General features: G+C 37.7%; 2 protein-coding genes across 2 annotated transcripts; both read right to left on the reverse strand.

Moving 5' to 3' along the window:
• Positions 1–21,041: 21,041 nt before the first annotated feature.
• LOC118827706 (deoxynucleoside triphosphate triphosphohydrolase SAMHD1-like) lies at positions 21,042–47,247 on the reverse strand. Its single transcript, XM_036599146.1, has 21 exons — positions 47,204–47,247; positions 46,582–46,742; positions 46,347–46,459; positions 46,022–46,134; positions 44,319–44,510; positions 42,112–42,212; positions 38,660–38,771; positions 38,492–38,583; positions 38,206–38,309; positions 37,807–37,967; positions 36,837–36,935; positions 35,215–35,319; positions 34,984–35,093; positions 33,854–33,915; positions 33,042–33,184; positions 31,602–31,685; positions 29,704–29,810; positions 26,467–26,519; positions 26,066–26,208; positions 21,698–21,763; positions 21,042–21,197 (listed from the first exon to the last, which is right to left on the reverse strand). Exons 1-21 carry the CDS (start codon positions 47,216–47,218, stop codon positions 21,042–21,044), a joined length of 2,292 nt encoding a protein of 763 aa, XP_036455039.1. The 5' UTR covers positions 47,219–47,247.
• A 31,830-nt stretch (positions 47,248–79,077) lies between these two features.
• LOC118827707 (deoxynucleoside triphosphate triphosphohydrolase SAMHD1-like) lies at positions 79,078–109,390 on the reverse strand. The gene is made up of 22 exons (XM_036599147.1): positions 109,284–109,390; positions 107,170–107,330; positions 106,938–107,050; positions 105,580–105,651; positions 105,500–105,543; positions 101,819–101,980; positions 98,217–98,317; positions 96,177–96,288; positions 96,012–96,103; positions 95,535–95,641; positions 95,159–95,322; positions 90,152–90,247; positions 85,090–85,194; positions 84,869–84,975; positions 84,601–84,662; positions 84,091–84,239; positions 83,481–83,561; positions 82,441–82,550; positions 81,927–81,976; positions 81,453–81,601; positions 80,642–80,725; positions 79,078–79,674 (listed from the first exon to the last, which is right to left on the reverse strand). Exons 1-22 carry the CDS (start codon positions 109,305–109,307, stop codon positions 79,573–79,575), a joined length of 2,247 nt encoding a protein of 748 aa, XP_036455040.1. The 5' UTR covers positions 109,308–109,390; the 3' UTR covers positions 79,078–79,572.
• Positions 109,391–126,447: the final 17,057 nt, after the last annotated feature.

Consider the following 126,447-nt stretch of genomic DNA (forward strand, 5'->3'; position numbering starts at 1 on the left):
TCGTTTCCTCCGGGTGCTCTGGTTTCCTCCCACAGTCCAAAGACATGCAGTCAGGCCAATTGGAGATGCTAAAACTCTAGATGTGAATGTGTGTGTGCATGTATATGCCTGTGATGGACTGGCGACCCGTCCAGGATGATGCCTTCTGCCCAGTGAGCGCTGGGATAGGCAACAGTAGCCCCTGCGACCCAGGAGGATAAGAGGTTTAGAAAGCGTGTCTGTGTGTGTGTGTTAATAGGAAAATTATGCTGTAGTAACTGCAGTAATAGAAATGATGCAACAGAGCTGTCCCTGTCCCCATTTTAGCACAAGGTTTTCCTTCATAAATCAACAGTGCAGCATACCCTCTATTTTTGTTTTTTTATGTTCTCTCAACCACTGAAATATGATCGTTTTACCTTGAAAGTCAGCATGAAGTAGAAGTGGCCTAGTGCCTGCTATGTATACTAAGATCACTCTCTAGCTTCTCCTTCTATCTTTTAGCCTGGGTAATATTTCCAAAACATTTCCACAACTGAATTGCACAATCTACAGCTAGAGTGTCGTCAGTTTTAAATAATGTATCTGTTCTATATTAACTATTAACTTTTATGTTTTTTTGCGACACCTCTTAATCATTTAATTCAGGTGTTTAATTAGTCCCATTGCCACAGGTGTATAAAACCAAGCACCTAGCCATGCAGTCTGCCTTTACAAACATTTGTGAAAGAATGGGTCGTTCTAAAGAGCTCACTGAATTCGAGAGTGGTACTGTAGTAGGATATGCCATGAAATTTCTTCCCTCCTAAATATTCCAAGATCAACTGTGAGTAGCATTATGGAAAAGTGAAAACATTTAGGAACCACAGCAACTCAGCCACAAAGTGGCAGACTACATAAAGTTACAGAGCAGGGTCACGGGTCCTGAGGCACATAGTGCATAAAATTTGCAAACGCTCTGCAGACTCAATAACTGCAGAGTTCCAAACCTCCTCTGGCATTAACAAGAGCACAAAAACAGCACTGGGAGCTTCATGGCATGGGTCTCAATGGCTAAGCAGTTGCTTGCAAGCCTTCCATCACCGAGCACGATGGCAAGTGTTGAATAGAGTGGTGTAAAGTGCCGCGACTGGACTCTGGAGCAGTGGAAATGTATTCTGTGGAGTGACGAATCACGCTTCTCTGTCTGTCAGTCTGATGGACGAGTCTGGGTTTGGCGAATGCCAGGAGAACGCTACCCACCTGACTGCATTGTGCCAGCTGTAATGTTTGGTGGAGGAGGGTAGTGCTATGGGGTTGTTTTCAGGGGTTGGCCTAGGACCCTTAGTTCCAGTGAAGGGAAATCTTAATGCTTCAGCAGACAAAGACATTTTGGACAGTTGTACACTTCCAACTTTTTGGGATGGGACAGTTTGGGAAGGCCCTTTTCTGTTCCAGCATGACTGAGCCCCAGAGCGCAAAGCAAGCTCCATAAAGGCCTGGCTGGGTGAGCCCTGACCTCAACCCCATTAAACACCTTTGGGATGAACTAGAACAGAGATTGTGAGCCAGACCCTCTTGTCCAACATCAGTGTCTGACCTTATAAATGTTCTTCTGGATGAATGGGCTAAAAGTCCTACAGACACGCTCCAAAATCTTGTAGAAAGCTTCCCAGAAGAGTGGAAGCCGTTATAGCTGCAAAGGGGGACCAACTCCATATTATGCCCATGGATTTAGAATGGGATGTGTAGGTGTCCCAATACTTTTGTCCATATAGTGTATTTTGTCAATGTTTAAATCGAAAAACAGTGAACACAACCTCTGCAACAAACTGTTCTATAAAAACATTTTTCTGCAAATGTTAATGCACGTTTACTTTTTATTGAAGAACTTTTTAAAAAATTGAAAAAAAAATAGTAATTGTGGCATGTGCAAAAGTTTGGACACTCTTTGGTCCTAGGCCAGCCCCTGACACTCTAAGTCAGTACTGAGTAAAAGCTCAATATTTCATAGCTTGCTAAAAAAATTGTAACCAGTTAGGAGTCAACCACTCTTCCTTGCTGCACGCTTTTCTTGCTGTGATATTCTTTGGCTAATTCAGGTCTTCGCACAGAATTTCAGTGACGTTCATGTCAGGAGACTGTGAGGGCCATTCCAAAAGCTTAAGCTTGCGTTTCTTAAAGTAATTTGTGGTGGATTTTTTGCGTTTCTTAAAGTAATTTATGGTGGATTTTTTAGTATGGTCTGTATCACTGTTGTAAAAGGCAGCCTTTTTTAAGCTACAGTTTCTACAGTTGACTGACTGGGTCATATTTCCATTCAGAAGCTGCAGATATATAGTGGAATTAATTTTTGACATTTGGCAGACGCTCTTATCCAGAGCAACTTACAATTTGATCATTTTACACAGGTAGGCGAAGGCAGTGTTAGGAGTCTAGCCCAAGGACTCTTATTGGTATAATATAGGGTGCTTGTCCAGGTGGGGGATTGAACCCTAATCTACAGTGTAGAAGGCAGAGGTGCTACCCACTACACTATACCCATACACACAGATAATTAGATAATTTACTCAGTACTGACTTAGAGTGTCCAAACTTTTGCACATGCCACAATCACTATTTAATTTTCACACAAATAATTCATTCTTCCGTCTACCCATGCAATGTTTCCTGTTCTACTGGCTGTCACAAAACCCCAAAGCATAATAGATCCACCCCCAGGCTTAAGAAATGGCATAGGCATCATTTACATCAAATGCTGCTCCTTTTTTCCTTCAAATATACCTTTGGTGATTGAGGCCAAACAATTCCACTTTTACTTCATCAGTCCACAGCACTTATTTCCAAAATTCCTCTGGCTTATCTAGAAAGAAGTTTGCAAGTAGTTTTGTAAGGAGTTCACAGGTAAGTGTTCCTTCAAATGGCTCTTTTATGCTACAGCAGATGTGTTTACCTCAGAGAATGCCTAATAATTCCTGTGAAATAAAAAAAAACATAAAAAGTATGTCTGTAATTGTTTTTTTTAAAGTAATTGTTACAGCTGTATTATAGGAAGTGTTATAATAACATTCTTTCATTTTAATATTTTGTTTGTAAAGAAAAGGATAAAATTGTTGAAACACACAGCAGAAAATGATTCAATCAGGATTTTTTTCTCAATGGCATCTAGGTACTTACAGCCAAGTAAGCTATGCCATTGGTAATTACTGATTATGACTACAATAGACGTGTTATGTTAACAACCGACATAGTTCAAAAATGACAGTGGAATCAATCAGTCATGCTTTGATTTAGACTGAGTCCAGTTTTGTGAGAACAGAAGGTCTCAGTTCTAGCCACATTGCTGATTACAAGTGGATGTGAATATGAGTGGTAGTCTGACCAATATCATTCAGGCAGATATTAGAAATGAAAAACAGTGACAGCTGGTTGCTCATATATTTACACTGTCAGAACAAAACCTTGTAGCTCTGAAATTGTAACTTTACAGAAGAAGGAAAAACTTCATATAAAACACGGAATATCTTTTCCGAGTTTTAAATGTTCATGTTTAATGTAGAATTTATAAAATTTCCTTTACATGCTGCCAGACTCCCATAGAGGTGCTAGATTTTTTAAGTGGTGGAAGGTGAAGGCTGAGATGAAGATATTTACCAGTTAAAACAAAAAATAAAATTTGAATCAACTGATCTCTCATTATTTCATTGAGTTCCTGTAAATCTGAGTTTAATAAAAAAATAATGTATTACTAAACATACGCAAGGAGAGGGAGAGAAAAAAGCTGAAGGAGACTGACAGGGCTGAAGGAGCAGATCTGGGGCTGTATTACAGAAACATCTTAACTCTGAAATCTTATCTCTTTAGCCACCATGACAGCTTCAATTAAGACTGAATTTAAGACAGTAGCTATTACAGAATAACAGTTCTTAAGTACATAATCTTATCCTATCTCCAGATAAGAAGACGGTATTTCAGAAACATCCTAACTAGACAAAATTTCCTAAATACTTTCCTAACTTTAAGACAACTCCAGTGGTGTCTTAACTTCTCCTTGAACTTGTTGTTCTTAGGCAGCTGTTACAGGCAACATAGTTCAGTACTTGCATAGTGATATTACATTTATTCATGTTGCAAAATGGTGGTTTGACTTTAAAGATTTTTTTTTTAACTCTGCATCTTAAAAATCCCAGACACTGCAGACACGATCTCCATCGCCCCCTCTTATTACCTTTGTGTGTTAATGTTGATGAAAACTCTTCAGACAAAATATTACAATGATGGTGGTGAATGATGAGGAGGCAGAGTTGAACATGTGTCTGTTTATTAGGAGGAATAACATTAATGCAGGCTAAAGCGTTTGGGAAACTGAAACTGAAACAGGGGAGCGGCGACACTGATAAACAGCAAGTGCTGTCACAATATTCTTCCAATTTATTGCACTTCAGTTTTGTTTTGACCTTTTTTACATTAGTAATGGTAGCTGTAACTTATATTTTAACAGTTTCAGCTGTGCCTAGGTCGTCGGTTGCTTGGTAACAGACATGACAGGTAATTGATGACCTAGATTCAGTAGGCTAAGATTTTTCATCTCATCTCATCTTCCAAGATGCTGCGAGATAAGAAAAAAAATCCAAATTAAAATAGAATTGGGTTCTGTAGTATGAATTTGTAAAAAATCTTATCTTGACCTGTCAGATCTTGACTTAAGACAAAAAGATAGGAAGTTTCTGTTATACGATCCCTGGTACTGGTTAGTGATCAAGAAGAAATGAATGAGAGTTGTTTAAGCTTTCAATTAGAAGTAATGCTAAATTTAATTAAGCATAAATGAGATAATATAATATTTATCACCATGACCGTGAATTTCTGTCACCAAGCTTATTAAACGTGCCAACAGAGCAAAATGACACTCTTTCCGATTACACCAACTGAGATTGGAGTGATATATAATCTATGTATTTGAGTAATATATTCAGAACCTTGCAGCTTATCTGAGAGAGAGAAGACAGCATTGCTTGACGTCAGTACTTTTGCTTGATCTGTGCCTGTTGTAAGTGGTTGGATATAAATACTTGATCTGTGCTTAACATAAACTATAAACGGATAGATCCATTTTGTGCCAATTTGACCAAATAGGCATTTTTGATCAATTTTCTGGTTGTGACTATTCTCAAAGTTCACAATGAACAATTTAGGGCCATGAAAGAAAATTCTGCTCAGGGACCATGTCCTTCTTCAGAACAGGTTTAGCCCCCCCATCCATAGACCTTTAGTGATGCCCCTAGATGCAACACGTTTAGTAAGCAACAAATATTACAATTTTGGCTAGCAAGATACAGTACATTGATATGCAGTCATTTTACTAATATTCATATTCACAGCTTGTTGCATTCTAAAAAATGATAACATGGTGGACGTAAGATTTAGATGTGGAGCTATAACAAAATAGAGTTATTATGAAAATTTGGTATCTTTTAAAGATGTGGTAGGTTCTGCAAAGGCAAATGACATGGCGCAAAGAGCACATGCATGAAATTTTCATGCAATTTTTCGGCAATCCTGGGTGGAACTGCAATGGAAACTGGGGCAAGCAGTCAACTGGTGAAAACATGTCAAACCAATAATTAAATCAGTTCTATGTTGTTCAATCCATAAAGGTATATGAATAATAACAACAACTATGATTAGCGAAAATAGGCTATGTTTTGAACGTAGGTATGTATAGAATTCTCTCATTTACTTTGGCAAGCTTAGTGTAAAAGCATGTTAAAATCAACTCCACCATCTGGAGGCTGTACTTTAGCCTTTGGTCCTGTTTCTACAATATAAACATATTGCAACAAAGAGCATGAAAGATAAATCAAATATAAAAAGAAAATATTCAACACAATCTTCACTGTGTGACAGAAAATTGTAAAGCTTTCTAGTAGCTTGTGCAGCCGGCTCAAGAGGGTAGCTATGCCTTAGTGACCCTAGAGAGGTTTTTTTTTATTTGGTTGTGAAATTGGTATGTTTTGTAAACTATTTGTGACTCCTGAAACATGTAAGGTGAAATTGGCTGCCTGGAGTGGGTTTTTAATCAGACAACACATCTGTAGTTTGGCGGGATAGCATGTGTGCAAGTTGCTGTTTTACTTTCGAAAGGGGCACCGTGGTAGCATCTGCTGGTCGTGATTTTTATCCAATCGGAGTATGGCGTGTTTGGCATCCAGTTACGCAAGCTTGTCTGCACTGTTTATGAAAATAGGCTTATGTCACTGTTTTACTGCTCTAATGAATCCTTTAATATTACATCTGAAGTGAAGTTGTTGATAGTGAGTGTGAGTGTTGTTGCCCAATAATTCTGTGATTCTGTAAGCTTAAATTTGTGACTTATGTTTCATTTTTTAAAACATTACATGGCTAAATTTATCAGGGCACCTATTTAAGCTGCTTTAGGCTGCTCGTTCTTGGTTTCTCTGTAAGCCTCTTTGCAACCTACTGCTGCCTAGAGTTTTGCCAGGTATGGTATTTTTGGGATTTTTTTTTCCTGCTCTCCCTGCCTTAGGCTTTCCTTGTATGCACATGGAAGGGCAGGGAGGTCCCAAAACCAAGCCATACCACCAAATTTAATTTACCGCTAACAGAAACAAATATTTTCTTAGGGGAAGCGGTCCTGACTGAAATTTAGCATAGTATTAGTTCAGATAGGCCACAAAGTCAAGCTCAGGCCCCAATCTCAAGCCTTCCCATTCTCACCACTCCTCTCCAAGCCACTTGGCAACCTGTCTCCACCCCAACTCTGCCTCTGCCAGGCTGTATTTGACTTCCACAACACCATGTTTGTTGTCACTGATGCCTGCTCTGTTCTGTACCCTAGGGAGGGTCTTTCTGCTGATCTCCTCGCCTTAGGCTCTCCATATATGCACATGGATTGGCACGGAGGTCCAGAACAGAGCCACACCACCAAATATAACTTAGAAACAAACAAAATATTTTATTTGACATTGTAATCCTGACTGAAAAGCAGTTTCTGCAAATGTTAATGCAGTTATTTTATATTTGAAGAACATTTAAAAAAAAATGGAGAAAAAAAAAAGAAATAGTAATTGTGACCTGTGCAAAGGTTTAGGCACTCTAGGTCAGTATTTGGTACCACTCCCTTTGACAGATATAACAGCTTGCCAAAAATGTTTGTAACCAGCTAGGAGTCTTTCTATTTCTGTTTTTGGAGTTTTCACTCACTTTTCTTAGCAGGCTTCCAATTCTGTAATGTTCTTGGGCTCTTCAAGGCCTTCACACAGATTTTCAATGATGTTCAAGTCAGGGGACTGGGAGGGCCATTCCAAAAGATTCAACTTGCGTTTCTTGAAGTAATTTGTGTTGGATTTTAGGGTATGTTCTTTATTACTGTCCTGTTGTAGAAACCAGTCTGTTTTCAGCTTCACTTTCTTGAGAAACTGGGTCACATTTACTTTCAGAAGTTTCTGATGCATAGTGGAATTCATTGTTCCATCAACTTGTGCAATGTTTCCTGTTCCACTGGCTGCTAAAAACCCCAAAGCATAATAGATCCACCCCCAGGCTTAACAGATTCCATAGGTGTCATTCAAATCAAATGCTGCTCATTCTTTTCCTCTATACATACTTTTGGTGATTGTAGATAAAGAATTCCACTTTTACTTCCTCAGTCCACAGCACTTGTTTCCAAAATTCCTAGATGTTTTGCAAGTACTTCAGAGGTTGAGTTTTGTGATGAGCTCACAGATAAGTGTTTCTGATGAGTCTTCTGTGCTGCAGCAGAGGTGTTTACTTCAGAGAATGCCTAATTATTTCTGTGAAATAAAAAAGGAATACATGTAAAAAAAAAGTACATATCTATACTTTTTTAGTTCATTTATCATTTAATGTAATGATCATATTTATTACCTGCAATTATCACAGTAATATTCTTATTTCATTTTATTGTTTTGTTTGGAAAGAAAAAGGTTACATTTTGGAAACGCACAACAATAAAAGAACTAGTCAGATTTTTTTTCTCTGTGGCATTTAAGCACGTACAGCCAAATAAGCTATGCTATTGGGTACGGCTTCGGGAGCTAGACATCTTATGTTAACTAGCCACATAATTCAAAAATGACAGTGGAATCATTCATGTTTTAATTTAGACTGGGACCAATATTGTGAGTTCTACACACATTGCTGACTATGAATATGAGTGGTACTCTGACTAATATGTTTCAGGCAGATGTTAGAAATGGAAACTGTTAGAAGTGGCAGCTATATGCTGCTATATTGTCACTGTCAGTACAAAACCTTGTAACTCTGAAATTGTAACAAAATCCATGGTTCACCACTATGATGGGGTGAAAATATTGCCCTACATCATTATGAGGAGAAAAAGTAGCATAAAGAAACAGACTCTGGCTTTACCATGTTAATTTCTCAGTATGTATTTATTGCAGTACATCAACATTAGAAACTTTCTGTCTGCAGCTGTAGGTCTATGTGTTTTGCTCTCTCTGTGCTGTATATACCTCTGCTTCACTTAGTGCATTTCATTCTGAAGGCAGCTGCCTAACTAGTCTGCCTACAAAGGCACTTCTCTTGTTGGGCAGCATTTTAACCGAAAAGGAACCTTAGTAGGCATCGCAATCGGGACGGTGCTTTAGAGCCATCATACGTCATAAGTTTTATCTGTTTACTCGCAGTCATTCATTAGCTCACACTCACCTCCGACTAAAGGTGGATCATCTCAGTGTAAAAGGACAGCTTTGAATCTGCAGCAGCTGTTCTCCTGCATTGACACTGCTGTGGAAATTTGTATATGAAGAACAGGCTGATTTAAGGAGTCGTATCTGTTGTTATATGCTCGACTCGGCAGCCAACATAAATACAGATAATCGTGACTACTAGTTTATGAGTCAATTCAGTTCATTCACTGTCCTCATCCACCTTAATGAACTTGCTTTATTTCTAACACACAAAGGATAAAAACTATGTCTAATTTTGTACAAAATGCAGTCAGAAAAAAGGGTCGCACACAGTCTGTTAAGCTGCTAATATGCACTTTATTTTATGCATTCTCATCTGATGTATCTGAGCTCCTAGTCTGAAATTTAGCCGTCAACATTCACCTCACACTTTTGCACAGCAATAGACAAGCGGAGCAGGCAAAAATAAGCATCTGTAGTATTTATTTTTAAAAACATTTTATTTCTGAACTTCTACATCGTCCGGTAAGTTAAAGTATTTTTCATTGTTCAGGGAGAATGTCAGTCTGTAGCGCTGTGTTTTCCCCCAAATACACTTGGCAAGTCAGCTGCTTTTGGTCATTCGGCACAGTTTTCTCCCAGTAACAGCTTCTCTTCCTCAGCCGCTCAGACAGCGCCTCTCTGCTGCTGTAACGTTAGTTCCTGAGGACAGAAAAAATCCCTGAGTACAAAGGCTGAACTAAATAAACGCTACCAAACAGTGAACTTACATTTATAAACTCCTCGGTTCAGCTGCTTCGTCCGCCATGTTTATCAAACTGAAGCGATGGAACTCTCGGCTGATGAACAGTATTGTGGGATTGGCTTCGCCGACAGGCATACATGCGATGCAGCCTTCAGATTTGGTCAAAATAAGGCACCTTAGAAGGCAGCTGCCTTATGCTGCCTTCGGAAAGGGACAGCCTTCGTTGTAGGAGCACGCAAATGCTGCCTTAAAATGCTGCCTACTTTGACAGCTGCCTCCCGATTGGAACGCACCAACTGTGTCACCACAACCTGTTTGTTTTATATTAGTCAAAAATTTAACTTGAATAAAGTTTTGCTTCAACAGCCAAGATACAACGAGGGGCATCACTAGGTGTGAACAGTTGTGTGGTTTAAGAATCTGATGTAGACTTTTTCTTAGAACCTTTCTCAAGAACAAATTTAAGGAAAAGCTTCTTGCTTTAACATTTCTCTTAAGTATTCAGAAAAAATGACATCAGTATTCTCCATATATTGTTTTTTACATTAAGTTAGCCATGATAACACTTTTGTTTTGACACATCTAGGCTTAGAATTAAAAGGTTCTATTTGTGTTTGGTGCAATTTTGAGATTTTGAGAATCACAGATTTCTCTTTATAGCAGAACTGTAATGTAAGACACTTCATTTTCATGTCCTGACAGACTCCCTGTCACGTGATACTTTTGACCACTGAAAGTTAAAATCATTGGATGTTTGGAAATAGTCTTTTCCAGGGTGAACCTAATGCAAAAAGAACCTTTTAATTCTTAGAGCTTTCTTTGTTTTTTAGGTTCTATCTGTGAATAATCACAAACTTTACCAACCCAGCTTTACCAGACTGTTTCAGATACAAACTGCCTAATTGCATAGATTTATTTTCAATTATTCGTACAGGTTTCATGAGTCATGTCAACGTCAACATATTAATATAAAAGATAGGTGTACACAACCCCTGGTCAAGTTACATATTTTGTTGATGTTTGAAGTGCAAGGAAGTAAATACAACCTATACATACTATATATATATATATATATATATATATATATATATATATATATATATATTTTCTGCAAATGTTAATGTACAGTGTATATTTGTGGACCTTTTTAAAAAATTTAATAAATAAATAATAGTAATTGTGATGTGCAAAAGTTTTGACACTTTAAGTCAGTTATGAGTGAAAGCCCCTTTGGCAGATATCACAGCAAACCAAAAATGTTTATGGCCAGCTAGGGGTCTTTCTGTTTTTGTTTTAGGAATTTCACCTTCTTTGCAGCAGGCTTCTATTTCTGTGATATTTTTGAGCCATTTTAGATGTTCCCACAGTTTTTTTTTTTAATGATGTTCATGTCAGTAGGCTGTGAGGGGCTTTCTGAAGTTTCAACTTGTGTTGTGTTGACGTAGTTCATGGTGGATTTTTAGGTATGTTGTCTACCATTGTCCTGTTGTAGAAGCCAGCGTCTTTTGAGCTACAGTTTCATGACTGACTGTGTCACATTTGCTTTCAGAAGATGATGAAATATAGTGGAATTCATTGTTCCATCAATTTGTGCAATGTTTCCTGTTCCACTGGGTGCTACAAAACCCCAAAGCATGATTGATCCACCCCCAGGCTTAACAGACAGCAAAGTGTCATTTCCTTCAAATGCTGCTCATTTTTCTTTTAATCATACGTTTGGTGATTGTGGCCAAAGAATTCCATTTTTACTGCCTCAGTCCACAGCGTAAACCACTTTGTTTTTTCTGGGGGCTCTTGTTTCGCTGACATGTTTTGCACATTTTTACATGTGCCCATTCATCTTTTCTGATAGAGGGCCACCAAGCAATACACAGAATTCTTCTGAGCAAAATGTCCTAAATGGCTTCTTAGTGGGCTGTCATGATAATAGGATAATAAGAAAAATGCGGTTTGTTTGGGACAACCAACTGGTACCTGTGGCCTTGCATTGATGGAACAACCCTGTTTAAAACATCGTGCTGGACTTCATAATGCCCCTTAGAGAGTTTTGGGAGAGAAAGTTGCATCATCTTTAAAAGACTGACATAAAGGACTGCTGTGCTCCACTGAAAATACAGCTTGTAAGCCTGTAGGCAGATCTGACCATGTGCTGTTTGGAGTTGCAACACAATGCAGAGGAATTGTCTGGGTAAACCCTAGATAGAGCATCTAGTACAACATGGCTATAGCCTTTGCGATAATGGACCGTGAAAGTGAAAGGTCGGAGATGTAACACCCATCTTGTCAGTCTTGAGCACCAGGGGTTGTTGAATGCTCAAGAAAGTGCATTGTGATCAGTGAAAATGTCAAATCTTACAGTTTCTATGTTGTGTCTCCATTTTTCCACTGGCCAAAATACTGCTAGACACTCCTTCTCAGATGTTGAGAGAGAGGTAAAGAAATAGAACTAGAAAACTAAAGAGAACTAAAAAAAAATCCCTTCACGACAGCTGGCCAGATCAAGAACACCCTCCATCAAAAAAAAACAAAAAACAGCACAGTTCTGTAATAACATCTTATGGACAGATGAGCCAAATATTAACTTGTACCAGAATGATGGAAAGAGAAAAGTATGGGGAAGTGAAGGAACTGCTCATGTTCCAAAGCACACCACCTCCTCTGTCAAACATGGTGGAGGTAGTGTTATAGTGTGGGCATGTATGGCTGCCAGTGGAACTGGCTCACTTGTGTTCACTGATGTGACTGTTGACAAAAGAAACAAAGTATGTAGGGCTATATTATCTTCTCAGATTCAGCCAGATGCTTTAAAACTCATTGGATGGTGCTACACAGTGGAGATGCATAATGTCTAAAAACATACTGCAAAAGCAACTCAAGACCTTTTTAAGACAAAGGTGTGGATTGTTCTTCAATGGTCAAGTCAATCGCCTGCCCTCAGTCCAATCAAGCGTGCATGTCTATGGGTTCTGGTGATGTCTATGGGTTCCAAACTTCAGGCAGTCATTGAGGTATTAAAAATGACAAATTCATTTATGATGGTTATTTGTCCAATTTCTTTTAGGCCCCTAAAAATAGGAGGCTGTGTATCTGAAGCCTGTTCTGAGGTCACTTTGGAAACACTGATATGTCAAAGAAAGTGTTATAGTGTCTTTTATATCAGTGCTTCATCTCCTAGAGTGAACACTTTACCTTAGATCCTCCTTTTGCTCTGCATTTTACACCCGTTACCTCAAAATCTCTCTCTGCTAGCTGTAATTGACTGCAAACTTCTGCCGTGTCGTAAATGTCAAAAACATATTGATTTATAATCTCATCTGAAAGGAAAAAATGATAGAATTGTGTCTTACTTCAAAAGTCTGGCTGAAAGAGGGATGCCAGCTCGGTGTTCGAGTGAGGAACGTTGTAGTTCACCGGCAGTATGACTTACCGTTTTGATCTTTGCTGAAGACAAAAAAGAAAGATGTTGTTTTTGAGGCTCTTCTTTATTCACTCGATATGAAATTGAGGCCTTGAATGCCATAAATTCCATCGTGCTTTCAGAGAGTTTAAAGAAAAATCCTTCTTCCGACCTCACCGCCCTTTAGGAGATACAAAACTGTTCTTCGTCTTACTTTGGAGAGATCTAAGGTTGTGTTTTGCCAGGGTTCAGTCTGAATGAGCTGGTGAAGTGTTTGCCTTCTCTTATGATGACCCCTCACTGTTTTGCTGGACCTTCTGTGCAAACAGCATCATTAGGACCAGACCGTTTTTCAGATATGGCAGTTTTTTATTTCTCTTGGCTTTCTGGGTGGATTAACACTCGAAAGTGTAATTACTAGGACTGCCAAATGAATGTAAACGAATGTGAATCACCATATTTGTCTTATTTACTCAAATTTGACCCTCAAGAAAGATTTTCTCCACTTAAAAAGCAGTGCAGTTTGTCAAAGCTGTATGAATGGACAAAATAAGCTTCATCAGAATTTATTACTTTCAATGATACAGTAACATTATTTTCATCAACATGAAAATCACTTGATTTTTTCAGTTTTAACACAGTTAACACAGTTTTTAATTTTCATCCCAGACATTGAGTGAGAGCACCAGTGGCTATATCTTCCAAACAGTGAGTGTATATATCAAATATACAGTCAATAAGTGTATATATCATATATGTAATATATACATTATATGGACAGAAGTATTGGGACACACCTCTAATGTGTACACAGCAAAAAATCAAGCCTTGTAATTCACCCTTCTTGCCACTCCAGTTATGAGGTGCTAACTGGGTGGCCAGGGGTGGCCAGTGCCGTCCTAGAATTAAGCATGGCCACCTTTCTGGTCACTCCAGTTATGGGATGCTCATTGTTTTCTTATTACAGTTGAATATGTGCATGTGTTGTAGATTACCTTACACAGTGCTATCTGCATGTACCCCTCCAACATGGAGGTGTTTTAAAAAATAAGGTTTAGGCCGAAACCTTCTCAAAACTATCATAAAACAACATCTCAGGCAATGTATTCATAACCATTTCATGTAATAACTTTCTGTGACGGAGCTTTTAGAGGCATTGAACTCTTCCGATGTCTGGTTCCTATCACTTCCAAGTTTCTGTAGAAACTTTTCACATCAAAGCACTCTGAATGACTTCACTGTCATTCTTTCCACTGGACCCTTTTTGAAATCTCCTGCACTGCCTCTGCCAAAGCTTTCAGCCTGGCCTTCAGGGGAAAGTAAACACACAATATGAAGTCATTTGATTTGACTGAGCAGCAGAGGAACTATTGGAATTATGATCATGCAGCCGAATTTGACGGAGAAAATCTGCAAAGAGTGATACATTTCTAGGCTAGTCATCGTTCAAGGATGTGTGGTTTGTTTTTTTCATTGTTGGAACCAGGCGCATAGCTAGAGCTTTTAGAATGGGGTGGCCAGGGAAGGCTCTGAGATTTTATTGGGGCACCACACTGTTTGTAAAAAAAATAAATAAAATAGTATGACTTTATTAAAATTATATAAGTGATTGCATCGATAATTTCCACATAACCAAAAGTAGCATACAACTATTTGTTGAAAGTAAACTAAGAGACAAAACTGTGTTGATTGACATATTTTATTCTCTCATGAGGAAATGGTGCATTTGAATCAAGTAAATTAAATCACTTTTTCAGCTGAGAACATTAAGAAACACATTTCATATAGACAGAACCTGGAAGTTAATAATTTAGGCTTTTCTCACTACAGGTTATAATGATAAGAAATCTAGTCAGATACCACTGTGTAAGGTAATCTACAACACATGCATGTATTGAAATGTAATAAGAAAACAATGAGCATCCCATAACTGGCGTGACCAGAAAGGTGGCCATGCTTAATTCTAGGGTGGCACTATCACCCCATAACTGGCATGGCAAGAAGGGTGAATTACAAGATTTTTAGGCTTGATTTTTTGCTGTGTACACATTAGAGGCCTTAATAAATACTACTGGGCCAGTTTCCTAGACATGGATTAAACCTAGTCTTGGACTGGCTAATTACAAAGTACCATTGAGAGTCTTTTAAGCTAAGTTTAGGCTTGGATCTGGAACCAGACTGGGTCTAGTAAACTGGCCCAAACTATGTTAAATGCAAAATTACCAGAATTGGGCCTGTGCTGGCTCAGTGTCATTTAAAGATATGGTAGGCAGGAAATGGCCTGGAGAATAAAATAGTTTGATGAAGTACGTAAATATATAAATAAATAAGTTCCAAAACATACCATTCACTCCTCAGTCCATTCAGTCCATGTAAGGAAATTGCAAAAACAGCCCATTTTGAATGAATCACAAAACCTGACACAAATTTGAACAATGTTTATATCAAACTCTTAAGGCCTAGTGATATTAGAAAACATGACATCACATTTTGCATTTAATAATATGGGGTTACTGTGGTGATGCAGGGGCCTGTGTTAACCTAACGTTAGAGATTTACAGAGATACAGGTACTCTGAAGAGTGTTTTTATGAACTTCGCAAAAATTGTTACTGCAAATTTGCTCTTAAATTACATTTGAAGTGGCATAAAAAGTTTTACATTACATTAAAGGTGCCTGCAGACAACCTTCACCAGGTGGGAGGCAGGATTCATTTTCTCGATGTCTTGCTTTGCCCGAATCTGAAGATTTACAGACGTAGTTAAGCTTTTTAAATCCTCCAAACACATTCATTTCCAAAACATCAGTGTCCCAGTTATACAGGACGCATTTCTGAGCTGTTCTCAAAACATTTATGCCAGAAAATCGTTTAGAAATCATTACTTTTACTGTTTTATTGTAGGCACTATTTTACGCCAGGGGAGGATTTCCTCGGAGTTTCCATGCCAACGACAGCGCGCCCGAGAAAACGTTATTTTCTATTTCACCCACCCGTATTCAGATAAATCCCGCGTCCTGCATTAGGATTGGCTAGTTTTCCCCACCCTGCGCTATGATTGGCTTGAATTTCTATCGCGGGATCGGTCGGAATACGGGTGGGAAAAAATAGTTCATCTAATATCCAAACAAGACGCAGGGAAGTGTTTTAGGCTGCTTCGTTACCTCTATAAAAGGCAGTTTTGTTAAAAACTGTTCTATTTTAAGCAGTTCAGTGTGGAGAAGTGCGTTTTTTATTGCAGTTTCTCTTCATAAATGACGGTGAGTGAAGAAGTGAGCTAAAGTTCAGTTGAGGTCAGGGAGTCTCATTGTGTGTAGCCTAAATGTTAGCTAAGAGCTAAACTATATATTCCACAGAAAAACTGAGTTTTTGTTGGTAAATGTTTCCGAGATTTGCTTTGTTTTATGCTCACTGTCCACTTTATAACACGCTGAACTACTGGTTTGTGTTATTTTCTGTCCAAATCAGGTGTGACTGGGTCATTTTACTGAGATGTACATCTGTATTAGCATTCCAGCCGTTGGGTCTGATTTTCCCGCTATTACGGCAGCCGCGCGTGGGGAAACCCATCACAGCAGAGACAGTTGAACGGTGGCAGCAGCTGCGGTGACTGACAGAAAACTGTGAGTAAAAAGGGTTTAAAATGATGTTTTTGTTGTAAAATCGTAATAATGTGCAGCAAGCTGAGTATAAACAACAGAAATATGTTTATTAGTTTATTAACAAGTATTTATTTAAAATATATTAATAAATAAAAATATTTTAATTTAATTGAGAGGCTTGTTATTATCCTGCAGTAGTTCCTGTTTTAAGAATTCCATTTGCATAAAATGTAGTTGGTTTTATTAACGAAAGAAAAAAAATACAGGCAGTTACTTTAGAAGCGGGATAATAGCCATTATCCATTAGAGTCAAAATACCCATATCTTTTTATGTATTTACAGTTTACGAGCAATGACCTGCTTTTGTGTGGATATATTTGGGTGGTGGACCACTTTTAACCTAGCAATGTCACAGATGTGTATAACCAGCTCACAGACTACCATATCAGTGTGACTGGCTTGCTGAGAATTGATTACCACCCAAATAATATCTGGACAACAGCAATTTCATAGTCAGAAAATGACCAGTGAACAGTGGGGTGGAAGGGGGATGATAAATTGTCCAGCAACAAGTGAACTGCTGTCTGTAATTGTACACTGATGTAATGGACCTGTAAGGTAGGTGGAGCTCGTAAAGTGGACAGAGTGGAGGTACAAGGTAGGTGTTTCTAATGGAGTGGCCAGTGAGTGAAAGTACAAGGTAAGTGTTCCTATTAAAGTGGCCGGTGAGTGAAAGTATAAGGTAGGTGTTTCTAATAAAGTGGCCAGTAAGTGGAAGTACAAGGTAGGTGTTTCTAATAAAGTGGTCAGTGAGTGAAAGTACAAGGGGAAGCAGAAGTGATGCACACATTACTTAAACGAACTATTAGAACTTTTTTCATTTACCCTACTTAAGTAAAAGTACTGTTACTGCAGTGATATTTTACTCAAGTTCAAATAAATAACATTACTCAAGTAAATAAGAAGTTTATTGAGTACTCAATATACGTTTTCATATTTCTGCTGTCACAACCTGAAAATATTTCTAAATAATCGGTACAGAAAAAAAAAAACTGAAGCAAAACATGATATTATGTGGGGAAAATAAGTTCTGAGAGCTGAAACTGATCACAGTTCGCTCTGCTAGTGCACAATTACACACCTTTCTGTCGACTGTGTAAGGAACAAGGTTTACATTAAACTGCATGCATTTCATGGTTAGATGATTATATAAGATGTCCTAGTTTATCTGCTTCCAGTAAAGTATTATAGAAACCCTGAAAGGCACAGTGTGATACTGTTTAAGTAAGTTCATTTAAAAACATTGAGTCAAAATTATGAGTAAATTGCTAGACAGAGAGGGTTGGGGAGGTGGGACAGGAGAGAAAGAAAGAGAGAGAGGAAGGAGAGTAAGGCACAGTTCTGTGGTGAACTGACTGAGTCTCTGAAGATACAGTATTTTCTGTAAGGCGAGATCGAAGAGTATTTTTGTAGCCTCTACATATTTAAGTCAGTGAAAGTCCAGACGCGATAACTGTACAGTTTTTTCTACAGTCAGACCGAATGATGATCTGAATATTATGGTTCAACACTGTTTAAACTCTGTCTGAGTGATGCCAAGGTGTCTCTGAGGGCTCTTTATTAATGTGAGGTAAGCTCTGATTGGTCTGTGTACAGTATGTGCGCAACAAAAGAACTTTATCCTCCACCTTCAGTTGGATCTGATCTGAAGCCAGTCAGCTTAAACAACGACAGCACAACAGAATCACTGCGCAGACTTTATGAAGAGCCTGTATTAGACTAGATTTCTTGTCTCACAGCCATAACGACCGTTTATCTTCAAAAAACAGCAGCTAAGCTAGGCTGTATTTTAAACGGGTAAACTGTAGGCTGTGTGCGACACCTGTTAACTAAAGGAGCTGACAGGCGCTGTAATAAAATATATGCAACAGATTTCAAGTTTAATAAACAGAATCATTATAAAAGAAAGAAGAAACCCGGAAATACGATACCTGTTTAGCTCGGATCAGCAAAGTCAGCTAATGCTGCCTCAGGCTGGAGTCGAGTTTTTGTGTTTGGCCGCTGAAAATAACGCCATTCTTTAGTTCATGTGAAAATGAATACAGATTACGCGGTCTGTTCCTTGGGTGTGCTGGTTTAGTTCTCCTCTGTCCTTCTCCACTAAACTGGACATCTCTGTAGTACTGGTAACGATCCTGATGTTTTTCTTCTTTGATCCAGAGACCATGAGGTGTATTGTTTCCATAAGTAATCTAAAAGGCTCACTTGTCAGACGACAGTACATATTTCCACTGTGCATCAGTCCATTTGAGATGAGCTTGAGCTCAGAGAAGTCAGCAGCATTTCTGGATGTTGTTGACATATGACTTTCATTGCGCATAGCACAGTATTAACTTGCATTTATGGATGCATCAATACATCACATAAACATGCTTTTTTAATGCAAGACCATCTGAAGCGTTGAAGGTCATGAAGGTCAGTCCTTTACACACAGAGATATCTTCAGATTGTCTGAATCTTTTGATGATATTATTCACTGTAGAGGGTCAAATACCTAAAATCCTAAATCCCTGGCTGAAGAACGTTATTTTTAAATTGTTGTTGTTTTTGATGATACATCTTTGGAAAAGTAGCATGCCTTGACTATCTTTGCTCATAAAGGACTAGGCCTTTCCTGGATGCTTATGTTATATCCAAGCATCATGTGTTTTAGGTGTTTTTTTTTTAAGTTTTTACAACATTTCTAGTCTTAAATTGTCCTGTCCCAACTTTTCTTAAACATGTTTCAGGCATTAATTTGAGAATGATTGTGAATTTACAAAAAAACAGTTGATAGGATAAAACATAGTAGTATCAATTGCACATTACTTAAACATACTTTTAAAACTATTATTTATTTATAGATACAATGTTGTTGTGCAAAGATTATTTATTGTTGGCATTTATTAAAATTACTAAACTTTCTAAATTCTCTGTTCTCTGGCTCAACCAGCATTTTATAGCAATGTGGCCCAGCACAGTACAGTGAATCAGAAACCAAAACTATCCGTATACTGGTTGAGTACCTGTGTCCAGTTTCCATCACATAACAGGACTGGACTGTGACAATTGTTCTTATAGTATTAGCTTAGCTTGTGTGCTTACATGATTGATGATTTCTTGTGAATCTAGTGCCATTATTAAAGAAAAACAACTGTAGTAACCATGCTGGGTCTTCAAGTTCTGATTTAACATCATTTTTTACTGCATTTGGTTTTATGTTAGTTGCAGACAGCAATTCTACATAGGTAGTGTTTTTTTATAATGGCTCCATATGACTCCAGTGACACTCTGTGATGATTCTGTGATGATGTGTTTGACCAATCAGTGGTTTGAACCGTTACTAGCTCCACCCATGTGATTCTTCTTGGCATGCTCGATACCCATGCAAGAAGGGTAACCAAATTCAGCACTGACACTCAGGTATGGTACAGTCCTCTTGGCAGTGGAAATAACATCAAAATGCATGATCACGGATATGTAACTGTCCCACACTGCTCTGCCCGGTGGAAAAACGTCAGTAAGTAATTACCCTTTTGGGTCCACACTTAAATATTTGGTAGTGTGGGTGTAAGTAAATCATGCAATGCAAGGATGGAAGAAATGGGCAATGTATGTTCATATAAGTTTTAGAGAGACAGGAAAGTATGATCTTTGTTTTAATCTTTGTTTTACAATGCAGACGTACTTGACATTTAACCTTTTTCTAAAGCATCAGCAACACAAGAATGAACTAAAAGATACAGAATGCAATCTATAGTTCAGATTTTATAAGATGTTACCAGCTGAACCATCTCTCCAGGTGACAGGGCTACACATTGTGATGTTCTTACCTCCCTTATCCAGTACAGAGTGGTCTGACTATAAATTCAGTGCAACGTTCTATAGGAGATAACTGACTAAGTACAGAGAGCCACTAAAACTACAAAAGTAATGATTCTCATATGAAGAAATAATCATATAAAATACCCATTTTCCAGCTACTTTTACCAGTCACCATACGATCATAATATAAGGAAAGAATAAAGAAAATAAGTCATAACATAAAATAACATTAGTTAGCTTAGCTTAAAACATCCTGAGTTCTAATAACTCTGGAAGGTACTTTGCAACAAGCAGTTTGTGTTATAATTGAGAAATAGTAAATCAGTAACTAGATTCTATGATACATCAATGATGAGTACAATAAAATGTAGCAAATAACAACATAGTGGTTACTTTGGTGTTCATACTAAATTAGAATTTTCAGTGGTGTTTTGGTTTCATATAACAGATATTTAACAATGTGCTGCTTTGCTACAATCATCAGAATCAGGAAAATTAGATCACAAATAATGCACTCCACAGTTAATGTCTTTGCCTGTCCTAGCCGAGAAGTTAACCAATCAAACCACTCTACTTTGAGTAGATGGAATGTTATGTGGTGAATGTTGAATGGCTTCTGTGTAATTCAAGCATTTTACAAATGTTGTGTAATTTGAAAGGGTAGACTTTAACAAGGATGGCTAACTAAGTACATTGATAGAAATTTAACTGCATTCACACAATAGCCACAATTTGGGGGTAAGACCCCTCATTTTAGTGCTTTCAGTATTCTTCAGTTTTCTCATCAGTGTTTTGGCCTTTTGGAGCGTGGAGCCTCTAGCCCATCTTCTGTAATTGTGCGCATTTCGTCCCAGAATTTTTCAATAACCTGTTTGGGAATTCTCTTGCAGAAGAGCATGGCCTGAATTGTATAGAATTTGCCAGGCAGGCAGTACAAAACCTACGGAGACACAAAATGTAATTCTGTCAATTACAAAAATGTTTGTTTTGAAAAAGTCAGAAATACATTGTATTGATTGTGTGGTTATAAAGAAATCCACAGTGGTTTTTCAGTAATTAGGGATTGTATCAGTAACAATCAAGGCTTCCAGTTTCTGATATTGCTTTTTGTCCTTTTTGCCATACGGTTTCCATAGGAAATGCATATATATTATGCATATAGGGAATACACCTATAAATCCTGATAGTTACCTGTTAGTTATTTGTTTAAAGACTATATTATTCTTTTATTCTCTACTATACTATATTATTATTAACCTACTCACAGTATTAAAATATGGTTACTGTAGTCTGCTGTTAATGTACAGTTCTGTGCTTGACATAATAGCTTTGGCATTGTACTATAACAGTGAAAACTGACTTCTGTCATGTACAGCAAACTCAGTCAGCCACAGCATAATCGAGGTCTCCTGGAGTAAGTGTATATTTTACTGCACTTACCACTTTAAAGGCAGGTCCAGTGGCATCCTCTTCCTGGAAATGTTCTAGCCAGGCCTGCCGCTGTTTCTGGTAGTGAGAAGATGGTGAGAAAAGGTTACTGTTTTCACTATATATATATATATATATATATATATATATATATGTGTGTGTGTGTATATATATATATATATATATATATATATATATGTGTGTGTGTGTATACAGTATATAATGTGTGTGTGTGTGTGTGTGTGTGTATCGCTGCTGTCTGAACAAAACCTTGTATCTTCATTTTTGTCGTTTTTTAGTTTTTGACATAATTTGAAAATGCCTGTTGCCCTTTTCACTGTGTGTAAATTTCATGATGAATGGACCAAAAGAAATGGACCACAATTACTTGGAAAATACTCTGGTTCCATTGACTTACATTAAAGGTAAAGTTCCTTCTCCTATAAAGTTACCATTTTGGAGATTCCGACAGCAGTGAGATATATATATATATATATATATATATATATATATATATATATATATATATATATATATATATATATATATATATATGTATATATCCTTGTTTCTACGCTCATTGTCCATTTTATCAGCTCCACTTACTATATAGGTGCACTTTGTAGTTGAATTCCATCTGTTTGTTTGCATACTTTGTTAATGTGTGTTGCGCTGGTCTGAGTGGATCAGACGCTACAGTGCTGCTGGAGTTTTTAAACACCTCAGTGTCACTGCTGGACTGAGAATAGTCCATTAACCAAAAATATCCAGCCAACAGCGTCCTGTGGGCAGCGTCCTGTGACCACTGATGGAGGAAGACCAACACAAACTGTGTAGCAGCAGATGAGCTGTCGTCTCCGACTTTACATCTACAAGGTGGACTGACAAGGTAGGAGTGTCTAATAGAGTGGACAGTGAGTGGACACAGTGGTTATAAACTCCAGCAGCACTGCTGTGTTTGATCCACTTGTACCAGCACAACACACAATAACACACCACCACCACGTCAGTGTTACTGCAGTGCTGCACATCAGTGTCACCACCCAAATAGTACCTGCTCTGTGAGGGTCCATGGGGGTCCTGACCACTGAAGAACAGGGTAAAAGGGGGCTAACAAAGTATCAGAGAAACAGATGGACTACAGTCTGTAACTGTAGAACTACAAAGTGCACCTATATAGTAAGTGGAGCTGATAAAATGGACAATGAGTGTAGAAACAAGGAGGTGGTCATAATGTTATGCCTAAAAGGTGTGTGTGTGTCTGTGTGTTTCTATCTATCTATCTATCTATCTATCTCTCTCCATGTATGTATATACAGTGGGGTGCGAAAGTTTGGGCAGCCTTGTTAATTTTCCTGATTTACCTTTATAAATCATTGATTGTTTGGATAAAAAAATTCCGTGAAATATATCATATAGGGGACAAACACAGTGATATTTGAGAAGTGAAATGAAGTTTATATGATTTACAGAAAGGGTGCAATAATTGGTTAAACAAAAGTAGGCAGGTGCATAAATTTGGGCACTGTTGTCATTTTATTGATTTCAAAACCTTTAGAACTAATTATTGGAACTCAAATTTGGTTTGGTAAGTTCAGTGACCCTTGACCTCCATACACAGGTGACTCCAATTATGAGAAAGGGTATTTAAGGGGGGCAATTGTAAGTTTTTCTCCTCTTTGCATCTTCTCTGAAGAGTCGCAGCATGGGAGTCTCAAAACAACTTTCAAATGACCTGAAAACAAAGATTGTTCACCGTCATGGTTTAGGGGAAGGATACAGAAAGCTATCTCAGAGATTTCAGCTTTCAGTCTCCACTGTGAGAAACATTGTGAGAAAATGGAAGACCACAGGCACAGTTCAAGTCAAGGCTCGAAGTGGCAGACCAAGAAAAATCTCGAATAAACAGAAGCGAAGGATGTTGAGAACAGTCAGAGTCAACCCACAGACCAGCACCAAAGACCTACAACATGATCTTGCTGCTGATGGAGTCACTGTGCATCATTCAACTATTCGGCGCACTTTACACAAGGAGATGCTGTATGGGAGAGTGATGCAGAGGAAGCCTTTTCTCCGCCCACATCACAAACAAAGCCGCTTGAGGTATGTTAAAGCACATTTGGACAAGCCAGCTTCATTTTGGAATAAGGTGCTGTGGACTGATGGAACTAAAATAGAGTTATTTGGACATAATAAGGGTCGTTATGCATGGAGGAAAAAGAACACAGCACTCCAAGAAAAACACCTGCTACCTACAGTAAAATTTGGTGGTGGTTCCATCATGCTGTGGGGCTGTGTGGCCAGTACAGGGACTGGGAATCTTGTTAAAGTTGAGGGACGCATGGATTCCAATCAATATCAGCAGATTCTGGAGATCAATGTCCAGGAATCAGTGACAAAGCTGAAGCTGCGCCGGGGCTGGATCTTCCAACAAGACAACGACCCTAAACACTGCTCAAAATCTACTAAGGTATTCATGCAGAGGAACAAGTACAACGTTCTGGAATGGCCATCTCAGTCCCCAGACCTGAATATTATTGAAAATCTGTGGTGTCACTTAAAGAGAGCTGTCCATGCTCGGAAACCATCAAACCTGAATGAACTAGAGATGTTTTGTAAAGAAGAATGGTCTAAAATACCTTCAGCCACAATCCAGACTCTCATTAGAAGCTATAGGAAGCGTTTAGAGGCTGTTATTTCTGCGAAAGGAGGATCTACTAAATATTGAGTTAAGGTTTTTTTTTTGGTGCCCAAATTTATGCACCTGCCTAATTTTGTTTAGACAATTATTGCACACTTTCTGTAATTCATATAAACTTCATTTCACTTCTCAAGTATCACTGTGTTTGTCTCCTATATGATATATTTAACGGATTTTTTTTATCCAAACAATCAATGATTTATAAAGGTAAATCAGGAAAATTAACAAGGCTGCCCAAACTTTCGCACCCCACTGTATATATGTGTGTGTGTGTGTGTGTGTATATATATATATATATATAACACACTAACTATGTGGAAAAATAGGATGTCATATTTCAGACATGTCAACCAAAAATGGTGCCTATTCATTATTTGGTTTTAAGGTTAGGGAGTAAATGTAGAGTTAGGGTTAAGTGATAATTGGAGTAAATCTCCTAATAATCAATATTTAAATATTTTCAAATTTACTTAAAAAATACTAGACATTTCATATAATAAGTACACATCTTCTATGTTTGTTTTGTTTGTGAACGTGGAGGGGCTGTCATGGAAGAGTGAAGCCATGATGTTGCCTAAAAGGGTGGTCCTTGAAATAAACACTTTTCAGAATTCTTTGGAACCAACAATGTAAATGCTAATATCCACAAGATATAGATACACTACTTCCCATTTCTCTTAGGTAGGGAGAAGTCAAACCACATGACCAAAAACATTCTGAACAGTTTGGGCAGATTCATAAACAAGGATTTACCTTGTCTTACATGCTAAAATATAATTCCTAAAATTGAAAGCTGAACAAGAATGCTTCACGTTTTTTAAATGTCATTTATTTTAATAGTCGTTTAATTTATTCGATTTTGATTTACAGAGACAATGCACATTCATAAACAATAAACAATTCTGTAAATGCGCCAGTTTAGCCAGTTTGGCTGATTTTCAACCGGGTAAAACATTTTTTGTTGGAGAAACTTTGTTACTTGATTACAAAAGAAATGCATCACTACCAGACAATTTACTATTATTTGCAGCACTTCTTTCCTTCTGAGAAATTTGGTTTTCTTTGTTTTCTTTTCTTTTGGCAGCCAACCAGAGCTTCACTTGATGTGAGTCTTTAATATGTATGACCTCTTTTACATGTTGATTTTAACTGGCTGTTGTCTAGGACACCTGTGAAAATACCACAGGGTTGAAAAACACCAGTGTGATTTTTTTAATAGCTCTTATTTATGGTGCCACACATTTTGTATTATATTTTGGTGGGCTCATTTTGAGCTTTTCCCTTAATGCATATTTTGGGACAAATCTGAAACACTTTTCAATATTAGAGAAAACAGCCTTTAGGGGACTTCAAACTTCCATTCTTCACCTGAACACATTACAATGTAAAAAGAAAAAGTCAAAACGTGCCATGATAATGACATAGATGACCTCCAGAAAGTTTGCTTCTGATGGAAATACAGTAGTGGTCCATTACAAATATACTACTTAGAATGTCTGGCATTTCTTAATCTTTGGGTCGTGTTGTGGGTCCAAATGTGTTTGAGTGAGCTAAGTGAGGCCAACTATTTTTAGCTATTCATAACCAGATTAATTCTTTGCGTGATAAAGGTTTCTGATATTACTGATCTAAAAATGTGAGTTTTTAATAATAATCGCTAGTTGAGAAAAAAAACTGACCTTCCTCTCCTCAGAACTGTTCAAGTGCTCCAGTTCCTCACATACAAATGTTTTCTCATCAACGAACAAGTAAAGGCCTTGTCTTGAGACTGCCTCTATGATTTCCTGAGATGTTGAGAGTTCTTGATTTAGAAGGTCTTCATCTGTAAAACAGAAGAAGAGAAAAATGAGCATAGAGCATCTAATATTGTCTGTCATCTTTAAGTAAGAAAAAAAACAATTTTTATTGTGATGACATTGCTCATTTTTGCTTGTTTTCCAGGCATCATGTCACAAAAATTCTAGTATGTGTGGTATGTGTCTGTATTTCTTTACACTTAATTGATACGATTTCAAATTGTAAATGTGAGATCATTACACTTGCTATTTATGTGTCTGGTAGTGTACAGTAGAAGGATAACCTGTGGGACGCATGTATACTGTAGAAGGGAAAGGGTGCTCAACCATCTCTCTCCTGGAAACACCAAAGCATGAGAAGTAAAAAACAGTGTACTTTGATGAAGTTAGAATACACATAAAACACAGTGTTTGCGTACACAGTAACCATCAAATAAAAACAAAAACATAAGCATAAACAAAAGTCGTCTTCCACCCCTGGGGAGATAATAAACTCGCATAAACTCTCCCATCTGTGATTGGCTCAAACCTCTCCAGCTTAACGCTGGTTCTGCCCAGACACACACCAGAGGCTGATTTCAAACTCATTAACACATACACGTATACTGACTGGTAATAGATAATAATAAGAATTTTATTTATATAGCACTTTTCATGCCAGTGGCAGCTCAAAGTGCTTTACAGACAGGTGATAAAACATAGTTATAGAAAACATCATTAGTACTTAATTAGAATCAGAAGAAAATGAAGATTAAATTACAAGATAAACACCACGAGACATTCAGTTTTAGTTAAATGTTAATTTAAAGAGATTTTTAGGTGCTTCTTAAAAGTGAGCACTGAGCTTGACTGTCTAATAAAAGGTGGAATTGAGTTCCACAGTTTAGAAGCATAATGACTGAAAGAGGCCTCTCCGCATTTTCTATTTTACAGAGTGTATCTGTAGAAGGCCACTATCTGCAGATCTTAGATTGCATGCCGGAGCATAAACAGACAGACACTCTGTGATGTAAGCAGGTGCTAGGTCGTTTTGAGCTTTAAAGACTAGTAGCAGAACCTTGAAATCTATCTTGAATGATACAGGCAGCCAGTGCAGTTCTTTCAAAATGGGAGTGATGTGATCTCTCTTTTTTGTTTTTGTTAGGATGCGCGCTGCTTTATTTTGTACAAGTTGTAAGGGATGTGTAGTTTTCTTAGGAAGTCCAACAAGAAGAGAATTACAGTAGTCAAGTCTGCTTGTAACAAATGCATGAACAAGTTTCTCTGCGTCACTCTGAGATAGAAAAGGCCGAACTTTAGCGATATTTCTTAAATGATAAAAAGCTACTTTAGTGACCGTGTTTACATGCGGGATAAAACGGAGCTCAGAGTCTAAGATCACACCCAGATTTCGTACTTCAGGTTTGGTAGATGAAGCTAAAGAACCAAGTTTCTCAAAAATTATTATGAGTTTCTGTACCAACAATCAGTAATTCAGTTTTTTTTTTTTATGATTTAATTGTAGAAAATTTTGTGACATCCACTGAGAAATGTCTGACACACAGCTGGTTAGTCTGTCTACAGAGTCTTGATCTTTAGAAGGAATAGAAATGTATAACTGGGTGTCGTCAGCATAGCTATGAAAATTTACCTCACTTAGAGGTAGCATGTACAAAGAGAAAAGCAAAGGCCCTAAGACTGAACCTTGGGGGACTCCACAAGAAACGGCAAATCATTTTGATGACTGATTTCCAAGTGAAACCATGAACTGCATATTACTTAAATATGATTTAAACCGTTCTAAAACTGTGCCTGAGAGGCCGACCCAGCATTCAAGACGCTGGAGTAAAATCTTGTGGTCAACGGTATCAAAGGCTGCACTAAGATCTAATAAAACCAAAATAGAAGGATTTTTGTGCATCAGCGCTGAGCCTCAGGTCATTCATAACGTGAATCAATGCTGTCTCTGTACTATGGTTAGAACGAAAACCTGACTGAAACTTCTCATATAAATTGTTTGATATTAGATACGTATTTAGATGTTTGAAAGCAACTTTTTCTAAGACTTTACTTAGAAAAGGTTGCTTTGAAATCAGTCTAAAATTATTTAGTATGGAAGGATCCATGCTACTCTTTTTTAGCAGAGGCTTTACCAGGGCAGTTTTGAAAGCATCTGGAAAAACACCTGTTGACAGAGAACAATTTGCAATAGTTTAAACATCATTGTGAACACAATCAAAAACCATCTTAAGGAATGAAGTAGGAACAGGGTCAAGATCACATGTGGATGAACTTCAAAATAGTTGTGAGCTCCTCATAGTTGATAACAGAGAAAGATGTCATTACTAATATAGGTGACCTATCAGGAACATTATAGGAGCTTGTTTGCGTCTGCTGAGCTACACCCTGTCGTATCAGGTCTATTTTATTTTGGAAATGAATTGCGAACTCTTCACAGATATTAGAAGATAAATCATCATTAAACGCACTAGCACTGAAGTTAGGGTTAATTAGTCGGTCTGTAGTGGAAAAAAGGATTTTGGTATTATTTTTGTGTTTATTGATTACACTAGAGAGATATGACTGTAATGTGTAACGTGTTTTAAAGTAACTTTTCAAAATTGATTTGAAAGAAAATACAGAAGTGATCTGATAAGAAAACATCAGAGATTTTGGACACCCTTGTTTTTAAACCTTTAGTTATGACCAGATCCAAAATGTGACCTAGCTTGTGGGTAGAGCTGCCCACGCGCTGCTTCAAATCAAATGTCTCTAGAAGGCTAATGAATTCTAATGCATTACTATGTGAAGGACTATCGATATGTAAGTTAAAGTCCCCAGACAGAAGAATCTTTGTGGACGCTACTGATAATAATTCCGCAATTTCTGACAAAAATTTACTATTTTGCTTCAGAGGTCTGTATACTACAATTATTACCACAGGTGTATCATTAAAAAGTTTGATTGCAACATACTCAAAAGACATGCATTCACTAATAGAGATACTTTTGCAGATAAAGTCACTATTATAAATAAAGAGTAGAAGGAGTACTGAAAGTTGATACTTATGTGAAGGCAGATGTGCACTTAAATTTTCACCATGATGCTACTAAAAAATTGTGTTTGACCCTAAACAATAAAGTCTGATGTTAGAGATGGCGTTGAGTTGTAATTGGTATATTATTGTAATATTTGCTGTAGTAGGGCTGTATAGTATGACAGCTATGAATGCTATGTAGCATTTATGCTTAAAAAAACATCCTATGCAAAGATAAATATTAATACATATCTGTAATGTTCCTTTAGTATATCTCTGATCAAATGAAATAGTAATTTTTTTTATCTGTGTTTCAGCAAAAGGGCATGCTACAAATATTTAGAGATTTTAAGTGTGCTGTTACTGCTGTAATCCCTAGTTAGTGTAGCTCCCTAGTATGACAACTTCCATTGCATCTAATCCAAAAGTGTGAAAAGAGTCTATATAGTGTTTTCAATATGCTTTTGCTTTTTTGTTTTATTTTTTGGAGAGTGGAGCCTCTTACTTATCTTTTGGAGCCTTTCGCATTTCTTCCCAGAATTCTTCAGTAACCTGCTTGTATAAAAGGATGACCTTAATGAAATTGGATTCGCCAGGCAGCGTGTATGAGACCTATCAAGACACAAAATTTAACTCTGTTAAATTAAAAAGTTTTGAAAAAAGTTTGAAATACTCTTGATGCATTTCCTTTTTGACAAGTGATTTACATGGGGAATGCATATTGTTTTTTTATCCACCCATAAATGATGATTGTTACTTGTTAATCATCCATTTAGAAACACCATTATTCCTAGGCCCAGACATTTTTGTGCTTGACATGGTACTACACTAGAAAGCTGCATTCACACCAAACGCGAGTAATATTTGCCTGGTGAAAATGCCAGTTCACTTGAATGGAAAAGGACACAGGGATGTAAAAAAGGAAATATTTTTGCTTTGTGCCAAGTTCATTTAGGTAAACTTTAAGCCTATAAATTTGTGAACCAATAGAAAAAAATAGGAAATAGGAAAATACTGAATGAAGAATCGGCTTCTCAGTTATCATAATGTTGCTTGTCACTCACAGTTACCAAAAAACTTGCGCGTTCTAACCTAATGTTAAATGAACTATACAGTTTCCCTGTGAAACTACAGCACATCAGGACCACCCATTATTTTTGCTTTTATTAACTGTCAGGCTTCTCAAAGGTTTGGTCATGACATCTCTGATTGTATCTGTCAATCTCATTGCTAGGCACCCTCTTCTTCTGGTAGCTTTAGATCTTCCAAGCATTACTGTCTTTTCCAGTGAATTGGTTCTTCTTGTAAAATATGAGAGCTTCAGTTGGGTAATATGGGCTTCGAGTGAGATTGTGAGGCTTGATTTAGTCAGTGATCCAAAATGATCCATAAGTCTTCACCAACTCCAGGGCTCAAGGGCATCAGCATTATCCCTACCTTTTATTGCTCAGCTTTTACATCCATAAAGAATTACAGAACAGGCCAGAGCCTGGACAATTCTGATCTTAGTTTGTAGAGACGCATCATAATATTTGAAGATCTTTTCTAGCTCCTTCAATCTTGTTCTTCTGAGTGCTAATCTGTGTTATATTTCTGGAGTGCTGGATCCTTGGTTGTTAATAATGTATCCAAGAAGTCCACCACACCATCAGTGGTGCAATTTAGCAGTCTTTTTTGTTTCACTTTTTTCTTTAACTGTCCTCATAAAGGCCTTCGGTCTTGTTGTCTTTCTGCTATCAGAGTGTCATGTCATCTGCGTTCTGAAAGTCATTTATGTTTGTTGCACCAATTTTGAATTCTCAATCCTCGTCCTCCAGTCCTGCTTTTCTTAATACAGGTTAGGCATACAGGTTGAACACATATAATGATAGCATGTAGCCTTGTCTAACTCTTTTGCTGATGTGGAACCACTGTGTCCATTTTCCGTCATGGCTGTGGCTTATTGAAAAATATTTCACATTAGAAGAATGAGATGCTCTTGTATACTCTTTTTCCTGAAGACATTCTATAATTTTATGTAGTCAGCACAGTCAAAATTTGTTGTCAATTAAACACATTTTGACTTCTTTTTCTGTAATCCTGCATACATCAGTAATAATATCTGTTGTACCTCTGCCTTTCTTGAATCCTGCTTGCACATCTGGAGGTTTTTGTTCAATCTAATGTTCTAGTCTGCGTTGAACAACCTAAAATATATTTTACTGGTGGGCATTCATTCTCTCCTGGGTTTTGCTGCATGCTGCTGAAGAAAATAGTGAAGTGATAGTCCAGTGCAACTGCAGTATAAGAAACTCTGGCATTGTAGTACAATGGTCAGAACTCAGTGTCTTGTGCAACACACCCACATTCAGCCACAGTGTGTGAGGGCTCCTGCAGTGTAAGCATATATTTTACTGCACTTACCACTTTAAAGTCATCTGCAGTGAGAGTTAGCTGGAGATCAACAGCCTCTTCCTGGACATTTTGCAACCAGGCCTCCACCTTTTCCTGGTAGTTAGAAGATGGTGAGAATATAATTCTCCATTTTGTAAAAAACATAAATCAGTCGATCATCAATCAACCTTTATTTAAACTTGGGATACATTCAGGTTGACCCTCATTTGTAGTGTAGCCTAAAGACTGAATTTAATCAAAACTAGGAAGAATTTTCAAATGTAAAATAGGTCAAATAAAAGAAAATAACAAAAACTAAAAATACTAAAAAGTACAACAAATAGTAAATAATAATAATAAATAAACAAAAAGATAAAACACAACAAAATCAAATAAGAACTAAGATCAAATAAAATAGTTGCAGGCTAAGTAGCGATAATTAGAGATTAACAGTTTAAAGTCATGGACTGACACCAGCGAGCTGAGATTTAGGAATTCCTATAGTAAATTCCAGCTGGCTGGTGCACTGTAGCTAGAAGCAGATTTTCCCAGTTCAGTAAAAAAACATTGGAACCTGACAGGTGATCAAGTCACTGGAGCAAGATTTCCGTAACTGGATTTCCGTTACTTGTAGTAAACATACATGTGATATGTGATGGCATAAGTCCAGCAAGCATTTATTTAAGCAATAGAACACAAGAGGGAGTGTGTTATCGCGAAATAACATCACGGTTGTGATTTGGTCGCAGATCAGGCCCTAGATCAACACAGCAGTGATGTTATAGCGATAATGCACAACCTTGAGTGTTCTATTGCTTTTATACAAGAGTTATATAAGTAAATAAAGTAAAAAAAAAAATAAACCGGGCCGTGAACGTGACATTTAATGAGTTAGCAGTTTCTTCCGCCAAATTATAGTTCCTTAACAAGCAGCTTGTTGCTACGTCAGAGTAACGAACTCCGTCCACTCGCTGCACAGCCAGCAGTTCGTTCTCCAGCTCCACACAGACCAGCTGACAGTTTGGGAATTTAGTGTAGTCTCATCTTCAGAGTCTGACCAAATCGGCTGTCGGTCAAATGTGATCTTAAAAGTATCCATTTTCTGTTTGTGGCAAAGTACGAAGTAAAAATGGCTTGAGCGTCTCCTACAACTGTCTAAGTCGTTGATTAGCAGCGGCGTCTTTATTACAAGTATACCAGTAGTAGATTGTCTGGCATTTCTTTGGGTCCTGTGGGTTCTGAGCCTAAATGTGGGTCAAGTGAGACCGAGTTGTCAAGTTATTTCAGCTAACTAACCAGTAACAAGGCAGCTTATATATCTAGCTTCATTTGCTTATAATTGTCCATGCTTAGTTTAGTTGTTCATGCTTATATGACTCTTATATTACTGAACTGGGACAAAAAATTCACTGGGTGGTGTAATGCAAGTAGATGATCATGTAATAGTTGCAGCCAAGTAAAGCAACTAACCTTCCATTGGTCATCATTGTTCAAGTGTTCCAGTTCCTCTGTTCTGAATGTTTTCTCATCAATGGACTTGTAAATGCCCCGTTTTAGAATTCTTGCATTGATTTCTTGTGCCGTTGCATGGTTTGGTGAGCATAGGATTTCAGCTGTAAAGCAGAAGAAGATCAATCTAAACATAGAATCTAAAAAAATACTACATTAAACACAAATCAAAGTTTGCTCTAAAATACTTAAGTCTTTCAATCTCAAGCAATTTATGCAACATTATAACAAGACAATTTCAGATTTTTCATTGTTCTTTTGCAGTTTCATATGGCTAATTTGCTATCTAATGCACAATATAAATGTGTGTATTATTATTTTTATTATTATTATTATGAGTAGCAGTAGTATTCATTGTGATTATTATAATAATATTACTTGTTAAACATTGGATATATGTTTCATCAAGTTAACATACCATTTGAGGACATGTTACTTTAAAATTAAAGCACTGACCAAATTTATTGGCATCATTAAGAAGAGGAATTAGCAAATATAAATGCTCTGTCCTCGAGAGCTCACACATAAACACTCACAAACAAGTACCCACATGCCAATGAAAAAACAGAAAATGCATTTGCCTCATTTACTACTAAGGTACTACTAAAAATTACTGGTAAAATATATGCTGTATTTGTCTATTTGAAGTTAATTCATATATAGTTTGCTATCATATCAAATTTTAAGTGTTTGATAACTAAATTGATATTTATGTATTTCTGGTAATGAATGACTAGTTCCCAGTGCCCAGTTTACAGAGATAAAGAGAGAACCTGTGATATTTGTGTGAAATGGGGACTTGTTTACTTCAGCAGAGATGGGGTCCAAGTCATTCCTGGAAACATCAAAACATGGCAGAAAAATAACATTGAATAATAAAGCAGCATATACAGTTATTGGTGAGGTTTATTATATTTTCTGTCTTTAATTTTTGGAAACACATGGCTAGAAGATGTCTACTTCAACTAGGTGTTTCCTTAGTAATGGTACAAACTGTTGCTACTACATAATGTCCTGACAGATTCCTTAGTAGATGTACCAGTAGCTGCAGGGCAGATACTAAATATAAAGACTGTATGTTGGAACTGTTGTTAGACTGTGTTACTTCAGATGGACAGGACGACTAAAGAAATAATTTCTTAAATATGTGTTGGCCTCAGGTCAGATTCAGATTTCACAATTTTACCCTATATTTCTCACTGCTTTAGTTTTTTGCTCCTTACATTATTACTACTTTCACTACCTTAAAACCTCAAAAGTTGGTGTACATATTACAGTCACTCACTCTAGTAAGGTCCATGTGGTCCACACTTGTGAGAAAATAGATGTCCAGGAAATAAAACAGCAAATCACAATTAATGCTTAGTGCAGCCAAAAGGGCAGCTATATTTAATATTTAGCCAAAGAACAAAATTAAATTTGTTATACTTTAAATATGTTTTATATAATATGTTTTATGGCAGAAATCAATAGGATTAACCAGGTGAAAGCTAAGATCCCACTATATCATCACTGCACAGCATGAGAACAGTATAAAAAGTTTATCAAGACTAAAAATATTTGGCATATTGTTTTGAAAGTTTTTAATCAGTTTCAGACAGAATTTTGCAGTGCTCGGGTCAATTTCTGACTCAATATTTGCTGTTTTTTTAGTCAAGTTCAAACAAAATTTTGGATTTGGATTCAAACCTTGAGGTGCTATTAGTCAGTTCAGACAGAATTTTCTTTCGGCCTATATTTGAGTTTGGACCAAAATTTAATGCCTGATTAAAGCTCTAATGCAGAATAGCCACCATGTGAATCACCACTAATTTACTGCTTTCCGTATGCTCTCTGGGTTTGGTCATCAGCATAATGGCCTTTTGGAGAGAGGAGCCTTTTACCGATCGCCTCAAGTTCTTACCAGAATAGTTCAACATGCTTCTTGGTCAGTTCCGCAGCACGTTCTTCATTTCCCGTGTAGAACAGCATGATCTTGATTTCAGAAAATTTCGCAGGCAGGAGGTGTGAGACCTGCAGGGAGGAAAAAAAACTCAATTAAAAAAGAAATTTAAAAGAGGTGTAATGTATTGCAGTCATTCTGTGGTAAGCAACAGAGAAGTAACACGCAAAACATAGTTATTACATCTAGTACCTCTTCTTTAGACAGTTGTATTGGAATGTCTGGATTGTCTTTCCTGTAGAATCGGAGAGAATCAATTGGATTCTTCTCTTTCATGCCATAATTCAATTTGATATCCTGTAATGATGGAAGTATACAATTAATAATCATTTCAATAATAATTAGGAAAGGAAAAGTATATCCAAAATATATCGGTGCTTCAAACGATGTGGCGTAGCCATGTACTTTTTTTTTAAAGTTTTTAATGTCCTTTTACTCACACAATTGACATGTTAACTTGTGCATATTCCGTTTTAAAGCTGATGCATAGTTCTGCGAAGATGTGCATAAATGTATCTGCATTGTGATGCAGAAAAGGGAGTCATCGGTAAGCCAAGAACACTGAGGCTTGCAGAGCTTAAGGCATACATCTCCAAAATCTCAATTACGAGACAGAGACAGAGAGAAACAATGTAAGACTTTCCCTTTTTGCTTTCTGTAAATTCTGGTTTGAACAACACCGGTGCAGTGCATGTGCACTTTCACATTATGTGGAAGTATTTTGGCAGACACCTATTTTTGTAGCCAGGCAGGAGTCTTTTTGTCACAGATTATGTTTCCTTGTGATAAATCTTCCACGTAGATATTTGTGCAAGTAATGCTGCACAGAAGAACAGTGCACCGCCACTCGCATGCCAGCTGAACCTCCCTGCATGTTATTTACTGTCATATGGGTGCTTTATCTGCTCTTATCCATTAATCATGTGATTTCTGTGCTGCTGTTTATTTTCATATGTAAAGAATGCAATCTAAGAAAATTTACATATTTTTAAAATACGTATATTTTTAAAAATGTTTATATTTTTTATTTTGTTTGTGTCACAAGCTACCTTTTTGAACAAGAAAACATATATATATGTATAAATATGTCACAGATCAGTTGCTCATTATTGTTACTCTAAATAAACAAATCAATAATAACCATTTACCAATCTGAACTCCACTCTGAATGACCTTACAAGCTCACTCAGGTAAAAGAAAGTGCCATTTGATATCATTTTGGGCAGAAAAATTTTCAGTGGCTGGAATTTAGGTGCCTCCCTAACTTATATTGTGTTTTCTTCATAGCGTCATCACAAAGAAAGCTGGACTTCCTTTTCTTTGTTTTATGATAAAATGGGCAGCTGTTTAAAGAACGATCAATAGCACACACAGAAAAGACAAAGAAACATTTATCAGGCTTTAACAGTAATAACAAGCATTTGGCTGCTCTGCACACCAACACACAAATGAGCTTTTGGAGCAACATATTGTCACTGGTCTTTTGGAAAGTTGCGGCATTATGTACTTAAAAGTTATTCCAGAGTTTTGTTTGAAGCAGTTAGTAGCAAGTAAACAAAATATCCCATTTGCTTTACTATTCACGTGGATGTGTCTGTTGTCCATGACTGGTTGTTTTGCAAGAGGGTGAAATGGCCTTTTAGCTGTTGGTGATTCTTGGTCAAGCTGAAGCTTATTCAAAGACTACTAAGTGTGGATACTGTAGTTTACTATTCATGTGTAATTATGTGCTTAACGTGGTACTATACTAGCACTAAAACTTATTCCAAATTTAATCACAGAATGAGATTCAAATGAAGTTTTACAGCACGTACCACAACTTTAAAGTCTTCTGCTCTGAGAGTTAGCTGCTGATCACCAGCCAAGTGTTTGACTTTATCCAACCAGGCCGCCAGCTTTTCCTGTTCATTTTCCTAAGAGAAAATGAGAAAAGGGCATCCGGGCATGTAGTTCACCATTTTGTGAGGGACATAAAAACACACTGGATGTAAACAAAGTGTGGACAAGATTGAAGACACACATGAATCTTATTATTATCCCTAGAAAGTTTTCTATACGGAATTTTCAACTGCTGTTGAAACACAAATATAAAGGAATGTCAAAACATGCCGTGCTAGTTAAGTGCAGTCCTCTGGTATAAATACTGCCAATCTTTGTGTATACTGTTTTTTGTCTCAGACTTGGATTTAGTAATATTTATATTTAGACTTGTCTCTTTTTTGCTAAACTTATTTTTTGGTCTTGACCTTGAGTCCAACTACCATTAAAAAACTTTTCTTTCTTTTACTGCCCACTAGTATGTGCTGACTTGCACTCAAGTTATTCACATGAACTATTCAGTGAGATAAAACATGCTGAAAAAAGCTTAAGCAGTTTCCTAACTTCAGCAACCTTGCATATCTATGATGATAAGTCTACTGTTTTACTAAAAGACTGTTGTGCAAAAAACTGAAATATTTGGAGCTAGCTAGCTAACAGTGTTTTTAGTTAGGGTCAGAGTTAAATTGGCTAGCGATGGTTGGCAGCATTTTGCACTCTAAATAGTTGCATGTGTTTGTTTTTCATTTAGCCAGTTAGCATTTGCACTAGTTGGATTCATTTAGAGCAGACAACAGTTGGTTTCACTCAAAGTGGGCACTGGCAGCATTTACTTAGAGTGGGCACTCATTGTCAAGAAACTCTTCATACATACAACTTTTGTGTTTGTACTCTAGTCTTGGACTCAGTAAAAGTGGACATGACTATAGCTCTATTTGGATGTGCATAATAACCTCTGTGACTAACCTTCCACGCTTCAGCCCTGTACAAGTGTTCCAGTTCCTTTGGGTCAAATATTTTCCCACCAATGAACTTGTAAAGATCACGTTTTAAAATTCTCTTGAAGGTTTCCTTTGCTGTGTCGAGTTCTGGGTCTGATGAACGAAGAATTTCTTGAAGAATGTCATCTGTACAACAGAAGAAGAAAAACCTAGACATCAACACAAAACAGACTTTATACATAAGTCTGTCTTTCTCATGCAACTTTATTGTGATACCGTTCTCCATTTTTGCTATGTTGCTTTTCATAGTTGCTTCAGTTTATCTTAGTTATGATTAAGATAAAAGAAAATGTTACACTTAGTGCAGAAGGCAAAGTGCTCACAGCACAGTATATTTTATTTGTAGGTGAGATTTAGACAAAACCTGTGAGATTCGAGTAAGTTTCTGGGTCCTTTACTGCTTCAGGGATGGTGAGTTCTTTTTCACCCAATTTAAAGTCCTCAGCTTGTATGAGCCCATCCACCAACCTGGAAATATGAATGGATGGGAGAAAACATATTTGTGATACATACATATGTGATATATCATTGCTGCCCAAAACAACCCCAAGTATCTCTAAAATTTACAGGAGAGGGCAAAACCTTTGGAGAATTTATCATAAATTTTTCATCCAAAATGATGGTGCAGTTCTATAGGTTCATGAACTTACATGAGTTCAACTGCCTTTGTAACCCTGTGATAGCAAGCAGTTTTGCGAATGAGGTAGCGAATCTGAAACAGCTCGTACATGTTCATTGCTTCCTGGTGGACATAAAAGAAAAACTTAGAACTGTTTTTAAATGTCATTCTAACACAGTTTCCATGTGATAAAGATCACCTTGTCTCTCACGCAGATCTGCTTTTCACCATTCTCATCAGTGCAAACTCGTGCGAACATCATATAACGTTCATAGGAAAAGTTACATTTCATACCCAGATGGTAGCAATCCCTGAATAAAGAGCACAAGATGAAATATACAAATTACTAAACAATATATATACTAGAAGTCAGTCTTAAATCTTGCAACAATTAAAGCCAAATCTCAAATCACACACAGGGCTCTTTTTTTGTGATCATGGTGCAAGCGCAAAAATAAAGTGCAAAATCATGCTGCTGGCACTTGTGGGTGTGGCTGATACATTTTTTGTATTTATAAGTTGAGCAGTGCAGGCGGTAACCTGGTGCAGATTGTGCACTGGTAAAAAGAGATTGAATTAATATATTATCTAAAGGTGTGGTTTAGCATGGTGCAGTGATATCCACTCTTCTCATTTCCTCTAAGAACTTGTGATTTCCAATTACATATATTCCTCTTGTTCACTTTAAAAACCTACGAATATCCAATCATATCAGATCAAACTGGATTTATAAATCACTGCTTTCCGTTTTTATTTGCATTTTAGCTACTATCCCAACTTTTTTGGAGCTGGATAGATCATCACAGCCCTGATGTTATTAACTATAACACACAAACTGCAGTGTTCAAGTGCATTTATGCAACAGTTTTGGAAGGAAAACAAAGAAAAAAAAGGAAAGCAAATAATCCCCAAATATTGTATTGAATGTGCTTTGCCAAACATAAACATCAAATAAAATAACAAAATTTGCAACTCCTTCTGCAAAAAAGTAGCATCTTTATGCATTACAGAAAGTTGGTTTTATATTGGACCTTCCCATACCCCCAAAATGATCAAGTCATTATCTCACTCCTAAAAGACCAAGTACAACCACATTAATTTAAAAAATATCCATAATTAATTTTCACTGAACATAATATTTAATTACAGATGCTGTACTTATTAAGGAACTGTCTAAACAGAGCGTGACATATTTCCCATGTATTTAGTTCAACTAAGGCAAAACCACTTGTAGTATAGAGAGTTGCTTCCCTTAAGCTACAAATCCCCAGTTAAGGTAAGCCACTCTCTGTACAAATGATTTGTTGTGATTATACCTTCTTTTAGCTAAATATATGAGAAATAAAACTTAAGCTGGATGTACAATACAGGACCTTTACTTAGAAATTGTAGGAGTGACTCTTTGCCTGAGCTAAACAAGCAGCATCTGCTGACGCAATGTGCATTCATTCTTCACTGTTTTTTCTCTCTTCTCTCATTGGCTCTTGCCTGAATCACTTAAATTCAGTTATATTATGTTCAGTTACATTGCTGACTCATGAAGGTTTTGAGTCAAAAACGTTTAAAAAATTGGATGGAAGGGGCAAATCTAGGTTAAAATCGTAAAGTGTAGGGTCAGCTTCAGAAGGTGTTATGCCCATTTTAGATGATCTATTAATGACTGAAGTGTAGGTGATCTGTGTTTCCGAAACATGTTCAGCGGCATTTAACAACAGATTATTTGAAATACATTTGATAGTAGTTTGTTCTCTGTCTTCTCAGGAGTGAGAAGATGTAAGTTTGCTTATTTTTTGGTGCTTATGTAGCCTGTGTAGTGGAACACCTTCTGTTTGTTTTTCTTTCTGTGCTACGTCAGTAATTAGGATGAGAGCAGGCGTGAACAGAGCCATCTGGGGTCTTTGGGGCAGGCATATATTCAAACACCTTAGGGTCCTGGTAGCAGTTTTTGGTTATGTCCTGTGCCAGCTGCTGTTCTCTTACCATTTTTTATTCTTTGTTTTATTATTGAGTTTCAATTTTGATGCTGCTCTAAATTTTAACGAAGGTATTTTATTGCCTAAGCTGCCCTCTAGCCTGTGGGCATATTGTGTGTGCAAACGGGTATTTGGTGTATTGTGAGCCACTGGCTAGAGGGATTGCAAATTCTTTTAGTTATTTTTTTTTATTACTATTATTTTCCCTTGTGATATTGCAGTCTACGTGGGGTTAAGTTTAATCCAGGGTGTTTGGGACGGAGGAATGTTTGGGGATGGATTGCTGTGTTCACTAGAATGGTAGACATTTGCAGTGCAGTGCATTTGGAGTGATTAGCATGTATGGCTGGAATGGTGTTTTTTCTTTTTTTTATTCACATGTGTCACTGAGAGAATAATCTTCCGTTAGTGTCCCAACAAGCCAAGGCTTGAGTAATCCCCGGAGTACTGTGAATATTTTTTAGTACTGGTTGTTTTATTTATTTTTATGTTCTTTTTATAAACTGAACTAACAGTCAGTGTATGACCTCAGCTTCCTTTAATAAAGATTGTATTTTTGTATTTTCTTGAACCTGCATTTGTGAAGTTACTACAGTCAGAGCTCCCCTTTGCTCTAGGTATAAACTAAGGGGTGGTGTAGTCTGGTATACAATAACGGGGCCGCCACACTTATTTCATATGAAATTGAAGAGAGAAAGTAGAATATATAGAACAAATGTCCAATAAAAAAATGTACCGCACTGGTATAGATAGAACCATAAAAACGTTGAAATCTCAGGCTCAGCTCAGCTTTTTCAATACTTCACTCAGTTTTTTTCAATACTTTATTCTAGTCAGTCTGTAAAGTGTTTCATAGCCCATTTTGTTTGCCTAAACGTTTTCTGTTCATTTATGACTGATGCTGGTTGGCTTAATTGTTGTGTGACAGTGGTGGACATAAAGGCTCGCTCAGGTCAATGACAGGTTCAGAATTTGATGTAGTCCTGTAGTCATTCGCTTCTTCAGAATCTGACCAAATGGGCTGCAGATCAGATATTGTCATACAGAAATGAACTAATGGAATTGTCTGTTTTTGTATGTAAAGTAGAAACTAAATGCAAAACTGTGGTTCCTGAACTGTGGTTCCAGAACACTGTTATCATAAATAACACTTTAGTCACAGTGTTAAGACCATCTTAACTGGTAGAGAGAGTTCAGTGTTGTGCTTGCACTACCATTTGCTTTTGGGAAATCCAAGCCAGATTGTGCTATTGGAACTTACTGTTACATAAGATGTCAGCTGTCTGATTTACAGTCAGTAGCCACAGCTGAATTGTTTGTCTTTATTTGTCAGGAATAAAATAATTCAGTCAGTTGTTTTTAGTACTTGCAGGTAATTGCTTATTTCTATTTAGGTGATATAACAGTGTACAGCCACAAAACTATACTGTAGGAAATTGGACACATCTTTGCATATGTGCTTGAAGTCAGGACAATTAGTTAATCAGTTATTACACAGTGGTAAACAGTGGTACCATAAATTTGCGGAGTGATTTATTGCAGTGTAGCATCTGCGCAAATGAGAAAAAAAATTACTTACAGCCAACCAAATTTGCAATACATTATCATTATATCACTAAACTGTGCTTGTGGCTACATGAAAAATAGAGCCCATAAAAACACTAGAAAAAAAACTCACCGACTGAAATAATCCATTTTGTCAACATCAATGCCAGTTTGGCGATTGGCCACAATCTGATACAAGAAGGACTTCTCCTTTGACCTTCCCTTGTATGGCCACTGTACAAGATAAAGACAAACATTTATACCAAACGTATAATAAAATGTGCAGTAGCAAACAAATACTGTCAAGTACTGAATAGAATATTTAAGTAATAATTTTCTGTATCTGTTTGTTTCTGTCTGCTCACATAAATTGATTGAATTGTTTTTATCTTGCCAACATGGGAGCAACAATGGTGTGTTTGTTTACGGAAGCTAATTGCGTGGTTTGGCAGAAAAAGTTTTCCTTATTTGATGGAGATTTCTTAAAACAGACTGCTGGAAACTGCACCCTGGAGAATACATGACTTATGTAATACATTTTCTAAACACTTATCCTTCTGGGTTGGGGGGTGAGTGCTGGAGCACCCTGGACAGGTTGCCAGTCCATCACAGCTAGGGACAATTTAGCATGACCAGTTGGCCTGATTGTTTGGACTGTGGGAGGAAACCCATGCAGACACGGGGAGAACATGCAAACTCCACACAGAAAGGATCCTGATCGCCTAGCCGGGGAACTGAACCCAGGCCCTTCTTGCTGTGAGGTGACAGCACTACCCACTGTGCCACTGTGCTGCTCAATTTTTAAGACATTATTATATAAATAAATAATTAAAGAAGTAAATGATTTCAATGATGATTATTTTTATATTTTGAAATTGTTATTTGTGAGTCATTGTTATACAAATAAATGTTATTAATATTTTATTAATTGTTAAAATAAATTAATTAATAATTTAATGATTGCTTCATTCAAATATTTATTTTATACCTGCTGCCTTACTCTACATTGTGAATTAATTCAATCTCTCAATATCATCCATCAGACAGTGGGTGGGCGTAACTCCGATCTTTCAAGTTGATTGCTTTTGCGTGTTGCTACTGTATTTTTTTTGGACCTCAGGGTAACTTCAGACTCTGAAGATGTGCTCCAGCGCTTCTCCAATGCTAGAGCATTGCAAACTGAGCAACGACTGCTTTCCCAGTGCTGTACTGAGCACCATGTTCTAAAAATTAAGCAGTGTAATGCTGGTGAGGTAGCAAACTAGATGATGGGTAGAACTACTACTAAAAGTAGTAGCAAGTACTTTTAATATCTTTTCTTGTTTTACTAATAGATAGTGATCCATACATTCCATATATCCATATAATGATAAGCTAGCTACCCTATACCGTTTCTTCCATGTTCGTCCTAACAGTTCTCTCAGACACTCCACACATCGCCATAGTTTGATTATCTGAAAATCCAAAGAAAACATGGTACACAAGTGGAAAGACAGGCAGTGGATTTGTTGCTCAGGCTCTAGCAATGGAGAAGTGCTGGATCACATCTTCAGACTCTGACAGTCTGAAACTGTCCTGTGCTGGTTACAGAAATAACCCGTACAGCAGGCCAAAGCAATCAGCGCCGATGAAATAAATAAATAAATAAAGGGTTGAATAAATTAATTGTTATATAACCATTAATGCTAACCATTTGTTTCTTTACTTATTTATTTATAGTATAATGTCACAAAAAATCTCAAATGATTTTCTCAAATGACTTTTATCAATGAAAGATCCCTAAAGAGTGTAAGAATGTATTTAACAGCGAACCCAAAATATATTTAAAATCAGAATGATTAATTAAATAATACTTTTTTTAAAAAAAAATATTAAAAAGGTTTCATAATAAAAATAATCAACTGAGTGATGGACACCCGCTCAGAGGAAGTGATTATGCCAATTAGACCAATTAGGGTCTCTTGAACTCCCAGTCACTGGTATTAATGAGTGTTCATAACACTGAACATTATTTCTACTAGTTAAGATGATCTTACAAGCACTAAATAAACACTAAGTGCACCCTTTCCTCAAATCCACATCAAAGCAGTATTGATATATTAAGTATACATCCCAGAATTTAGTGACATTCTAACACGTCATTGTATTAGGGTAGAATGTTACATATGTGCACACTTGATTTTGAGCCTGATATAAAATATTTCATATATCAGTAGTTAATCTTGCGAAAAGGGATTATATCCAAAATATGACCACAACAAGCTACAAGTGTAGTACTAGAGAAATATTTAGGTGCAGAAAGCATTTTAACATAATGCTTTCTGCATCTAAATATTGTACCTGAGGGGAGGTGGTAGAGCAGAGCAGAGTGGTAGAGCAACATTTCTTCTTGCTTGGTGGATTGGGGCCGTAGATAAGCTCCATGATGAACAGGAAGTCTCTAGGACTGAATTTGTAATCCCCTTTCATGATGCTCTCGATGCCATTTACATCAATCAGGTGTTCAAACATTTGTACTGATGCTGCTTCATGCTGTCCCATGAGAAAACAGTCAAAGTCTACAGGTGAGGTACTATTTTCTTATTCAGAATGAGAATTACTTTATTTTACCACATATGTAACTCATACAAGAGATGTGTCTTGGTTAGTGCGCACATATATGATGGCAGCATATTCCGAATGTTTTTCAAATTCAAATGCAAATTTGAAAAAGCAAATTCAGTTGTGTATTTACAGCTGCATTCCCTGTATAAGTATGCATTTTTTAAAGACATAATTCAAATTCAAATGTATTTGTATTTGAATTTCTGTGTAATAGCTGGAAAAATTTAACATGGAAAAGCAAAGTGCTTTTGACATTTCATTTTCATTGTCTTAATGGTCTGACATACTACAAATCGCCCATGGAATTGCCCATTTGCAGCTGTATTTCCTTATTGTCAAACTTCAGCTCTGCCAAAATTAGAATGTATCTTCTTTGCAATTGCATTGTCAGTGAGACACCTCTGTCAATCAAATGCTGTGGGCGGGATGTCGAGAGAGACTTTTTAGTGCAAGTGTGTTTTAAGAGGTAGTGACTAGTCCAACCCTTTCATAGCTAGATGCTAGTTTAAAATGTTGAGGTAGCATTAGCAACGGCTGCTAGTGACATTTTAACACTCGCCAGCCAAGCCAAGGATAATTCTGTCCAAAATGATTCCCTGTTGTTTCGTGTTGAATGAGTCGTGACTGACTAGGAGAGCTAGCAAACACCAATATTAGAGCCATTGTGACCGGCTTCAGGCAGAGGCTCGCAGGACTTTCCCACGTTTGATTGACTTGAGTGCCTGGTTGACAGTGAAAATCCAATTGCAAACAGGATTGTAAATACGTTTTAATTTTGGCGGAACTGAAGCGTAATCATGAGGAAATGCAATTGCAAATGGGCGATTATTTTTCCATTTTGAATATGTCAAAAGACAATGGAAATGAATTCCAAAAAAGACTTTGCTTTTCCACATTAACTTTGACAGCCATTATACACAGAAATGCAAATGCATTTGAATTTGAAAAAAGTGGAATATGCTGCCAGGCAAGCACACAGACTGTTCATAAGTATTTAACTAATGAACAAATAAAATAAAAAAATAAGAAAGAATAATAAAGAGCCACTGTGAAAGGAACTGGTCTATACATAAATGGTCAATTGATATCTAAACGTGCAAATGTGAAAAGACATATAACAACTATTATGTATAGTGTATTGCAGGATGAAGTGAACCTTTGTAAAAAAATTAACTTGTACAAAACTGTACAAATGATTACTACTTTAAGGTCCAGATTAGACTATATGTAGCCAGCCACTTTACTTAGTAATCTGTGTTTGTAGATGGAAGTTTGAGGCATCCACAGAAATGACTGTTTGCTAATATATTCCAGACCTTGACATGTGCCGTTGTTATGCGGTTATAATGTTTTGGCTCTTCGGTGTATATAATCATTGAACTGACTAGAGTTTCTCTAAGTTTGACATTTGTAAAATATAGCAAAGGCTAATTCAGTACCTTCCACTCTTCTTCTTCTTCTTCTTCCTCTTCTTCTTCTTCTGTTTTTCCTTTTTTTTTTGAATTCAGATTCTTCATAACATCATCAAACACATGAGAGAATGGGCCATGACCTTAGTTTGAGAAATATTCAACAGTCTTAATTATTATTGGAAGCAATCCTTACTCAAAATTAGCTAATAAAATAAATGATCTACGTGTTGTGTATATGTGGTATGTTACATATAAACAGGCAACATCTGAATTTACTAATAAAAATTTGTAATTATTATTTGCTTGTGATACTCCGCATACTGGTTGCCTATAGCCTAATGAACAATCTCACCCAGGTCATGACACAGTCCAGCAATCTGCACACAGAGTTCATCTTTCTCAGTTATACCCAAATCCTCCTGAGCTCTCAAACTCTGTACAAGCTTTCCTGCCAGATGAGCCACACTGTTGAAATGATGTGAAATGAAATATACATAATTATTACCTGATAATACCGTTCACTGTAACTCACATTCAAGTTTCTGTTGTATCTATATGAATGACCCAGTCGAGTAGCAGAACTTTACCCAATGGAGTGCTCAAAGCGATTGTGAGAAGCTCCTGGAAAGACAAAATAGCCTGCTCCAAGTTGCTTGATGTTCCTCAAGCGCTGAAACTCTGGAGTATCAATTATTTTCACCAGCAGAGGGTGCATCTTAATGTGACCATGAATAGGGTCATTGAAGATCTGTGTCAAAATAGTTTTTAAGCCTCAGATATGCAGTATGTATTTCATGATGTGTAATTACACCTATTGATGCATGTAGACACAGCATAGCATAACATTGTGCTTTTTCAAAATGTCATTAATACAAAATATCACGATTCAAAATCAGATCAGTGCATATTTAGTAATGCATTAAAAGTTTGTGTATTTTTAACATAACTTCCCAGGCATTGCAAATACATGGCAATTTGTTAAACATTTAATATATTTGTCAAATGGGCAATACATTGCCAGAAACTTTACAGACAAATTATGTACTTGGTTGACTGTTATATACCCAATTGTCACAAATTTTTTGGTTACAATTTGTTATTTTATAAAGATTATTTAATAAATATTGAGACTTGTGATGCCATGATTACAAAATAACTAAATAACTAATACCAAGTTGTTTTTAAATCATCACTTAATTGTCATCTCACCTTGTACTGAGCCATTGCTTTTATCTTGCTTTGAAGGTCTTGAAAGTTGACACTAAAAGTGAAGTGCAGTAGCATTTCAGCCTCCAATTTATAGCTGCCTGCAACCTGTTTTGCCAACAAGGATATCATGTGATAGATGATTATCAAGAAGATTCCTGTAGTCACAGATTCTGCTATGGAAATTTCCACCTCCACCTGCTCCCTTTGTCAAATTATATGTCTTGTTGCTGAAAAACAAGACACACAAAGTCAAATACAGCTTTTTTTTGCTAATTTTAGTGTACAATTTCTATTAGTTTCTATTCTATAGTTTCAGTCAAAACATAGTGAAGGACACAGCTTTGAGGATGTGAGTTATCTACTATTGTCATCATATCTTATTCAGTATAATGTTGCTTTTTCATCTGAGACCTAAAAATCTAGCAAGACCTTTTTAAAGAAGACTAAATTATTATTTTCAGGCTTCTTTGTGTGTGAAGATTTATCAATTTCACACACAAAGGAAAATAATTACATTCTCAAAAAGAGTTCAGTCTAGTGACTCTGTGGACTCTCCAGTCAACCTCACTCAAACAGTAAAGCTCTACTTCAGCTTTAGTCTAGGGCTGTGACACCACATACACAATTCATATCTAAACACAACTCAGCCTTCTTAGCTAACGTGGCTGATCCCCGTTTACACTCCATTAGTGAACTTTTAAATCATAAGCCCTGCTTTTAATTGGTCCTGGACTAAACCAAAGTCAAAAGACATTAATTTACAGAAGTCACAGTCAAAATGTGGTGAAGGCACAGCTTTGAGGATGTGAGTTATCTACAGTTGTCATCGTGTCTTATTCAGTATAATGTTGCTTTTGCATCTGAGACCTAAAAATCCAGCAAGACCCTTTTAAAGAAGTCTAAATAATTATTTCAGGCTTTACAGGGAGACTCACAGCAGTGCACAGACAACATATTTTAGCCTGTTTTTATTCTCCCAGCTGAGGAATGCTCCTTATTTCAATTTGAACAGAAAAAAACAGAAACATAACAACATAGTGCAGCCTTAAATTCAGTAAATAAACAGTAATTGTGTATTAAAATGTGCAGAAGTATGTTCTCTGTAGAGGATGTGTTAACTTATTTACACAAAAAAAAAAAAATAAAATGAATTTGATCAGGGCTGCCCAAACATTTGCATATAACTGTAGATCATTTCTTCTGACTGATTTGAAATGCAAAACATTTCTCTCTTTTGAAAGTCACATAGATTTGGGAGCAAGTTTGCACTATGAAAGGTTAACACTGAAAAATCTGCAGTTTGCATTTTTTACTTGCATTGTATTTTTTATACTGGCCCCTTTAAATGAAAGGTGCTGAAATTAAGAATATCACTGCCACAACTAAAAAAAATAACATATATATATATATATATATATATATGAAAAATAACATATATATATATATATATATTTATCTATATATATATATATATATATATATATATGAAATCATTGCTGATCATGATTTTGATGCTCTGTGACTCACTGAAACGTGGATTACACCTGACGAATACTTTGCTGACATTATTAATATTCATCTTGACAAAGCACAGGATCCACTTAGTAAGGCACCTGTGTCTTAGATTCAACTTAAACACTTCACTCAAAATGTAATGGGGTGTACTCATTGCCCTTGACCTAATTTTGACCTTTGATGTCAACATTCATACAGCCATTCTCCCCAGACCAGTATTATTTGATTCTCAATGCTTTGAGTTCCAGATTTATCAATTTCACACACAAAGGAAAATAATTACATCAGTCTAGTGTAGTCTAGAGTTTTAAATCATAAGCCCTGCTTTTAATTGGTCCTGGACTAAACCAAATTTACAGAAGTCAGATGAATCACACCGTATTCAATAATATCTCTGTTCTAATTCTGTATATAGCCATTTACTGAACTTATTTTCATAAGTAAGTATTTTTAGCTAGTTTTTAATCTTATTCCCATTTCTCTCTACAGGTTGACTTGCTGTATTCTTATTGGAGGATTCGCTCACAGCAACACCACCATACCTACAGGAGTTAAAGGGGAACTCCACTGATTTTGCAATATTACTTAATCATTCATTGGTTTAGATGTAAACAAAATCATTCAGAGAGGTTTAGTGTGAAATGCACCTTTCTAAAGAAAGTTACCAGGTTGGAATTGTTCACAATTGTAGTACTAGAAAGCAGAGGTCATGATGTCTATACTACAAATATAGCAGACTATCTAAAGCAGGCCACACAATATCCATCCACCTCGCTATCCTACCCCATAAACTGGTAACCAGTAGTTTGCTGTCGAAAGTTCCCAATACTTCTTAGCTGTGTTGTGTGCTAAAATTTGAATTACTATTATTACCATTGACAGTATGCTCTGTTGTGTCATAAGGGATACATCAACATGTTTTTGACATAGCAGCCTAAACTTACCAAATAAATCATGCAAAGTTGAACAGGGGTCATCATTTTTTTCCAAAGGGATGGTGTGGTTGTATGATTTCATTCCAATCGAGCAGAAGCACTTGTTTCATCGTTTGTTCTCATTCTTCAAACTACCAAAACTACTGAACTGAATATAAAATAGGCTTCAGTTAAGTTGGAATTCAAATCTACAGCCACATCAGCCTTTAATGGTTAAAATTGGTGACGCTGTTCTAATAACTATGCTTTGGTTGGTAGTTTTAATCTTCTTTGTGACAAATATGTGTTAATTTATTCCTAATGAAAGAAGATTGGTAATCCCTGCATTACAATGCATAAATAGCTGCCTAACTATAGATAACTTTTAGATAACAATTTTACGTAACTGTACCCAGGACCGTCCCACAACAATCTGCTACTCACATATCCACATATAGTTACTGCACAAACAAGGCCCTCTCTCTCAGGAATTTATTGTGCTGTTCATGTTGGTGCAGACATTCTGCGACGTAGGGTTAATAGAAGAAGTGTCAGAACTCCTGTGTATGTTTATGTTCTTACATAATGTATGCAAGTAGAACTGGCACTAAGGTTTTTATTTCAACCTAAACAGTCTGCTCCCTTGTTTGACACCTTCATGAGCTCTGTGGGTGAAGCTTCTCTGGAGGCTGCAGATGCGTCTTTTGTTTTGCCACCAAGCTGTCCATCCTCATGCAGTCCTGCTCAGATGTTAGAGGCTTTCCAGTAAACAACTTGTTTTTTTCATTGTCCATTCTCTTCACTGGTACTACCTACACAGAAATTGCTTCCTGAGCAAGTCTGCTCAATTTACAGATTCCCAAAAAATCTGCCTATTACTCTATTCATTCATCATGTCTCATTCCTGTAATTGAGTATGCATATAACCGAAAACAATATTATTATTACCTAATGGAGCAGATAGCAGAAGAAAAAAGGGTGCACATTTGTGGTGATACCAAGTCTGATTCTCCAGGTTGGAATTTTTTACTGTTGAAATGAGTTGAAATATCGTTCTGAATCTAAAATATATATAGTAATATTAGATTTTATGTTTATTATACTGCTTCCAGGCAACAGTTTTAAGTAGGGGGAGACCAGGTATGGTTGTAACATGGGAAGAATTTTCCCCATTTTCACCAGACAGGGATTAGATAGGCAAATGATCATTTCATTGTTTAACCATTTCCACCCTGATCCCACACGGTGGTTGTCAAGCCTGCAAATAGGCACGTACAGATTCTATAGAGAAAAAAATATATTTTGAGGTGAGAAAGTAAATTTATTGATGCTATTTTTTTTTTAGTACTTGTACTATTACAGGAAAAAGTCATATGACGTTAGATTTAACTGTAGTTAAGACAAAATTTTTCCCCTGCTAATGTCAAACCACTGTGCTATTACAGCTAAACAATGGCTGACAGGGTGGGCTGGATTTTAACACATCTTTAGAAGGTGTCACAATTATCCCCTTACATACAACTTGGCATACAACTTCTTTCTTGATTTTAATCATTTTCAAGAATGGCTAATCAGAAAGGCTGACAAAGGAAAGACTGACAGAGATGTGTCTGCCAATGTTTTTTAAAAAAGCAAATGAAGGCAAAAAGAAGGGCAAGTCAGTCAGATCAGTTGTAAAGGCACATGGGATCTGCTATGTGACACTGAGCAGATACTGCAAATCATTAGGAAGCTGGTTGTGGGGTAGGTTGTAACAAAGGAACACCATGTATTTAACATCAACTCGAGGTCTGTGATATTCTTGCCAAGGTTTGGATTAGTGCTATTTGTAGTAAACACATGTAGGTACTTTGTATAAAAGTTTGAGAACTCTAGCTCAAAAATTCAGTGAGTTACAGGTGCTGAAGCAAAAGGTGTTACAACAACTGGTCTTCCCTACTCTTTTCAAGATGATCTGAGGAAAGAAATTATTCACTTTGAACTACTTCATGTGTGGTATGTTCCTTGTGTTTTCCAACTGTGTGATGCCCAAATGGCTCATCATTATAATGAATGTAATTCATTTGTTTTTTCTCTGCTAATGATTACAGTCTGGTAACTCCCAAATTAGTGAATGCACGAGCTCTGTAGGAGTGGAATCAAACAAGCTTGAACAATCTTTTTCAAATAGGTGTTGGCATGGGCCTTGTGACCTCTAATAGACAACAGACCACTCCTGTTATTAGAAAAATAAGAGTTGTGCCTACATTTCTCATGTATTTGACCTGTTTTTTATAAAATGGAAATTTAGAATGACCTTTATTATTAATTACTAATATTCTGAAAGACCAATGACCTGAATTACAAATAAATATTAGAAATGATACATTTATTTGACATCAAGCATGGGCTAATATGTAATAGTCTCTAAAATATTGAACAGACATGATTTTTTGCCATTATTTCTATCACAGGTCTCAGGAAGAACTTGGTGGTTGTAGCAAACAAAAACGAAAATCAAGATCTGCTGCCCTAACTTAAATTACAGTAACAATACTGTTTTGTAGTTAATAAGTAACTAATCAGGAACTAAGCAGGAACGAATGAATAGTGCTGCATTAACACTTAAGTAACTACTATTAACTACCAGGGACTACTACTTAACTACTCAGTAGATAATAGTGAACTAATGATTAGGGTAGTTCATTATTAACTAAATTGCTGAGTCTCATAGAGAATTACTTAGTAACTATGGTTTCTTAGAATAACTACTCATAAATTACAGATCAATTCAAAATTAATTGCTCAATAGCTGAGTCTTACAAGGTTTCTGGAGAACTGCTAACTGATGTAGTGTATTCCAACACTTCTAACAGTAGTGAAACACACTACACAGTGTGCAGTCTCTACAATATAATGCATTATATCCTCCGTTTCTATTCACAGAAACAGAAATCCTCAGAGAAGTCTGGGGGCATCACACCACACTGTACTGACTGGTGACCCTCATGTGCTTGTTTTGATCAGAAACCTTAAAAGGCTAATTCACATCAGCCTACAAATGGGACAACTGCTAAAATACTACAGTATTCAGTAGACCAGTCTGCTTACCTCTCATCTTTAGAAAAGAAAACACATTTCTTTTTCTGCATGAGAACATGTGCCAGTGTTGTTTCTTCTGAACAGTAGTTCTCCTTTAAAGTCCTCTTGAGGGCAGGGTCAATTGAAGAGAGAGCTCATGGAAATATCTGACTGTGTATGTATCCTGCCTTCAAACTCACTTGCTTTTAAATATTATTGAGTGATTATGTAATTACTGTCTGTTAGATAATGAATGAGGTGTCACTGTTCTTCATTAAGAGTAAATGATGATCAGGAACAGTATAAAGTGAAACACATAGTAACTCATTACTAAAGAACTAGGAGTTGATGATCAGATACATTATTATACAAGTGAAACACATGGTAACTCATTACTAATGAACTAGGAGTTGATGATCAGATACAGTATTGTAAAAGTGAAACACATGGTAACTCATTACTAAAGAATTGGGAGTTAATGATGATCAGGAACAGCAGTAGCAGTTCACCAGAAACCTTGTAAGACTAAGCTGTTGAGCAATTAATGTTGAATTGACCAGTAATTTCCGAGTAGTTATTCTAAGAAACCATAGTTACTAAGTAATTTTCTAGGAGAATTTTCTATGAGTAGTTATTGTTTAGTTAATAGTGAACTACCCTAATCATTAGTTCACTATTACCTACTGAGTAGTTAAGTAGTAGTCCCTGGTAGTTAATAGTAGTTACTTTAGTGTTAATGCAGCACTACTCATTCATTCCTGCTTGGTTCCTGATTAGTTACTTATTAACTATGAAACACTCTTGTGGAGGACATCCAGAGGTAAAACAAAAGTGAATGGATAGATGTATGAAGCATGTATCTAATGCATCTAACTCATACTGCTCCAAAAATAAAAGATAGTAGTAGTTCATGCTGTCTTTGATTTGAGTTTGAGCTTTGTATGTATGAGCTTTGTATTTTCCATGTCATATGTTAATGTTGTAACAGTGGTCGTCTCTTCGAGCCTTGTCTACGTGATAGTAGATGAGCAAAGTAATACTACCTGCTTTCAAAGGAGCTAATTTGATCCATTTGGTGGAAGTCATTGCTCCATCACATTTGCAAGGCCTTGCAGGGATAAAGAACAAACATGATATCACACCACACTGTCTAAAGATGAGATGAAGAGATAGAACTGTGTATGGCATATCTGCATACAGGACTCTTTCCTCAATCATGATGGACAAACACCTTCTTCGAGATCTGCAACAAATGGCACACTTCAAGCATACTGGTAGGATGAACGATAGTCTAGCAGTTTTTCCAATCCAGGACTAATAACTGATCATACTAATTTGCTGTACAGTGTGTTTTTGTTATGTCAGGATCCCTGGAGGTCTGACATTCTCAAATAGACCTAGAAATGTATTCATTTCCATTTTGATTCTATGAGGGCATGCACCCAGCTGGCAATATTGGATCACAGTGAGAATGTTGGCTGGAATCAGGCAACCACAAGACCAGGTTTGTCATTTACCTTGACCTAGCTGATATAACAACTTCACCTTACCTGTGTCTTGGAGATGTATGAGTGGTTAAAATTGCACTTGCCAAGCCCAATGCAGGTTATTCTATTGAAAAATACAATCTGTATAAGCACCAAAAATTAGGTCATTACTTTTTTTTCACCAATATTTTTAATGTGAATTGCCATGAAACATTGCACCGAAACCACTGTCAGGCTAATGCCTCCACTGTCTAGGATAGGACTTCACAAAAGTTTCCATGGCACTTGCCAAGTCATGTCATAGACTCCTGAGTTTTATAATCCATATCATCCCTTTATTACTCAGTTGTATAATTGGAGCGAGGAATTATACAACTTCATGTCTATAGAAAACAGAAACTTGAATACTGCATTTTACAAAATTTAGTGCATAACTTCCAATTAATTTTTGAGCTTGTAAAATGCAAATGTGCTACTGTACTTATTTTTACTTAGAAAATCGATGAAACATGTAATTTGTTCAGAATTGATTGAGCAAAACATTTCTGTATTTTGGAACTTTCACGTGTTAACCTTTGTTTGTACCTTCTCATTGTGAAATACTATCACCTTTGTTGTGCATACTGAGTGTACCTTCATATCTGTTAACCTGTTTTGTATGGCCTACTTTCCATTTATGACCTTGATTTTTGTGTTGCCTCTTCGCTCACTTTTGGATTTTGATTTTTTGACTTTTTCTGTTTTACGACTGTGTTTTTGGATCATCCTTTTGATATTAAAGCTCTTAACTCTAGTCTCGTCTGTAAGCGTCTGCTTCCGTCTGCCACCGTTACAGGATAACTGTAAAACATTATGTAGACAGCAGACATAGAGGCAGTTCAGAAGGTCCTGAGCAATCAAGTGTTGGTGGGTGTTACTTTGTCGGTTGGTAACCTCACACAACAACAAGCTGAACAGAAAATGATTTTTAAAAACAGATACGGTTTTTAATATTTTAATAAGACATACACATTAATACATACAACAAATTAAAATCTACACAAACCACACACAACTGCAGATAACCTGCATTAACCAAACAGAACAATGATATACAGAACTTAATAAGTAAATATACAGTTAGTCATTCACCAGCAATAAAACTATTTATACAGCTATATGTAATAATATAGTAATTATTCAAATAATTAATTAACAATGAAATTACATAAATACATATACATACACACATACACATGAACCAGCCACTTCCTTAAGTCCACCTCTTTGTATCTTCATTCTTTGTCTGTTTTATCAGCTCCACTGACCATACAGTTTCACTCTGTAGATCTGCAGTTACAGACTGTAGTCCATCTGTTTCTCTGCATACTTTGTCACCCTTTTCTTCAATGGTCAGGACCCCTATAGGATCCTTGAGGATGATTGTCAGTCCCACTCCTCGATGGTGGAGACTTCAGTTCCTAAAGTAAATGCAAACCTGTAATCTAACCTCAGTTTGCTTTCTTTTGCCTGGCTGAATTATACTCAAGCATTTTAAAATATTTAAATTATGTTTAAAATGCACTCCAAGGTTTAAAAGAGAAATTCTTGAGTTTTTAATTACAGTACTAATCTAATATGAGTCTTCACCTCCTTCTTGGAACTTTCTTTGTATTTCTTTTTTAGGTTGTGCCACCTTTTCCAGTAGCCCCAATTCCAAAATCAAATTGTTTTATTTTCCCTTTTTTAGAGAATAGGTAAAGAAATTAAAGTATCCAACATTATTCAACTTAAATTCTAACCAGGTTAGGAGAGTGCTCAACCACACAAGCAAATTACTTCTACTTAGTTTTAAGTTACGAATAGCTAGTGTTACATTTTATACTATAACTGAGCATGTATGACTGACTCATTAGTGTCTGGTCATATCTGCAGAGTGTGGCTGCAGGTTTTCATGATTAATTGTTTTCCTGATTAAGAGGAATCAGTGGAGCTCCTGCGTGTTTCCAATGAAAACCTACAGCAACAGCCTTTGTGAATAAGATTTGAAAACCCCTAATCTAACTGGTGAACCAACATCCTAACTTTATCACTTCCTAGCTGATAAAGCAGGGTTTTTCTCCCCAATACGCAGCTTATCTCTCTATATGAGCCCCTATGGTCCCTGAAAAGGGGGAACAACTTGTGTACGCGAACACAAAGAACTAAATAGCTAGCCACCTAACCGTTAGCAATTTACAGAAAAGCACCATTTAACCCTCATTATTCTGCCAAATCATTCAAAACCCAAGCAAACGATCAACGATTAGATCATGCTACCTTGTCATTAGTTAACGTTTGACAAAACCTGTCGCTAGTTAAGCTACTTGGTCATTAGCCAGTGTTGTAAATTAAATAGTGATGATGTGAAGATGATGAAGAAGTCTCCGCTGACACCGTCTTGCTTGTATAAGATGTTTATTACAAAGTAAAACAGTAACATATCAAGCACTATAAAGTACCTGAGAGAGGATCCATGCCAATTCTAAAGTGTTCCCCTCTAGAACAATATAACCTACTGCTTATATAGGGTGGTTGTTGTTGAAAAAGGAGACAGAACATATGGTCCTTCTTAAAATAGTCTCATCCATCTGGAACTAAAAGAGGAAGGGAGAGGGGCCCATTCCTATGGGACCTTGACCCTTGGACCTTTGGAGCAGGGGCCCCCTATCTTAAACATTCCAAACCTGCAAAGTCAGATAACACATGGAGCTCTGATACTACATATTTCCCCCCTTCGAGACTTACGCAGAGTCTCAAAAAACAAATAAGTAACACATAGATGTTTGCAGTTGTAACAAAATAACAGTTCCTTCTACACATGCTTCCTACAGTGTAACCTTAACAATGCAACAACTTTATGGAGTGTGAGAGCGAAAAAACCTGTCAGGCAGCTATCTTTCCTGAAATGTCCATCAAACAATCTAGACAGGAAAAATTTTCTCACGGTCCCTCTTCCCTAGGCAACCACATAGAGTACTCCAGACCCATTTAAAAAGGAGGAATTTTGACAAGTCATGTAGGGATATGACTTAAGCAAATACATATGGAAACTTCAGAAAATAAAATTAAAACAATGTCCACATTCAGACTGGTCGACCCATCGGACCTTCCAATGGACCTTTCCTAGCACCAATATCCCTAAGCACAGAAAAAAGAAAAAAAAACATTTGAGGTCCCAATGTACTTACCCAATAACAGAAAACATCAGTCTTCAAGCAATTAAAACAAAGCAAGTGTTATAAATGTAAGTACTACTCATGCAGTAAACAACTCAAACACTCAATACAACTATTATGTCTTACTAAGATTATCACTACCATATAAATGTCCTCTATCAATATCACAAATTACAATATAATAGAACAAAATCCAATACTATGCAAATATATATATGAGAAGACATAAAAATGTATCACACTGCAGCTCCTCAGCAGCGTCGACTTTCAGTGTAGTGTCGATGATGTGTTGACTCTGGGCATTGTATCACAGTGTCCATTCTTATTGTCCATGCACATCGGGGTCCCTGAACATCCAACCACCCTTACAGTGGTCTTCCCCCAGCATCGTTCTTGAAGGAAAGAAAAGAAAACCACCAACCAGTATCTTTTGCAAAAACAACAGATGCAAATTGAAACATCAAATACAGATTAACACCTTATAAGTAAATGTGAAATTCACAGTATCATACTTTCACATTATTCCAAGATATAAGTCACATTCTTCCATTTACCCCTGCAATCATCCCACTCTATAGTAAGAAACCACTAAATACCAAAATAATAACAGAAAGAAATGTCAAGACTATACTAAGAGTAGATATTCCCTAAGGTCACTTCAACCCGGAATCACAGCCCTTTGAAACCTTTTGTGCTTCGCTCTCCACTGAAATAGGCTCTGCTGTTTCTGGGACATGTTGAAAATCAATGTCACCAAATCTTCTTTCCTGTCCATTAACTGCAGAGTCATTTCTGGCATCATCAGAAAGGTGCACAGAATCATCAACGTTGTCCACAACATGGACAGTCTCCTCTTCTGGATTTTGACTCTGGAGATCTTTATGCATCTCTTCTTCTTCTGCATGTTCTTCCACATTTTCTTCTGGCTCTCTTGAGCCTTCAATATCTTGACTCTGTAAACGTGGCGCCTCTTCCCTTGGTGCTTTGACACAATGCGATAAATGATGCCACGTTGGAGACCATTTAACTGGACCGCAGTTCCAGTACTGCGAACAACTTCAAATGGTCCTTCACGGCGTTTGTTATACCACTTCCTTCTAAACACCTTCATGAACACCTTGTCTCCAGGTTGCACTGTGCTCCTCTTTTCTTTGCCTGTCAGAAAAGTACGTAAATATTCTTTTACACAAATTAGCCATATATGTAACGTATGCTCGCATTTCATCTTCCAAAAGGGCTAAGCTTGGACCCTTTCCATTTGTACGCAAACAAGGCATTGGCATTCGTCTTCCCGTAACCAACTCATGAGGTGTCATATGCAAATCACGCAGCTCACTTGGGCGACACACCATTAGCGCCAACGGAAGTGCCGCTATCCAATTTAAACCTATGTGCTGGCAGATTTTAACAATGCGAGTTTTCAGAACACCATTCATTTTTTCACAAATCCCTTTGCTTTGTGGATGATAGACTGCACCAAGACGCTGTTTAATTCCCAGTTTTTGCAAAATCAATTTCATCGTCTTATCCACAAACTCTTTCCCATTGTCTGAGGATATCCGATCTGGAAGTCCCCACCTGCTTATGACCTCTCTACACAGAAACTTGGCAACTGACTGAGCATCCTTCCGCTTGGTCGGACAAGCCTCAAGCCATCGCTATCCACAACGACAAGCATATATCTCTTACCTTCAACTGGTTTTATCATGTCAACAAAGTCCACAACTAACTCACGCATAGGACCCCTCGGAGTTGGAATGTGACCAGGAGGAACCATCACACCCCTTCAAACATTATTTTTCAAACAGATAGTGCACCTGCCTATAACATAATCAATCTGTTCAAGCAACTCCTTACTCCTTTGTAATCTTTCTCCTAACTTCCCCCCTTGCAACATGTGCTAACCCATGTGCCTCCTGAATCATCAGACCTAACAGGTCTGGAGGTGCTATTATCAGCCCCTCATGATTTCTCCAAAGACCAGTAGAATCTCGAGTGGCACCTCGGTCTAGCTACAACTGTTTATCCATTGCAGGAGCAGCTTCCTGCATTAAAATCGCATCCTTAAGTGTGATTTTGTCTTCCAAGTTTACTTCATGAGTGACCAAAAAAACTTCACCCAATTTATCTGCTCCTGTAACCTCTTTTGCAGCTTCATGAGCTGCTTTATTCCCTTGTGTGACCTTCGACACATCAATTTTATGTGCTGCGCATTTAGCTATCGCTATTTCTTTAGGCTTCATCATAGCATGCAACAATTTCATTATCTGAGCGTGATGCTGTATTGGAGAACCATCCGTTTTCTTAAACCCTCGCTTCTTCCACACCGATCCAAACAAGTGACACACATTATGTGCATAGGCAGAGTCAGTATATATTGTTACTCGCTTACCTTCAGCTAACAAACACACTTCAGTTAGCCCCACAAGTTCAGCAAGCTGTGCAGATGCAGGCTGTGGTACTACGCTAGCTTTCTCAACGACAAATTCAGTTCCTTGGGCTTTTACTACTGCATAACCAGCACTCAATTTATCTCCCACACGATAACAAGACCCATCAGTCCAACACTACAAGTCTGCCTCTGTTCGATTGTCTCAAATGCCAAAAGGCCATCCTGTGTCCAGGAAAGGTTATAATGAAGTTGAGTATTCCCAGTATCTTTAATCATAGCTCTCAAAGGCCCTGTTAAACTAGCATAATCCTCTACCCATGCTGAAGAATAGCCAGCAATACCAAGAAATGTCATCATCTCTCTGACTGTTCTGGGCTTGAGAGCCTTGCGAATAGCTTCTAACTGCGTATCAGAAATGCTTCTGTGTCCCTGTGTTATTGTCTGACCCAAATAAACTATCTTCTCCTGACAGTACTGTAACTTCTGAGAGGCCTTGTGTCCCTTTTCTGCCAGTATCTGTAACAATTTAATTGAATCCTTATGACATGTTTCCTCATCTGGTGAACAAATAATAATGTCATCCACATACTGTACCACAGTGGTTTTAATACCTGATCAATCCCTGCCAAATCATCCATCAATACTTTATTGAAAATGTGAGGACTATGTTTAAATCCTTGTGGTAATCTCTTATACTCATAGAACTGTCCATTGTATGTGAACCCAAATAAACCCTGACTTTCTATGCTAAGTGGAACACTGAAAATGCACCACATAAATCTAACACTGTGAAATGTGTCGCATCCGGAGGAATTTGGGCTAACAAAGTATGTGGATATGGCACTTCTGCTGGAAAAAAAGCTACCACTTCATTCACCGCTCTCAAATCATGTACCAGGTGATAAGAATCATCTGGCTTCTTCACAGGCACAAAGGCGTGGTACTCTGAGGATTCTGTGTTATCTTCAAAACATCTGCTTTCAAAAGTCCTTCAATCTGTGGTTCAATCCCTTGGATTGCCTCTTCTTTCAGTGGATACTGGTTCTTCCAAGGAGGTTTGACTCCTGGTCGAAGTTCAACTTTCACTGGTGGGGCTGACTTCACAAGTCCAATATCAGTAATATGCCAAGACCACAAACATTCTGGAACTTGTCGCAGCATCTCCTCTTTCATAGAGTCTGAATCCATCTTAACACTGCAAATTGACTCATGTGTCATCCGCACAGTTTGTGGCTGTCCCTGTCCTTGAGCAGAAATCATAATCTTAATAAATTGCTGATCCTTACTCCTCCAGATGGCAAGATTCTCAAGATTCCTCTGCTTCTGCCATCATTTCTCCTGTGTGCTTCTGCTCATATTCTTCAGACACCAACAAAGTCACATGTGGTACACTTTTCTCAACGTCAAACTCTTTATCCAAATAATCATCTCTATCTATCTTCATAGCTGCTCCTTGTGGTCCCAAAATTATACAGCACAAACGAAGTTGAACTTGCTTTGGTTGACAACTCAACCATTCCTCTGAGTTCGATTGGGCAGCATCCTTGGAATAGTTGAGCATGCAGTGAAATGGATACTCTGGAAGCTTTGCATCTGGCATGTTTGCTACAAGAAACTTCTCCCAAAACTTAGCTGGCTCCAAGAAATCTGCACTAAGATTTCTAATCCAAAATACTGAAGAAGCTTCAGTCTCCGTTGTCATTTGGCACTTCCACCAGACAGCCGTCTGGTGTACACTTTATTGTACAGTTCAATCTACACAAAGCATCTCTTCCCAAAAGTGCAATAGGTGTATGTTCTTATACCAGTATAGGTATTGTATTCTTCATATTTTTATAGCAGAGCTCAATTTGTTCCGTGAGAGGAATCAGCTGTTTCACTCCCTCAAATCCGATTGTCCGAATCCATTGGCCAGACATGGGGAGATTTTTAGCATCTTCAGGCCGAATACAGGTGAAAGCAGCTCCACTATCCGCCATCACTTCCAATGGTCGATTATTTACCTTCACCTCTATTGTTGGATCTCTCTCCGGCCCTAATGCTACCAGCTGACACCCCCCTCTCAGGTCCTCTGGGCACCTCTAGAATCCTGGTTCCGGACCCCTGTAAGGGTTCATCGGTTCCCCGAATGGCCTTGATTGGCCCCTGAATCCTCCTCTGAAATTTCCTCCTGGCCTGTTGCACTCATGGGCAAAGTGGCCAAACTGTCCACAATTATAACACACTTCTAAAGACTGTTGAAAATTCGGATTAAACCTTCCTCCTCTTCCTCTTCCTAAATTTCCTCGACCTCTTCCTCTCCAGGTCTGCGCTTGACCAAAAATTGGCTGTGGGCAGGCAGCAACTGGAAACACCGATGATGGCTGGAACGATTGGGGCTGAACCTGATTCGACTGCGGTTGTGGTAATGGTTGATTTAGAGGAGACTGAATCTGTATAACCAGGGCCTGCTCCCTCTTCTGTTGCTCTTTCTCTCCTCCAATTCTCACACACCATAGGTGGATAAAGGAAGAAACAGATGAGAATTAAATATCAAATGAACCCACTAGGTATTTTTAACACCACAATAAGTAATTCAATATGATTTGCGCACATTATCTGCCAACACTTTTTTTTTTCATTTTTATCTATATCAAATGTTTTCCTCCTTCAAACACCTTACTTATCATCAATAAAGAAATTTCAGTTTATTTCACTCTAATAACACCTTAAATACTTATTAAATTTTTCTTTACCGATGCACACAAACATCCTCACTGGTCTCTCCACTTCTCTTCAAAATCATAAACGTCCTTCATACTATTTACCCCTACAAAAAGTCCCCTCGAAAGAGGCTCATAAATCTTATCAAAGTCCCCTAAAAGAGGCTCATAAGTCTTATCAGATCCGAAAATGTCCCCCAAAGAAAAGGCTCATAAGTTTTAACAAAATCAAAAAAACGTCCTCTCGAAGAGGCTCATATGTTTTTACATGTTTTTATTCATTCTTAAAGCCACTCACTCAGCTGGAACACAGCCAAGACAAACGAGACCAGCTCCGCACACACATAGAAACCAACTCTGCACACACACACAGTAAAGGGGGGGCCAATCCCCCTCACACAGGAACACACAGCAAGCTCAGAGAACACAGAAGACACAAACAATATTCAATCCTAAATGTTCAAAGTCGACTCATTCATACTTATCCAATAGCATGCTTTTTCCGCCGCTCCTTTTTCTATTTTTCTTCTAAATTTGTGCTACCTTTATGAGGTGTGAATATTCAATATAAAGATGCTTCAAACACTGTTCGTCAATTAGTGTTCGAGTGGGAACTTACAATTGAATTTTCCATTCCACACCTCCAGTTCCTTAGAACTGACCTGAAATTCACCTAGTAATTTTCCAGGATTTTAGGCCCGTCTAAAAGAGGGCTTTGGTCCAACCTGCGGCTTCTTTCTCTTTAACTCTTATCCTCTAATTTCTTTAACCTCTCTTATTTCTTGCCTCTTTTTCCCATTAATCTAATTTCCCAGAGCCCTGGGCTGTTACTTTTCACTTCTTTCCTTTTTAACCTAATCTGACTATTTCTCTAAACCAACTTTCACGCAGTGACTAATATACACATGTCTTACCGTTAAGAAGAAAAGGGCCCAACCTTCATTAATCTCGCATGGTGTTATTAAGCTCACCTTATCGTTACTAATTTAGGCTATTCTACACTTTTACATTAGCTTTCCTTTTCCCTATTATACTCCCACCTATTGCGGCGTTCACAGCGCAATAAAACCCAATTTAGAATGGAGAAATACTCCAAACATCAACACAGCATTGCACGCACACACACATGATTCTTAACGGTGTGACTAGACAGCAAACAGCCCCAGCGAACGAACCAGCGCACAATCATGTGAGAAAAGCTCACCTTATCTGCCAGCTTGGTGTGGGAGTAAGTGCACTAAGGCTGTCGGTGACACAGCAAGCCACAACACGTCCCTGTTCGGGCACCAAATTCTTATTCGCAATCCTGTTCGTGACCCAAATTCTTGTTGTAAATTAAATAGCGATGATGTGAAGATGATGAAGAAGTTTCTGCTGACACCATCTTGCTTGTATAAGATGTTTATTACAAAGTAAAACAGTATCATATCAAGCACTATAAAGTACCTGAGAGAAGATCCGTGCCAATTCTAAAGTGTCCCCCTCTAGAACAATATAACCTACTGCTTATATAGGGTGGTTGTTGTTGAAAAAGGAGACAGAACATATGGTCCTTCTTAAAATAGTCTCATCCATCTGGAACTAAAAGAGGAAGGGAGAGGGGCCCATTCCTATGGGACCTTGACCCTTGGACCTTTGGAGCAGGGGCCCCCTAACTTAAACATTTCAATCCTGCACAGTCAGATAACACATGGAGCTCTGATACTACACCAGCAAGTTTGTTAGCTAACTGCCTATTCAAAACAAGCCTAAAGCTTCAAAATCCGCTAGCATGCATGCTAATGGATTGGTGTTTCAAAAACTGGTTGTTGATGGACCTAAATTGCAAGCTATAGGCTATTCGTGCACCTTTATGACTAGAAAACAGATAAAATATCACAGAAAACCACAATAACGTACATTTGAAGATGACATCGCTGCTTGGTGAATCGCTTCTGCGACGGCCTTCTTGTCGGGAGCATGCATATTGTGACCGTAAAATGCTATCTATGTAGAGAGCTCACTAGGTTTTGAGACACACCCGTAGACACTCTCCAGCAAGCAGATCCGTCCCTTGCTCACTTGTATGAACAGGTAGGATAGGGGAATAGCAATGGGCCACTTAGTTGTAAAGACTGATACGTTCTTGAGAACAACGTTTTTTAATTGGCAGATTCACCTGATAACCGTTTGGATGTTTCCACTAGCTGTAGATCTTTAGTCCTACATCTTGCACACACCAATCCATGGGCTGGTCATCTAGGACAAAATAAAACCTACCTCAGGGTTAGCCATCGCTGCTGGCCTTCTACGTATTCTGATGTCCAGAAATACTGTAGTTCATGCCCTGACTGCCAAATAACCAGACACATTCGACATTCTGATAAAGCACCTCTGCAGCCCTTGCCCATTATTTCCACACCCTTCAGACATGTGGCTATGGATATCGTAGGCCATCTAGAGAAGAGCAGCTCTGGGTTTAGGTACATATTGGTTGTCTGTGATTATGCCACACGCTTCCCAGAGGCCTTTCCCCTATGCTCCATCACCACCCCTAAGATAATTGCTGCCCTTGTACAACTCTTTTCCAGAGAGGGGTTTCCTGATGAAATCCTCACTGACCAAGGCTCAAATTTCACTTCTCATCTCATGTCCCAATTCCGCCAGCATCTGGGAATCACTGGTATTCGCACCACACCCTATCACCCACAAACTGATGGCCTTGTTGAAAGCTTCAATCAAACCTTGAAATCCATGTTGAGAAAGTTTGTGTCAGACACTGGAAAGTATTGGGACAAGTGGTTGCCCTTCCTACTTTTTGCTTATCGGGAGTTACCTGGGTTCTCCCCATTTGAGCCTCTTTATTCATGGTCTGTTCAGGGAGCCCTTGATCTCTTGCGCCACCAGTGGGAGGACAAGACTGAAGTTGATAAGAAGAAAGACATTGTCAACTTTGTATTGCAGATGAGAGATCGCCCGGAGTCTTACAGAGAGCAGGCCCATCTTCACCTGGAGAAAGCCCAGCACAGCCAGAAAATCTGGTATGACCAGAAAACTTGCCTATGTGAATTTAAACCTGGTCAGAAGATCCTTTCGCTGCTTCCTACCTCCACCAACAAGAAGCAAGGGCCGGTGAACTATGAAGTGCTTCATCCTGGAAAAAAGAAAAAAAAATCACAGACATACCATGTGAACCTCATGAGATAATGGAAGGAGCAAAAAGAACCAAATTTTGTTCTGTTGGTCCAGCAACTGGAAGAGGATGGTGGAGATGTGATGGACCAACTGCCCTCTTGGAAGTCTTCATGTGATCCTAAACTGAACCATTTGGCCCCTCAGCAACAAATCTGTTTAACCCAGGTATTTCACTGTTATCCCTCCATTTTCCAAACTAGACCTGGGTGCACAAACATGGCACAGCATACCATCCATCTTAAAGATGACAGTCCTATCCAGCAAAGGCCTTATCGAGTCCCAGAAAGACTGCTGGAACCTCTTAAGGCAGAGATCCACACTCTGTTGGATCTAGGAGTCATCGAGCCCTCTGATAGTGAATGGTGTAGCCCAATTGTGACTGTTCCAAAGCCTAATGGGCCTCTGCAGGTGTGCACTGATTTCAGGAAAATCAATGCGATTTTGAGGTTTGATGCATACCTAATGCCCCGAATTGATGACCTACTGGAGCGGCTTGGGCATGCGCAGTTTATAACAACCCTTGACCTGTGCAAAGCATACTGGCAGGTTCTGCTGGCAAATGAATCTCAGGAGTACGCGGCATTCCGCACTCCCCTGGGCCTCTTTCACTTCACAGTCATGCCGTTTGGACTACATCGTGCTCCAGTGACCTTTCTGCGGTTAATGGACAGTGTTTTAAGAGGTTGTGAAGACTTCTGCTCGGCATATCTTGATGATGTGGTGATATTCGGCAATACCTGGGATGATCATCTCAAGCATGTTGACTCTGTTCTCAAAAACATTGACAATGCAGGCTTAACACTCAATGTGGCCAAATGCGAATGGGGCCAGACGGAAACCTGGTACCTAGGATACCAGGTGGGAAGGGGCTTGATCCAACCACAAGTGTACAAAAGTGGAAGCTATTAGAAATAGTCCCAGACCTTACACCAAGAAACAGATACAGTCTTTCCTTGGCTTGGTCGGATGGTATCGCCAGCTCATCCCACAATTTGCTACAATTGCAACCCCACTAACTGGACTGACCCGCAAGTCTGAAAAGAATCCAGTCCACTGGACAGAAGACTGTGAGAGGTCATTCACAGCTATTATGGATGCCTTGTGTTCCACACCAGCTTTAATCAGCCCAGACTTTACCAAGCTGTTCACAGTGCAAGTAGATTCTTCAGCAGTTGGAATTGGAGCTGTCCTGCTACAAGGTACTGATGGCCAAGAACAATCGGTGTTGTACCTTAGTAGGAAGCTGCTGCAGAGAGAGACAAGATATTCCACTGTGGAAAAGGAAGCTCTTGCAATCAAATGGGCCTTGGAAAGCCTTCGTTATTATCTGCTGGGGAGGGAATTCATATTAGAGACTGACTACAAAGCCCTAACTTGGATAAATTCAATGAAAGATCACAATTCATGCATCACCAGATGGTATTTGGCACTGCAGCCTTTTGCCTTTGAAATTCATCACAGAACCGGACAGCAGAATGTTATGGCAGATTGCCTTTCCTGATTGCCTACCTTGGGCAATCCAGGAGAGATGGAGAGTAATGTGACAGAACGAACAAACTAGTTTTCCTAGTTAAATCTATTCCTTTTCATATTTCCCCCTTATTTCAGTCCTGTTCTGTCCCTGCTCTAGTCTTACAGTAGTTCGTACACTTTCTCTCACCATTTTATCAGCTAATGCTGCTGTTTACTTCTCACTGCAGTTTCGGTATTTGCTAGCTTGGTACATAATACCACCTTTTACAGTTAAAGTATGCTACTGGACTTTACATCATGATACTAGCTGCAGGTTTAGAACATACATTACTTACATGAGATGCAGTACTTCCTGGTCTGGGAAAAGGCCCAAACTTAGTTTGAGCTGTCCATAAATAATGCCTGGGCAAGATTCAGACATGCTCAGTAGAACCCTGTTGGAGTGATTGGTCATGGGGTTCATATAGTTTGAAATGTTTTTTTTTTTTTATTTCATTTGGTCTCGTTCATTCTGTGTGTTTTTAGCTTATGATTCAATAATCCATTACGAACAAACTTTTCTTAGATTTTGTATTTATTTCATAAGTTATTATTCATGATTATTATTGTTTCCCCCTGCAGAGGTGAAGGGCTGGTATGTGTGGGGTGGGGTAGACCAGTGGATGTCTATTTAAGGAGCCCAATGCATTTCTGTAGAGACGGAGGTCTTTGTTTGATTGTTGAACGAATGCATTTTGAGGAAATGTGTTGCTCCCTCAAAGTTAATAATATATTCTGTAAATAGTTTTTTTGTTTATTTGTTTATTTTTGTTTTTCTTAACATTTTGTTATTTTCTTGACACCTTCCTCTAAATAAAAACCCTTGCACTGAATGTGCTATTGTGGTTTGCCATCACTTTTTCTTACAACTCACAACCTTGAGCATATCTACCCTCACCTGCAAGCAAGGTGTGACGGGTGGTCCTGAGGACTCCCGACTCCGCAGATAGGTACTGACAGGCAAAAACGGTGGCTATCCGGAGATGCTGGAACGGTCGCGGTGGCTTCGCCCAAACTGTATTGGGCAGGGGTGGAGAAACTCTGACTTCAAATGAAGATATTCGCAGTCGTTGGAAGGAGCAATTTGAGGAACTCATTAATCCAAGAGACATGCCTCCATTTCCCTGGTGGAGGTCACTGAGGTAGTTGCTCCTCAGTGGCAAGGCACCAGGGGTGGATGAGATTCACCCAGAAATGCATAAGGCTCTGATGTTGTGGGGCTGTCGTGGCTGACACGCCTCTGCAATGTCGCACAGTTCCCTTGGACTGGCAGACTGGGGTGGTCCTCTATTTTTAAGAAAGGGAATCAGAGAGTGTGTGCCAACTACTGGGGTATCACACTGCTCAGCCCGGAAAAGGATGGCATGCCCACTCCAGGTAAGGGAAAAGGACCTGCCTCAGTTGGTGGAGTTTAAGTATCTCAGGGTCTTGTTCACAAGTGATGGGACTGTACCAGACTGTAGTGGATGCCTGGATGCCTCCTGGTGGGGGTTTACCAAACATGGCCTACTGGGATGAGAACCTGGGGTCATTCTAGGACCCGCTGGAGGGATTATATCTTCAAGTTGGCCAGGGAACGGCTTGGGGTCCCCCCAGAATGAGCTAGAGGAAGTTGCAGAGGAGAGGGTCATCTAAGATTCTCTGCTTTCCCAATTGCTGCTGCAACCCTTAATGATGATGATAAATGGTGATGATGTTGATGATTTTAGAGTTTGTAGAATTGGGATGGCAATTACCAGACAAGTAGAAGCAGCTTCCACACCTAGCCAATGTATGTTGTTGAATTGTCCAAAAAGTGACACACTCCTGGCATTTCTTGCACGTATATAATAATACCCATGTCAAAAATAAGGGTAATTTATAATTTATGGTAGGGACTTTTTTTTATTGCAAATATACTGTAATTTCCATTGGCTTTAAAAAAGGTTAACTCCCTCCTGTTCCCACTAGGTGAGAAAGTTTCTATTGGTGTTTGTTCACTTTGTTCCTGTCTAAACATACAGCGATGTGATTGCTGGAGTGCATTTTGGGTGAAAAAAACAGAGCAGTGATGAGTCAAAGGAGAGTGAGAGCTCCTTGGAGGATATTCAAGGCTGTCTGGTGCTTTGTCTTCTGTGATCATAACATTATGGTATAAAATTAAACACATAACATTGTTCAGTGATATTAAAGATACAGTCAGCTGTTCTGGGCATACAGATCAGGAACTGTAATAGTCATGCAAAACAAAAAAAATACTTGAACTTCCTGAAATATTTCCTCTTAATTCAGCCATTTAAATTAACAACATAGATTCCAGGAATAAAACGGGAGACATCAGGTCTTATATCTCAATAAGTGTAAGTAGCTATGTATGTAGTAAAAGGCTGAATTAGCTCACTTGTTACATCTATATAAACATTTTATCCCATGTGCAAGACCAAACTTGACAAAATGTGGCAGATTATTAAATAGTGGTTGGCAGAGAGAGATAGAAGCAGACACAGAGAGAGAGAGAGAGTGACAGAGTCCAGGCCAGGCAGAGAAGGAGAAAGAGTTGACCAGGTATGCATTGGGTCATCAAATATGCTTTGTGGTTGCACTTATAGCAATCACAGCCTATGTGGGTTTGGGGGGAGCAATATGCTTTCACAGGGCCCAAAAGTTGTTTGTAACTACGCAATGTGTGGAAGAATATTTTGTGAAGTGGGGTTGTACTTTGGCACCCCTCTTTCCCGAGCAGATGATTCTGATGATTGCGAGTGCATTGAAAAAGAATTCAAAGGCAATTCAGTCAACACTTGGTGAGGGACGTGTCTTCTGAGGATGTGAGTGAATTATTTACTATTATCATCAAATTTTTATTTTTGAATTTGAGACAAACATTAAACTGGACCTTCTTTGTGGTTCTGTGTGTGACGTTAATATGTAAAGACTGACTTTTAAAATGATTATTTAATAGTTTACAGGGCGACTCACAGCAGGGTGACTCAGTAATGCAAAGAATCTTACATACGTACAGAGTGAGTTTTCTGTACAGAGTATGTTTACTTACTTTCACTTAGAAAATCAACAACACATGTAATTTGTCCAGGACTGACTGATTTGAGATGCAAAACATTTCTCTATTTTGGTGCACACATGCAATCCTGTGGAAGCAAGTTTGCACTCTGGCAGGTTTTCATGATTTTACTCACTTTGCATTTTTTTACTTGCCCCTTTGAATGAAAGGTGCATTGTAAATAAAATGCATCATCACCATCATCAAGGTATCTGTAGAGTGTCCAGAGAGCTTCAGAAAGTCCTGGTTAAATGAACAGATGGAAGGAAAACCTGACAGGACCTTTACTACATAGTGTGATAGAATCCAAAAGGTTCTGTTTCCACTGTTGGAACTTAGAACCAAAATGCCAGAACTGAACAACAATTCATAACAATTCTCTTTGAGACACTGAAATACTAAATCTTACAAATATTTCTAGACAAGTCTTTGCATGAAAGGCAGTGAAATATAAGAAAACAGTGTAGTTGCACATCTACTCTAATGAAGAATATCACTGCCACAACTATGACTACGTTTTAAAAAATAAACACTAGTGTTACACAGTTACAGTAAAAGAGCACACATCTGATTAAATGAACCAGCTAAAGATCTAGATCAGGGGTGCACAACATATGGCCCGTGGGCCAGACACGGCCCGGCAAGACGTTCTATGCGGCCCGCCAAAGAAAATACTGATGCATTTTGAAATAAATATAGCTTGCACGTCAAATTCATTAGGCAGTTTCATGAAAATGCGAAACACTGCCTCCTATTGTTTACTTTCAAGCATTTGACTCATTCTCCTGCCCATAGTCATAACGTACGTTCACGTAGTAAAAGCAATTCTGTATTTTGGTAAGCTATCGCCAAAACTACGGCCACAAAACCGAAACCAGCCAGCTATTAATAGGTTAATCCTAGTTACTTCAGTAGCAGCATGTCTTTGTCAAAAAAAAGAACAAGTAAAAAAAGAAAAGTTGATCTCGAACATCGGAAATTTAACCCAGAATGGACATCCAAGTACTTCTTTTATGAAACAAACCATGGCGTTTTCTCATGTCTGGTGTGCTTGGAATGCGTGGCCGTGGCAAAGGAATATAATTTACGGAGACATTACGAAACAAAACAACCAAAACTCAGCGAGTTACAAGGTGAAGAGAGAAAACAAAAGATTGAAGCGCTAATAAAACAACTGGTGAGTCAACAAGGCATGTTCGAAAAGAGACAAAAGGAGTCTGATGCATGTACCGTTGCTAGCTACAGGATTGCTAAGCTCGTTGCAAAATCTGCTCGCCCCTTTGTTGATGGCGAATTTGTTAAAGACTGTATGATGGAAGTTTGTGATGTACTTTGCCCAGAAGCCAAAGATGCTTTTAAAAACATTAGTCTCGCAAGAACAACCATTCAGTGACACGTTTTTGATATTGCCAGCAATTCATATTGCCAGTTGAAAAGCAAAATAAATGACCTCACGTATTTTTCTGTTGCTTTGGATAAGAGCACTCACAATACCGACACAGCACAGCTCTCAATATTCATCCGTGGTATCACTGATACATGCCAAATCTATCAAGAACTTGCAGCAGTAGTGCCCTTGTCTGGTAGAACAACTGGGTTTGAGATTTTCAATGCATTCAAAAAAGCAGTGGAGGACCTAAATTTACCATGGAGCAAGCTATCAGCCGTAACAACTGATGGTGCTCCGTCCATGATCGGAGAGACGAATGGCTTCATTGGATATCTGAAGAGGCACCTAGGACCAGACCTCGCAGCGCAACTTAAACACCACCACTGCATAATTCACCAAGAGGCACTGTGTGGAAAACATTTGCAATTTAAAGATATAATGGACTAATATAATGGTTGTATCTGCTGTTAATTTTATCCGTGCAAGATCACTGAACCACAGAGAATTTCAGTCTTTTCTAGAATACATCAGCGCAGTCTATGGGGATGTTATCTGTCACACAGAGGTGAGATGGCTGAGTCGTGGCAATGTTTTGAAAAGATTTTTTGCACCGCGAAATGAAATCAATCTGTTCTTACAGTAGAAGGGAAAGGACACTCAGAGTCATAGAAAACACTGACTGGATTGCTGATCTGGCTTTTTTGACAGACCTAACTGGACACTTAAATGATCTCAATTTGAAACTGCAGGGGAAAGACAGATTGATTTGCCACTTGTTTGAGGCTGCCTGTGCATTTGAAATGAAACTGTATCTTTTTGCAACTCAGTTAAAGAAAGGGAATTTGACACATTTTCCAACATGTCAAGAGGCCTTTACTCAAAAGGTCTATAACTGGAGTCGACACAGCTGTGTGCTTGAAAACATGAAACAGGCGTTCACTACAAGATTTGGGCAGTTCAGGAATGAACAGGCTGCACTCAGACTACTTGCAAATCCATTCTCTGTAGATACTGAAACTGCACCTTGTGAATTACAACTTGAAATAATTGAACTCCAGTGCTCTGCAGCAATGAGAAGTAAGCACAGGGAGGTGACGGTCCTAGAGTTTTATCAAGCCCTGGACAGAGAACAATTTCCCAATCTCTTTGCAAATGCACAGAAGTGGATCTCCATGTTTGGAAGCACTTACATATGTGAACAAATGTTTTTCTTAATGAAACTTCATAAATCTCCCCTGCAGGCGGTGCTCAGACTTGTGACCACCTCACTGGAACCTTACATTAGTCAGTGTCCGAGAAGCACTGCAATATCTCCCACTGACCAAGACACTTCTTGTAAGTATCTGATGTTGTGTAATAATAGGATAGTAGCATAATATATTACAAATTAATGTGGGCAAGTCTGTAAAGACATAATGTGAAAATTTGTGGCCCTCCGGTGTAGGTGTCTATGCAAAATCGGCCCTCTGCAAAAAGTAGTTGAGCACTCCTGATCTAGATGATCAGATTAATATCCAAATGACCACCTGATCAAAGAGCTGATGTGTCATATGAGGATTTCTGATTTGAAATGCAAAATAATCTTGCAGACTTTAATATACTCTGACATCATCCCAGGTGGTGACGAAATCTTGGCGTTGTTTACAATTGGTGTATTTTTGATGCCGAGCCTGGTCTGTTGAGTCGAGATGGTATCCACCCTTGGTGGGAGGATGCTGCTGTTATTTCTTGTAGTATAGTATGTAGTCTCTCAGATAGCTGGCGGTGTAAATTAGTCAGTCATCAAACTTTCAGGTGAAACAGAGAACTGATTTCATCTATATGCACTTCATATCCAACAAAGCCCTAGCATGACAGCAAAGTACTGTATCCTGGCGTCTCTTGCACTTGTTCATGCGTATGTAAAAATCATGGGTGGGACGGTGGGACGGTGGGGACAGTATACTGTAATTTCTGTCATCTCTAAAAGGGTTAACTCCCTCATGTTCCCACTGGGTGAGAAATAGGGTTTCTGTTGGTGTTTGTTTGCTTTGTTCCTGCCTAAACACTCTAGGCTGTCTGTCTGTCACAGTTGCTTCTTCTTCTGTGATCATAACATTATGATATCAAATTAAACATGTAACATTGATTGTTTAGTGATATGATAGAGACAATCAGCTGTCCTGGATATACCGATCAGGAACTGCAATAGTCTTGCTAATGTTAGCACTGTGCAAACAAAAATAGTTAGTATTATTAGCATTATACTAGCTAGTAGAGTCTTCTAAGCTAACAATAACAGATAACATAGTTAGCTTGCAAACTAAATGTTCATACATGCACCAGAGAGAGACAGAATAAGAAAGACAAAAAGCCCAGACCAGGTGAGGAAAGACAAGAATTTGCACAATGTGCTACAATGTTACTTCAAAGAACACATCACTCTGATTTGAGCATTGTTTTAAACCAGTTTCTACCATCACTCATTTTAAATGCATGAGGAGAGTGGCCTTTTTTAAAAGCTAAGGTGCATCACTTAGTGGTCGTCAATACGTCAATAATTTTTAACAATTTATCCCATGTGCATGACTGAGTACTGTCAAGTATTTCTACACAGTCTTTGCATAAAAGCAATAATGTACAAAAACAGATTGTAAACAGCCTATAGCTGCACATCTACTGGAATGAAGGATATCACTACCACAGCTATGACTACATTAAAAAAAAAACTGTTTTTACACAGTTACTGTAAAATCGCACACATCCTGATTAAATCAACCAGATAAACAGCTAGATGATCAGATTAATTTCCAAATGACTGCATAATCAAAGATCTGATGTGTCATATGAGAATTGTACTTTTGCCCTGGGTAACATTAACTCTTCTTGCTCTTCTCATGTTGCCGTTATACCTGTTGGCCAAAGTAGAGGAGCGTTAGCAATTGTTTCAGTATAGCTAGTTTGCTGACTGATTGAACCTCCTGTAATATTTCCCCTTAATTCAGCCATCTGGATTAACAACATGGATTCCAGGAATAAAAAGGGATACATCAGGTCATATTTCTTGGTAAATGTGAGTAGCTATATATGTGGTAAAAGGCTGAGTAGGCTAACTTCTTACATCTGTCAGCAAATAACATTTTCCAGTAAGCACATGCTTGGTGAGTTAACTTATTGTCTAGTGTTATATTGTAGATTGGAAGTTCCCTTCATTTTCATAAGTTCTAAAGCAAATTAGAAGTTTTCTTCATTTCCATTTAGACATCAGAGAGAGACAGAAACAGGAAGAAAAAAGGCCAGACCAAGTTAAGAAACATAAGAAGAGTAAAGAGGTAAGAATTTGCACTGTGAGCTGTAATGTTACCTCAAATAGCACATCATTCTGATTTGAGCATTGTTCATTCACTCATTCTAAGTGCATGAACAGAGTGGCCTTTTAAAAAAAAGCTAAGTTGTATCTCTTAGGGCTCATCAATACAGGTATCACAGACAAGGCTGTACGCTTTTATTTTATTATCTATTATTCTGAGCACATCCTGTAATTGTTAAAAACAATTTATCCCATGTGCAAGACCAAACTGGACAAAATGTGGTTGTCAGTGACAGACTATTAAATAGTGGTTGGCAGAGAGTCATCAAATATGTTTTGTGGTTGCACTTACAGCAGTCACAGCCTATGTGGGAGGTCTAGGTTTGGGGGGATCAATATGCTTTCATAGGGCCCAAAATGTCTATGTAACTATGTAATGTGTGGAAGAATATTTTGTAATGTGGGTTGTACTTTGGCACCCCTCTTCCCTGAGCAGATGAATCTGATGATTGCGAGTGCATTGAAAGAGAATTCAAAGACAACTCTCGAGGAGATCTGTCTTCTGAGGATGTGAGTGAATTATTTACTATTATCATCAAATTTTTATTTTTGAATTTGAGACATAAACATGAAACTGGACCTTCTTTTGTGGTTCTGTGTGTGACATTAATATGTAAAGACTCTGACGTTTAAAATGATTATTTAATGGTGTACAGGGCGACTCACAGCAGGGTGACTCAGTAATGCAAAGAATCTTACATACGTACAGAGTGAGTTCTCTGTACAGAGTATGTTTCCTTACTTTCACTTAGAAAATCAACAACACATGTAAATTGTCCAGGACTGACTGATTTGAGATGCAAAACATTTCTCTATTTTGGAGCTCACATGCAATCCTGTGGAAGCAAGTTTGCACTCTGGAAGGTTTTCATGATTTTACTCACTTTGCATTTTTTTACTTGCCCCTTTGAATGAAAGGTGCATTGTAAATAAAATGCTTCATCACCATCATCAAGATATCTGTAGAGAGTCCAGAGAGCTTTAGAAAGTCCTGGTTAAATGAACAGGTGGAAGGAAAACCTGACAGGACCTTTACTTTCACTAAACTTCAAGCTAAACTTCACTACATAGTGAGATAGAATCCAAAAGGTTCTGTTTCCACTGTTGGAACTCAGAACCGAAATGGCAGAACTGAACAACAATTCATAACGATTCTCTTTGAGACACTGAAATACTAAATCATACAAATATTTCTAGACAAGTCTTTGCATGAAAGGCAATAAAATATAAGAAAACAGTGTAGTTGCACATCTACTCTAATGAAGAATATCACTGCTACAATTATGACTATGTTTTAAAAACTATACCCTAGTGTTACACAGTTACAGTAAAAGAGCACACATGCTGATTAAATGAACCAGATAAAGATCTAGATGATCAGATTAATATTCAAATGGCCACCTAATCAAAGAGCTGATGTGTCATATGAGGATTTCTGATTTGAAATGCAAATTACTCTAGCAGACTTTAATATACTCTGACCTCATCCCAGGAGGTGACAAAATCTTGGCTTTGTTTACAATTGGTCTACTTTTGAGGGCGAGCCTGGTCTGTTGAGTCGAGATGGTATCCACCCTTGGTGGAAGAATGCTGCTCTTGTTTCTTGTAGTATAGCATGTAGCCTTTCAGATAGCTGGCGGTGTAAGTTAGTCAGTTATCAAACTTTCAGAACTGATTTCATCTGTACACAGTTTCTTCCAACTAAGACCTGTAATGTGCTTTGCTACAAATGTTTCATGCAGTTCATGCCCACAGAGGCATGTGCTGATTTCGTGCCACACCAGTTGAGTGATATTATACATGAATAACAGTGTTCTTGTCCATTTCCAGAGTTTGGGCAGTCTGCGTTGTGCTTAACACAATTTTTCCCATATTTTAGAGTTTGCAGAATTGGGATGGCAACTACTGAATAAGCAGAGGCATATGTTACTATCCTATAGATCTACCCCTGGTTCAATCCCATGTTCTTGATTCCTTAAGGACGTGACAATCCTTGCATGACAGCCAATTATCTGCTGGCATCTCTTCACTCTCTTGCACTAAATAATGTTAGTGCATTCATGGTTGGTTACCACAGTAGGAACCCCTGCTTTCCAAAAAAACACCTCTTAATTACCAGACAGGACCAATTAGTATGTGCATAGAAGAGGTCATTGAACTGAGAACTAAAACACCTAATAAATATTCATGTACCTTTTCTATCACCTTTATTGGTTAAATGATGGTTTCAATAAAAATATAGCATTGTAAAATGAGTTTTTACAGTTTGTAATGTGGATATTGGTGTCTCCTAGGTTTAAATAATTGATTAAAAATTGATCTTTTGCAATAGAGAGATTTGATAAATGCATTAGATTGTGATAAATGTAAGGATAAGCACTAAATGGTATCTTTGTGGCTCATTGTCTCATAATAAGAATGCATGTCTGTACACAACTTGTTAAACTGCTCTACTGTATCGAAACCCACCACAACAGAAGCACAGTTTTTCATAAACTCATCCCCAAATTCCTCTAGTGCATACTCTGTTAACGTCTGGAGTAATCCATATTACAAGTAAAACATGCTATCGTCAGCTAACTGACCAGTTTTTCCTTTTCAAGAAATAACATTTTTATGACATGTACTGCATGTAATGTAACACACATCTACCCGATTAATTGGACTTTTTTGGGAGACTAACATGTCATCCATGGATTCTGATTTTATAAGCCACATGGCTTGTCTTTTGACAATTTTGACAAGTGCAACAAGCTCCTGATGTGTGAATTTGAGTGATGCTGTTATGAATCTCTCTGTTTGTTATTTGCCACTGCAAACCGTTAATAACCATGGGTTTTGGAAAAAGTTGTAAAAAGCTAATACCACACACATAGTTTTAACACCCTCTGTCAAATGTCTTGCTGATTTTCTCAGTGAAATAAATTTTAGTGCACAGGTTCTATTTATTTGCTGAGTTGAACATATTGGACAAAAAATATTATGTACAAACCACATTTCATGTTTTAATTTTTCCCCTTAATATGTTGAAGCTGCACTATGTAAGAGTGGGGGATTTGGAGACCTCTCTGGTGGAAGTGTGTAAATGTATGCAACATGTGGAAGAACCTTTTATAATGTTATGCTTTCATAATAGAGAGAAGGGAAAGTATGATTATTGTTTTAATCTGTGTTTCACAGTGCAGACATCTTTTCTAAAGCATCAGCAACACAACAGAAAAACATACAGACATTTTACATTTTTATTGTAATCATATAGCGAACACTTTCACAGACATCTTTTTACAGACAAATCTACCATGTTTTCAGTGAAATTATTATAAATCATAAGCATGTTATGGAACGAATTTCATTTCAGCATGAACTGAAGCTGTTTTTCAAACAAATCAATTCAGTTTACACAAAAATCACACATCAGCCTTTTCTACGGTGCTGTATTTTCAGTGCTGTCTCTGATCTTTGGTCAGTTAAAGCAGGATGGAGAACATGTTAGATTTTGTGTGTATTGTGAACCACTAGAATGTCTCTGAATAAAGTTGACAAACACAGTGTGCCATAGAGAGAGCTTACAGTTACAGTCTGTACTCTACAGTTCAGATGTTACAAGATGTTACCTGTTGAATCATCTCTCTGCTCTCTAGCTCATGGTGAAAGGACTAGAACAGAGTGCTCTGATTATAAATTCAGTGCTTCATTTTATAGATTACTTTCTGTATTTAGTCAGTAATGATTCCTCATATGAAGAAATAATCAAATAAATTTACCCAATTTCCAGTTACTCCTTACTGTGATCAAATGACCATAATATAATGGTATTAAAAGAACAAAGAAAATAAATCATAAAGTAACATTAGTTAGCTGAGCTTAAAACATCCTGAGTTCTAATAACTCTGGAAGGCACTTTGCAACAAGCAGTGTTACACTTAAATTGATTCAATGGAATATAGAAAATATAGATCAGTAACTAGATTATAAGATACATAAATGATAAATGAGAGAACATGTAACAAAGAACAGCACAGTGGTTACTTTGTTATTCAGACCAAATTAGTTTTGGTTTCATGTAACAGATATTTGACAATGTGCTGCTTTGCTACAATCATCAGAATCAGGAAAATTATTTCTCAAAATATCACAAATAACACACTCAACAATCAATTTCTTTGCCTGTCTTGAAGAACTAAAAAATCAAGTTACTCTCCATTGAGTAGATGGAATGTTGTGGGCTGCTGTGTAATTCAAACATATTACAGATGTTGTAATTTGTAAGTCACACCAAGTCTTTTCCATGATCTCAGATGTAAGAAGAGAACATAATGCTGCAGTTATAAACATTTTTCTGTCCACTCAAACTATCTCTACAAGAGAGCTCAGCTTCTTCCAAAATGTCAGTAACTTTCTTATAGAAGAGATTCACCTGTTAATAAACACACATAAAACAACACCCTTCAGATAAAATGGTACCACCTTTAGAGCAGAATAGAGAAAAGGGTTTAATGTAGATGGCTAATGATAATGATTCACACAATGGCCCTGATTTAGTGAAAAGACCCCTAGATTTTCAGTATGTCTCAGTTTTCTCATAAGCATTTTGGTCTTTTGGAGGGTGGAGCCTCTTGCTGATCCCCTGGAACCTTTCACACTTTGTGCCACAATTTGTCAATCTCCTCTTTGTGCAGTCCTTTGTAGAAGAGCATGACATTGATGAAATTAGGTTGGCCAGGCAGGGCGTACGAGATCTACAGAGACACAAAATTGAATTCTTTTAATTACAAAAAAGTTTAAGGTTAGAAATACATTGCATTGATTCTGTGATTATAAACAAATTCATGCTAATAAAATGCTAAATGTGTAGTATTCCATTTGTAAAATAATTACACCCACAATGATAAGGAAAGCAACACTCGGATACCAGTTTTAATCTAGAAGCTTGTCCTTGCACAGTGCTATTGTTTTTTCTTTCTTGTAGAAAATTAAATTGTTCTCTGTTATTCTGTAACTCAATGTGATAGGCTGTAATCATTTCAGTAGTAATTAGTGAAAATATAATTAGAGAAAATATATCAGTAAAAAAATCATTACTCCAAGTGAACTGACCTAGCCAAACACTTTCTAACGTTGTAATATTTCCTTTTTATTTTATGGTTTCCATGGGAAATGCACTTTTCTGTAAATATAAATATACACTGATCAGGCATAGCACTATGACCACCTCCTTGTTTCTACACTCATTGTCCATTTTATCAGCTCCACTTACTATATAGGTGCACTTTGTAGTTCTACAATTACAGACTGTAGTCCATCTGTTTCTCTGATACTTTGTTAGCCCCCTTTTACCCTGTTCTTCAGTGGTCAGGACCCCCATGGACCCTCACAGAGCAGGTACTATTTGGGTGGTGGATCATTCTCAGCACTGCAGTAACACTGACGTGGTGGTGGTGTGTTAGTGTGTGTTGCGCTGGTCTGAGTGTATAAATCATATACTTAAACCTAACTAGTTAGTTATCTGTATAAAAACTACAGTGTTGCAAAGCTGATCACACAGAAGTACTGAAATGTAGATGTTGTAGTTTCTATTCATGTGCATTTCTGACCTTGACATGGTGCTACACTGTAAGAAACTCAGACATTGTACTGTAATGGTCAAAACTGACTTCAGTTCAGTACAGCAGACCCAAAATCAACCACATATGTCACTGTACTTACCACTTTAAAGTCTGCTACATTTCGAGCAGGCTGCTTACCACCAGCTTTTTTCTGGACATTTTTCAACCAGGCCTTCAGCTTCTCCTGGTAACAAGAAGATCGTGAGAAAAAGGCATCATGGCACATAGTTTACTGTTTTGTAAGAGACATAAAACACACTGGATACAAACAAAGTAGATACAATGGAATTTCACAGACATTTCTACCAAAACAGAAATGGAATCTATTGATTAGGAAATCTTTTTTGGGGAAAATCTAAAGCAGTATCAAAACACGTAAACAATAGTTTACGTGGAACTGTTCTTCCACTGCCCTGTGACGGACTGGCGACCTGTCCAGGGTGTATCCTGCCTTCCGCCCAATGACAGTTGGGATAGGCTTGAGCACCCCACTGCGACCCAGAAGGATAAGCGGTTTAGATGATATATGTGTGTGTGTGTGTGTGTGTGTTCTTCCACTGAACACATAAATATGAAAAAGAATATAGAATGTGCCATGCTAATGATGCGCATGGCCTCCAGCAGGAGAGTTTTCCTCTGATGGAAATACAGCAGTGCTTTATTACAAGTATACTACTTGTAATTAGCAGCACCAGGTGTCTTCTGGCTTGTGAGCACAATGTGGGTTTGAGTGAACTATAAAGCCAAGTTTTTAAAACTAACTATCCAGTAACCAGCTGTTTATAGATCTAACTATATGAGCTGTCAGTTGTTTGTGCTAGGATGACTGCATTACTGAACTGAGGTAGAAAAACTCCATAGAAGATGACAATAGGTAGTCATACAATCACTGTCAAATGAAAGTATCTAACCTTCCACTGGTCATCACTTTGCAAGTGTTTCAGATGCTCAGCTTTGAATATTTTCTCTTCAAAGATAAAAAAACCCTGTTTTAGGAGTTCCTCAATTATTCCATGTGCTGCTGAGATTAGCAGGCATATGATTGCCAGAGGTTTGCCATCTGTAAAACAGAAAAAAGAGAGTAGTTTTTATTAAAATATGTAAGTTTGTCAATCTCAAGTAATACATGCAACATCAGAACAAGCCTGATTAATCTAGAGCTATCATTCAATGAGCAATAATATATAACTGTTTCCTTACATGTACCAGGGGTCCAGAAAATAGGTCTCTGCATAAAGTTAATTCATTATACTTTATTTATATGACTTCAAACTATGAGTGTGAGATCATTACAGTTGCTATTTATGTATGTCATTTAATGGATGCATTTTACAGAGTGCACTGTGTACAGTATATTCTGCTTGAAGGAGAGATAGAAGGAGAACCTATGAGGTCCACATAAGTGATGGTCTTCTTCTCTGAAGCAGAGAGTTTCCTGGAAACATGAAAGCACAGTGAAAAAAAATATTATATAACGATAAAGTTAGAATACAGATAAAATATAGTTTCAATACAGCATTAAAAAAACTGAAAGTAAATATTTGAAATGGCTTGTCAAAATCTAAACTGTATCGCCTTGTAAGCCCCATGTACTTTCGTAGAAACCACTGTCAGTGATCAAAACTGGGTACATAACAAAATGTTTTCAAATGTGCGCTACCACATCAAAATAAAATGTACAGCCTTGTTTTAGTCTCCAAAACATTCTTATTACTGGAATTATTGGATGAAACTCCAAATGTAGCTGTTTTTTTCTTCAAGTTTTAGTAAAAGGGAACTTTTATGTCATCATTGTTGTAATATATGGTGTCTAATCCAGAAGTTTGGAAAAGGTCTATGTAGTGTTTCAGTACAACTCTCTGTTTTCTTGTCATCATTTGAGAGAGGGGAGTCTCTTACAGATCCTTCAGCACTTCTTCCCAGAATTTTTCAGTATCCTCTTCGGGCAGTCCCTTGTACAAAAGAAGGACCTTAGTTGAGTCTGTTTTGTCAGGCAGGGAGTAATGGACCTATAGAGACACAAAACTGAGTTATGTCAGCTGCAAATCATCAACGAATTCTTGCATATTTACACAGGAAATTACATCCACAGTTCCGTTTACAAAATGAAATAATGGGTAACAGAAAACAAAGTTTTTGAATTCAGAACCTCCTCTTCGCACAGTGATACGACATACTGAAATAATGGCTTGTCTGTTCAACCTAAACAATTACTTCATATACATTCATAACAGTTTTTATTCAACTCAAATAAATACTTTGAATGAAATATTGCAAAGCAAAATTAGTAAGTTAGATGAACAAAACAAGTATTTCACATCTATTGAAACCTTGAAAACACTTCAGATCAACTCCTGCCCTGGGCCTCTATTCATCCGTCTTCTCAGATTAGAAGTGATCTAGGATCTGCTCCTCTCAGTAAAATCAGTCTAAATAAGAAAAAAAAAAATCTGATCATAGATCAGCACTCCTGCTCTACGGATCCTGTTCTGCTTTTTACAGTGCAGTAAAATATTTCTTCTAACTTGACCTGGCCAAGAATTGGACATTTTTGCCATTTGATTATCAGGTGAAATCCAGGTGTGTTATAAACATATAGCTGTACAATATAAAATATTGCCGTTGTTCATCTAACCTATATTTTCCTTTGCATTGTTTCATTTAAAGTATAATTTTTAGTTGAATAAAAGCACTTCAGTTGAGTGCTATTTTGGTAGAACTGACAAACCAGTAGTGTAAGCTACTAATACAGAAACTGCACTTTACTATTTGTGTGCATTTCTGTGATGTAGTAGTACACTATAAGAAAGTTATGCATCACGCTATAGTGGTCAAAACTGACTTCTGTCCAGTACAACAGACCAAAACTCAACCACAGCATGGTAAAAATGACGTCTTTTGCAGTGTAACAGTGTAACTCTATATTTTATTGCACTTACCACTTTAAAGTCATCTGCGGTGAATTTTGGCTGCTTACCACCAGGTTTTTGGACATCGTCCAACCAAGCCTCCACCTTCACCTGGTAGAGAAAAGATGGTACAGAAAGGGCATCATGGCACGTTGTTCACAGTTTATAAGAGACATAAAACACACTGAATATAAACAAACAAACACAAACTAAAAACTAAAACAAAGAATGTATTTCTTCTTTAGAATTGGGTAGAGAATTAAGCTTTTTTCTGTCAATTTTAATGGCAGGATGGAAATATTAGGAAACATTTATGGGTAAATGTGTAACAATTTTAAATGATTTAAGAGAAAAAAACAAAGAATAGTCTGTGTGGAATTGTTCTCTCACTGAACACATGAAAAATTAAGAAGTGGTATCAGGTATTTCTTAACCTGTCGGTCCTGTGGGCTGTGAGCCAAAATGTGGGTTTGAATTAAATATAATGTCAAGTTTTTTAATCTCACTATCCAGTAACAAGCCAGTTCATAGTTGTCCATGCTACGATGACTGTATTACTGAACTGAGGTAGAAAAACTTCAGCGAAGATGCGAATAGGTGGTTACATAATAATAACCCCTGTCAAATAAAAGTGTCTAACCTTCCACTGCTCCTCACTGTCGAACTGTTTCAGTTCCACCTTGTTAAATATTTTCTCAGCAATGATCTTGTAAGAGCGCTGTTTTAAAAATCTCTCAGTTTTTTCCTCTGCTGAGTGTCGGAATTGCTGAAGCAAATCTGGTTTGACAACTGGAAAACAGAAAAAAGAGAAAACTGAACATACAATTTAAAATTAACTACTGCAGTAAACACAGTCTCAGTCTCATAGCTTGTAATGTAAATCTCAAATAATTTATGCAACATGAGAGCAGGTCTGGTCCATCATGGGCTAAATTTGAATATCTTTCAGTGAGTGAAAATATATTATCTTTTTGTGAAACCACTGATCATTTTTGCTCATATTTACTCAAATATCCCAGCAGGTGCTATACATGTCTTTGTACAGTTTATTCATTATAATTGAATTTATTTACATGACTTCTAAATCTGAAATCTCTAAAACATTACTGGTCCTGAGTGTCCAGTGTAGAGTGAAAATAGAAGGGATAACCTGAGAGATCCATGTAAGTGCTGGGATTGTTTACCACTGCAAAGACAGGGTCCAGGTAATTCCTGGGCGGGAAGGGGGGGGGTAATAATGGAATTGTGCAGTTAGTATATAGGTCAAAAATACTGTCATTACAAATACAACACCCACCAACTGAAACATCACTAATTTGGTGCTTCTAATATGCTTTATCAGTTTTCTCATCATTATCATAATCTTTTGGAGAGTTGAGCCTCTCACTGAGCCTCTCATCTTCTTCTGCATTTCTTACCAGAATTCTTTTATATGCTCTGTGAGGTCCTCAACAGCTGTGTTTTCTCCCTTGTAGAAAACCATGACTTTGATTTCAGCAAATTTCTCAGGCAGGAGGTATGAGACCTGCAGACAGAGAAAAACTGAACTTTCTAAACATTTTTTGAAGGTTGTTAAGACAATGCAGTGATTCTGTGTCAAGTAACAGATAAATGACACTATAGTTCTTAAATCTGTTACCTCATCTTTGGACAGCTGTATTGATATGTCTGGCTTATCTCTCCTATAGAATCGTAGAGCATCAATTGGATTCTTCTCTTCCATGCCATAGTTGAAATTGATAGGCTGTAATGATGAGAACATGCTGTTAGAAACTTGCAGTTCACAAATATCAGTAAAAAGTCATTTCAGCAATGATTATGGATTGTAAAACTTCATTATTCCTACTCACACACACTATATAGACAAAAGTTTCCATATACTTAGACACCTCCACAGTACACCTACAGGAGCTTTTATGACTTCCCATTCTAAATCCATAAGCATTAATATGGAGTTGGTCCCACTTTTGCAGCTATGACAGCTTTCATTTTACTGGGAAGCTTTCCACAAAATTTTGGAGAGTGTCTGTAGGAATTTTTGCCCATTCATCCAAAAGAGCATTTGTGAGGTCAGACACTGATGTTGGACGAGAGGGCCTGGCTCACAGTCTCAGTTCTAGTTCATCCCAAAGGTGTTTGATGGGGTTGAGGTCAGGGCTCTGTGAAGGCCAGTCAAGTTCTTCCACACCAAACTCACCCAGTCAGGCCTTTATGGACCTTGCTTTGTGCACTGAGGCTCAGTCATGCTGGAACAGTAAAGGTTCTTCCCCAAACTGTTCCCACAAAGTTGAAAGCATAGAATTGTCCAAAATGTCTTGGTCTGCTGAAACACTGAGATTTCCCTTCACTGGAACTAAGGGTTCTAGACCAACCCCTGAAAAACAACCCCATAGCTCTACCCTCCTCCTCCAACTTTACAGCTGGCACAATGCAGTCAGGCAGGTAAGGTTCTCCTGGCATTCACCAAACCCAGACTCATCCATCAGACTGACAGATAGAGAAGCGTGATTCGTCACTCCACAGAATACGTTTCCACTGCTCCAGAGTCCAGGGTCGGCGTCCTTTGCACCACTCCATCCAACACTTGGCGTTGTGGTTGATGATGTAAGGCTTGCATCCTGCTGCTCGCTTATGGAAACCCATGCCATGAAGCTCCTGGCGCACAGTTTTTGAGCTGATGTTGATGCCAGAGGAGGTTAGAACTCTGCAGTTATTGAGTCAGGAGAGAGTTGGTGACCTTTATGCACTATGCTCCTCAGCACTCAGCGACCCGCTCTGTAACTTTACGTGGTCTAAGACCTCATTGCCGAGTTGCTGTGGTTCCTAAATGCTTCAACTTTTCAATACTACCACTCACAGTTGATTGTGGAATATTTATGAGGGAAGAAATTTCGCGAACTGACTTGTTACAATAGTGGCATCGTATTACAGCACCACGCTGAAATTCAGTGAGCTCTTTAGAACACTACATTCTTTCACAACTGTTTGTAAAGGCAGACTGCATGGCTAGGTGTTTGATTTTATATACCTGTGGCAATGAGACTGAATGAAACACCTGAATGCAATGATTAAGAGGTTTGTCCCAATACTTTTGTCCATATAGTGTGTATTTTATATTGTACTTTCTTCATAGCACCAAAATAAACAGAGCTGAGCTTCCTTTTCCTTGTCATATAGTAATTAATACAGCTTTTTTTTTTAAAAAAAAATAAGTGTATGGTAGCCTTGTGTGTAATTTGACTGGATCTCTTTTTTTGAGGTTGCAAATTTTGACAAATGCAAGACTGATCTAACTAATTAATCAGAGCTAGCTTGCTAACCTGAGTAAGTACAGTGTTCTTTTACTGGTTTTTGTTTCACTGTCTTGTTTCAGAATAATAAAAAAACATGTTAGTGCTTCATAAGCTGCTGCTTATGTTCTGAGTACATGCTAGCTAATTAATTTAGCTAATGTGAGCTAAGCTAATGGGCAGCAAAACTTTGTGCCTTAGATATGAAACAGAAAGATATAATGTACTAGCAGAACACACTGTGATCAGTCTCAGCTCTCAGATATTCTCCTTTAGTGGTAATATCACATTTTGATTTTATTTTGTTTGGGTGCGTTATTATCGATACAGCCAACTATGTCAAATTTAGATTTTACACAAAAAGAATTTAATAAACAACTTATTTACTACTACCTTTCCAATTTTTCATTTCACTGTATAATACATCATTAACTCCTAGTGATGAACGTGCTAACACCTTGTTCATTAATAATGAGTTTCCATGTGTTTTACTTTAATACTGTTGTAGATCTTGAGGAATTACTGTTGAATATATCAGTAATTTATGAGTAGTTATTCTGAGAAACCATAGTTACTAAGTAATTCTCTATGAGACTCAGTAGTTATTGTTCAGTTAATAGTGAACTACCCTAGTCATTAGCTCTCTATTACTTACTGAGTAATTACCCAGTACTCCCTGGTAGTTAATAGTAATTACTAAAGTGTTAATGCAGCACTTTTCATTCGCTTCTGATTAGCTCCTGAATAGTTACCTGTTAACTGGGTCAGTGAGACTATAGGAGCAGCAGTAGACTAAAATGGGTCATGAGAGACAAACATCAAACAGAAACAGTAGGGAGTTTTTCCCATCTACTTTTCCATGTATATGTATTCTAATTTATTCTGAATCTTTTATTTTTGTATGTAGCAAGCAGGTTTTGGAAGTAGGATGCTAGTGTTACTGCTATTGACATGTTTGTTGGCAAATGGAGAAGCTCATTGGGTTTGCTCTCAGTGACATCATAAATGTACATGATGCACTGTTATAAAGTCCTATAACTGGAGTTCAAAAATGCAAAAAAAATAAAAGGGCAAAGTTGATTTGGTTGTTTGGTGCTCAGAAAAGTAGTACATTTATTAATAGAAAAATCATTAATCATTTATAGGAACCCATTAATTTTGGAATCGTTCAAGAGCGCTAAAGTGTTTGACAAACCTGAAAAAAATTACTGAGTGGCAGTTCTCCTTTCTACACATTTTCTGCAGTTATCACCTCACATGAATAAAGAGCCATTAGAGACTTCAGAGCATCACTTGAATAGAGTTTAAAAACTGTTTTGCTGTGATACTCAGATAATTGTTTGGTCTGATTGTAGAAATAACTAAAGTTGCTAGACTATCACTTGCTTAAAAATACATATGTAAAAATTAGATTTATTCCTCAATCTCACATTACAAATAATACTACATCATCGGAGACTTTTGTCATTCACAGAATAGAGCCTGTTTCTGTCTCTCTGTCTCTGTGTGACACGCTGTTTTGCTGTTTGACTTTCAAACAAAGTAAAAATACATTTCTGAATACATTATATAATTAGTATGATTACCAGAGGAATATATCACAGTAAAGAAACTCAAAACTTGATAAATTGTTGCTGTTGTTAAGGATTTTAAACGTAGAAATGTTCTATACAGGTATCTGTTAATTTATGCAGTTTGAAAGCTGTGAATGCAATGTTTACTGTGTGTAGATGTTGACACCTACAGTATGAGGCTAATGTTGAGGGAGCTAAAGGGCAGTAAGTAATCTACTTGTTATTTAGACTCTTCATCAAGGAATCTGTGTTTTAGGGTTAAATAAACAGTAACAAACTCTGCAGAGCCTTTTAAGGGTTCTAAACTACCTTATACAGGAAACAGAAGTTTCTTATTGATCTAAAGAAAGTGTTGTCAGAAAGTGTTGTCTATCTTTAATACAGTAAGTGTGAGAAACTCAATATTATTCATTTTAACAAAATAAAATTACAAATTCTTACATAGTTCTGCTTTAAGTCAGTTGATGCTTAAAAGCGTGTGAATTATAGACCAGGGGCCATATTACAGAAACATCTTAACTCTGAAATCTTAATTGTTTAGTCATGACAACTTTAGTTAAAACTGAGTTTAGGACAGTAGCTATTACAGAAAAACAGCTCTTAAGTTCATAATCACATCCATTAACTCCAGATAAGAAAAAAGTATGACGGAAACATCTTAACTAGACTAAATCTCCTAAATACTGTCATAACTTTAGGATAAACCCCAGAAAAGTCTTAACTTCTGTTTTAACCATCTGTTTCTATTGTTTTCACTATAACTGGTATAATGACGTTACATTTATCTACACTGAAAACGGTGCTTTGGCTGATGAGTGTTTTAAAAATCTCAGATGCTGCAGACACGATTTCCATTGTCCCTTCTCATTACCTTTGTGTGTTAATGTTTATGATAAAATATTACAGTGGTGGTGGTGAATAATGAGGAGACAGAGCTGAATGTGTGTCTGTTTATTAGGAGGAATACTGAATACTGGGAACAGTAGCTGTAACCTTTTATAGCTTAAAATATTTTAACGTTATTTTGATGAGTTCATATTTTAGACAGACAGGACAGTTAATTGTTGACTATGCTTGAGTAGTTTAAGATTTTCTAACTTGAGATAAGGTGCCCTAAGATAAGATTCCTACATTAAGATAATATTTGCTTCTGTAATACGAATTAGTGAAAAAAATTGTCTTAACCTGTCAGATCTTAACTTAAGACAAAAAGATAGGAACACAGCCTCTGGTGTGTCCAGTTCCGGTCCTAGAGATCTTTTCACCCTGGAGAGTTCAGATCCAACATGCCTGGATCTTATATTCAGAAGCCCCTGGAGGCTATCATTACCTTAATCAGGTGTGCTAGATTTCATTTTCATTATCATTCAGATTATTTGTTTAGTGTTAGATTTTGACACTTCATTGTAGTTTTTGTTCAATTTTTTTGCTTTTTTGGTCAAAGTTGTTGGCATTTTTTCTTGTTCAGCCAAAGACTAAAAGTGCCACTTGATATCATTTTTGGCAGATTTTTTTTTTTGTTTAAAATAGTTAGTGGCAAGTAAACAAAATATCCAATTTGCTTTGCTGTTCATGTGGATATGTCTTTCTTGTAGCTTTGCTTTGACAATCAGCTGACCCTTAACATCATGTAAAAACAACTGTGTCCATGACTGATTGTTTTCCATATCAATGTAATGGCTCTTTCACTGTAGGTGATTCTTGGTCAAGCTGAAGCTTTTTCTTAGGCTCACATGGTACTGTTCTTGTACTATAATAGTTGAAATGCTTTCTGTCTGACACAGCAGACCCAAACTTAATCACAGAGTGTGATACAAATGGTTTTTAGTGTTCTTACCAAAACTTTAAAGTCGACTGCCTTGAGCTGCTGATCACCATTCACTTCCTTGACTTTTCTCAACCAGGCATTCAGCTTTTCTGTGAGTAATTCTTCCTGAGAGAAGATAGTAAGAAAACAGCATCACAGCATGTAGTTCATAATTTTGTGAGGGATATAAAAACACATTAACTGTATGAAAAGTGTGGACAAAATCAAATGTCATGTTGCAGTAAATTCTACCAAAACATAGATGGATCTTATTTTATTTCCAAAACTAGGAACTGAATGTCTCCTAGAAAGTTCTCAATGGGGATTTTCAACTACTATTCTTTCTGTGAACACAAAAATGTAAAAGAATGTCAAAACATGCCATGGTAATGATGTATTTTCCTCTGGCGAGAATACAGTCAGTGTATTTTATAAGTTTACTACAACCACTGAGTGATTCCCTTCCTGGATCGGGGCCTTGTCGTGGCGGAAGGGCTTGTGTGGTCTAGGGATCTTCAGAGCTAAGTCGTCGGGAGCAACGTGCTCCTGGTAGGGTCTCCCAGGGCGAACAGGTCTGGAGTGAAGACCCAGACTAACTCGATCCAAAAACCTCCATGAAAAACGGACACAGAACATCGTGTACCCTGCCCGGGAGAGGGTCACCGGGACCTACCCCTGGAGCCAGGCCTGGGGGTAGCGTCCCTCGGCGAGCGCCTGGTGGCCGGGCAGCCCACGCAACCCGGCCGGGCTCAGCCCGAAGAGGCAACGTGGGGGGACCATGTGGGCCCACCACCCGCAAGGTCCAGCATGGGGGAGTGGTGCAGTGCCATACAGGCAGTGGGAGATTGCAGGGGGGCCCTTGGTGACCTAGGCCCCTGCGGCAGAAACTGGCTCTTGGTACGTGGAATGTAACCTTACTGGAGGGGAAGGAGCCGGAGCTTGTGCGGGAGGTTGAGAGGTACCAACTAGATATAGTTGGGCTCACCTCCACCTACAGTATAGGCTCTGGAACCAAACTCCTGGATAGGGGTTGGTCCCTCTCCTACTCCGGGGTTGCACAAGGTGAGAGGCGCCGGGCGGGTGTGGGGATACTCACGAGTCCCCGGCTGGTGGCAGTACAGTTGGAGTTTGTCCCAGTGGACGAGAGGGTCGCCTCAATGCGTATTAAAATCGCAGAGAGGAAAACTCTGACTGTTGTGTGTACTTATGCACCAAACAACAGGTCGGAGTATTCTGCCTTCTTGGAGCAAGTGGGCGGGGTTCTGGAAAGGGTCCCGACTACAGACTCCATAGTCTTACTGGGAGACTTCAATGCTCATGTTGGCAATGACTGGGAGACCTGGAGAGGCGTGATTGGGAAGAACGGCCTGCCCGATCTAAACCCGAATGGTGAATTGTTATTGGACTTGTGTGCTAGGCATGGATGGTCCATAACGAACACCAAGTTCGAACACAAGGATGTTCATAAGTGTACATGGTACCAGAGCTCCTTGGGTCAAAGGTCAATGATCGACTTTGTTGTCGTTTCATCTGACTTGGGACCATATGTTCTAGACACTCGGGTGAAGAGAGGTGCTGAGCTGTCAACTGATCACCATCTGGTGGTGATTTGGATCAGATGGCAGGGAAGACTGAGGGTTAGACCCGGTAGGCCCAAGCGAATAGCGAGGGTGTGCTGGGAATGACTGTCGGAGGCCCCTGTTCGGAATGATTTAAACTCCCACCTCCGGGAGAGCTCTCTCATGTCCCGGCAGGAGGTAGGAGACATGGAGTCTGAATGGACCCTGTTCAAAACCTCCATTGTGGAAGCTGCCAGGCGCATGCTGTGGCCAAAAGCTTGTTGGTGCCTGTCATGGCGGTAACCCAAGAACCCCCTGGTGGACACCGGTGGTGAGGGAGGCCGTCAAGCTGAAGAAAGAGGCCTTTAGGGACTTTCGGTCGGCCTCGAGGAGGTTCTGGACAACTGTCCGGAGACTCAGGAGTGGTCGGGGAGGCTGCGCCCAGGCTGTATTCAGCAGGGGTGGAGAAACTCTGACTTCAAATGAGGATATTGTCGGTCGGTGGAAAGAGCACTTTGAGGAACTCCTTAATCCGGGGGACATGCCTCCCTCATGGGAGTCAGGGCCAGAGGCCTCTGGCGTGTCAAGCTCCATTTCCCTGGTGGAGGTCACTGAGGTAGTTGGCAAGCTCTTCAGTGGCAAGGCACCGGGGGTGGATGAGATTCGTCCGGAGATGCTTAAGGCTCTGGATATTGTGGGGCTGTCGTGGCTGACACGCCTCTGCAATAGTGCATGGACCTCGGGAACAGTACCCTTGGACTGGCAGACCGGGGTGGTGGTCCCTATTTTCAAGAAAGGGGACCGGAGGGTGTGTGCCAACTATCGGGGTATCACACTGCTCAGCCTCCCTGGGAAAGTCTATGCCAAGGTGCTGGAAAGGAGACTTCGACCAATAGTTGAACCTCAGATTGAGGAGGAACAATGCGGATTCCGTCCTGGCCGTGGAACAATGGACCAGCTTTTCACCCTCTCACGGATTGTTGAGGGGGCATGGGAGTTTGCCAACCCAGTCTACATGTGTTTTGTGGATTTGGAGAAGGCTTACGACCGTGTTCCCCGAGATATCTTGTGGGAGGTCCTCCGGGAGTATGGGGTGCCGGGGTTACTACTCCGGGCCATTCAATCTCTGTACGCCCGGAGTGAGAGCTGTGTTCGTATACTCGGCATTAAGTCGGACTCTTTCAGTGTTAGCGTTGGACTCCGCCAGGGTTGTGCTCTGTCTCCACTCCTGTTTGTGACATTCATGGACAGGGTGTCAAGGCGTAGCCGGGGTCAGAAGGGCATTATGTGTGGAGGCCGGAGGGTGGCGTCTCTGCTATTTGCAGATGATGTTATTCTTTTGGCTGGATCACATGGATGCCTCCAGCGCACACTGGAGCGGTTTGCAGCTGAGTGTGAAGCGGTTGGTATGCGGATCAGCACCTCCAAGTCTGAGTCCATGGTCTTAGCCCGGAAAAGGATGGTATGCCCACTCCAGGTAGGGGGAAAGGACTTGCCCCAGGTGGAGGAATTTAAGTATCTCGAGGTCTTGTTCATGAGTGATGGGAAGAAGGATCGTGAGATTGACCGCAGGCTGGGACAAGCGGCAGCAGTAATGCGGTCGCTGTACCGGACTGTAGTGGTGAAGAGGGTCGGGATGTTTACCGATCGGTCTACATCCCGACCCTCACCTATGGTCATGAGCTGTGGGTAATGACCGAAAGAATGAGATCGCGAATACAAGCGGCAGAAATGAGCTTTCTTCGCAGGGTGGCGGGCTACACTCTGTTTGATAGGGTGAGGAGCTCGGCCATCCGGGAGGAGCTCGGAGTAGAGCCGCTACTCCTCTGCATTGAGAGGAGCCAGCTGAGGTGGTTCGGGCATCTGATCCGGATGCCCCCGGGACGCCTCCCGGTGGGGGTGTACCAGGCACGGCCTACCGGAATAAGACCCCGGGGTCGTCCTAGGACCCGCTGGAGGGATTATATCTCCAAGTTGGCCTGGGAGCGGCTTGGGGTCCCCGGGAATGAGCTGGAGGAAGTTGCGGGGGACACGGTCACCTGGGATTCTCTGCTCTCCCAACTGCTACCGCGACCCTATCTGGACTAAGCGGTTAACGATGATGATGATGATGACTGAGTGATTTGACAGAAGATAGGCACTGTGTGCTTCAGCACTTGGCCCCACTCTGTAAGTGTGCATGGTGTACCGCTTCATGGCTGAGCTGTTGTTGTTCTTAGATGCTTCTATTTCACAATAATGGCACTTACGGTTATCTGGGGCAGATCTAGCAGGACAGAAATTTTACAAACTGACTTGTGGCAGAGGTGGCATCCTATAACACTGCTATGTTTAAAGTCATTGAGCAGTATGACCTATTCTACTGCCAGTGTTTGTCTATCAAGGCTGTAAGGCTATGTGCTTAATTTTATCCACATGTTAGCAATGGGTGTGGTTAAACACCTGAACTAATTAGGAGGGGTGTCCCAATACTTTTGTCCATAAAGTGTATTTCTTAACCTGTTGGTCCTGTGGACTGTTGGCCCAAATATTGGTTTGAATGTGTTAGTTAAAGAAAAACTCTATGAGAGATTTAAAGCTAGTAGGAGTTAGTGCTGTTTTATTCTTGTCTAGTCTCATTTTTGTATTGTCTTGGGCTTGGTAATATTTGTGCTCAGACTTGTCTCTGTCTTGCCAGATTATTTTTTTGGTCTTGATTGAGTCCAACTATCATTTAAAAATTAGTGTCTTTCTTCTACTGCCACTATTCTGTCCTAACTTAGCTCTGGTGCATTCATTTTCACATAAGTGAAAAACATTAACTATTTAATGTGAAAAACCATTCTAAAATAACCTTTAAACATACCCTTTGACAGCCTTGCATAACTATGATGTTTAGTCTACTGTTTTGCTACATGACTGTCGTAAAACGTACTGAATTATTTTCAGTTACTGCTTCAGTTCGGGAGGTAGGCTGAGATTTTCAGTAGTTTGAGAAGCAGTTTTCCAAGTCTGAGTGGATGCCACTGAACATGTATCAGTAAGGTTTTGAAAAGAGGTAAACCATTTCACAAGTTTTCTGACTAAACTTTAATTTCTGTATTTAAGATCGAAAAAAATATGAACCATTAGAGTAAATTCATTGACCTAATTCAGCCATTAAGACAGAGCCAGACAGACTATTAATTTTAAAGACATTGCACAGCATTAACTTAACCCATTGTTGACACATTGAAAAACATAGGACTCTCTCAACTTTGAAGTTGTGTAACTCAAAAAAGTTGCATCTGTTTGGGTTTCCTTTAGCCAGTTAGCATTTACATCAGTTGAATTAATTCACAGTGAAGATCATTTGGATGCATGTATTGATTGTCAAGAAACGTACCATACATGCCACATTTGTGTTTGTACTTGACTAGTCTTAGTCTTGGACTCAATAAAGTTAGTTTTGGTCATAGTCCTATTTATATGTTGCATAATAATAACCTGTGTGACTAACCTTCCACTCTTTTTCATTCTTCATCAAGTGTTTCAGTTTTGCAGGGTCAAATATTTTCCCACCAATGAACTTGTAAAGATCACGTTTTAAAATTCTTCTGATGATGTCCTGTGCTGTTCTGAGGTTTTCGTCTGGTGAGCGTAGGATTTGCTGAAGAATGTCATCTGTACAACAGAAGAAGAGAAACCTAAACATCAGTAAACACAGAACAGAGTTTGTAAGAAAGTACTTAAGTCTGTCTTTTTCATGCAATCTTAAAGTATATTCGTTATATGACTAAGATAAAAGAGAATACTACAATTGATGCAGGTGGCTATTTTTTCCAAAGTACGCTGTGCACAGTATATTTTATTTGAAGGAGAGGTAGCAACAGAACCTGTAAGATACATGTAAGTTTCAGGGTCGTCTACTGCTTCAAGGATGGTGAGTTTTTTGTCACCCAGTTTAAAGCTTTTGGCAGCTGCTTTGAGTGCATCCACAATCCTAAAAAATATGAATGCACAGGAGACAAGAAGTTTGTGATAAATGCATATGTGATGTATCGTTATTGTCCAAAAAAAAAACAAAACAAAACAAAAAAAAAAACAATTGTGTATACAGGAAACGGCAAAAGATTTTTTTACTTCTAATATAAAATTTTATACTCTTCTGGACTACTTCTGTCAGTTCATTCATCAAGAAATGTTACCCGACAATAAAGGGCAGTGGCTGTGCTCAAATTATATAGAAAAATAAAAATTAAAAAATTGAAACATGTGGGTCTTTTTTCCAAATAAATATTTTGAGTAGAATGTATTCCTTTGTTGTGTAAATTACATATGTGTGGTACAGTTATATAGGTTCATGAACTTACATGAGTTCAACTGCAGTTGCAACCCTGTGGTGACAAGCGTTTTTGCGTATGAGGTTACGAATCTGAAAGAGCTCGTACATGTTCATTGCTTCCTGATAGACATAAAAGGAAAACTCAGAAATGTTTTCAAATGTCAATACACAGTTTCCATGTGTTAAATATTACCTTGTCTCTTACGCAGATCTGCTTTTCACCATTCTCATCAGTGCAAACTCGTGCAAACATCATGTAACGTTCATGGCTGAAGTTGGATTTCATACCCAGATGGTGGCAATCCCTGAATAAAAGGCACAAAATTCAATATACACGTTACTACATAATTCATATACTAGAAGTGTGTCTTAAATCTTGGAACAATTAAAGCCAAATTTCTAATCTCTATTTTTGTGATCATAGTGCAATTGCAAAATTGAGTTGCAAAATCATGTTGCTGGCTGGTGTCAGATAGAACCAGACACTTGCAGCAGAGGCTTGAATTAAGATTTTTAATAACGAAGGGCTTGTCCAAAATCACAGTCGTAAATCCAAAGCAGAAAGGCGAAAACCAAAGCACCAAAACGAAACACGTACACGGGTAAGCAGTCAGGTACATGTGATGAACGCTTGGTACGCACAAAGGTTCACAATTGTCCTAGCCTAAAGCCTGGGCTTATATACTAAACTAAGTGACAAGGTAATATAGAACAGGTGTGAGTGAAAATCAGAAGTCCAGAGAAGAGGTGCCCTGATAGGTGGATCTGTGAGAGTCTGTTTTTTATTTTGAGAGTCCGTAGTCATGTGATGCAGCAAGGAGTTCTGGGAATTGTTGCAGAAGTACCAACCAGGCCAGAGGGAGGCGTGACACTGGCACATTTGGGTGTGGCACATACATTTTTCCTATTTTTGGATTGAATGATAACTTGTTGCAGAATGGCACAATGCTAAAAAAAGACCAAGGTGAAAACTATCTATATAACACCTAGCGATATCCTATATTTTAAACACCTAGCGATATCCAATCACATCAACTCCTCTTATTATTTAGTATATATATTAGATATAGTAATGAATTCCTAATCATGTAATGTGTAGTATTTTCAATAAATAATGCACTGGACGCCAAGTGTTGCAGAAATTTTATGCGTATATATATATATATATATATATATATATGCTGTAAATGTCAAAGGTGTTACACCACCTCCACCAGCCTGGACTGCTGACACAAGGCTGTTTGAATCCATGGAGTCATGCTGTTGGTGCCAAATTCTGACCCTACCATTTGTGTGCCTAAGCAGAAATCGAGATTCATCAGACCAGACTATGCTTTTCCAGGCTTCAGCTATCCAGTTTTGGTAAGAGTTACCGTAGCCTTTCTGTTAGCTCGAACCAGTCTGGCCATTCTCCGTTGACCTCTCTCATCAACAGGGCATTTCCGTCTGCAGAATTGATGCTTACTGGATGTTTTTTCTTTGTTGCACCATTCTGAGTAAATTCTAGAGATTGTTGTGTGTGAAAATCCAAAGAGATCACCAGTTATATACATACTCAATCCAGCCTGTCTGGCACCAGCAATCATGCCATGGTCGAAATCATTGAGATCACTGAGGTAAGCTCCTGACCGGGAAAACCACTTTTGAAATTTTGACAGAAGGGTTAAATCTGTGTCAGAATCCTGCTAAAATTGTGTAGTGTACTCACTTGAGATGATTCTTGAAGTTCTTTAGTAAAGGTACAACATCAGTCTTATAAAGAACCATTTCATGCTTTCATAAATATGTTTTTGGGCTCAGTTTCCCAAAAGCATCTTAGTGTTAAGACCATATCAACTTGTAGAGAGTGCTCAGTGTAATGCTTACACTATCATTAAAGAATAATCTTTGTGCTTGGATGCTTTTGGGAAACCCAGGTCAGAATGTGCTTGTTTTATAAGATGATGCAATGACGCATCAACTGTCTGATTTACAATTAGTAGCTACAACTAAGTCAGTTGTATTTACTTAGTAATTGGATGTAATTGCTTGTTTGTATTGAGGTGATATAAAGTGTACATTCACAAAACTGTACTGTAGGAAATTGGACACATCTTTGCATCTGTATTTAAATACAGTCAGGAAATACAGTTATTATATAGTGACAAAATATCAAAAATGCACTGGTGTCAAAAAATGTGCTTGTGGCTGCATGAAAATAGAACCCAAAGAAATACACAGAAATGAAACTCACCGACTGAAATAATCCATTTTGTCAACATCAATGCCAGTTGTGTGATTGGCCACGATCTGATACAAAAAGGACTTCTCCTTTGTTCTTCCTTTGTATGGCCACTGTACAAGACAAAGAAAAAACATGTATACTAAATGTATACAACAGCCCCAGTTCCAAAAAAGTTGTGACTGTGTGTAAAATGCTAATAAAAGCAGAAAGTATCGATTAGTAAATTCTGTTTGACCTGCACTCAATTGGTACCAATACACAATATTTATGAGTAACACTTTATTTGGAGTGGACTTTTGTAGATGATTAATAAATTCTCAGTAACACATCAACAACTTATCAGTGGAGTAGCAGTAGTGAAGCATCTGGATACATTGAATTAAATATCTTAGATATGCCATTGATACATTACTTACATTAAGTAGATGTATTGTTATATCTAATCTTACCAACCTTACCCAAAACCTAACCCTGACCCTGGCCCTAATCCTAACCCTAACCTTAACCTCAACCCAAAACTTAACCCTAACCCTGGCCCTAATCTTAATCCTAACCTTAACCTCAACTCAAAAATGTTACTGAGAGTCTTTTGAGTGTTTGTTTCATCGAAAAGGACCTCTCAAAATAAAGTGTCACCAATTTATGATCTTCATTGTTTTTGTAAATATGCATTCATTTCAAATTTGATGCCTGCAACACATTCCAAAAAGGTGGGACAGGAGTGTATTTACCACAGTGTTAAAGCACCGTTCCTTTTAACTGTACTAATAAATGTTTGGGGACTGAAGACACAAACTCATCCAGTATTGAAAGTGGAATTTTTAGCTGAAAAAGTCTTCAGTTGTGCAAAGCTTTATTGTATTTTGAGCTTCATAAAGTGTCACAGATTACATTAGGAAACAGTTTTGAACTGTAGGCAGGCCAGTCGAGCACCTGCACGCTCTGATTATGCAAGTGTGCTGTTGTAAGGCAGGTCAAATGTGGCTTGGCATTGTATGGTTAAAATAAATAGCATCTCTGACAAAGACTTCAACTAGAAGGCAAAATATTTTCCTGCAAAATATATTTAGTGTGGATGGTGCCTTCATAGATGTGCAAGAAACCTACTAATACCTTTATGTGGGTAACAATCTGGACAGTCCTTTTATTTTTTGGCCTGGAGAACACAACATCCATTCTTTTTAATATACAGTCTGAAAAGTTGACTCATCATACTACAATACACGTTTCCACTGTACATCAGTCCATTTCAGACGAGTCCAGAGAGGTCAGCAGTGTTTCTGGACATTGTTAATTACTTCTGCTATGCTTAATTCAGTCTTAACTTGCATTTGTGGACGCACTGATGGATTGATGGGTGGATGAGTGTCATTACTCATAAAGGACTAGGACTTTTGTGGATGTTCCTTTTTTATTTGAGCAAGATTGCATCACCTGTTTAGGATGTACTATCGAATTTCATTTTAAATTTTCATTTCATTCCTACTGTTCCAACTTTTAAATTTATCTGTTCACATACAGTGATTGAAATGTTTCTATCTTGCTACTGTGGAAGCAATGGTGTTTTTAATGGAAGCTGCTTGTGTGGTTTGGCAGACAAAGCAATACTTATTTGATGGAGATTCCTTTAAACAGATTGCTGGAAACATGCGCACATCAGAGAAAATAACCTATGTGGAGGTCCGCAATAACAGATTGTCTTGATTAGGCAAATTTTGTACAAAAAAATAAAGCTACCAAAAAAAGTCTTTATACAGTGTCATAGAAAAAGCACTATTGTTTCTCTGAAGAACTTTTCAATGGATGGTTCTCAGTTAATCTTTTTTTGTAAATGAGATGCGTGTGTGTGTGTGAAGAGAGTCTCTAAGTTTGAGGAACCTCTGCATAATGTGTAGGTTCTAAGAATAACCCTTAAATTGATGTAGAACCTTTATCTTAGGTTAGGTTCTTTAAAACTAAAAAAGGCCCCTTACACTCACAATTTTTTTTTTCAAATGATTGTGTAGGGAACAAAAAGTGATTGTTCTATGACATCACTGAAAGAACCCTTTGTAGCACTTTTTTTAAAACATACATTGCTGGAACAGTACAACATATTTAGTGCCATAAAGTTATTTCCTATTCCTGGCGACCATATGGATAGTGTTTCTCCAGAGTATCTTGTCTTCTGTATGTTCAGGGTTTTTTTTCTTTGTTATGTAAAGCGACCTTGGGATGTGAAAGGCTCTATATAAATGTAACTGTACCAACATCAGAGGCTGAGCCCAGGGCCTATTGTACATGGTTACAAAGCCTCTAGAATCCTCTAGATTCCTCCGCTATAGACTGCAAATCAGCTTGTCAACTAAAAAAACGGCAGTATCTTTATTTACAAAAAGAATGAACTACATGTATAACTACCAGCTTATTAAAAATAAATACAGATGTGTCTGCTTCTCCATATCATCAGAACTCTCATATGCATTTTATGTTATTTTGTCTGGTCTCGCTCTGTGCCTTTTTGCCAGCAATTACCTCTTTTTCTGTTTCCTGTCCTCTCTTAACTAAAAAGTTACTTTTTGTATAACACACCTTTTGTATAACACGTGCACCACCTGATCAGAATCAAATGACCATACATTATTGTATTCCTTGTTAGTTCTTAAAGTATACAGTGCAACATAAATGCAAAAAAAGTTCTTTCCTATATTCATTTATGTTTCTCCTGCTGTTCTCTTTCTTCCTGGCACTCAGTGGTGGCTTGAAAAAAGTGTTCTCAGTATGTTGTCAGTATTTTTTTTACAAAATTGACTCCTTGCTGACAATGTAAGGTAACACATGCTGTTGTAGAATAATACTTAGCTAATCCAGATAATGCCAAAATAAAATTAAGCTGAAGAGCTTCTTGTTCAACCATTCCACCTTAAATGGTGCAGTTACATGCAGGTACCTGTATTCTGCTGCAACATTTAACGTTGAATGTAGAATTCTCATAATAAGCTGGGAAATAAAAATCCATCTTCAATTCTGACAAAATAAATTAGCCAAGACAACTAGCTAGTATATGCATCTTAGGGCTTACAATTAATAAGCTTATATTACAGCTATATATTAACTTTAGCGTGTACTAACATTATGGGTAATAATAATGAACATTATATTATTAACATATTATTGTCTTGGACAATAGCTCTGAGAGCTGACCCTTTTGTTAAGTATGTTTTATATAATTCTAATTTTAATCTTAGAAACAGATCCAAGGCTAATGCAGAAATGTTCAGGGCTACAGCTCAAGGGCCCAGATGTAGACACAGCCCTGGGCTTACTGGAATAAACTTAAAATAAAAAGTAATAGAGGTGGGGTAGTCTAAATATACCCAAAATCTGATCCATAGAAATATGCCTGGATCAGCTCCATTGAATTGGACTGGGACATCCACAATAAAATCACCCAGATGTAGATGTTTGGGGTAAAACCCAGAGAATGTAATGGCTGTCAAAGACAATATTACCAAGACAAACAAATCCGGGATATGATATATTACTACAAGAGCAGTACAAGAGAAACAATCAGGAGCAGAAGCATTTTATTTTGCAGATATTACTAGTACAGAAAAAAAGTTTCCATGTACCTGAGAGGAGGTGGGAAGGCCACCGTTCTTGCTTGGTGGATGGTGGATAAGCTCCTTGATAAACTTGAAGTCTTCTTCTTTAAATCCATGCTCTTTCATGATGTCATCAATGCCATTTTCTTTAATCAGATGATCAAACATTTTGACTGATGCTGCTTCATGCTATCCCATGAGAAAACAACCAGAGCATACAAATAAAGTATTATTTCTCAGGATTAGAATTACTTTTGTCAAGTATGTTACAAATATGAGATATTTGTCTTGGTGATTGCACACAAGCCCAAAATAGCAAACCATTAAACTTTTAATGGTCTTAACAACAAATCATTAAAAAAATAGATGCAGTAAGTTAGTCAGAGAAAGTGTTTTCCTTTTATTTCTGTAAATGATAAGTCTTGCAGAAAAACTTGCAGACAGCCTTTTACAGATAAAAAGTCTATATTGTTCCTTTCAGCACTGATGGCTTCAAACAGTTGAAAAACATTTCCTAGCTGGTTTGTTCCAAAACCGTCAGCAAACATTCACTGATTCTTGAGATAAAGGACAAAATATGTTTTAGGTCTTCTTTTTTTCATAAATGCTAAAATAATTTGAAATGTATGTATTTATAGACAAAGATCTTAGCAAGCAAACCATGTACGGGAACATTTTTTGAAAACTGATATTTACTCAATTCATGACTTGATTTATGTCAGACACAACAAAAAGCATTTTAATTTGATGAATTCAACAAGACTGTAAGTCCTCAAGTATCTAAAAATTGTGTTCTGTAACAGAGTTAAGTAATAACATGTATTATATACATTTTTGCTCTAATTTCACAGTATTTTGGCAAATTCAATTTAATTTTGTATATTCATTTTTAATATTAAGTATATGTAATCAAGTTTTTAGGTGAAAAAGACATCAATGGCTTTAGTTCAGCTGGTGTTTTAATATATATAAATATATATATATATATATATATGTATATTAGGGGTGGGAATCTCTAGGCACCTCACGATACGATTCGATTATGATTCAGAGGGCTGCGATGCGATTATAAAACGATTATCGATGCATCTTTTTTTTCTATATAGCATTTATATTTTCTCACTGTGTGAGCTCAAGTTTCGAGTTCAAGTTTCAAGTTTATTTGTCATTTGAACAACATGTCAGGACATTTATGCATTAAAATGCTTGTGGTGAGGCTCAGGTAACCACTGTACAGAAAGTAAATAAGTAAAAATACAAGAAAAAACAACTGAAATATATTAAATATACACAAAATATACACAGAATATAGAGACAATATACATTTTAAAGTGACTAAGTAACTCAGTGTTATTGTTATTTAAAGTGACTTGGTACTTTTAAACCAAAGTATTTGTAATGATCCATAATAAATTTACTTCCAATATCTTTTTTAATAAAACAAATGTGGCAAGTGAACTAGAAGGCTCTCATTCAGTGCTCTTGTTTGGAGCAAGAGAAGCTGCTGCTACTCATCTGCGATAAAATGCGCAGTTACGGTGAAATAAGATCCAGTGTCAGTGGATGTCCACTCTTTCTCTGTCCTTCTCTTTCGAATTCTCCCATTCCACCTTAAATGGTGCCGCATTTACATTCGGCGCCTCAGTTAGAATTTAAGGTGGAATGGGTAAATTTGAACAAGAAGCTCGAGAATAAGAAGCGACTTCAGCCTCGTAAAACAGTCGAATGTTGAGAGACATTTAACTGATCTACTTCTGAGGAAAAGTTTTCTGGCGGAGATGGGAGGAAAGCAGCTATAGCTAAAGCTTAAAGCAGAGCGAAGTAAATCTGCGTTTTCGTTAATATTGTTTAGTCTATACTAGGACATTAACACATACTGAGACATACTGGACATTAGATGCTGTGGTTCCCAAGGTGGTTTGATTTTTGTTGAAAGGACAAAATGGCTCTTGTCATTTGTGTTGTGACTCCTGACCTGACCTGGCTTTAATGCAGAGGGAGCCGGTTGGGTTTCTCGCTCCTCCAGTAGTGGTTTTGTTATGTGCCGCCACAGACTGTCCGGGCGCTGCACTTCCGCACTTCCAAGTTCCGCCTTTTGCATTCCGTCAACATTATGTTAGAAAATAAATATTTAGAAAATTGATTTTTGACGTTTGTAAATCGATTCAGAATCGTTCACGTCCGCATCGCGATGCATCTAAGAATCGATTTTTTCCCTCACCCCTAATATATATATATATATATATATTTTAAATATATAGGCAAAACAAGTTGAACAAATAACGGTTCTTTGAAAAAGCACAAAAACTTTCATCCGATGGAGTTGACAATTACTGACGCTGTTGACAAATAACTAATGGAGAGGAAAACTGATTAAGTGTGAACAAATATTTTGCTAACAACAGATTGAGATCAGACAAGCATTTTTATTATTATTAATTTCTTAGTATTTAAAGTAAAGAAGACTTTTCAATGTAGGTCATGTTTTGTCCCTTATCTAAAAAATCAGTGCATTAGTATATTGGGCTTGGCCCTTTGTTTTCACACAGCAGTGTAAGACATGGGGCATACTGAACAGACCAGACAAGAGCACAGAATATTAGCAAGTACTTAAAGGACAAATAAAACTAGATTCTATAGAATAAAGAATAAAAAAATAAAAAAAAATAAGAGCCAATCTGAAAGGAGCTAAAGAGATGTGTGAATATCTGCACATATGCAGTTTTAAGGAGACAAAGAATAACTATTATATACAGTATGTTATAGGATGATATGAGCATTTATAAAGGTTCCACTTTATGTTGTGTCTCTAATATCTGTGTAATAACACATGAAGGACATATGCAACAACAATATAACTACTGATGATTTTGTCAGTGTTACAGATTGATTGCAGAACTAGAGCCTGTGCAATCACACATGTATCAACTTTAGTTTTGCCTCATATAATTACACAAGTGTATCTGTTTATACACTACAGATCAGAAGTCTTTTCCAGCAGTAAAAGAAAGTATGCTATACATAACATTACATTTATGTTTTGCATGATTACTGTGGAAAAACTGTGTAACAAGGTAACCCAGTCACATCACATTGATTAATACCATTCTATAATTACTCTGTACCTACATAACAACTACACAGGAACTTTCCTGTAATGTCTTAATTTAAGTTATTACACACTTCCTTTTAATGCTGGAAATGACTTCTGAAAAAAAAGCTGTTCCAGTCTGATTACAAATTTTATTACATTAATACTCTTACTATTGTGCAATTACATGAGAGAGAATAGTCTGTTACAACTATTAAGATACACTTATGTAATTACATGAGGTGTACTAACGTATTCCATCTGTAACAGTGACTAAATCATTAGTAAATACATTGGCGTTACATATGTTGTTCACATGCAAATACACAGATATTAGAGACACTCAATAGAAAGTGGGACCTTTGTAAAAATTAACATTTATACAGTTACAAATAATTATTACTGTAAGCAATAATTATACTGTTAGCAATAATCATAGATTAGGCGGTACGTAACATACATTACTTATTGATTGTAGATGGATGTTTGACCTTGACATGCCTCATTGTTATGAGTCATAGTGGTCATAATGTTTTGGCTCATCACTGTATATCTATAATCTGACTACAGTTCCTTTATTTTTGACATTTGTAAAATATAACAGAGTAATTTACTACCTTCCACTTGTTCTTTTCTTCTTCTTCTTCTTTTGTTTCTTTCTTTTCTTTTTCTTCTTTTTTTGCTTCTTTCTTTTTTTTTTCTTCTTCTTGTTTTTCTTTTTTTAGTTCCTGCACGACTTCATCAAATGCATGAGAGAATGGGCCATGACCTTATTTCAGAAACATATAACAGTCTTAATTAATTATTAGAATCAAATTCTTACTCAGAATTTCATAATATATAGAAATATATAAAATATCTATATGTTGTGTATATGTGGTATGTTACATAGAGTCAAACATAGAGACAACATCTGAATTTACAAATGCTGTATCATTTAATACCACTGAGTAGAGTGAGGGCCTATTATTTTCCACCAATCATAGTGGTCTATAGGCAGGATCCTGTAGGGGAGGGGGAGCGAGCTTTCACAACAGATTAATGCTGCATTTGAGTGGTGTCAAAAACTGGGAAACACTGGTTTTCGCACCTGTAAATTGAGCTTGAACGGCAACAAAGTCATATTTACAACTGGTAAACTCTGGATTTGAGATGATACACAAGTTTACAAGATGTGACGTATAACGCGACCTTTCACCTTTTACATGAGTGAAAAACGCTAAACATGCAGTGAAAGTGAAAAAATATATACTCTATGCATTTTTATTAGATCTGTGTGCTTTTTAGGTAACACAACAAAGAAAAAACAGAATTGCATTCACCGGACCTCCATGCTTTCTTTCTCCATGTGGTGGGTGTATCTATGAATGAGCATCCGAATGAAATTGAGAAATCATATTTACTAATTAACCATCTTGTATGTATAACCTTCCAATGAAATTCTGAATCCAGCATCAGAATGACTCCGACTCAGACTGAGAATGGGTCCAAAACTGAGAGCGGAGAGAGGGGGCAGAGCAAGAGATGCGCCTAAGAAAGGCTTAAGAAAGGCTTTGCAGCTCGAGTATTTTTTGTGTATTTTTTAAATTTGCAAAAAACTGGTGGATGGAAAACCTGCTATTGAGTACAAATTGCCTTTGGTTGATGGAGACCATAATTGCCCAGAAGGGACATAAACCAGGTCTGCAATGCTTTTTGTTGTTTTTTGTTTATTTGCCTGCTTTAAAGCGATGAATTATTACTGTAGTTTGAGTGACCAGTCAACTTGGTATGGTTCTATAAATACATTTACGCACTGTTTAAAAGTTTTGCTTACATTTTGGTTAACTTGTGCAAATATTGGTGCTGTTTAAAGCCAGTTATAATATTTCCACTGTGAGTACACTTAAAGCGTTGAACTCATGTTATAGACACAAATACACACACACACACACACACACACACACACACCCTTACACCCTTTTTGGCAGAAGGGGGCTACAGTAGTACAGTTTCAGTTATTTGCTTGTGCTACATGACACACTAGATGTTATACTCGAATGATAAATGTCTCACCCAGGTCATGGCACAGTCCTGCAATCTGCACACAGAGTTCATCAATGTCAGTTATACCCAAATCCTCCTGAGTTCTCAACCTCTGTACAAGCTTTCCTGCCAGGTGAGCCACACTGTTAAAAAAATTGAAATGTACAAAATTATGACCTCATGATAGTCACTGTGATTCACATACAATTCTCTTTTGTATCTATATCTATATGAATGACTCAGTCAGGTATCAGAACTTTACCCAATGGAGTGCTCAAAGCGATTGTGAGAAGCTCCTGGATAAACATAATAACCTCCTCCAAATTGCTTAATGTTCCTCAAACGCTGAAACTGTGGAGTATCGATTATTTTCACCAACAGACGAGGCATCTCAATGTGACCGTGAATAGGGTCGTTGAAGACCTGTGTCAGAATCATTTTTAAACTTCAGATATGCAGTACATTTTTCATGATGTATAATTACATCTACAGATGCATGCATATATAGCATAACAAAACTTGCTTTTTCGAAATGTCATTAATGCAAAATATCAAGATACAAAATATTAGATAAGTGCATATTTAGGAAATGCATTAAAGATTTGTGTGTTTTTAAAAAAAATTCACAGACATTCCAAATACATCCCTCTTGGCAATTTGTATATGTCAAAGTGAATTTCAACGTGACAGAAACAGTCAGACGCTTACGGACAAAATCAGTAAGTGAGGCTTTACTGGAATCCGAAATTCAAAAAACAGGCAATGGTCAGAAGCAGGATAAGAGGATTAACCAGGTGAACATAAAAGTCCATGAGATAATCTGTGTTATGAGGAAATACAGAGCTGGATGGATGCGTGACATGAATTGGTTACAATACAATATCAGAAACTAACCAAAAGCTGAAGATAAAGATAAATTATACTCACTAATGGTTTTTTACATTTATATCATCAAAATTGAGACTTGTGATGCCATAATATTTATTTACTGGGTGTAATATAAGGGAAAAGCATAACTGCATGCAACGTGTGGAAGAACATTTTGTAACATCGGTTGTGCTTTGGACCACTTCCCTGAGTGGATGAATCTGATCATTACGAGAGTATTAAAAGAGAATTCAAAGAGAACTCAGTAAAAACTTAGTGACGGATGTGTAATCCAAGGAGGTAAGTGAATTATCTATAATTGTCATCATATCTTCATCACTATAATGTAGGCTTGGGCAATAAGGTGATGTAATTGGATGTTGTCAATGACTGACAAGTAATCCAATGGCGATGTGTAAAAGGTGATAATTGCCATGTTGGGAGAAAACTGAAAACTGGAAAGCACTAACAGCTTGCTAAAATTGTTGGGAGTTGGAGTTCACGTTCCTTTAGGAAGGTATGTAGTTCTACTTGTTATTCATGGAACTGATATAAATGCTGACATGCTTTGGAACTTTGTCTTCGATAATCACAATTTTTGACTAGAAAATATCTTAATAATTATTTTTTGATATTGCCTGGGCCTGACATGCTAAAAGTCATGGGACAGGAATTAGTATCATGTAGGACCATTTGCAGCCCTTCATGGACTTCATGTTGTACATACCTTTCATACAGTTATCAAGTATGCATAAAGTATCTACTAGAAAATTAATAGTTCCATACATTCAGCTACTGAATTATAGTTACTTGCCATACTATAAAAGTGCTACCATGGTATTTTTAGGTCAACTGCATATCAAATTAAGTTGTTTAAAATTGACTTTTTGAAAAGATGCTATGTTAAGAGTTCTTAAATTACTTGATAGTTCACCATTGAATATAGTCAAATATTTCTAGAGTGTCTTTGCTTTAAAAAGACCACACACTAGGCTTGTAAACAGTCTACTTGCACATCTACTAAAATAAACGATATCACTGCCGCACCTACATTTTAAAAATATTTAAACAAGGGTTAAATGGTATGAAATAAGAGAATAAAGCAGCGAAATCTTGCTTTCTTGTTTTTTGATTCTTGCATATCATCTTAAATTAGCTTTAAAGTCTCTTGCATATAACATGATACCCATATGTTTCATATCGAAATTCTATGTTATCCTAATCACTACTTTCCAAAACTGCTGCAGCAACTTAGGCAGCTGTAAACTCTGCACGACATTTCACGTCTCTAGCGTGGACTGAATGAAGAATGAAGGGTTTCTGGCATAATGAGTCAGTCCTTAGTGACTTCCTGAGTGTCCATTGGTCAGTTTCACACAAAATGTAGATGGACACACAGATTACCCAATTACACACGGTGGGAGGCAGATGACGTATCCCAGCGTTCAAATTGATTGAGAAAAATGAACCATCATTTTTCTGTCAATATTATACACACAACCATCTTACCTTTGGCAATGGATTGTCCTCCATTCTTCTCTCTTCTTTTGTCTACCTGCTCCGATGTTCAGGCCACAGACTAAAGAAATCTGGTGTGGTGTGATGCTGGCTGGAAGTTTCGTTTTATAGTATTTCACCACTGTGGACTTACACAAAAACCGGTCCTTCCAGTGTAAATGAAGATAATAGTGTCACTCATCATCACATGTTAATCTATCCTCAAACAATGTTTTTGTGGCAAGCAATCTGCCTCTGTTTGGTTTTACTTTTGTACAATGCAGTGTCTGCACCTAATAACAAGATTAGCTGCCGGTATTGCATTGTACAGAAGTCAAAACCCTACTAAAGACCTGTCGAAAAAACTAACAATACTAAAATTATCTCCTGAAGACCCAAGACTCAACTCAATGGAACATCTCTGACTCCTGGTACTAACATTTTCAGACTAAAAAGAAGTGCATCAAGGTTTCCTTTATGAATTTTGGTTCCTCTCAAGGTTTCTTCCTCTGGCTCTTAGGGAGTTTTCCTTGTCACTCCCTAAGAGCCTTGTCACTTTGGCAATGTTCATTTGGGGCTTGGACTTTTATGAATTTTCTGAAAAAGCCTGTTTTAAAAACCACTGCATAAATAAATCTTGACTTGATTTAATTATTCAGCCTTCTCTTCTCAAAATCTTTATTTACACCGGACCAAAAAGATTGTATGAACTAATATTAGAGGATAGAATAAAAGGAGACTGACAAAGATACATTCAGTCAAAAAAAAAACAAAAAACACCACTGATTCCTAACTAAATAGATCCTTTTACCTTTTTCAGGGTAATCCATATGTAAATATGTTGTACTTATGACCAAAAACATTTTGTTTTCCTTCTATATAATTCCAAGACTATTTGATCAACATTAATAATATTTCATCAGCATTCCAGCACTTATAATTTGTGAATAATTCTGTAGAAAGAGTTCAACTGTGACAGCTAACCCCAGAGATGTAGGTGGGTTCGGAGCAGCATAAGGAGCAAGGGTAGATTAGGATGATTGTAAGAGCCCTGTAGAGACAGAGTTGCACAAAGATTGTACTTTTTTTGCATGTGATATTTGGGTTTCCTGAAAGATTATATAATAATTAAAGGTTTGTTTTAGATACAGTGCCAAAAGATGCAGTCCATCCTGCATTGTTTCATTTTTGATTCAAATGAAGATTTCAGGCTTTCAAAAATTTCAGAAAAACAGGAAAAGAAGAACAGCAAAAATGGTCACAAACAGTGTCACCGTGAGGTAAAAGCCATAAACAGGATTAAGTTGTCTAACAAGTTTTACAGCCTGAAAGGAAGTTACCCTGGGACCAAGAATGGACACCGCGGGAGGTTGTCAACCTTCTGCCCCAAAAGGTACACCAGGCGGCAATAAATCCATGCCTGGAATCCAGCTGCAGAGTTTTACCAAGACTCTTAACTAAGCTTTTAAAAAACAGGAAATCAAATTTCTTTAAAGTGTTCATCGACTCTGAATTCCCACCATTCAACAGGTTTCATTCAAGAAGTCTGGAGACCCCAAAAATGAGGTTATGAGAATCTATAACAAAGCCCACAACACACCACCACCGTAAGGACATTTGCTTATAAAGAAAAGAACCCAAGAAAACTTGTTATCAACGTTTAGATAATCCGTAAGCAATACTACTTGTCTTATTAATCTTATTGTTATGTGTATTACCTAAAACCAGCAATGTTTTCTCCTATTAAGTACTAGGAATACATACTTTGATAACAGACCAATGAAACCATTTTATTCTAGTTGTTGATTTTATTTCTTCATACATTGGGTAACGGCCCTGGTTGAGTGTATTTATACTAGCAATATCCAGATATTACAGGCAAATGTTACCTGTGTCTTTTAATGTGTGTTGTGTACCAGGTAACAAGGGTTAAACTCTCTCTTATGAAACATACCTGAATGTCCTACATCCCTTGGTTTTGAAAGTTAGTTAGTTTCTTTTCCTTTGTTTTAAAACTAACTAAAACAAAGAAGGCAGTGATTCTGGGGGAAGTCGCTGCTAAATTATCCACCACCTATGAGAGTTGGAAACAATGAGTAGCTAATTAACCGTTAGGTGAGGAGAACCTATCAGCACTCTGGCTCCGCCTCCAAAGGGTATGGCCTCCATCCGAACAAAATTTTATAGATTTCTGTGTTCTCAATTCTAATTTCTTTGTGCTGGCCTTGGTCAGAAAGACAGGTCAGAAGTATTAGAACGCTAAAATTCCAGATCTGAAACCTTTGTTTGTTTTGTAACTTGTCTGTTCATTTGCACACCTTAAGTTTAAACAACCCTTAGAGAAGGAAGATAAATAATTTCTTGTCTGGACAGGGAGAATTTATTTGCATTTTTGACTCTGCCAAAGGGGGGTAGTTAGTTAAATGAGTATCACCAGCCTCAGAACCCTAATTGCAATCTAAACCTTGCCAGCGGAATTAGAGCAGTTCTGACACCACGGAGAGCAGATTGACCATCGAAAGGCTGCCCAAGCTCCACCCTCAAGCAGCCATGAGATGCCTCTGCCCAAACACTGACTGAAACGGTGCGTGTCTGCATGCTGACGCAGCCTCCGACCAGCAAGGAGATGAAGCTACGCCTGAGATCCAACCTTCAGAACACGCTATCAGAGTTGTATTATTGCACAATGTCGTTGTACTAAACTTCAGTATTTCAAAATTTGCTGTGGACAAAGTAATGAAATAATGGAACAGCTGAAAGTTGATACTGCAGCAACGAAGAAAACATCTCTCAATGATGGCAGTGTAAATTTAAAAGCTTGTCAGAGCTTTGTTTCCAATCCCAGTTCATATTATCGCTGTTGATCTATAAGTTATTAAATGATGTAATGGAAGTGTCTGCTTGTGTCCCAGTACTTTTGACAGGGTAATGTAACCTAAAGTAGCTCAACTACATTACAAACAACATTTATTCACCATTAGTGAACACACCCCTGTCATCTTGTATCTTGTAGAACTGCTTGTGTCTTTACAAACTGGTAACAAAGCTGTCATATGTTTTCTTTAATGACTTTTTCTAAAGATAATATTTACCCATGAATGTTTTCATGCTGGTATGAATCCAGTTTCAGCTTTGTTTGATAATGTGGTTTGACTGGTTGCTGTTGGGTCACATGTAAGGAGCACAAGCGCTATAAGCTAACAAAGTGTTTTAAAAAGACATCAGAATTTCTGAAGCTAAATTATTGTGTTTTGATATGAACCATCCAACTCCTGCATCATCATTAGAACTTATTTGAAAGTGATAGTTAATCACGTTTTTTTTTTTTTATAGATATTAATATTATTGCAGTAGACTTATGTGTATTTGAGGATACACGCAAAAGTTTCAACCTCAGATGTTGAATCAAACCACTTTCATTAGTGCTGATGTCTTCAGTAAACATCGGTTCAGTCGTTTCCAATTTCAGACTCTCAGCTATTTTGTGGTTTCTGGCAAAATTCTCAGCTCTGTAACGTAGCCGTCTTCCTCCATAAAATGAGTTGAGCAGCTGAGTACATCCCACTGCATGTAACGCTATGGTATTATGGTAACACATCACTATAGCATTCACAACACTTTTGGCAGTAATATGTCATTATGTTATCTTAGCAGTTCTCATCCTGGAGATGCAGCTGGCAGAGCTTATTATATTATTTTATGCATTTTATTGAAATTAATTTTAAAATAGTCTTTGAAGATTATAAGCTCCAATTCTTAACTTTAAACATCTCTTCCAGTTCACAGATCTTGCTGTATTTGTAGCGTCCCTCCTCAAATTGAGCCCTGCTAAATCCTCAGCTGCCATTGTCATTGGAAACACTTCAAAAGATTTCTGGTATTTACAGAACCATGTCAAGGTTCTCCACTGTTCCCTTTTCCTGTGCTTATTGTCATTGTAGCTAGCCATTCAAATTAGCTTCCAGGGGTTTTAATACATATTAAAGCACCACAAATAGCTTCTTAATATAGTGTCAAAGCATAGTATTTCAAAATAAAAGTACTGACGGGAAAAATGTCTAATTATTATTTTAAATCTAGAAAATGTTGGTAATTTAAAGGAGGTTAAAACTTTTTACTTAGTATGCTTCTCATACTTGGCAAAAGAAAAAAACATTCTTCAGGTTTTTTGATTAATCAAATGTTTGCCCATGCAGGCAACTCCCAGGCAGGTATGAATCAACTCACCTTTGTTTGGTGATGATGTTCAACAAGTTCCTGGGTGGATCACATGTTCGGGACACATGCAGTGCTAAATTAATTAAGTGACATTTTACTGCAAAAAGTGTTGTGAATGCTATAGTGATGTGTGTTACCATCATACCTGATATTCTAAACACTGCTGGTAATCTCTGTGGAGAGTTTTGTTGGGGTCAGTAAAACCCTGATTAAGGAACTAACAGGTAAAGAGGCACCAATAAATTATCTAGCGTTACATGTAGTGGGCAGTACTCAGCAGCTCAACTCTTCTTGATGATGGAAGACGGCTACAATCAAGAGCTGAGAATTTTGCCAGAAACCACAAAATAGCTAAGAGGCTGGAAATGACTGACCCAACATTAACTGAACACACCAGCACTAATGAAAGTGGTTTGATTCGAAAATCTGAGGCTGAAACATTTTGCATGTATTATAAAATACACATAAGACAAGTGTAATAAAATGAACATATCTGAAAAAAAGGTGAGTAAATATCACTTTCAATAAGTTCTAACAGTGTTGCAGGAGTTGGATGGTTTAGCACATGAATGGTACAGTAATTTGGCTTCATAATTTCTGATGTCTTTTTGAAACACTTTGTTAGCTTACACTGCTTGTGCTCCTTACATGTGATCCATCAGAAACCAGTCAAACCACAATACCAATCAAAGCTGATACTGGATTCAAACCAGCATGAAAACATTCATGGGTAAATATTATCTTAAGAAAAAGTCATTAAAGAAAACATATGACAGCTTTATTACCAGTTTGTAAAGACACAAGCAGTTCTACAAGATACACAATGACAGGGGTGTGTGCACTAATGGTGAATAAATGTTGTTTGTAATGTAGTTGAGCTACTTTAGGTTATACTACCCTGTCAAAAGTACTGGGACACAAGCAGACACTTTTATTACAACATTTAATAACTTATAGATCAATAATAATATGAACTGGGATTGGAAACAAAGCACTGTACATTTAAATGTATGCTGTCACGAACAACTGTTTACCTACAACAACAGGTTTACCTCAGCATCTTAAATAGTTTTATTTGAAAAATTTCTACTGTGATTTCCATTGAAACCATGATAAAATTTAAATACACCGTGATATTCCTTTTTTGTTTTGTCCACAATTACCTCTGGACATTTTCTGATGATTTTTGCAGTGAAAGGAAGAAAACACAACCTCTGCACCAAACTATTTAATACACTTTATAGTTCATTCACTTAAATAAAAAAATACACAAGCGTAATTGCGGAAGCTGTAAAAGCTAGCATGTTAGATATCGACCCACAGATTTTTAATGATGTTTGAGTCAGGGGTTGTAAAATCCACTCTAAAGGCTTCAGCCTGATCATGAACTTCAGTCGAGGGATAATGGAGATATTCTGGCTTTGATTTATACTTTGCCCAGGCTGAGAGACAGAAGGGGAGGCCAGAGAGTGACCTTGCATACATAGCAGACACTTTCACTTTCACTTCACAAGTCAAACTACATTTCTTGAGAATAACATTTACACACTAAAACAGACGGTGTGTTATACTATTGATTTGAACAACAATAGTAAAACCTTTACCATTGTTGATGTTTTTACAAAGGTTTTCCGATAGTAAAATCTTTGCAAAAGCATCTCCGACTCCTGGTACTTATATTTCCATTTTGAGTCATTGTTTTCTTCCTTTTGCTCTTACCGAGTTTTACTTGTCATCGGTGCCCTTGGCAACATTCATTCGGAGCTGGGACCTGAATTTTCTGACAAAGCCTGAACACAAGTGTGTCAAGTATATTATGTATTTTAACTTTAGTACTAGGTGTGTAGAAGATTGAAAACTTAATTATGTGTTATGAATATTAATGAGACTAAGCCATGACAATGACAGTAATAAGGCTTAAAGGTTTCATTTTCAATATAGCAAAACTCTTATGTAGAACAATTAAATACCATTTTTTAAGTCATTGGTTTGGACACTCTTTCAGTACTAACACCCCCTTTTACAAATATCACAGCTTGCAAATGTTTTATGTAGCCAGCTAGATGTTGTTCTATTCCTCTTTTAGGATTTTTCACCCACTCTTCTTGGCAGCACGCTTCTAGTTCTGTAATATTCTTAAACTGTTTAAGACCTTCTCAGAGATTTTCAAGTCTGTGGACTGTGAGCACCTTTTCAGTAGCTTCAGGTTGCTTTTCTTAAAGTAGTTCATGATGTTTTTTTAATGTTTTGGATCATTGTCCTGTTTTCAGCTGCAGCTTCTTGACTGTCACATTTGCTTCCAGAATTTGCTCATGTTTAGTGAAATCCATTCTTCCATCTACTCATGCAGTGTTTCCTGCCACTGGCTTCCACACAACCCCAAAGCATAATAAATCCACCCCAATGCTTAACAGTTAGCAATGTGTTCTGTTTATCAAATGCTGCTTATTTGAGAAAAAGCATAAATATCAAAACTTGTTCTGTGGAACTTGTTTCCAGGTTCTACAGAACTTGGAAACAAGTTCTGTGGACTGATGAAGTAAAACTGGAACTTTTTGGCCACAATCACCAAAGATATGCTTGGAGAACACTCTTTGTTTCCAGAATGCCTTATCTTTATCTAGGTGTTGTTTCTGCATACTTTAACTTTGACTTTTCTAATCAGGGTGCGGGTAATGGTTCCTTCTGATGGCTCTTCTCTGCTGCAGCTGATATGTTTACTTCACGGAAAGCCTTATCATTTCTGTGAAATAAAAAATACATGTACATGTTGTTTCATTTTCAAAATTTTGTTGGACACAAAAGGGTCAAATTCTTAAAACATACAATTAAAATGATCTTATTAGGATTTCTTTTCTCCATAGTATCTAGGTAGATACAGCCAAGGAAAGTCTTTCATTGGTTGGGACTTCAGGAACTGGACATGTTACATTAACTACCCATAATTAGAAAATGACAGTGGAATCAACCAATCTTGAGTTTGAGTTAGAATTTTAATTGACAATTTTGATTTACAGTGGATTCAATTTTGAGAGAAAAATGTGAGTGTAGGCCTTCTGGATTCTAGATGTATCACTGGATATGAGTGGTAGCCTGACCAATGCATTTTGATGTTAGAAAACAGCTCTATATTAATATATGTTAATGTTTTTTACAATCTTCAAGTAAAACATGGAATGTTTTTATAAGCTTCAAATGCTTTAAAAATGTGCATCAGCGTTAGTTGAGCACTAATGTACTACTGAAATTCCATACAGGTGCTTGCAGAAATTAGCATTATTGTACAGGTGTTTTTTCCTTGTTTTAAATTGTTTTGATATTTATGGCCAAACCTGAAGGATGAGTTCTACATTTAGTTCACCACTATAATATGGTGAATATATTGCCCTACATCATTATGAGAAAACTAGTTTAAGGAAACAGACTCAGGCTCCACCATGTTAATTTCTTACTATGTATTTATTGCAGACATAATTAAGACATAAATATTAGAAATATATCTATATATTGCTGTTGTTTATCTCTCGCTCTTTGTGCTGTTTTTGCCTCTGCTTTACTGCCACTGACTCACCATAGTTACCCTCAGCATTTCTGAGAAGTAAATGTTTAAAATGTACCCTTATGTGCACTGAAGCGAAGTTCACAGTATCATCACTGGCATTTCAAGGAACTGTGAAAAACTATGTACAAACCTAGTTCCAAAAATGTCGGGACAGTAAATAAAATGCAATGAAAAACAGAAAGGAGTAATTCACAAATCCTTTTTACCTTTATTCAATTAAAACAGTACAATGACAAGACACCTAATGTTTGAATTAAATAGTTATGTTTTTTGTTTATATATGCTTATTCTGCATTATAAATCCTTATTCTGTTTATTTGCATATAAACTTGTTCCAAAAAAGTTGGGAACCAAGAGGTGGTGGGGGGGGTGGGGCACGTTTACCACTGTGTTACATCACCTTTCTATTCCGTAATGGTTTAAGAACTGAGGACACCAAATGTTGTTGTGAAAAAGTAATTTTTTCCCATTCTTGCTTGATATAGAACACTTCTAGCACCTTCTCTGTCTTACTGCAAAGCCACACTTCCTGAAACAAGTAAGAATGTCCCTGAAAAAGATGTCATACAGATGGCTGCATATGTTGCTCCAAAACCTATATGTACCCCTTAGCATTAATGGTGCTTTCACAGATATGCAAGTTACCCACTAACACACCCCCATACTATGACAGACTCTGATTTTTGAACTTATCACTGGTAACAGTCACTACGGTCCTTTTCCTCTTTGGCTCAGAAAACATAACGTCTACACTTTTTAAAATCATTTTGAGAAGTGTACTCATCAGACCACACCACTTTGCACCAGTCCATCTCAGATGAGCTTTAGCCCAGAGGAGTCGGGGGTGTTTCTTGATGCTGTTCATATTTTGCTTCCAATTTGCATAGCAGAGTTTTAACTTCCAATTGTTGATGCAGAGATGAACTGTGTTTACTGACAAACATTTTCAAAAGTATTCATGAGGCTGTGTGGCTCTATTCATTAGAGAAGCATATTGCTGCTGTCAGAACAAAATCTCGTATCTCAATTTTTGTCATTTTTCGTTTTTTGACATCATTTGAAAGTGCCCATTGTCCTATACATTGTGTGTACATTTCATGACGAATGAATCATTTGTTTGACAAGAAGAACTCCAATAGTGTGTCTCACTTATGCATGGAATGAAAACATGGATGATTGTGCGATATGACATAAATAGAAATAGATTTTTTTTAATACAGTAGGCATGTCCTCATATTCCTCCTCAAATCAAGCCCTGCTATATCCTCACCTGTTATTGTCAGTGGAAACATTTTAATAGATATCTGGTATTTACAGAACCATGTCAATTTTGTCCACTGTTTCCTTTTGCCATGCCTATTGTCATTGTAACTGTCAGTCCAAATTAGCTTCCAGAGGTTTGAATACATATTAAAACACCACAACTAACCACACATTACTTCACAATAAAAATACTGACAGGAACAATATGTCTAAGTATAATTTTAAATCCATAAAAATGTTGGGAAATTAAATGAAATTGAATACGTTGTCACAGCAGTGTATGTTGCAGTAGGCACCACTTTAAAAATACTATGCATCTCATAGTTGGCAAAAAAAAAAGCATTCTTGAGGTTTTTAATTAAGCAGATGCTTGCCATGCAGGCAACTCCCAGGCTGGTATGAATCAACTATCAGCTTTGCTTGGTGATGTTGTTCAACAAGTTCCTGGGTGGATCACATATTTGAGACACATGCAAGAGTTGCATCTCCAGAATGAGAACTTCTAAGCCAACTTAGTGACATATTATGGACAAAAGTGTTGAGAACTGTCACACATTCCTCTGGCTCTAACACACACAAGAACTTAATTTCCCAGAATCCTGTGGGAAATCATGTGACTGTTGGACTTCCGCAATCCACCAATCACCGTTCACAATCACCTGAAAACTGATTTATTGCAACTGCACTGTTTGTCTTGTTACCAGTCTTCGTTTAGTTTAAAGCACAGGCTTTAGGTTAGTTACTTTGTGAGGTATTGTGTCTCCTAGTAGAGTGACTGAGCGTTTCATGATTGTTGTTTTGCCTTCTTGTGCATTTGACTTTGTTTCTGGATTTTCTTACCTTGCATTGTTGCCTTTGCCTTTTTTGGTTCTGGTTGCCTTTGTTATGTTTGTCCCTCTCTGTCTTTTGTGTTTTTTGGATTTGACCTTCACTGACTACGATTCTTGTCAAACCCTTTACAAGTAAAGCCTCAATTCTTGATCTGTCACGCTACAGAATACCTCTCCCTCAGTGCAGACAGCGAACCATGAGGCTTTCTGGATGGCCATTACTGCTCGAGGTGGACTGCTGCTTGGACAACACCAAAAAATTTCTTTTTTAGTCTCACATCTGACCGATAGAGCCTTAGACTGGGCTGCTTCTATCTGGCCCAAGGCCCTGAACCAATTATATGAAGTGAAGTTTTGAAGGATTTTGTATGGTTTTTGATCACTCACATGAGGGAAAAGTCAATGGTGAACATTCACAAGGAAAGCAACTTTATTGGTTATGTTTCGACAAGGACCATATCCTGAGATTCTCAATGAGTTAGCTTGCAGAGATGGCGATTTAACCTTAGATCAACACATCAACCTAGCTATTCGTCTTGACCAGCTCATCCATGACCCTAGACACCAAAGTGCACAAAGAAGAGAGAAATTACCAGTTTTAGTGCCTAGAGAAACCCAAGAACCAGAAGAGCCCATGCAGTGTGATTCATTGCGCCTATCAACTGAGGAGAGGCTTCATCGTTTGAATGGAGGACCGTGCTTGTACTGTGGCGGTGCTGGTCATATTTTACATGACTGTCAGGCCTGTCCACATAGACCTCAGGCCTGACCCCTGGAAAGCACATGGATACCACTCCGCACACTAATGTGGTGAGTATTCCAACAAAGGATTTGGCTTATAAGTCTTTCCTTAGCAGAAGGAAACTTCATTCTTGCTCAACTCATCGATCAACTGCAGATTCCTGTGATGCCCCTAAAGACCCCCCTACATACAGCAATACTGGATGGAAAGATGGAGAGCCTGTTGGAGCTGGATCCATCACTAAAAGACCTGAACTCATTAGATTGAGCACCAGCCTTATATAGTGAACTGATTTCTTTCTTGGTATCGGACCTATCTGAATTCTCTGTCATATTAGGACTTCCCTGGTTACAACATAATCCCTGCATTTCCTGGTCTAATCATGCATTCATTTCCTGGTCAGAGTATTGTCACCAAAATTGCATCACATATCCCACTATCCCTGTCAGATCCACTTTGATAGAGTCCCAAATACTGACACAATCTGTAATATTCCTGCTGAGTACTCTGATCTCCAAGAGGTGTTTAGTAAGGGAAACACTACAAAAGTACCCCCTCACCATTCATATGACTATGCTATAGACATCACTGAGAATGCTACTCTACCTAAATCTAGCGTTTACCCTTTAACTCGGGAGGAGGAGCATGCCATGGATACTTATAGCCAGGAGGCATTAGAACAAGGTTTTATCAAGCACTCAACCTCACCAGTAGCATCAGTCTTTTCTTTGTTAAGAAGAAGGATAGTGGTCTCCATCCTTGCATAGACTACTGAGGCCTAAACCAAGTAACCAAGAAGTAACCTTACCCACTCCCTCTTATTCCTGTAGCGTTGGAACAATTACAAGAAGCTCAGTATTTCACCAAGTTGGATTTGCATAGTGCCTGTAATTTAGTGAGAGTCAGGGAGGGTGATGAATTGAAGCCCACTAGGGGGCATTACGAATACTTGTTTATGCCTTTCAGACTGTCAAATGCTCTCTAGTAGCACTGGTGACATTCATGTTTTTGCTCTGTCTGCTCCCAGTATTAAACACCTAGAACATTACCTGCTGGTAAACTTATACCTTTGCCTATACCTAATAGACCCTGGTCTCACATTGCTCACAGATTTGCCAGAATCTCAGGATTTACTACTGTTCTTACCATAATGGACAGGTTTTCTCATAGTGTAAGATTCCGTTCCCGTCCGTTCCCACCGCTTTTCAAACTGCAGAAACTTTGGTCAGTCAAGTTTTTTAAATATTTTGGTATCCCAGAAGAGATCTTGTTGGATAGGGGTCCTCAATTTACATCACAAATCTGGTCAGTTTTCTTTGTACATATAGGGGTTTCTGACTTCTGGTTATCACCCACAATCTAAAGGACAATGTGAATGAGTAAAGCAAGAATTATGTATGTTTCTTACAATCTTTTGTCACAACAACCCTAACGACTGGTCTTGCTACTTAGTATGGGCAGAAATTGCACAAAATTCTCTTATAAGCTCCACCACTGGTATTACCCCTTTCAGTGTGTTCTTGGATTTCAACCACCTGTTGCTCCATGGACTGGACTCTCCTCTAATGTTTCCACGGTGGACAAGTGGATGCAATGCAGTGAAGACGTCTGGGAGGAGACACACCAGAGAATAGAGGTGGCCCTCTGATGTAATGAGCAGGAGATCGGGTTTGGCTGTCGACTCGGGACTTTAGGTTTGCTGAGGCAAGTAAAAAGTTAAATCTGAAATACATTCGTCTGTTCAAAATTCTTAAAAAAAACAATGACTTTACTTATGAACTTGATTTGCCTCCACATTATCGTGTCTCTCGTTCATTTCATGTTTCCATGCTCAAACCTGTTGTTCCAGGTCCATTTGATGCAGCAGACTGCCAACATTGAGAGGTGTTGTCTTCTTCGCTGCAGTATCAACTTTCAGCTGTTCTATTATTTTATAACTTTGTATACAGCAGATTTTGGGATACTGAGGTTTACTACAATGACATTGTATAATAATACAACTCTGATGGTGTGCTCCCCTGCAGTATCTTCTTCAGATAAACTGATCACAGAATAATATGAGAAAAATAGGTTTACCTAAGAATCTTAAATGGTTTTATTTGAAAACATATATGCACCATGATTTATAATGAAACTATTTTAATCATAAACATTTTATATCATTTATACATTATTCTTAATAAAAAAAAATTGGCAAACACTGCCCGCTATGACCTCTGGACATTTTTTGTTTTGATTTTTGAAGTGAAAGAAAGAGCAATGTGTAAAAGCTTGGGCAACTGACTAAGTCAGTACTTAATAATACCCCCTTTTGTAAAATATCACAGCTTGGAAATACTTTTTGCGGTCAGATGGTAGTCTTTTACTTGAGCAGCACTTCTAGCTCTGTGACATTCTTGCACATAAAACCTGTTTGATTTCTTTATAATATCCAAGTCAGGGGTTTCTGAAAGCCTCTCTAAAAGCTTCAGCCTGATCATGAAACTCAGTCGAGGGATAATGGAGATATTCTGGTTTGATTCATACTTTACTCGGGCTGAGAGATAGAAGGGGAGACTAGTGAGTGATCTTAGCATAAGTAGCAGACACTTTCACTTTCACTTCAGTTTCACTTCACAAGCCAAACTACATTTCAGCTGTTGAGAATGACAGTTACACACTAAAACAGAGAGTACGTAGTACTTTTGATTTGAGTTAAACCTTAGTAAAAACATCTTTGACTCCTGGTACTTACATTTCCAGACTAAAAAAGAATTGCTTTGAGTTCCCTTTTAGGTCTTGGTCTCTCTCAAGGTTTCTTCCTCTTGCTCTTAGGGAGTTATACACTCATTTTGGGGCTTGGATCTGAAATTATATGCCTGTTGTAAAAACGATTTACTTAAATAATAATAAGATTTGCTTAAATAAATCTTCACTTGACTTAATTATTTAATTATTTCTTCTCAAATCTTTTATATACGCAGGACCAAAAACGTTGTATGAACTAATCTTCGGAGACAGAATATGAGAATATATATACTTAAAATATATATGTGGAGTCAGGGGCAGCATAAGGGGAGGGGGAAGATTAGGATGAAGATGATTCCAAGTGCCCCCTAGAGACAGAGGCCCATGAAGTTTGTATTTTGTTTTACATGTGATATTTGTGTTTCCTGAGTGACTGAATGATAATTAAAGGCTTGTTTTAGATACAGTACAAACAGCAATGCGTCCTCCATTTTGTCACCCCTCCGGTGTGCCCCTCCATGTAAACAATCAATGGTTTAGACCTGAACACTGACTATATGAAGAATGAGCATTTAGTTTTTAATTCAAATGAGGATGCAGCAAGAAATGCAAATCAGGCTTTCAAAAAAAACCCAAAAAAAAAAACCCCAGAAAACAGAAAAAGATGAAAGGCAAAAATGGAGAAAACAGGGGCACAGAGTAGAGGTAAAGGTTGGATATCAAGATATACTGAATATGTCAATAGAAAGGAAGCTTATGCTGTAGTAAGTGCGGTAATGAAAATGAAGCAACTGAGCTGTGTGAAAAACTCTTTACAAATTTGCTAATTTACATTTTTTTCCTCATAAATGAATAGTACAACATACCTTCTGATTTAGTGTTTAGATGTTATTCTCAACCACTGAAAAGTAGTTTGACTTATGAAGTGACAGTAGAAAGCAGTTTAGTGTCCACTATGTATGCTAAGATCCCTCTCTAGCCTCCCCTTCTGTCTTTCAGTCTAAAGAGTAAAGTATGAATCAAAACCAGAGTATCTCCATTATTCCTTGATTGAATTTCATGATCTATAGCTGGATACATTAGTATGTTTTTCGATTTTTTAGTGTGCTTTGAATAATCCATCTGCTCTCAAAGTAGTCAAAAATAGATTCGCTTCAACAGCCAAGATGCAGCGCTTTTGAGAAGTAATAAACAGTACAATTTACAGTACATTGATATGCAGTTATGTTGCTTATATTCACATTTACAGCTTGTTGTGCTACAGATGACAGCATGGTAAAAGTAAGGTTTGAACATGGAACTTTAATAGAACAGAGTTATTATGAAAAGGTAGCATCTTTTAAAGCTTTGACAGGTTTTGCTAAGTCAAATGAAGTGAAGCAAGGGGCACATGCATGAAATATTCAGTGCCTAAAATTACTTTTGGCCTCCCTGGTTGGAATTAACACAGCTAAATTCATATAGTTGTATGTTGTTTGAATCAGAACAAAAATCATAAAAATAACTATGATTTTGTTGTGAAAATGTATTTTTCTCACAGCACTGTATTTTCTGCTTGCACATCCTTGTATGCTATGTTGGTTATCATGCACCACTTTAGAAAGCAAAACAGATTCTTAGTAGGCTTCTAATACTTGGAAAAATGAAAAGCATTCTTCAGATTTTTTAATCAATCAGATGTTTACTCATGCAGGCAATTCCCATGCTAATATGAATCAACTATCAGCTTTGTTTGGTGATGTTGTTCAACAAGTTCCTGGGTGGATCACATGTTTGGGACACATGCAACAGCTGCATCTCCAGAATCAGAACTGCTAAATTAATTTAGTGACATTTTACAGCCAAAAGTGCTGTGAATGCTATAGTGATGTGTGTTACCATCATACCTGATATTCTAAACACTGCTGGTAATCTCTGTGGAGAGTTTTGTTGGGGTCAGTAAAATCCTGATTAAGGAACTAACAGGTAATGAGGCACCAAGAAATTATCTAGCGTTACATGTAGTGGGCAGTACTCAGCTGCTCAACTCTTCAAGAGCTGAGAATTTTGCCAGAAACCACAAAATAGCTGGGAGTCTGAAAGTGGAAACGACTGACCTGACATTAAATGAAGACAACTAATGAAGAATGACATTAAATGAAGACAACTTTCAACACTAATGAAAGTGGTCTGATTAAAAAATCAGAGGTTGAAACATTTTGTATGTATTATCAAATACACATAAGACAAGTGTAATAAAATGAACATATCTGAATAAAAAACAAGGTGATTAACTATCACTTTCAAATACGCCCCAGTAATGATGCAGGAGTTGGATGGTTCATATCAAAACACAGTAATTTGGCTTCAGAAATTCTGATGTCTTTTTGAAACACTTTGTTAGCTTACAGCGCTTGTGCTCCTTACATGTGACCCAGTAGCAACCAGTCAAACCACATTACCAAACAAAGCTGAAACTGGATTCATACCAGCATGAAAACATTCATGGGTAAACATTAGCTTTAGAAAAAGTCATTAAAGAAAACATATGACAGCTTTGTAACAGTTTGTAAAGACACAAGCAGTTCTGCAAGATACACAAGATGACAGGGTGTGTGCACTAATGGTCATTAAATGTTGTTTGTAATGTAGTTGAGCTACTTTAGGTTATACTACCCTGTCAAAAGTACTGGAACACAAGCAGACACTTTTATTAGAACACTTAATAACTTATAGATCAATAATAATATGAACTGGGATTGGAAACAAAGCATTGACAAGCTTTTAAATGTATGCTGTCACGAACAACTGTTTACCTACAAAAACAGGTTTACCTCAGCATCTTAAATAGTTTTATTTGAAAAGATATCTACTATGATTTCCACTGAAACCATGAGAAAATTTCAATACTCCGTGATATACATTTTTTGGCAAACAATGTCCACAATTACCTCTGGACATTTTCTGATGATGTTTGCAGTGGAAGAAGGAAGAAAACACAACCAACCAAACTACAAATACACTTTATAGTTCATTAACTTGAACAAATAAAAAATACATATTTGTAATTGTGGAAGCTGTAAAAGCTTGAACACCTTACTAAGTCAGTACTTAATAACACCCCGTTTGTTAAATATCACAGCTTGGGAATGTTTTTTTGCAGTCAGCTAGGAGTGTTTTAACTCTTGTTTTAGGAATTTTCACCCACTCTTCCTCAGAGCACTTCTAGTTCTGCGACATTCTTGCACGCACAACATGTTAGATATCGACCCACAGATTTTTAATGATGTTCGAGTCAGGGGTTGTGAAATCCACTCTAAAGGCTTCAGCCTGATCATGAACTTCAGTCGAGGGATAATGGAGAAATTCTGGCTTTGATTTATACTTTGCCCAGGCTGAGAGACAGAAGGGGAGGCCAGAGAGTGACCTTGCATACATAGCAGACACTTTCACTTTCACTTCACAAGTCAAACTACAAGTCTTGAGAATAACATTTACATACTAAAACAGACGGTGTGTTATACTATTGATTTGAACAACAATAGTAAAACCTTTACCATTGTTGATGTTTTTACAAAGGTTTTCCGATAGTAAAATCTTTGCAAAAGCATCTCCGACTCCTGGTACTTACATTTCCATTTTGAGTCATTGTTTTCTTCCTTTTGCTCTTACCGAGTTTTACTTGTCATTGGTGCCCTTGGCAACATTCATTTGGAGCTGGGACCTGAATTTTCTGACAAAGCCTGAACACAAGTGTGTCAAGTATATTATGTATTTTAACTTTAGTACTAGGTGTGTAGAAGATAAACATCCTGATTGAAAACTTAATTATGTGTTATGAATATTAATGAGACT

This window comes from Colossoma macropomum, unplaced genomic scaffold (genome assembly GCF_904425465.1).
Source record: "Colossoma macropomum unplaced genomic scaffold, Colossoma_macropomum, whole genome shotgun sequence".
NCBI lineage: Eukaryota > Metazoa > Chordata > Actinopteri > Characiformes > Serrasalmidae > Colossoma > Colossoma macropomum.

Bases quoted from the DNA above. Each gene is read 5' to 3' on its own strand.
- LOC118827706 (XM_036599146.1), bottom strand. The intron at 35,094-35,214 runs GTACTAGATGTA...TCCTCCCTGCAG, and splicing joins TACAACTGTCTAAAGAAGAG to GTCTCACACCTCCTGCCTGC. The intron at 29,811-31,601 runs GTAAGTGCAGTA...GTGTCTTGATAG, and splicing joins CTGCAGATGACTTTAAAGTG to GTCTCATACACGCTGCCTGG.
- LOC118827707 (XM_036599147.1), bottom strand. From the start codon at position 109,307: ATGGAGGACAATCCATTGCCAAAG. The intron at 107,331-109,283 runs GTAAGATGGTTG...ATTCTGACACAG, and splicing joins AGGACAATCCATTGCCAAAG to GTCTTCAACGACCCTATTCA. The intron at 105,544-105,579 runs AAAAAAAGAAAG...AAGAAAAAGAAA, and splicing joins AGAAAAACAAGAAGAAGAAA to AGAAAGAAACAAAAGAAGAA.